Source organism: Eumetopias jubatus, unplaced genomic scaffold, assembly GCF_037043125.1.
Source record: "Eumetopias jubatus isolate StellerSeaLion01/CBP00866 unplaced genomic scaffold, mEumJub1_p1.0 scaffold_5, whole genome shotgun sequence".
Lineage (NCBI taxonomy): Eukaryota > Metazoa > Chordata > Mammalia > Carnivora > Otariidae > Eumetopias > Eumetopias jubatus.
The window spans coordinates 19,507,554-19,651,732 of record NW_028274811.1 but is presented as its reverse complement, the minus strand read 5'-3'; the positions used below and the strand labels follow the sequence as shown (position 1 = coordinate 19,651,732).

The 144,179-nt window shown below is 44.1% G+C and overlaps 1 protein-coding gene across 1 annotated transcript; it reads left to right on the top strand.

The window, feature by feature from the left end:
- Positions 1–28,859: 28,859 nt before the first annotated feature.
- On the top strand, positions 28,860–134,149 carry ZNF608 (zinc finger protein 608). The gene is made up of 8 exons (XM_028103421.2): positions 28,860–29,786; positions 77,557–77,812; positions 124,572–124,659; positions 125,164–127,624; positions 129,415–129,832; positions 130,441–130,613; positions 131,976–132,129; positions 134,064–134,149. The coding sequence occupies exons 1-8, from the start codon at positions 28,872–28,874 to the stop codon at positions 134,147–134,149; spliced, it is 4,551 nt and encodes a 1,516-aa protein (XP_027959222.1). The 5' UTR covers positions 28,860–28,871.
- The last annotated feature ends 10,030 nt before the right edge of the window (positions 134,150–144,179 follow it).

Sequence of the window (144,179 nt, the reverse complement as noted above, 5' to 3'; positions counted from 1 at the left end):
TTTCCTAGTTGTGCTACAAATAGATGTCAATCTGCATTTGATGGGGCCCAGGTCCCACCGGGGCTTTGGATCGACGGAAAGAAAATCCATTCCTTGGGCTGCATCTGAGGAAACACACCGGGGACAGTTCCCCTGACTGAGCCTCTGTGGTCTGGGTAAAAACTCTGCGAGGTGTCTCAAAGTGGACTGTCCTTGCTGGTACTGTTGTTGTGAGCAAAGCGGCTTCCAGCGAAGGCGGGGGTTGACCTGATACCTGGACTTGCCTTGTAAGAAATGCATAGAGAGCACGAGAGGGAAGAGGGTCAGAGGGAGAAGCAGACTCCCCGCCGAGCAGGGATCCCGGGACTCCAGGATCATGAGCTGAGCCGAAGGCAGTCGCTTAACCAACTGAGCCACCCAGATGCCCCACACTGTGCATTTTTAATTAAATTATTTATTTATTTATTTATTTATTTATTAAAGATTTTATTTATTTACCTGAGATAGAGCAAGAGTGAGAAGAGAGAGGGCGCCTGGGTGGCTCAGATGGTTAAGCGTCTGCCTTCGGCTCAGGTCATGATCCCGGGGTCCTGGGATTGAGTCCTGCATCAGGCTCCCTGCTTGGCGGGGAGTCTGCTTCTCCCTCTGCCTCTCTCTCTCTCTGTCTCTCATGAATAAATAAATAAAATCTTTAAAAAAAAAAGAATGAGAGAGAGAGCACAAGGAGGGGGAGAAGCAGAGGGAGAAGCAGACTCCCCGCTGAGCAGGGAGCCCAATGCGGGGCTCAATCCCGGGACCCTAAGGTCATGACCTGAGCCAAAGGCAGACGCTTCACCAACTGAGCCCCCCAGGCGCCTCTACACGGCAGATTTTTTTTAAAGCTTTTTTTTCATGGAAACAGGATCTTGAACCCAATTTTTATTGCAGCTTATTTCACATCAAGTTACCAGTCATCATTTTGCCTTCATTGTTTCCCTACCGACCACAGGGATGCACGGGGGGGCGGGGTGGGGGCGCTGAGTTTGTGAAAACAAGGTCACGTTTTCGTAGCGTTATTCCTCTGAACCGGAGCGATGGTTTGCATTCACATGACTCAGCCTAACTGGCCTTATTTCCCCCACTGGAGCCTCGCTGCCTATGGAAAGGAGATGCCAATGTTATGAACATGACCCAGCCCGCATCGAGAGTTTGTTGATGATTTCAGAATGCCAGTTCGCTGTTAACAGCTTAGCCTAATTTTATCTGATGGGTATGATAAGACAAAGGAAATGTATGTCCTGTGTCTTAATTTGGAGCTAACCAGTCCACAGCAGTCAGGTATGTCTTCTGTCTTTAACAGCAGATTGGAATTCCAACGTTGTGTCGCCCCAAAGAGGCTGCAGCAAATGGCCAGTGATGGAGTGGAAAATGCCAAGGTAGCCTTACTCCTGCGCATCCCTTGGTCACACAGAACCAAGACGTGGTTTTCCTGGGGCTGGTTCTCTTTCAAATGGGCAGTGCTTAGTTAATATTCCCTTTACTGCAAGTGTATTTTTGGTGCCGATTTTAAACTCGGTACATCGTCTTTGTTTAGGAAAGATCTTTCTTGGTTTTTAAGGAAGGGGTTGGGGGCATCATGTTCCCTCCTATCGTTTTCTTCTGTTTTCTTCATAACATTGCCGACGGGCTGGCTCAATCGGTAGAACATGTGACTCTTGATCTAGGGGCTGTAGGTAAGAGCCCCGCAGTGAGTGTAGAGATTACTTCAAAATAAAATCTTTTTTCAAAAAGATTTTATTTATTTATTTGTCAGAGAGAATGAGAGAGTGAGAGAGGCAGGCTGAGGGAAAAGCAGGCTCCCTGCTGAGCAGGGAGCCCGATACAGGACTCGATCCCAGGGCCCCGGGATCGTGACCTTAGCCGAAGGCAGACGCCTAACTGACTGAGCCGCCCAGGCGTCCCCAAAATAAAGTCTTTTAAAAATATGTTCTTACTATCTGAAATTATCACGTGTATTTACGTATTTACTTTCTTGTTATTTCTCAGCTTCACTAGAATACACATTCCATGGCAGCAGGTACGTTGCTAAATGTAACAGATATACCTGCTGCCTATAACAGAGCTTGACTCACAAGAGACGCTCAATAAAGATTTGTTGAAATATTGAAGGAATGAATAGATGTGGGTAATATGATAGATGCCCAGAAATAGCTTCTCCTAAAAAGATATATCAACAATTGATACATTTCTGGTTCTGTAATCCTATAAATATTTAACTAGTGTAGAAATGATCTGATGATTTTGATTGTTGTTTGGTGCACATCTTAGTCTACTAGGATTAATTGCGAGCCTATGTCTACCTGCACTTTACATCCACTTAATCGTGTCTACGCTAAAATGAAAAATCATAGACATCGGCATAACACCACATCAGTGCAGGATGCAAATGTGAAATGAGAATTTTGAGACAAAGTTTTGATGTAGGTTCTGGGGAATTTAATTGTATTTGGATCCACTGATAGTTTGTGGAAGCCAGACGCTGCAGCCCTACAAGCTAATTTAGGAGTCAAGGACTGGTATTGCTAAACCCAACACATGTTCTCTCACTGTCCTTCCCTTTTTTTTGGAGGTCATGGACCACTGTGGTTGAGCATGTGGATTTTGGACTAATGCAAGCCAGGCTTCAGCTCTCCCACTCTGCCATTTCTTCCTCCCCAAAATGGGATAATGCTTCCTTTTGCAATTTTGTGTGTATGTGTAAGATTTTAAAAAGAGAATTATGTTAAAAAAAAAAAAAGCTTAAGGGCGCCTGGGTGGCTCAGTCATTAAGCATCTGCCTTCGGCTCAGGTCATGATCCCAGAGTCCCGGGATGGAGCCCCGCGTCGGGCTCCCTGCTCAGCGGGGAGCCTGCTTCTCCCGCTCCCTCTGCCCCCCCAGGTGCGCTCGCTCTCTCTGTCTCTCGCTCTGCTCTTTCTCTCAAATAAATAAAAATTTTTAAAAAAGCATTAAAGTTAGCCATAAGGAGCAGTAGTAGCTGTAGTAATAATACAGTGGTAACAGTATTATCATTATTCTCTTATTGTTAGTTTTCCCAAGTGCATTTTGGGTAGCCAGTCTGAACTTGTAGAATCTATTCCTCATGTCTATATTGTCTCCAGCCCAGGGTCTCTCTTCGGGTAGCTTGTTTCTCCTCTAGAATTTGTTTGACCCACTTTCTCTTCTGTGCTAGAATGAATCATTCAACAAATCTGCCTTCGCTCATGGCTGTCCCTGAGTTTTATGTAGTCTCTTAGACCAATCACACTGGCAATATCCATTTTACCCATTTCTGAAATCCCAGATTCTTAATCTGCTCCCCCTTTGAGCCAGTCTCCCACCTTGGACTTGGAAAATGGTTTCAGAGATAGCTCTGAGTAACCAGGATGTTAGAATAATCTTGCCACTGTCTCAGCTGTGTGGTCTTGGACAAAACACACACAGGCTGAGTTCCATGTTTTCAGCTGCAAAATTAAGGGAGTTGGATTAGAATATTCTCTAAGGTCTTCTCCAACTAAAAATACTTGATTCTAATTATGTGGCATTTCCTTTCATACATGTTCGGGTTAAAACTTCAAATCCTTTCTACTGTCGCAAAACACTCAACATCACTATTGCGTTATCAAGCGTTAAACTAACTGATCTAGATGGTCTGTTTGTTGTTAAGTCTTTATCTCAGCATCTCCTATAGCCACCAGTCTCTGGTATATCTGTTTGTAACACAGTCTTAAGCTTATACGTATAAAACTTTTTGTCAGTTTGTACTGAAAATGAGCTTAACGCTGGAAATATAGTTTCAGTACATAATATTAGCAGATGTATTTTACCTGTTTGTATGACCCACAATAGTCGAGGTGGAGTATCGTCCAGCCACGGGTTTATTTGATAGTTTCACCAGTCAACATAGAAAATGAAAATGCATTGTGGTGACAGAGGGCTTTATCTTTTAAAAGTACATTCATACACATTAACTCCTATGACCCTCGCCACAAACTAATGAGGTAAGTAGAGCACGCCTTATTGTCCCAATTTATAACAAGAAAAACTAGGGCACAGCAGAAAACTGAAGTGGCTTGCCCTAGGCACCACAGTTGATTAGTGACATCTAGGACAAGAACTCAGGATTCTAACTCTGAATCCAGGATTCTAACTCTTTCCATGGTGCCTGCCCCCATTCTCAGCCAGCTTACTCATTCCACTAATAGCAAATCCCCAAATCCTCTTCTGCCGTTAGAGATCTCTCCTACCCACGGACCATATTGCTTTTTGGGGGTAGAATTAGTCAAGGAATTATTGCCTAAAAATAGGAAAGTATATGGCTGCACCTAACATACATGTGAAAAGCTGATATAGGTAGTTCTGGTTTTCACTTTTAAGATGTGATAGGCTGCTTGAGATAAAAATTCTGGCCATGCTTGGCTTATTGCCTATTGCCTCTCCTGGTATGGATCCTGGTGTACAGATCATTGACTAATCAACTAAAAATAACAAGCAAACTCTAGGATTCTAGTGAAGAAGGAATAGCATTGCTGGTTATGGAAAGCAGCGAAAAAGGCTTACCATTTGAACTGTGGGGTCGTTTCTGTTTACAGCCCTGAATGAACTGTTAGGTCAGATGTTTACTCTTGCTGACTTACATTCACCTTCCCAATTTCATTCCTGTAACGTCAGGGGCATCGGTTTGAATCTCTTTCAGCTTCACAAAGCCTCGATATGTTCATTTTTTATTTTTATTTTTGTAAGATTTATTTATTTTCGAGAGAGTGCGCACGAGTTGGGGGAGGAGCAGAGGGAGAGAGAGAATCTCAAGCAGACTCTCCACTGAACGTGGAGCCTGATGTGGGGCTCGATTCCAGGACCCCGAGATCATGACCTGAGCTGAAACCAAGTTACTTAGCGGACTGAGCCACGCAGGTGCTCCAAGCATCAGCACGTTCAAATGTTGCCCTTACCAGCTTCTCCCGCTCTCCTCTTTCCCACTGGTGAGGCTTCCCAGTTGCCCTTCCATGTCTTCTGATTTGCAAATTTTGTAAAATCAGGTTCCATTTGTGTATTGCTCAGTCTACCACATGTCTAGTCACAGCCTAAGCCCTGTAAAAGAAACATGAAAGAAGTAGAAAGTACTGTCTGTCCACGTGAAGTCTAGAAAGATGAGGTACATTCAAGAAGGCACTAGAGAAAAAAACGGATGACAACTTTTGGAAAGCGAGATCACGTAGAACACAGTGCAAAGAAATAATGAAATCAGAGAAGGAAAAAATTAGTTAAAATTAAGCATACCTCTGTGAGCTGAAACCCTGGTGGGTTTTGGTTTACTTTTTTAAAAAAGAATTTTTTTTTTAAGATTTTACTTTTAAGTAATCTCTACAACCAACATGGGGCTCAAACTCAACAACCCTGAGATCAAGAGTTGCATGTTCTACCGACTGAGCCAGTCAGGTGCCTCTCAGTTTACTTTTTTAACCTTGGAAGAGTTATAGGATCTGGATTGCGGAAACCAGTGAAAGAAACAGTGAATTATAGGTACAGTCGCATGTTGTTGGTTGTGGAGTCATTTTAAAAAGGGTGGGGAGGAGGGGCTTTGGCCTCATGTGGACTGCGATTCAAATTCAAACTTGGTATCTTTCTCGCTATGATAATAGTAGCTACCATTTAAATGCCCCGTTTTGTGCCAAGTATCATGTTACATGCATGATTTCATTTAATTCTCCAAACATCCTCGCTACTCAGTGCCTGAGAGCCTTCCTGGCACATAGTAAGAACTTGATAAATATTTGTTAATTATTTAAGGCTACAGCCTGTTCCTTATTTTCTTTACAAGGATACCAAGGCTCAAAGAAGTTATGTTATTTGCACAGAGCCACACAGCTAACAAAGAATAAAACTGGTATTTGAACAGAATCTGTCCAATTTAAAAATGGGGGTAATAATTTTCTGGGTGTTATGGGTTCAGTGAAATCCTCTGGCTAAAGGTTTTAGTAGAATGCCTGGCACCCAGAGAACACTTAAATAAATATTAGGACAAAACATCTCACAGAAGTAAGCTGATCTGGGTTGAATAGGAACAATGAGGAGAACAGTAGCACAACGATTTTTGGATTCCAACAGTTTAAGGCAATATGTTCAGAGTTGATAGAACTTCAAATGACCCGTGTAAAGCAAATATTTGATGAGACGTTTGCCTTCATGCTCAGCCATGGCCACCGTAACTTAGTATTTTCTGTCTAATAATTTTAATCCCAAGCATAAGAGAGACAACTAAATGGCTTTTCCTGGAATGGTGTCCATTTTCCATATTTAATAGTGGTTTCAGAATATTTTCTATAGTGATAGAAAATGTTATTTGATACTCTCGTTTCAGATAATACCTTGCTAACTCTTTGAGGGGTTGAAATCAAAACATAAGCTCTCTGGAAAGATCTAACTATCTGTTCTTATTCTTTTTTTTTTTTTAAAGATTTTATTTATTTATTCATGAGAGACAGAGAGAGAGAGAGAGAGAGAGAGAGAAGCAGAGGGAGAAGCAGGCTCCCAAGGAGCAGGGAGCCTGATGCGGGACTCCATCCCAGGACCCTGGGATCATGACCTGAGCTGAAGGCAGACGCCCAACCATCTGAGCCACCCAGGCGCCCCCTATCTGTTCTTATTCTGTCCAGGCTGCTATCACAAAATTTCATAGACTGAGTCGCTTTAAAACAAGAGAAATTATTTCCCACAGTTCTGGAGGCTAGAAGTCCAAGCTAAAGGCACCACCTGATTCAGTGTCTGGTGAGAGCGAGCCCACGTCCTCCCTGAAGTTCTTCCTCACTGATAGCTGTATTCTCACTGCGTCTTCACAGGGTGGAAGGGGTAAGCTAGCTCTCTGGGGTTTGTCTTCCGAGGACATTAATCCCATTCATGAGGGCTCCACCCTCCTGCCTGACCTAAGTGCCTTCCAAAAGTCACGTCTCCAGATACCATCACATTAGACATCAGGATTTCGATATAGCAGTTTTTGAAGGCACATAAATCTTCAGTCCATGACATCCATCAATTGGAGCACTGACATAATAAATGACAGTATTTTCATGCTAAAGATATTTTGCAGCCATAAAAAGAACGAGGTTTTTTATACCTACTGACTAGGGCAAATATTTATCATTTATTTTTTAAATGAAAAAGTCATTGGGGTGCCCTGCTGGCTCAGTAGGAAGAGCAAGCAACTCTTGATCTCAGGGTCATGAGTTTGAGCCCCATGTTCGGCGTAGAGATTACTTAAATAAATAAAACTTTAAAAAAGAAGTTTCTTTTTTTTTTAAATTTTATTTATTTGAGAGAGAGAGAGAGCACATGAGACGGGGGAGGGTCAGAGGGAGAAGCAGACTCTCCGCCGAGCAGGGAGCCTGATGTGGGACTCGATCCCGGGACTCCAGGATCATGACCTGAGCCAAAGGCAGTCGCCCAACCAACTGAGCCACCCAGGCGCCCCCCAAAAAAAGAAGTTTCTACTAGAGAAGGGAGTGTGGTCAAGAGGACATTGACAGGAAGCATATGCCTTTTTGCTTTATATACGTAGGTATTTTATGCTTTAAAAAAAAAAAAAACTTTTAAGATGAGCATGATTATTTTTATTTCTTCCATTTAAAATTAACAGGGATTATATCACGACGGAGGCCTAAGCCTACCTCTTTCACTCCCCTTACACCCAAAACTCCCCTGAAATGACAGAAAATAACCTTTAGGGGTGCCGTGAAACAACGAGAGTTACCAAGAGAGGCCATAGATTTTGAGAAATTCCTGGAAAATAGACACCAGTAGAGAAAAACATGGATAGAAGAAAGCCACTAAACCTGTCAGATCGTTGGGGCCGTACCATCAGTCCCGACAGTGACCTAACCTGCACAAGGGCCCACAGGGGTCCCAGCAGGATCCTCAGGGCACCTGAAGAACCACATTTGAAAAAGCTATACAAGTAGGGTCTAACTCCTTGCTCCTTTGCCTCATGAACTGGACAGTAGGAAACAATGGCTTTCTACTTCGAGATTATTACCCTAACTGCTTTTGAAACAGAATTAGAAAAGGATGGTGACGGTTTCAATAAGGAGTTCAAGCAGGAGCGAAGCCCTGTGTAACCCAAGGTCTACTGAGGTAGGAAATACATGCTGCATTCAATTGCTCTCCTTTCCTTTTATGTAGCTTTGCTATTAGGATCAAACCTTGAGCCGGGGTCCCTGAAGTGGGAGTTCTTACAGGTACATGCTGAAGGTTGCACCCCGGTAACTTACAGACACCAAGAGGAGGCCCCAGCCCAGAAGACAAGGCAGCGGTACCCTCCAATGGCGAGATATCACCAACACATGAAGAAAATCACTTTGAAAAAGAGGCTCCGAATTCAGGAAGCAGAACTCAGTCCTGAGGGAAAATTCTCAAATAATAGAAGCACCTTTTTAAACTAGAAAAAAAAATAAATCTATTGTGAAAGATTCAAGAGAACGTTGCATCCATGAAAGAATAGGAAGATCCGAAAAAGAAACATTAGGATTTTTGGAAATAAGAATGATGTTTATTGAAATTAAAATCCTCAATAAGAGAAATAGCCGAATGGATGTGCTATGATCCAGTGAAGAAGCAGGAAAATTGAGCCCAGGGTTTCTATCAGAACACAGGGCAAAACGACAGTGTGATGAGTCCGATCTGTGTCCCCCTAAAATTCTTGTTTAACTCTAACCCCCAGTACCTCAGAATGTGACTCTCTTTGGAGGAAGGGCCTTAAAGGAGGTAATTAAGGTTAAATTAGGTCATTTAAGTGGACCCTAATGAAAACTGACTGGTGTCTTCATACCAAGAGGAAATTTGGACACACAAACAGAAAACCAGGGATACATTCCCACAGAGGAAAAGCCATCTGGGGACACAGCAAGAAGGCAGCCATCTGCAGGCCAAGGAGAGAGGCCTTGATCTTGGACTTCCAGTCTCCATAACTGTGAGAAAATAAATTTCTGTTGTTAAGCCACCCAGTCTGTGGTATTTTCTTATGGCAGCCCTAGCTAACTAATCCGGACAGAAACATGGCAAGTATGAGAGAAAGTAGTTACAAAACACAGAAGATACACCCAGAAGTTTTAACATTTATTCAATAAGCCCACCAGATGGGTAGAACAGAGATAATGGATGGCTGGCTCAGTTGGAAGAGCAGGTGACGCTTGGTCTTGGGGTTATGAGTTTGAGCTCCATGTTGGATAAAGAGATTACTTAAAGAAGACTTTTTAAAAAGGGGGAGGGAGGGGCGCCTGGGTGGCTCAGTTGTTAAGCGTCTGCCTTCGGCTCAGGTCATGATCCCAGGGTCCTGGGATCGAGCCCCGCATCGGGCTCCCTGCTCCGCGGGAAGCCTGCTTCTCCCTCTCCCACTCCCCCTGCTTGTGTTCCTGCTCTCGCTGTGTCTCTCTCTGTCAAATAAATAAATAAAATCTTAAAAAAAGGTGGGGGGAGGGAGCACCTGGCTGGCTTTGTCGGTAGAGCATGCAACACTTGAACTCAGGGTTGTGAGTTTGAGCCCCATGTTGGGTGTAGAGATTCCTCAAAAATAAAATTAAAAAATAAATAAGTAAAAAGAAAGGAAAGAGAGAGAGAAAGGAAGGAAGGAAGGAAGAAAAAATAGTCAAAAAGATTACCAGAAATGAAGACAAATAAAAATCTGCTAATTAAAAGAGTTTCAGGTTTGCTGAGCAAAAGTCATTAAAAAATGACCCACAACTACACAGACTGAAATTTAATAAATGAATCAGAAGAAAAAGTGATGCGAGGTTCTCTTTGAATACAGTCATCTATATGCAACCTAGATGTACCAACAGTGAGTTCAGTACACCCCAAGCAGAGTTCTTGATGCCTTTTCTGTTTCCCATTGATAGAATCAAAGTTTAGAGATAGATCAAAGTTTAGAAGTTGCTTTCTACAAATCTCTTATGTCTTTGCAATAAGGAAATTGAGTCAGAGAGATTAACTGGCTGGGTATTTTTATTTTATTTTACTTATTTATTTATTTACTGGAGAGGGGGAGAGAGAGGGTGTGGTGGAGGGGCAGAGAGAGAGGGAGAGAGAGAATTTAAGCAGGCTCCACGCCCAGCCTAGAGGTTGATCTCACGACCCCGAGATCATGACCTGAGCTGAAAGCAAGAGTTGGACACCTAACCAACTGAGCCACCCAGGCGCTCCTGGCTGGGTGTTTCTAAAAACACAGTTTCAAATTCTTTGACATTCTCTCATAGACCTCCCCAGAGGTCTGTGTCCCCTCCCCTGAAATCTAGGTGTGACCCCTTGACTGATACAGTATGGCGCTAGGGTGACCAAATGTTCTGGGTTTCCTGGGACTTGGTTTCAGCACTGCAAGTGTCCCAGCAAAGTCCTCACAAGCAGACAAACCAGGATGGTCCGTCACCAGACAAGTGACCTATGTACGTTTCAAGGTTGGATCATAAAACGCCAGGCAGCTACCACTTCTTTTACTAGAACAGCTTCTCTTGGAGCCTTAAGGTGCCAAGTAAGGGATAGAACTATCCTGAAATGATCAGGCTGGAATGGCCATATATAGACACTAAAGTTGACAGTCCCTCCAGGCACTGCCTCAGGGTGCCAGAAATGTGAGTCAAGCTGTCTTAGACCCTTTAGAGCAGCCCATGCTCCAGCTGAGTACCACCAATGAGCCTCACCGACGCCACACGGAGCAGAAGATTTATCATCAAGTCCTGCCCTTATTGCTGATCCTCAAAATGATGAAATACATGAAATTGGTTATTTTAAGCTGCTATGCTTGGATATTGCTTGCTACATAGCTTTAGATAATTAGAACAGTGGCTGAAGTTTCCAAGATTCTCAGGTCCTTTCAGTTCTGGTCCAGTGTTTGGTCTGCTATAACTCAGCCTTGTGATTTGTTTGCTTGTTTGTTTTTTTCCCTTTGGAAATTAGTGTAGATTCTCTTAAGCCATAGCTTTTCAACAATTAGACGTACTTATTGGTCCATAGTAAGTGGATGTTAAGCTCTCTGTTGATATGGGAATAAAGATTCTTTTAAAAAACAGATATTTGGGGGTGCTGGGGTAGCTCAGTTGTTAAGCATCTGCCTTTGGTTTGGGTCATGATCTCAGGGTCCTGGGATCAAGCCCCGCATCGGGCTCCCTGCTCCGCGGGAAGCCTGCTTCTCCCTCTCCCACTCCCTGCTGTTCTGCCTGTTTGTGCTCTCTCTCTCTCTGTCAAATACATACATAAATAAATAAATATTTAAAAAATAAAATAAAAATAAAAAGCAGATATTTCTGGCTCATGTTATACTTTTATCAGTTTGCATCTAATCAGAGAGAGAAATCAGATAGTCATTTGAACAGGGAAAATTTAATATAAGTGATCATTAAGTATAACGGGATTGTAGTAAGTATAACTTATTTATTAAGTAATAAGGGACTGGCTACTAAGAAGTTAGGAGAATTCTAAAGAATATAAGAATCACAATATGTAATATCATATCAGATCATATCAGAAGTAATACTATATATATACACGTATATATACATATATATATATAACCACCATCCTCAGTGCTGAGATAAAGCACCCAAAGAAGAGTTCTCTCTCCCCACACGCCCAGGGCTGAGATCCAGACCTTTTTGGAGACAACATGGCCTTGGGTCATTGGATGGCAAAGAAGTCATTGTGAAGACAGGCCAGCAGACCTTTCAGGAAATCCACGCCCTAGGAGGTTGGAGAAAGCTCCACACAAGAAGTTCTCTCTTAAGAGGTTTTTAGCTACTAGACTGGCCATGGGGGTGCCTTGGAAGATGCTGGTCCTTGTACGCTGCAGAAGCAGACCATTAGGCTCTAGGATCTTGAAGAAGCCACTCCTGCCATGGGAGCCTGCCAAGTAGATATGCTAGAACGGGGATGCAAAACCCTTTTCTTCTGCGGTGTCTTTCTAGCACCTTCTACTAACAAGGCTTTACATTGTGCAATTGGCAAGGAAAAGTATTTCAAGGGCTCAGATCCACTTTTACAAAGTGGGCAGAAGGGAGGAATTCAGAGCTGAGTGGCCTTAAAAAAAAAAAGATAACTGTCATAATTATTATAAGCTCTACATCGGGAGTTTACTTTATCATACCTTGAACTTCTCCTATCAAGTTCTGTAAAGGATTATCCAGATGTTTCCAGAAGGTGAATGTTTTAGATGGTAAGGGTCATAGGTTTTAATATCAAACTCATTTTCCAATCATGACTTTTATGTGAATACCATTTTGTAGAGTACCAAATCATTAAATGTTTTTCTGAAATTGTTATTAAAAACCCCATTAGTGGGGCACCTGGGTGGCTCAGTCAGTTAAGTGTCTGCCTTCGGCTCAGGTCATGATCCCAGAGTCTTGGGATCAAGTTCCGCCTTCAACTCCCTGCTCAGTGGGGAGTCTGCTTCTCCCTCTCCCTGTGCCCCTCCCTTCCCTCCTTTCTCTCTCTCTTTCTCTCAAATAAATAAATGAAAAATCTTAAAAAAAAAACAAAACATTAGTGACTATAAATAGGCATAAGGTTTCTCTTTAGGGTGATGGGAATATTCTAAAATTATGAGGGTGATGGTTGCAAAATTCTGTAAATATACTAAAATTCATTGAATTATATGCTTAAAATGGTAAATCTTATGGCACGTAAATTATATCTAAATAAAGTTGTTTTTAAAAAATAATCAGACACTAGTTATATGCCAAATTTTTCACATGAAAAAATAGAAGTGAGATATATTTAAAGATATGAAAAACCCTAGGTAACCTGTTTTTCCATGGCTAATTCATTTAATGGTTTTAGTACTATTATCAGATATTACATGCATATCCAGTTCGTACATTTTTCTTTTGTATCGTATTTTTCCAGAATGATAATATTTCATGACTTCCATAAATCTTTTCTGATTCCTCTTGAGAGTGATATGTCATTTCCAATTATTTTTTTCCATTAGAGTATATTTGAATGTTTGGGGAAAGATTTTTAGAATATTTGTATAATCATTTTTAATTATATACATTGATTCTTCTGGCCTCAAAATGATCTTTAACATTCTAGGAACTTTGCTCTTTCTAAACTATTCTCTTGAATTTATCTATCTATTTATTTTTTAAAGATTTTATTTATTTATTTGACAGAGAAAGAGCTCGAGTGGGGGGTGGGGGCAAAGGCAGAGAGAGAAGCAGGCTCCCCACTGAGCAGTTAGCCTGACATGGGGCTCAATCTGAGGACCCTGGGATCATGACCTGCCTAAGGTCTGAGGCTCTGACTGAGCCACCCAGGCACCCCTAGAATTTACATATTTTTAAAGATTTATTTATTTGAGAGAGAGAGTGCATGTGCACACGGAGGGAAGGACAGAGGGAGGGAATCTTCAAGCAGACTCCCTGCTGAGCACGGAGCCCACCATGGGGCTCATCTCAAGACCCCGAGATCATGACCTGGGCTGAAATCAAGAGTCAGCCACTCAACGGACTGAACCACCCAGGTGCCCCCATTATACTGAATTTGAATTAATTTTCTGAGATGACTACAGAGGTTATAGGTATTTCTATTTTGTTTTCTTCTTGAAACAGCCTCCTGTTGTGTTTTGTATTGTTTGTGTTTGTGACCTGGTCTTACTTGAAGTTTTGACAAGCTCAGTTCTGGAACTAGACATCCGGTGCCCTGTTTTCTGATACTGACCTCTGTTTCCACTAAGGGATGCAGGGAGTCCACTCATTCATTTCTTGTTTCTGGAGTGCAAAGCTTCATGACTTTGTAGAGTTATGTTCATCCCTAAGAGACCATCCAACTTAAAAAATATATATATTTGAAAATAAAATATTAAAAAACGGGTCCTTTTCAAGAATTAACCCATAAAGTATTTTGTTTTGTTTTGTTTTTATCAAGTCTAGCATAGCATATGGAATATAGTTGGTGCTTAATAAAGGATATTTAAGTAGATGAATAAAAGAGCAATATAAAATAAACTGGTGAGATTTTTATGTGAGCAGCTTCACTTTGCATTGAGGCAAGTCCCTCATATGTGGATCGATGACAGACCTCACTTTTGCCTTGACTGTAGCTGTCCAGGGACATACAGAAGCCTTTCACTTTAGACGGTAGGATATAAAGTTGGAGTGTAAAGTAAAGCCCTAAAGTTCCTTCTTATTTTTGTCAGCGAGACCGTGTTAAAAATGGAGAGACTAATTTAAGACAATACATGTTAAATTTTTTATACTTTGACAAGACAGATTTGTTATAATAGCCCAAATGAAGTTTCTTTTCCCCTTAACTCATCAGCTTCCCAGAACATTACTGGATATACTGAATTATTAAGAGCTTTAGGTGTCCAAATAAAAAAAAAATTCTAATTATTTCAGTGTCTATTCGTATTAGTTATTTCACCTCTGCTGCCTTGCTAGGACTGTTCGGGGCTCCACCAATGTCCTTATGCTCCTGGTGCATGAGGGGCAGCTGTCTTGTTGAAGCAGCTCCCAAGGTCTCCACTTTGTCCCCCCATTTCCGGTTTCCTGTGCTAGACATCCTGGCTCGCTTGGTCATGACTGATTGTCTCGCGGTAGGCAAAACTGAGTTGTCTCCTCCCCTTCCTCTTCTTCCTCAGCTAGGACCATCAATGCACTTCTGAAACTTCAAATTATTCTCTCTACTGACTCTTTTCTTTCAAGATGGATGTTGAAGGCTGTTTCATACTAGAAAAATACAAAACAACAACAATGAGAGTCTCCCCACTCCAACCCCACTCTGTCTTCAAACTCTCCTTCTCTATTCCCCTTCAACAGCAAGCTCCTGAAAAGAGTGGGCTTCGTTTGATCTCTCCATTTGTCCCCTCAGTTTCAGTCGTGAAGCCACTGGTTTTTGCTACCCATCTATTTACACGGCTGCTTCTAAGATCACGAAGTCCCTCCCCCAAATAAAAGGCAGTGGAGGCTTTTCGTCTTAAACTTACTTGATTTCCCTGATGCATTTGGAATTGTTGGTCATGCTCTTCTCAGAGGTATCCCTTACCTAGTTGGATTTGTGTGTGTGTTGTGGGGGGGGCTGGTTTTAATCTCTCTGCTCACTCACACTCATTCATCATCCAAGCAGTTGTATTTTCTCCTCCAAACTTAGATGTTGGTGTTCCCCAGAGATTCCATTTTTGACCTTATGTTCTTCTTGTTGACATAACTTGTGCTTCAGTCGACATGTTTTCATTCATAAAGACTTATCTTTCAACAATTTTTCACTCATAAAGACCCCTCCCTGCTCTAGTTGGTTGATTTAATGTGGCTGTAGAGTATTCTTATAGAACTTGTACTTTCTAAGCTGACCGTTTCTAAATTCAGAGCTGGCTTATTACATGTTTATCATTCTTGTTTGTCCACTGAATATACTCGCTGGCTGAAATATTATCTGACTAGACCTTGAGGTGCTTGTTTACCTTTAATGTCCCCTACATTTCTGGGGAATCTTTTCTATTCTTGCATATAGAAGTTCATTCTAAGTTCATTAGTTTAAAAAACATTTTTGAACATTGCACTTTCCAAGACCTTAGCCAGGCCTGGGTAGTATAATTCATTCACTACCTCCTGGACCTTTTCTGACTACCAAGCCTTTATATTTGTATGACTGTCAATTAATTTATAAGAGATTTGTGGGTTTTCCATAGTCCTACTAGAGTTAGGCCATCCATTGACTTGTGATAAACTCACTCTTCTTCTTCCAACCGAGTCTGGCTGAGAGTATTTTTCAGTACATTATAAAAGGCTGCCCTTTTTAGGCTGACACAGCACAGAGCATAGAGTGGGGTGAGCAGAGCATGAGTTGGATGTCAGCTTCCATTGCTCCCTCACCAAAACACCTTTGTGCGCGTTCATAATGGCCCAATCTACAGCAAGGCTTCAACTTATAGCTTAACCACCATTCCTTCCCTTCAGGATCCCTAAGATCTGGTTAAGCTGGACCGACATGGCTCTCCTATTCTTTTTTGCTATGTTCATCGCGTTCCTCTGCTTGGCATGACCGTCCTCTGTCTCCATCCTAATACGGCATAATGACTTGGCCCTACTCCTTCCCAGGCACCTATACCGGTTCCTTAGGTGAAGTTAGCTTTTCTTCTTCCCCAAAGTGATACATTGGTACTTTTTATCACAAATCCTTTTTGGAGTTTGGCAAGTGTCTTTTTTTTTTTTAAAGATTTTATTTATTTATTTATTTGAGAGAGCGAGAATGAGAGAGAGAGAGAGAGAGAGAGAGAGAGAGCACATGATGGGGGAGGGTCAGAGGGAGAAGCAGACTCCCCGCTGAGCAGGGAGCCCGATGCGGGACTCGATCCCGGGACTCCAGGATCATGACCTGAGCCGAAGGCAGTCGCTCAACCAACTGAGCCACCCAGGCGCCCCAAGTTTGGCAAGTGTCTTATCTCAGCTTTGAAACTGGAAGCATTGTAAGAGCAGAGATGATGTCTTATTCCTTTTTGTATCTTCTGTGAGCCTGTATAACACAATAGAGGTTTTTTTGAATGAATATCTCAAACTTCATCACAGGAAATGAGTTTATATTGGTAACATGCATAGCATAGTGTCTTTCACATAGTGAAATAAGGGTGCCGTACAGGTGTTTGTTAAAAAATGAAAGGTTGATAGGACACATTTGGATTAGAGAAGACGATTGTTATTATAATCAATGATAATTGTGTCCATAATTTATTAATAGGCCCAAAAATACTTTTTTATCACTAGGCTTTTAGTAATGTGGAACCATGGATAGAAACATTGCTTTCTTTTTATATTCTATTCTTTTTTCTAATTACATATCATTTCTCTCGCGGTGATGGTTAAATCTCATTATATGTAATGATTTATCCATTTTCTTCTGTAACAGTTTTATCAGTGACTCCTTGTGTTATAATCTCATTATTTCACAGAATTATATCCTATTTGTTAAGAATAGGAACTGTTACCATGATTTCATCTTCTTCAATGCTCTTTTTAATCTCAATGTCATAGTCTTCTTTGTGAAAAGATTAAACAGTTTTTCTCTTCATTTAGTCTAATTCTGTTCAATGTTGCTTATATTATTTACTTTTTTTCACTCTATGTTGCTATTTGATTTAAAGAGTTAAATTCTATGACTAAACCATTGGTTTAATTTTTACAATTCTATTTCTTTCAGTAAGATGGGAAGCATTGTAGAAATCGAAAATTACCATTTCTTTCTTTCTTCCAATGTATAATATGCCTATAGTGAAATATTGAAACTTTATTCCTTAATTTCTGTTGAATATATTTCTATATGGGATTGATTATTTTCCTTCTTGATTGAAATACGGTTTAAGAAAGTTATAAAGTGTTGAACTGCATCTCCTAAGTGCATGTATAAACAGAACATTACAGATCTTCTCCATAGATGGCCCAGCAAGTGAATTGGACCTAAAACAAGCAAACAAATAAACAAAAACCTGAGGAAGCAAATGGTAGGAAGCAAATATAATCTGCTGTTTGTTTGTACACTTAACAACGTCATTTGAGACAATTTCACCCTACTGGATTCATGCCAAAAATATTCCAAGGGATAAACTGTTTCTGAATCTCTTCTTCCTTCTCCCAGATGTAGCTTATTTTCCTTTTGGTTTTTAATACAGAAACATCCAAATGTATGTGTATATTACATAAAGAATAATTATGATCTTAGTGTATGTACCACCAGTTTCAGTAATGATCAGTCTCATGCCATTTTTTAACCTCGCTCTGCCACCCATTATGGTAATGTTTTTTTAGGTTTAAAATTTTTCAGTTGAGTAATAACAAGAAACTGTTATTTATTTTTTTAAAATGCTGAGTCCTAGGTGTCATGTCTGCTGCTTGGCATAATATCGATCCCTGGTAGAAAAATGACCACAGGGGCTTTTCTTTGAATTTTTCTTTAAATTCATTATTCTTCTAGGAAGAGAAGTCACCGGCCACCTGCGAATGTTTCCACAGTCAGCAAAATGGGTGGAAGCCATATTTTGGTGGCCATCCAGAACAGTCTCTAAGTATCCAGATTCAGGGTAGGCTTTCTACATTCAGTCATGGCTTCACCAAGATTTGGCTGTGATACGTGAGAAATCTGCTTATCATTTCTGCCCACCATCTCATCTGATGATAATATTACCTGGCACTGCTAGGAACGTAGATTAAGTGAATTAATATGTATGAAAAGTTAAGAAGCATTTCTGGACCATGTATGGTAAGGCACACATATATTGACCATTATTATTCAGTTTTTTGAATTATAAACCTCTTTTAAGTTTGAAAGAATTGTGCATCCTTAAGACATTTGGGGGTCTTTGGGGATAACAATGAAAAATTTTAAAACACTTTAAAATTATAGATAATGGGGCGCCTGGGTGGCTCAGTTGGTTAAGCGGCTGCCTTCAGCTCAGGTCATGATCCCAGGGTCCTGGGATCGAGCCCTGCGTCGATGATCCCTGCTCAGTGGGGAGCCTGCTTCTCCCTCTCCCTCTGCTGCTCCCCCTGCTTGTGCTCTCTCTCTCTCTCTGTCAAATAAATAAATAAAATCTTTAAAAAAATAAAATTATAGATAATGTCTTAGCTATTAATACATTGTTTCCTTTGCTCTTAAAAATGGTCTGACAGGACTACTTTTCAGTATTCAATTAACAGTGTTTTAATTTAATATTTCAAATTTTACAAATCTCAGAGAAATTTCTAGTCAGGACAGATAATGAGAAGAATATATAAATTAAAGAATACGCTAGAACAATGTGTTGTTTTAAGTTTTGTGGGAGTCCTCTAAAATCCAAGGAAACACCGTTAAGAACCCAAAGAAACAGAAAACATTAAAATATGATTAGAATAAATGTCCTCATACCTTAAATTCTATTCCTAGCAGTTCCTCGGGATGATCATTACAATTTAAAGGTGTTTTTAAAAAAATAAAAGGTGATTCCCTAGATGAGGTGAAGAAGCTGAAGAAAAGAAGACAGAAGAAGAGAAAGGAAAGGAAAAGAGCAGGAGAAAAGAAAAAAGCAGGGAAAAGAGTAAGTGATTAAAATATTTTTGGAAGAAGAGTGTCCACAGAGCAGGCTGGCTTGCAGTGTACGTTGAGCTGTAGAAACCTGAACATCCCGGCCCAGGAGTCAGCCAATTACGAGGCTGAGAAACACATTTCCATAATGATGATTGGCTGGTGGCCTGGAGGCTCCACTGAGCTGTGAAGATGGGTGGGAAATGCTCTGCTGAAGGAAATAGCAAAACAACTTTCTGGCTTTCTGTTGTTTATTGCATGGTCTCCAAACGATTTTAGTGATTTATCCTTTAGGAAAGCTTGTTTGGAAAACAAAAGAGGCACAGTTGTTCACAACAAAAGTGATACTCAGCAGCCAAAGAGCTGAATATAATGGTACTCTCGATTTTTCTTAAAATCAACTTTGGTCTCCTGATTTTTCGAACCAAATACATTAAGACTTCTTAGGAGATGCGTCAGGGTTTGATTTAAATTAAAATCAGACAGAGGTTACTATTTCTGATAAGCGTCTTTGCTTTAGTCGTCCGTCAGCTCTGTGAAACACGCACAAATGGAATGTACTTCGTAAAGTGTGGAGAAATCTTTGAATTCCAGCGCCAAAAGTACATGAAATACGTTCACGATTAAGGGGATTCTGTTACTGTTTCCAAGAAGAAGCTGTATTGGGAACATTTTTTCTTGCAGTCATATATGTGTGAAATGTAGCGTTACGTTTGCCAATGTATTTTGTATTACTCTCACAAAATTCTACACATATTAAAAACCCACTGTCATTAAGTCCTAGAGATTTTTAAAAATGGCAGGAAGGGGAGCTGAGAAAGCGAAGCAAGGGACAAAGATGCAGTAGAACAGAATGGCTGTATCTTGGCCGTTTTTTGGCCCTTTCCTGTGTGGTGGTATTGTCTTTTGTTGGAGTTGTTGTTTTCGATTCGAATAGAGCAGTGACCACATCTCACCTACAAGGTTTTACATTGAGTTTAACCATCATTCTTTCCACAGACCATCTTTCTGGAAATGAGAATAATTCTATAATGCAGATTAAGCAGAAGTATTTTTCAGTCTCTCCCAGTGACCATTCCTTGGCTAGCTAACAGACCAGCCATTCAGAAGCAATTTTCTTCAGGCTGAAATTATGTGCTGACCGTAGCAGAACACTTTCCATAATAACCCTTCCCCCACCCAACGCTAAATACAATCTGTCTCCTACTCACTGTAATAATGTGCAAATGACTGTAATTTTGCAGACAAGAAACAGCCCAAAGTGAAACGTGTCTAAACAGAGGTCGATTTGAAAAATCAGGGCTATTACCTAAATCTGAAAAATACATATTGTAATAAAACCAGCAACAGCAATCTCCAATAAGTAGTTTTAAAAAAACTGTTGCTTGTGTTTTGATCTTCTTTATGGGCCCAGTCTCCGCTGGCATAAAAGAGAAATCCTTTTCCAGAAATGGTTTCATTACATGCGATGTAAATTGTCTTCCTTTGCTAACTGATCCGCAAACCTTGCTTGGGCACGGGTTCAGATATAGTAGCTCGCCCCACACCGCAACGGCCTGCGCCAAGCGGAGGTAAGATTTCAGACACTTAACACTGACCTACATTGCTGTTCTCTCAATGTGAGCTGTGTACAAATGTTTTCCTTTAGAAGAATGCACTGTTTTTGCCATATTTGCTAGTTTCTCTAGAACTGCAGGGCATAAAAGGGACAAGATTTGCTGTTTTTTCTTTTTTAAGTTTGAATATTGGGAGAAGAAGGAACAGGGGAAATATATACACCTACAGAAGGAAACATCTTCTTTAACTTTCTATTTCTTTACTATTAAACTTCACTGGAGTCTGAAATCAGAGCATGGAAATTTTGCTTTATATCATTTCAGTTTGTTTCAACAAAACTGTGAAGACAGCCATTCATCCCTTTCCCTTCAACATAGGGTCCCTTTGTTATACTCTCAGGACTTTAAATTGAAGGTGAACTAATAATATATAGAAGTGACCTGAAAAGTTAAGACAGCTGTGTTACACAATATGTGTAAATGTCCATTTTCACGAAATGTGTATCAGAATGACCCCAAGTCTTCTGGGGCGGGGTGAACACCATCAGGGTCTTTCCTCTGTAAATCCCACCCCATCCCACCCCGCCCCACGCCACCCTGCCGCTTGTCCCCAGGAAAGGACCTGAAATGTTTCTGTGTACAGGTCCTCTCTCTCCACTGGACATCTGCTTCTTGTCACTTTATTTTGGTCTGGTAGTATTTCAGGATATTGCGAAAACGTCAAATCTTTAACGGAGAATACTGCTCATCTCTTTTTGGTGACAGTTGTCTAGAGATGGATATTGTTAAAAATACTCCACAGAAACTTGAGTTGGGTTTAGTAAGCATTTATAAAAAGGCAGAGAAAGGGTTTTCTCTAATAAAAGACCTTTTGCAAGTGAAAAGCTAGGATGTTACCCAGAGGTAAAAAGAGTGAAGACCTTCTAGTGTTTGTGTGGGTGTTTAAATCACCAACTCTACATTCCCTAGAAACCAGGGCAGGTCACCTGCCCGCTGCCTTGAGGCAGGTCTGTTCATAAATAACCTCAAACAGATAAGAATCTTTTTCCACAGTCTTCTTGGGCAGCCGCAGAGTTTCTCATTATGTCTAAATTAAGTTCCCTTTCCCATAAATTAAGCCCACTTCCAGGTAGGTTTTATTTTTTATAACTTTGCTTTCCACTTTTGCACTTGGTCCCGAGTACATCTCAAGTGTCAACGTTGGCAGAGATTTAGAAAAGCGAGGACCAGGTACATACTCCCTTCCAAATAAACAACAGCTCAAGAATTTTTTTCTGATCCCCTAATCACATCCCACCATTCAGAGGCAAGAGGTACCAAAGACAGACTACTTTGGTTTTTTTCTGTGTTACTGCTTGAAGACCCTGGCCTCCTCAGCCTTGGGCTCTTTTGCCTTTAAAAAAAGGTGGGAAAGTTCGTGTCAGGATCTTCTGGTCACCTTGTAATCAGTGCAGAATGTCCTGCGGCAGGGCTGTTGGTGATGGTGACTGGAGAAGGGTAACACTCTTGAACAGCCCCTTTGACATTGTCCCCTCGCTTGCTTTCATCCCCTTCATTCCTTCTAGACTCCTTTCTGGCTGGCTCCTCCCCTCTACCACAGCTCTGAGGAGACAGGCACTAAAATGTAAAATTATAAAGTGCACATATTATCCGATAGTGTACCAGTGTTATCCAGTTTGTGCGTGTGGATGTTAGTGTGGAGACCAGTGTGTTCCTGGTATCCCAGAAGAGAAAAAGATAAAATTTTCTTCTCCCAAATCGAGAACCTCCCAATTTTGTGAGGGGAATAGCTCTGATTTTCTAAAGCGGGTAGTTAATTATCTTAGTTTCACTCATCAATTAGCTGATAGCCCTCTGATGTCTCTTGATTGCCCCCTTTGTCAAACAAAACAAAACAAACACACGCAAAGCCAGCATAACAACTCCGGCTTATTCAAATCTTCGGGAAGAATGTGGAGGGCAGGCGATGGGGGTGGGGTGCAAATGGAGTGTGGCGCTCTTGGAATGGGAGGAAAATGGTTTGGGTTAAATATGTTGACTGAGTTTGGCAGAAGCCTCTATCTTTAGCCAGTGGGGCTTCCTTAACAAAAAAGTTTTAGATTTAGGATTAGGTGTTAATGTTAGGGTTAGATCAGATTATTTGAGTGTTAGGAAGCCTGAGCTTTGGTTTTAGTTATACTCAAATCTATGCTGCAGGCCGTGTGATTTGCTTTTTACCAAGGGAGTGTGTTGGAGGAATGCTTGTACCCTTTCCAAGTTCAGAGCTTATTTTCTGCGCTTTTTGAAGTCCAGTTGTTATAAGAGCTGGCAATTGATTTTTCCAAGGCGATATAATATATGGGGTAGCCATGGTCTTCCAAAGCCTGAAATGGAGTGGATACCTCGGAGACCCTGGAGTGCCCAAGAGTGATCTATAGGTTTGAGGAACTACTCTTCCAAAGGAAGAAAAGTTTAAAAAAAAAAAAATCACCATATGGTGCCGTGTTATTATCAATGGGACATAAAAAAATTGTAAACTCTGTACATTCAAAAATATAAAACAAATATCAAAGCTAAAATGGAGGGTACATGAATATCAGGTGGCTAATTTGCCCCATTTCATTTGTTGATGTACAGTATTGATTTGCATACAGATCTATTTAGGGAGACCTAAGGACTATCCTAGATTGCATTCCTCTAGTTTATAGACCTCAGGAAAGGGTGGAAACTGCTGTTTATTACTGTTTGCAGCATCATATTGAGTTCATCATGGGTAGTGAAACAACTAATTGGAGGCTTTTTTTTTTTTAAGAACTAGATATATTGAAAGCTCAAACAAGAGTCAATAGACATTACTTAAAACATGTGACATAAATATTTTTATTGACCCACAAAGTCATCACTGAATATTTACATCATAAGCCGTCTTTTGCTAGCACTAATCCACTTTATATGTCCATTTGACTCAGTGAAGACACATTCCCACATTGCAGTTGTCAGGTGGAAATTACAGTAGTGCTGGATCTTTAACGCTTGGGATCATGATGCTTTCAGTGAAACTCAGATCACACTTTGATTTTAAAATCTCCACATTGTAGCTCCTAAAAGGAATGGCAAATAACAGTGAAAAATTAAAAATAAAAGTGTTTTAAAGGCTTAATATAGATAAATACAGTACTTTAAGTATATTAGCTGTTACAATACTTGTTATTTTATATAACGTCTTATCCTGCGACCTCAGAGTCCCATTAACTTGGTTGTTGGCATTCGTCCTATAATAAACTCTAAAACGTTTCCGTATTCCTGGTGGATTGAGCCGTGTAGCAGTCATAGAAGACTTTGACCACCCCCCTCTTCCCTAAGATAGGGTTAAAGATTTGGGGGGATGGGGAACTCTGACAACCTTTCTGTTTAAAAATGCTCACTGGGACTGTTCAACGGGTTAATCTTTCTAGTGTATTTATCTCCCACAAATCGATTTTGTAAAAAATGAGGCTGGACCGAGGTGTGAAATATGGTTGGCTGGGACGTTCTTTTATTTTTTATTTATTTATTTATTTTTTGGAGCAGCCTAGGACCAGGTGGAAAAGATTTGTTACAAATTCCAGGGAAGAACTGTTCCCGTAGTGGTGGTTAAATGGTTGCCAGTGTTCACACTTCAGTGCTTGTAGACCAGAAGACTGGAAACAAAAGGGTTACTTGTTTCCCCACCACCGCCTTTACCCCCGGATCGATTTTTCTTATTTAATCAGGGAGTAAAAAGAGAGACAACGGGGGTGAAAAAAAAAAAAATTGGAAGAAGGGCAAAGTGGTGGGGGAGGGTTGAAAGCCAGAAGCTGCAGGACAGAAAATCAGTCTTGGGAGTTCGCGCTGCCGAGTCCTTGCAACAAGGAAGGGAAGCGAGCAAAAACCGCTCTCAGTCATTTCCACACAGCCAGCCTCCCCTTTTCTCCTCGCTACACGCTAGTGGCTCATTTGGCTTCCCTCTGCCACCGAGCGATCACATACATTATTTCCCCCAAGATAACACAATCAAACTTGTATTTACCGACATCCTTTCCTCGCAGCCTGTTTGAGATTTGTTTTAATAAATAAGTGTTTTATGTGAATGATGTAGTCATTGAAACGGGCGCACCATTTTCCCCCCCTTCCTTACTGCAGGAGGTTCCTCAACCCCAATCTGGTTGGAAAATAAAACGCTTTGTCTCCACAACCACCCCCCACCGCACCCCCACCCGCTCTCAGTGTGTTTTATACGTGTGTGTATCTCAACCCCCTACAGTAGCCAAGAGAAAGCAGCTAGCCAATGAGAGAGCCCAGTTTCATAAAAGCTGCTCTCTGATTGGCCCGATGCGAAAGGGCAATGGGAACAAAGAAAAGTCCCTTTCAGGTATAGAGGCTGAGAGCTCCTTTTGCTCCACTCCCCCTGTGTGTGTGTTGTGTTTCAGTCCTGATTTCAGTGTTGCAGAACAAGCTTGTGGTGTGTGTGCACCAGGGGGATTTTTCTTTTCTTTTTTTTTAATTTTAATTTTTGCTTTTATAAAAAATACACAGGACGGTCTGTGACATTTGATGGTCCATCTTCTTTAATAATAAATTTGTTGAAGAGATTATAATTTCCAAAATAAAGCGGCTGCAACCAAACACATTCAATGCAGTTAGAAGGAAAAGGTCAACTCGATCCAATACAGACCGTAAGTACGGTTGCGTGGTGTGTCTCTATATAGCACTTAGCGGGGACTTCATGCAGGGGAATGTGCGAGTTTTATGCATTAAAATGAGGAACTAGTTACAGGGTTTGGCTTTTGCATTGAGAACAACAACCCAAGAAGGGTGAATTTTATTCAGTGGAGGGTGAAGCATTTGTAACTTCTTCACACAAATTAAGCTTGACTGGGCACTCGGGGTAACTTAGAGTAAATTACCTTTTGGGCTGTAACCCAAGGAGAATAAAAGTGACACAGTTACATATACTGATCTGCAGTGTCCATTCCCTAGTTCACCTCGCCCCCTCCCTTTCCTATCCTAGCTGGGCAAGACCCTCTTCCAAACCGAGCCAGGAAAATGGGGGCAAGGGCAGAACAAGCCGATTTCTGTCTCTTGCCACATCCTAGTGCCCAATAATTTAATATTAAACAAGGGAATAGTCACCCATTACATGTAATGGTTATAATTACCATTTTCCACCTCCTTAAAAAAGCAAAGCAGCAAAAACACCATTAAGGGGGGAAAAAAAGCCCCACCCAACCCAAACAAACCCACAAATAGAGTAACAATGGTGTGTTTATTACAGGACCTGGCTTGGGAACTAGCAAAATGTTTTTCTTTGTTTAAGACATGAGGGGGTCCCTAAAACCCAAGTAGCTTGGAGGTGCCCTCCCCCCCTCTTCTGGGCGTCCCCATCCCTGGCCCCTCGGGAAAGCCGACAAATTGGAGATAAGTTGAGGAAAGGTTTATAAGGTGTTTCTTTAAAACATCTGCTTTGCTCTTGTGCTCATTACGTTTCACTCCTTCGAACTTCCAAGAGCCTAGATCTGCGAGAAATGTTTCACATTCATAACTTGTAGCTGCGCCCACCGCAGGGGGGTGGGGGCGCGGGGAGGAGGCGGCGGCGGCGGCGGCGGCGGCGGCGGCGGCGGCGGCGGGGGGGGGGGAGTGTGTGCAGGGGGAGGGGAGAGACCTTCAGCTTTTTTTTAAAGACCAGATCAGTATTTTCTTGATACGCTTGTCACCATTTTTGTTCTCACGACAACCAATTGAGCCCTTGATCCTCACGTGATGTGAAAGGCTTGCACTGTAACAAAATCGCTCCTTTTAGATGGTTGGTTGTTGCTAACTCGCCCATCCCCCTCTCCCAGCCCCGACATTTCCAGCAAAGCGACTCTCCACTTCCAATCCATCAACAATTCATTACTGCTTTTAGCTTCCAAACGCCAGCTAATTAAAAATACTAAGCCAAGCTCCGGGGCCATCTGACTAAACACAGGAGGGGGTGGGCGTGGGAGGAGGAGAGAAAAATAAATAAAAGGGAGACGCACCGTTTGCTGCGACTATCAATGGGAAAAACTGTCCCGAAAAAGGTCGCCTTAAAAAAAAAATCTTTTTTTTTTTGACTCTAATTATCGAATTACCACATGACTGATTGGCTTGAGCGACAGCGGATTTCCCCCCTCCCCCCACCCCCGGGGACTATACTAGGAACTCGGTTCCTTTTTCTTAAAACAACATAAAACAGGAAAACAGCACATCCTTTGGGTTTCGAAGACTGAACCAATTTTGAACGCCGTTATTTCCCTCACCCCGCCGCCCACCGCCCCCCGCCCCGAGCGAATGCTGTTATAACTGGTTTATCAGCTCACTGAATCATCTGCTCCCCTCCCCCTCCACACCTTTCTTTTTCTCCTCTTGCTGGGCTTCTCATCCTACCCTTTCTTCCTCCCCCTCCCCCTCCTTTCCTCTCCCCCTCCCCCCTCGCCTTCCCCCTCCTTTCCTCTTAAGTTAGTTCAAGAAATCAAATCTGTCAGGACGGGCGGAAAAATGCCACTTCCCGACTAACAGGCGGAATCCAGCCCAGATTTTCAGTCGTTTCTTCTTATTCTTTCTTCCCTTTCACTAATTTATCCCGATGTTAGCACATTCTGTCTTGTTACTAGCGGACGCCTGTAGGTTTGCTACATGGGATCATTACTTACTGATCACGGTGACTCTGAAGTCTGGAACTGAAGGCGGAATGAGAAGTTGGGAAAACTTTTTTCTCTAAGCTCTCTCTCTCTCTCTCTTTTTTTAAACCTATTATTCTCGATGCTTGTTAAGAGGAAAAAAAACCTTTGGTACTTCTGTTGTGAATGTGAAACATTATCTTCCAGCTGTACAGTGACACATTTTTTTAAGGAGAAAAGGACTCCTGATCCGCTTGCCAAAAGGGGGGTGGGGAGGTGGAATAATGTTATCGAGTGATTATTCTGGCTGAGATGTGTTATTTGGTTTCTTCCTTCTTGATCATTTGGTGTTTAAGTAAAATGAGGCACAGGCTTGTTTGCCGAGTGGAGTGGGAAAGGCATTTTGATTTGCTGGCCTAATTAAAAAATGATAAAGGATTAAAGGTAAGCAATGTCTGTGTGTGTGTGTGTGTGTGTGTGTGTGTGTGTGTGTGTGTATGTATATTTATTTATTTTTCTCGACAACTGTTAAAAGGGGCTGATCCCTTTAAAAACCGTTTTAACTGATCTTTGTCAAACACACACTCATTTGCGGTCATTGAGGCCACCTTGGCGCAGACTACTTAAAGTGCATGTCTTAATCAGTTTCCCCGTCCAGTCAGTAGCACCATATTTAACAAATTGAGCAAGTCTGTGACCTAGGAATATGGTAGAATTGTTTATATGTAATTTTTTTCCCCTCAAAAGGCAGGTATTCAGCCTTTTATTTTAGCACTGTCGTTTTTATAGAAAAACGCTCTTAAAGACATTTGTGTGTGTCTTTCAAAAATAAAATGGTATAAACTGTTGGGGAAGAGAGAGTATGTGTTTGGGGGGGGTGGTTATCGTTGTTTTTCCTGTTCCTTACTGGGAACAAAAAACAGATTGCCCAGACGATTTGTAAAAAGAAGTAATAAAATTAGAAATAAGGAAAATTTAGAAACATCATTCTGAAACTAGCCCCAGAGAACTTCCAGGGTCTGGTCTTTGAAACTGCACGATCTAGGACATGTTTGGGGATGTTTAAAGCTGTGTTCCTCCCTCTTGTCTGAGTGTTTAGGCTGTGTTTCTGGGGTTGAGATATCACATGTATGAGGAAAAAAAAAATCCTAACTTTTTTTTTAATCTTCCTGGACTTGACACAGATCTTTAAGATATCTTAATGCCTTTTTAAAAAAGTGCTTATCCTTATGCTGTTGATAAAGGGAATTTTTTTTTTTTTTTTAAAGCTACTGTTAAGATGCTCACTGTCGTGGGTAAGTTTTTTGGGTTTGGTTATTTTCCTTTAAACCCGACTGTGGAGACAATATATGAGCCACCTTGCTGTCCATCCTTCCCTGTACCCCTTACTGACTCCCCAGTATTAATCGTTTTTTATTCTGGTAACACCCAGACAAGAAATATTCGACTTTTCCCCCCCTTCACAGGAAAAGGTGGACCTGGACTGAAGGGTGTAAAATCTCTGGACACATTCCTGGGGCAGGAAAAAGAAGAGGAAGATTAGAAGATTTTTTTTTTTTTTTTTAAGAGAAAGCCCAGCGGAGCTAAACGAATGTCCCCTCATCTCCAAAGGAAAGTTCATCGGATTTTTATTCTAGAGAGCTCATCTTCAGGATGTCAGTGAACATTTCTACTGCAGGAAAAGGTGTGGATCCAAATACGGTTGATACTTATGACAGTGGTGATGATTGGGAAATCGGGGTTGGAAATTTAATAATTGATTTGGACGCTGATTTGGAGAAGGACAGACAGAAATTTGAGATGAATAATTCCACCAACACCACTAGCAGCTGCAACTCGAAGGATTGTGGAGGTCTGGCCTCCAGTGGGGCCGGTGCTACGGCCGCCTTAGCTGATGGCCTAAAATTTGCTTCTGTTCAGCCCTCTGCTCCCCAGGGGAATTCACACAAAGAGACCAGCAAATCAAAAGTGAAAAGGAGTAAAACTTCTAAGGATGCTAATAAATCTCTGCCTTCGGCTGCCTTGTATGGGATTCCCGAGATCAGCGGCACTGGCAAGAGGCAGGAAGTCCAAGGGCGCCCTGGAGAGGCCACTGGCATGAATTCAGCGCTGGGTCAAAGTGTGAGCGGCGGCGGCGGCGGCGGCGGCGGCAACCCCAACGGCAGCAGTCCGGGCACGGGGCCCTCCGCTGCCACCGCGGGGGCGGCCTCCTGTGGGAAAAGCAAAGAGGAGAAGCCAGGTAAAAGCCAGAGCAGCCGAGGCGCCAAGCGGGATAAGGATGCGGGGAAATCCAGGAAGGACAAGCACGACCTGCTTCAGGGCCACCAGAATGGCAGTGGCAGCCAGGCCCCTTCCGGGGGGCACCTCTATGGCTTTGGGGCCAAGAGCAATGGAGGTGGCGCGAGCCCCTTCCACTGCGGGGGCACTGGGAGTGGCAGCGTCGCGGCTGCTGGGGAAGTTAGCAAAAGTGCCCCGGATTCAGGGCTCATGGGAAACTCTATGTTGGTAAAGAAGGAAGAGGAGGAGGAGGAGAGCCACAGGCGAATCAAGAAACTGAAAACCGAGAAGGTAGGATCAAGTCGCCTTCCTAGATTTCCCACTTTCCTCTTTGTGTGCATCTGTGTGGGTGTGTGTTGTTTGGGAGGGGGGGGTGTGCCTCTGTGTGCCTCACACTTCTTCGTGCTTCCTGGTTCTTTGTGAGGTTTCTGTTGTGTGCATCCTTTCCGTGGAAATTTGGAATGGGGGAGCTGAGTTGGGTGCACTGCTTTTAGCTCTTGCTTCTGCTGTTGCGGCGGCCAGGGGCCGTGCTCAGTGTCTGGGGTCCCCAGGTGGGAGGGCCTGGGTGTTCCAAGGGCCTTTTGCCCTGCCCCGGGGCTCCTGGCCAGTCGGCCGGTGGTGGTGTGCTTTTAATAGCAGACCTGCTCATGTACCTGCTTGACTCATGTCCTGGTTTCTCGCCTAAGGAGAGCTGTCTTAGGTTTTAATATGCCCGCCCTAGTATTTCTGGTAATGTGTCCTTAGCTGCGGGGTTCACGTTCCCTCCCTGGAAGAGGTTAGGTCGAGGATTCTCATTTACCCTCTTCCTTCAACCTGTTTCTTTTTTCGGGACTTTCTCCAACAAATAGTTCTGTCAAAGGGTATCCTCCTTGGATGGGTGGGTTCCTCTTACAGGTCCTGAATTTAAACCCCAGCCTTGGCGTCCTGGGGTCATTGGTTTCCTAACTGCGTGGAAAGACTGGAATGGTTTGGGTGGTTTCTAGGACTCTCTACCCTGGTTCCCTCACCCGGTTCTTAGCTGGAGATTTCAGGATGTTATCACTTGAATTTCTAGCTTGCCTAGGGAATGAAGAGGTTGGTAAGAAAAGTGAAAGACACTGGGCTGATTGGGGTTCCTGAGATGGGGCAACAGCTAGAGGGGACGAGAATCTTGGGTGGCGTTTGAGTAATGGGGGATCCTCAATTTAAGCAACGTGGACCCTTCCTGCCATCGCTGTCATTGTCTCAAGGTCTAGTTAGAGACTGCCTTTGAAAAAGTGCCCCTTGGGGGCTGTGCCATTTGGGGCTGGAGGCCTGTGACTTACTGGTCTGGTGACGGTCCTGCGTTGAATAGTGTCCCAGGATGGAAGGGGCTCTGTCCACCCGGCACTTTGGGAGTGAGCTGGGGGTGTGAGTCATGTTTTTATGAAATCAGCCTTTAGATTAATCCTGCAGGTTGTGCTTCGCAGAAGCAAAACTCATCCTGTGGTTTATGGCATGGTTGTTTGGAAATCTGCTTATCAAATACTTTGATTTCCCCCCCCCCAATGTCTAACTTGATCAGAACTGTCAGATGGCTTTGGGTGATTATTTCTGTGGCCAGTTATTCACTGCTCTCTCTTCAGACCTTTCCATTTTCGCATTCGTGGGTTCAAGATTTAAGTGGGAGCGCAGGAAGAAAGTTCTGATTTTCTGGTTTTAAGAGGTTGTGGAAGGTCCATTAAAGTGTGGATGATGCCAAAATCACCAAAAGCCTCCGGACGCTTCTTTTATTCATATACCTTGGGTCAGACAGCTTTTTACACTGACAAATTGAAATGCATTTTTAAAAAATCCCAGGTTTCGATTCTTACATTTCATGGTGTAGTTGCACACAATTTCTGCTAAAAGGCATTCTGAAATCTTCTTATTACTTAGTACAGTAGGGCATTTGCTTTTGTTGCCAATAGTCTTCAAATTGCACTTCTAATCTGCTCTAACTATCTAGATGAATTGCCCTAATCCAGTGCTCACAATGGCTGTGGTTAAGGAGTCAGAAGCATTTGATTGGATTCACTGCTGCCTGGAATGTGGGAGGTACTGCCCTTTTGCATTCCCCTTAGCCTTTTAATCTTCCAGCCAAATGTTCACATTCAACAATTTTGTTTAGCTGGCAATCGGAACATTTCTGTATCTCAAAGGCTGCTGTCATGGCAACTGAGATTAGAGCCTGGTGTCGGTTCTCCAGTTTTTGTGTTCTTTTCACTTTCCAGTCACAGAGGAAACTGGATAAAGAATGGAGGAATTAAATTATTCATATACATGCAACTCATCTTCAGTCAGAGCAGTATAAATGTGATAATACGAATTACATAAATGAAGAGCAAACAAGTCGTGATGGGGCCGGGCCGGGGTGGAGGAGGGGAGGAGAGAGCTCAGCGCATTTAGATGCAGCCCACCGCCCTCCGCCAACTGTAGCCGCTGGTGTTGGCACAGGGGCCCTTCAGGGATGGCTCCAAGGGGCTTGAATCCTGCAGCGCTGGCCATTCTCGGTCAAGCAGGGGGGTGCTGGCTCAGGAACGCTGTTCCTTAGGCTCTCCTCCCCACCCTCTCCCCGCCCCTCCTCTCCCCCCACTCCTGACCTCCTTTGCCACCCCAAGATGGCACTCCCTCGCACACATGCCACCCCGGGAAAGTCACTCTAATTCCACTAATGCACGGATGGGAAAATGAGACCTCAATTTAGGGACTGCTTCCTAACGAGAGGAGGCTACCTTTTTTAAGGAGGTATAAGCAGGACGCGCTTTACCTGGTAAAGTATCTCCACACTGAGGCATCTTTTGAGAGGTTTTTTTTTGACGTTTTGTATAATGTTTTAATTTCCGCCTTGCTTGATATTCTGGGTCGGTGAAGAGTAAGTGTCTCAAAAGTGAAGATGATTAATTTTCAGCAATCAGATGTGGCTCGTGAGGGGCCCAAATGTGAAAACCCAAGGTGGGGGGGTGGATGTGTGTGCCCTTTTCTTCTGGGTCCCCCCCCCCCCCCCCCGTTGAGAGGTTTCACGGGAGATTCATAAGACTTGCTGTCACCGGTTAATTTTCACAGCATGCTTAAATGTCTATTTTTGGTCTGTTTATTCTGTTTCTACACTACACAAAGTCATGTAAAACATGATAAATTGGACCTTATGAAACCTAATTAAATCAGTGAGTGTTCTACTCCTTTATGTGGAAACCACAAGTATGTTGTAAAAGTCGCCACTCCCTTAATACGTGAACAAAATCAAAACATGCCATAATTCTAAGATGTTTGAGCTATATTTCTGTAGCCCATTTTGTGGTTAAGCCACCAGTGACATGTCTGAATAAGGAGATTTGACGGGTTGGCTTCGGGTTGTTAAAAACCTGCTTCTCCACCTTCCCCCTCCTTTCTTTTTAAAGCATAATAGCCTGTATGGAGGCCCTCCTTAATGTCTTACAGTTTTGACTTAGCAGACACAGGCACTCGGGCCAGGCTAAATAGGGTACGTGGTTTTATTTGATCGCCGGAAAATTCTCAACTACATAGGAGAATTCTTAAAAACACCTAATACTTAAATAGACATGAAAGGCACAGGAGGGCTTACAGTTGGGTCTCAGGGTTCTGACTACTCAGGACATATTCAGGAAAGAGAATTACTTCCCTGCTATCATATTGCTTTCATTAAGCCAGGCCTTAACAGCCTAAAGGTGGTGTCTACAAATGGACCTGTCTATAAGGGATATCATTCATTTTATTTTATTCTCTTGGAGAAGCCTTTTACACTTCACTAGGGAATTCTGCCACATTTTCTAAGTGAGTGTGAGCTGTTTAAGAACATATTTTGATTAATGAGTTTTGTGGACAATATGCCTGCCTCCCCCTCTCCGCGCCGCCCCCCCCCCGTCTGGTGTCCCCTACAAATTCTGCTTAGAGAGTGCAGTTTATCTACTGTGAAATAAAAGGGCAGAAAGGTCACTTGCTATAATTAAAGAACAAAGTCCATTGTTGTTGGACAGCAAACTGTTTTGAAAGCTACATAAGGGATTTAGCGGTTAAAAACGTTGGTAACTAAGGCTGGCTCCCAATCAGCGTTGATCCCGCTCCTTACTTTTCAATAAGCTGCCTGGGAGGGTGACAGGGCTTTTTGAGGTGGATGCAGAGGCCATCCTTTCCCTGATCAAGTTTTCTGTGAGAACCCAAGGAACTTGGGAGGATTTGTGTGCCCAGGCGTATCGCTGAGTCCTGAGCATAGTATTTGAAATGTAGCGGGTGTGCTGGAGAGATGAAAACAAAAACAAAAACAACACACACACACACACACACACACACACACACACGATCAAGATTATGCTAAAAGGAGATGAGTAATGTTTAACAACTTTTAATAACTTTGCAAATAGTCTGGAAAAAAAAAGGGAGTGGGGTGCGGAGTCATTGTCCAAATGTCACCAGGTTAAGAATGCTCTTCAAGTGAAATTGCTTGACTGCAAGATGGTTTTAATTAGAGTGTTATAAAGACTTATTTTTCCTAAGCAGCATTTTATAGTTAGTAAATGAAATGTATGCCGAAAGTGCTAAGCAGAAATCTCCCTAACCACAGAGGTGTTCAATAACCAGATTCAAACAACATGGAAAGTACCATCTGTTCTTCGTTTTCAGCTTGAAAAACAAGGATTGAATGGCTGAGATTTGCTTCAATTTTGACTGTGTCTGTGCGTGTGTGTGTTTTTTTAATTTAAAAAAGTTCACCTGGTACTTCATAGAAACTTGAAATTGCAGTAATATGAGCAACACTGTGAAAACACATGTTCCTACATTTATTTTAACCAGTTCCACTTTTCTTTAAAAGATTTCCAGAAGCCCAGCCATTGAGCACTTTATAATGGTTATTCAGTTCCTGCAGGCAATCACAATGAGGGGTCAGTTCTTCAAAGACCACACTATTTAGTAGGTACCTGAAGGCTCTCCCAGGCTAACTCTGGTCAGCGTTTATCGGGTAATCTAATTGTACGTGATAGCACATTGGACTGGTGTTGACCCTCCGTAGCTCTCGCTCTCCTTCAGAGCTGCATCTAGGATGGTTGATAATGAGGAAAATATTCTCTTCACGATGATAACTTTTGAGTCCTTGACTTTTTAGACACTAAGCTTGGTTCTGGGTTTAGTGAGAGCCCTGGGTGAAACAGTATCCGGCCTTTGTTTGAGGTCTTTTATAGAAGCTAATGACTGGGCTTGTGCCTCCTGAGATAAATGACAGTATCTCTGAGTGGGCTGACAGGAAACAGACATGTTAATGGTGAAGCTGCGGGGAAGATCTGTTCGGGTTCTGACAAAAGAGTCAAGAAGGGACCCCTGGTTGTGGTCATTAACACATAATGCATTCTTGCTCTTCCTAAGAGGCCCTTGATAATTGGAAACCTATTTTAGCCACAAGCACTTAAATCATAAATCTACTACTCCTAGTTCCTTTGCATTTTTAAAAGTCGCAAAGTAATGTGTTTTTTGTTAACAAGTGTGTGATCTGGTTTTTTTTTTAAATGGTGGCAGTTCTAGGCTGGGCGTCCCAGGACGTCTGGGAGAGCCGCCCTTGGAACTGGCTTTATCAGATGGGAATCTCTCTTTGTCTTTCATCGTGGCTCCGTCCTCCCTCTGTTTTAATGAAGCAAAAAATAAAGTGGGTCCAGGAGCTAAAAAGCAATCGTTTTTATACATGAAGGGGTCTCGTGGGAGAGGGATAAAAATCTATTTTTTATAAGTTGGGGAAAAGATTTTGTTCAGCGATTTGAATGTGATGAAACCTGCCTTTTGAAGTGTTACGTTTAAAAAGTCATGGGTATAATTGAGTTTCAGTGCATTTTAAACTCTGCTTCTTGAACGGAGATAATTGCCATGTTGAACACACTCTAGAGGTGTAGAAAAGGTGGAAGGATCATGTTATTCTATTCTTTAATATTAAGCGCTGAAAAGTTTTTCATAGTAATTACTGTAGCCCAACATAGTTTTGATTGCCAGCACTCTGAACTTGCCAGTGATCTGAACATCAAGGGTTTTGCTTGAATACTAAACAGTTTATTCCTAAGTTACTTGTAGAGCATTGTTCTAGAACATGGAAGCCAGAAACTAAGGAAATACTGGGCAATCTCTAGCAATATCACAGTGGAAATCACCCTTCTTCCCTAGGATTGTTGACCAGTAAATCATACTCTCTTAATCTGTACAGCTTAGAGATGGGCAAGAGAACAGGTGAAAACTTTGCCTCAGGAATGACGTTGGTCGTCATTAGAGGCTAATATATGGATCACGTCGGTGCCCTGTAACTCGTGTTTCTTAGGTGTGTGGATCATTATTCAACAGCTAAATTCAGCTGAGTAAATTAAGAGATCAAATTGGCTTTAATCAAGGATTCATGAATGGAGCACATCTCATCTAGGAAGTAGAAAGGAGCTCTGAAGAGCTGTAGGAAAGAGGAGAGGTTTTGAAAGGTGGAGAGGGGGCTGGAGAAGGAAGTTTATTAGCAGAGCACCTTCCTAAGGAGGCTGGAAGGGACCTTTTGGTTTTCTGACTAGTGCTGACCAGGTAATCCCATAATGACGGGTTAAAGGCTACATTCCTGGGAGAGGCTGAAACTGCAGTTAGTTTTAAGTCTTGGTTTACTGACAAGGAGTTAGCACGAGTGACTCCATTTTGAGCCAGTTGTTTTTTGTTTGTTTGTTTTTGTTTTTAACAGTTCCCCCCTTTGATCAGACTTAGCTGAACTGAGAGATGTGATCAAACTTTAAAGCATGAGCACCACTCCCCACGGACCCTCTGAAGTTCTTCCAGTTCTTGATCCTTCCAGTGGGATTCACAGGTCATGACCTCAGGCTCACCGGTTTTTAGTTGGTCATTTTCTTCCTTCCTTTTCTGGCGCTTCAGTCTTAGGGAACTCATTTGCTGGTGGATAGCGGTTGCGAACACGCCTTTAAAGCTTCTGAGATGACTATGATTATTATAAGTAAGATAATTCCCAATGCCTGGAGTGCATTTGAAGCCATGCTCCCAACACCCAAACCAATCAAAGTTAGGTAAGTCAGAGAAAGACTCTGCTAAAGGAGTCACTCTGTAAGCTAAGTGGCTTGCTCAGTGATCTTCAGTAACTGATTTTCAACTTCCTGAGAAAAGTTTTATCCAGGTGCAGCAGGTGGCGTTGGTTACAGCATAGACACCTCCTTGTTCAGCTAAGAGATAAGCAAGGGCTGTCCTCTTATCAAGAATAACTTTGGCCAGAGAGTCTCGGATGTTTTGGGGACAGCTTTTGCATTAGCAGTGGGTTCTGTAATATTTTCAAGAGTTAAGGATGGGTTCCTGATCATAGCCTCATGTTTATTCCTAACCCTGGAAATCGAGACCTGCCAAAGGGAGCTAATTTTAATCATGAGAGTGTCCTGGTACAACCATGGAGGCCAATAAAATTTAAAGGTTTCTAGACTATACAGATGGTTTTATTCTGGTGACTCTTGACTTGTAATCCTTTCTTTGCAGCCACCCTGAGTGCAGAGTTCCCTGAGTTTTGGGGTATTAACCAGAGACGTGGAAACGGACCCTTATGGTTAGGGAGTCGGATAAAATGGGGGAGGGGCTGAGTTTGAGAGAAACTGAGGCAGGAGCATAGTGGCAAGTCCAACAGTTGTTTGGAGGTGGATTTCCCTCCTTTGCAGTGTCCTGGGAGATATGAATGATGGTATTATCTTTTCCAGCCAGTGCCAGAGTAAAGGAAGGAAAGAGAAGAAGAAAATTTTAGGTTTAAAGTATGAAGTCTTTGTCCCACATCTTAGAAAGAAGCAGTGAACCTCAATATTGGCTACTTGTCTTCCTAGTCAATTTGATTTTGAGGTTTGCAGCTGGAGTAGAGGACCTGTCAGGTCGAGACTTCTTCAGCTATGAGATAACATTGTGTTACCGAGGTTCAAGTCTCTGAGGTTTGGCTGCCACCCAGGTAGGGAGGGGAACCTCATATATCCTTCTGAGGATACTGATGGGCACTCTTTGTTCTTAGGGATTCCAAATCAGTAGGGTTGGGAGAAAATTGGAAACACTAGTTGGAGTTGTAGCCAGATATTTTAAGGAACCAGAGGAATTCAGGGCCCAGTCCAGTTACAGGTAAATAACAAAATCTCCAAGGCAATTAATAGGATTAGAATCTAATATAGAGATAAATCTAATATAGAGATAAATGCAAACGTTTTTTTTCTCTCTACAGTTATTTCCCTTTTGTACCCGAAACAGTCATAGTAAAAGTAATTTGTTTGCTTTAAACTTGGCCTGATTATTTGCATAAGTGCAGCAAGAATAGTGATTGACCAAAAATGCTCTTTTTAAGCCTGCTTTGCTGGAGCCTTGTAAGCAAGGTAGCATGCCAGTTTTTCCAAGGGGCTTTATTGGCTCCATAAAGTCAACCTCAGTTTTTAAAAAACACTCTGGTCCTGGGTCTATGCACATTTCTCTCAATTACAAAGTTCCAGTAACAGTCTTGGTAATATTACCAGTGTTTCCAGTTGTGTCCTGTTACAAAGAGAATGGATTCTCATTGAATTTATGTAAATAACTATTTTGGCATAAAAAGGATACTCAAGAGTTTCCAAATTCTGAAGACATCAGAGAAAAAAAGGAACTGTTTCATCTTTGGTATACTACACCAAATTATTGTAAGTCATAAATAGCTTAAGGGAAAAGGTTTCCTCAAATCTGGAAAAATAACATTGAAGAACTAGTGATATTTCACATAAGACATCATAAAAATTATAATCCTCCTCCTCAGTTCATTCAGTCCCATGTTATTAATTTTTGTTCTGCTTGAATCCACATTTTCCATTAGTTCTGGAAATTCTTAACTGGTTCACTTTTATGATCTTAAAGGTATCAGAAACCTGTGTTTGCCAGAGTCCTTATTTTGAAGCCTTGAAGAGGACGTACCTTTGTAGGAACATGTTTGTGAAAACATCTGGGTGAAACAATAACTGTCTGAAAGTGAAAAGACTTAAAAAATGTCCATTGTTAAAGATCAGATGAGAGCTCATGATAAGGGAATTGACAAGGAAATTTGGTTATTTCTGTCACAGATGTTTTAAGATGATACCTGGAATTATGACAATATTATTATACCAGGACATATTGGACTTTAGGAATTTTATACAGTTTAACAACATAAAGAAGTCTTTTTTTTTAAAAGATTTTATTTATTTATTTGAGAGAGAGAGAATGAGAGAGAGAGCATGAGAGGGAAGAGGGTCAGAGGGAGAAGCAGACTCCCTGCTGAGCAGGGAGCCCGATGTGGGACTCGATCCCGGGACTCCAGGATCATGACCTGAGCCGAAGGCAGTCGCTTAACCAACTGAGCCACCCAGGCGTCCCAACATAAAGAAGTCTTGGTTTTGGTTGCAGGGGGGAAGGGGGAAAAAAGAAGTGAATTTTATACAGTTTAACAACATAAAGAAGTCTTGGTTTTGGTTGGGGGGAAGGGGAAAAAAAGAAGTGTTAGTATTATTTTTTGACGGTGCTTCCCATGTAATTCAGCATAGCACAAGGAGAGAAGACGAATCTTTTCAGATAGTGTGGGGACCCTCTGAAAAATCTCAAAGTTTTAGTTCTTAGTCAAAAAGACTTCATTTAGGATTTAATTTTGGGAAGTTTGTCAAAAATGTTGAAGGTTTTAAAGTATTGGTCAAATAAGATTTTAGGTCACTGTGAAACAATGTGGTTAAACATCTATTTAACCACAGGGGCCGATAAAGAGTTCACAGGTTAGGGGCGCCTGGCTGGCTCAGTCAGTAGATCATGTGACTCTTGATCTCAGGGTCTGGAGTTCCAAGCCTCACGTTGGGCATAGAGCTCACTTAAAAAATAAGTAAAATAAAGACTTTACAGGCAAATACAGAAAGTTAAATGGTTGTACAATGTCTTACAGTCCAATAATCTAAGAAAACTCAGCAGATGAAAGAAATAATTGAGGTTTAGTTCTATATAAATATACTACCGACATTAGAGCTTATTTGTAAAATGCTTCTAACAAATTTTAATCTTACTCAGCTTGATCATGCATAACATTCTTTTCCCCCAATTTTTTATTTCATGAACTTTCTTTTTTCCATTCAGATATTGTCATCTGTTTTTCCTTTTTCATCCTGAAATAGCCACCCTCGCTTTAGGACAAAAGCACTTTTCTGTCAACAAAATGCATCTCCATTTCTTCTACCTTTTTTTTTTGCTTTTGTTTATTTGACAGAGACAGAGACAACTAAAGAGGGAACACAGGCAGGGGGAGTGGGAGAGGGAGAAGCAGGCTCCTGATGCGGGGCTCCATGCCAGGACGCAGGGATCATGACCTGAGCCGAAGGCGGACCAGATGCTTAATGACTGAGCCACCCAGGCACCCTCCCCCCTTTTTTTTAACCACATCCTACTTTCTTTGCATACAGAGATGTTTCCATTATTGTTTCTAGTAGCTTTAATTACATACATTAGAATTTTCAGCCCTTAAAAACTTTACCTTCTCATGAAAATTAAGAAGTAAACAATCGTGCACTGTTACTGTAGCATTCTGTGGCTTGGCAAGTTTATAAATACCTATCAGAATTTCTAGAAATAAATGTTTCCTCATAGTAAATTCATTGTGGCACAAAGCACGTTTACTATTGGAGCCAAATATCTTTAGTTCCTCTCTAAAAGAAGCCCAAAGTGGATAAACCTATTTTGACTAATGTGTCTGTGTTTTGTTTTGTTGGGAGATGATCTAGATACTTATTCAGTGGCCTTGACTTAATTTGTCATTTAACTTGACTTAGCAGAAGTTTGTTTCAAGTAGCCAAAAAAGTTTGGAGACAGGTTGCTGAGAAGTTGACAGAGAAACGTTATCTCCTTTGCATCTATTTAAATCATTTGTTCCTAACAATTACATTCAATTACCTATGAAAATTTCATTAGATATGAGACAAAGTCAGTCATCGTCCCATCACCCCAAGTAGCAGAGATAACATGAACTTACTTGATTAGTAAACCCAGGTAGAAGAAAAACTTGTACATCTGCATTATATTCAATGTTGATAACTCTGAAGACGTGCCCATGTTAATTAAGCCAACAACCTCAATCAAGTCGTTAGAAAAGATTATTTTAGATCACATGAACTTGAAAAAAGAATTGGGGTTTTTATATTTTTTAAGAGTTTTAGGAATCCTTCTGCAAAGACTTTAGAAGGCTATTTTTTCCCTCTGGGTACAGTTTTATTTTAGTTCAGAGGAGAAGGCTTAAAAACATCCTATCATGCTCTGAATAATAGCATCCAATTTGGCCATCTACTGAAAAAAAAATCCTATAAAATACTTTAAACAAACTGAGTGTTGCTGGAGTGGTGGGGGGTGAGAGGGATGGGGTGGCTGGGTGATAGACATTGGGTAGGGTATGTGCTATGGTGAGCGCTGTGAATTGTGTGAGACTGTTGAATCACAGATTTGTACTTCTGAAACAAATAATGCAACATATGTTAAGAAAAAAGAAAAAGAAGAAGATAGCAGGAGGGGAAGAATGAAGGGGAGTAAGTCAGAGGGGGAGACGAACCATGAGAGATGATGGTTCTGAAAAACAAACTGAGGGTTCTAGAGGGGAGGGGGGTGGGGGGATGGGTTAGCCTGGTGATGGGTATTAAAGAGGGCACATTCTGCATGGAGCACTGGGTGTTATGCACAAACAATGAATCATGGAACACTACATCAAAAACTAATGATGTAATATATGGTGATTAACATAACAATAAAAAATAAAAAAAAATCCTATAAAATACTTTGTCAGTTTTCACCTGGGACAAACAGTAAATATTTCTGGCAATCTTGAACACCCCCTTGGACACAAGAGGTGTCCCCAAAGAGGGTGCAAAAGATATTTTATTCTCTCTCTACTGGGTGCCAAAGAGATTTGGGAGAGCTGACTCTGGTAAGAATTTTCATCTTAGCTGGCTTTTGCTAGTTTTTCCAGGATCCCGTCTGTAGGCTTTAGTCGGGTTTAAAGCATGCACCAGAATTTGGCACGGCTCTTCATTAATTTTAATTTTTGTTTCCCCTTGGCTTATAAAGGGAATAACACAGCAGACAACCAGAAAATTCCTGAGCCCATATGGTGTCCTCCAAGAGTAGATAAGAGGTTGTCTGTAAGACAATTTGGCAGATTTGGTTTACTGTCATGTTCCATAGTCTTTTCAAAGTGTTCATCTGTTATGACATCATTCTATTTTCTGCCTTTTTTTAATTCATTAATCTTAGAAGATTATCTACAGAAACTTTTGAGGCGGTCCCCTTGGATTTAGGACATTTTGAAACTATGGCCCTTAGTTTGGCCTTTTGCCAAGAGTGAAAGATACCTGAACAGGATTACCTGGAGCCTTGGCGGTCTTATTTTAAAACTGTTTACTAGTCTTTTCAGAGTGAAAAGTGGATTTAGATAAAGGATCAATAGATTGGGTACTCAAAGGGTGGAGGAGAGCAGTGGGAGTTACGTCTGGCTTCAAGTTTGTTTTTTTCTTTTAAAGATTTTATTTATTTATTTGACAGAGAGGGAGCTAGCGAGAGCAGGAACACAAGCAGGGGGAGTGGCAGAGGGAGAAGCCGGCTTCCTGCCCAGCAGGGAGCCTGATGAGGGGCTCGATCCCAGGACCTGGGATCATGACCTGAGCCAAAGGCAGAAGCTTAACCGACTGAGCCACCCAGGTGCCCCAAGCTTCAAGTTTTTTGTTTTAGGTACCGTTTGTACTTTTTTAATTTTTCATTGACCCATTACAGTGAATCTTTCAACCTAGCTATTTTGGAATTTTGAGGACTTCAGAGGCTTAAACTAGGTAACCCATTCTGTTTGATTTGGGAATACTTGCTTTTTAAGCCCACTTCTTCAATTATCTTATCTAATTGGAGCATTCTGATAATGGTCATTTTAAGTCCCCTGAGGGTTGGCAGCAGTTGGGTAGGACCCTAGCCACAAATGGAGTTTAACCCACATTTGTGTCTGGCCATATTTTGGAGCCCCCAAACCTTATAGTTACCTAGCCAAGTTCTTAGGACAGAAAACAAGCTCAGTAAGGTTTTTGCCATTTTTTTTTTTTAATTGATCTATAGCTTCTGGGACCATAGTTCTTAGACACCAAATAAGTAGGTATTCCAGAAGGTGGTGCACATAACTCTTTGGGTTTTGAGTTTTTGTTTTTGTTTTTGATAAGTCTTTGGTTGTCTTTAGAGCCAAACGAATACCTAAGAGGGATGTGTCACTGGGTGGGAGATCGTGTGGTGTTTTACACTGTACCTTGTTGCATGGAAATTTTCTTGAGGTTGGCAGGTGACCTAGTGTCAATCTTACCCTCTTCCATCAACTTACCCTAACATGGAAGTCTCTGAGTTAGGTGGTGAGCACTGTAACAGCTTTTAAGTGCTTGACCCATGCCATCGGTTTTCTGGCTTTTTGTGTTTCGTTTTTGTTTTTTTGGTCTTTCAAGATTCCCATGAACAATATAGCTTTTACTTAAAACAAAATTTTATTCACCCAAGGCCTTTCGCTGGACCCAGGACAGCTTAAGTCAGGCAAAGTCCAGCTTAAATCAGACCCAGTCCAGTCCTGGGCCCAGTCTGTTTTTTCAAGCTGGACTCAGTCTAGTAACGATGAGCATTACCCAGTATGGAATCTGGGAGCACTGGGGAGAGAATCTGGGGAGGGATTCCAGTCAAATGAGGAACCGTGGAAGCTAGTTAGATCAAAAGCTCTGTGCCAAGAGAGTGGACCTCAGAACCGAGAGGAACTCATTCACAGCCCTCCCCTTGGAAATGGTGAGAAACACAACTCAAAAGTTTTCTCGGATACCATGCCTGCCTTTCTCCTTCCTCGTCCCCAGTGACCTTGGAAGTCTCCTTCCGATGTTGCTACTGCCACCGAATCTGTGAAACAGCAAAACGCAGCTGAGTCACTTTCGAAATCAAATTAGCTTTATTGAAGGATTTGTGAATCGGGCAGCATCCTGTCTAGAAAATGGAAAGGAGCTCTGGAGAGCCATAGAAAAGGAAAGGTTTTTAAAGGCAGAAAGGTCGCAGGAAAAGGACCTTTATTATTAACACAGGGCCTTGTTTCAGGCAGGGTTGCCTTCCCGTGGGGGACAGAAGGGGTCTCCTAGACAGATTTTCTCACTTGGCGCCGATCAGGTAATCCCAGATCACCTAGTTAAAGATTACATTCCTGGAAGAGGCTAAAACTGCAGTTAGATGATGCAGTGTTTTTTTGCTGATGTGGGGCTTGGCATAAGTGACTCCATTTTGGGTCTGTTGTCTCTTTTTTAGCAGTATGTTATAATTGCATAAATAGATGTTGGATTGGGAGTAGACTGGAAGTATCTAGTTGGTGTGGGCTTTATTTTAAAGTAAGTGTCATCATTGATTTTATGTTCCACTCAGCTGCAGGAAAAATGGGGCACCCAGTGCCCAGGCCCCTCCCGTGCTCAATTCTCTGTCCACACTGAAGTTCCACCAGGTGCCTTCTTGCTGTCTGTTGTAAGTTCTTTTTACTTTAAACTAAAGGTTTTTGGCAATCGGAACAAAGCTTTTGCAACTGAATGGAAGGTTGTTAAACTGTTCATAGTCTTGTTGACCCCCAGTTGGGCTGTTCGTAATGTTTTTTTTTTTGAGAACTCAAAGGATCTTCAAGAGGGTAGGGTTGGCACATTACTGCCCTTGCTGAATTCTGCGTATGTGCTAAATTTTGGTTAGAGATACCTTTGGTCGTGAATTAAAGGAGATGATGGGTTTCGCCTGAAGAACTGAAATGATCACAAAGCAAATATGTTTTGATAGGTCAGTGGGCCTTGAAGTACCATGGATCGCACTTGGTATTCAGAAAGGATATCCCTCCACAATGAAGCTAAATGAAGATTTAAAAATTCGTATTATAGCTGTAAGAGAGAACTCAAAGGGAAGGGTGTTTTGGTAAAACAAATGAGTTTGAAGTGATTAATAAATACGACTGCTAATTTTTCAAAGCTGCTCTCCTTTTCATCCCTACACCCTCCTTCTCAGTTTGATTATTCTTCACTGTGACTATTCTAGTTCAACCACTGAGCTTTTTTGCCTCCTGGGAATCCTCATTGTCAGCTAGCACTGTAAGAAAAATGTGCCTACAGGGGCATGTAGGCCTATTCCAATAATGCCATATGAATGCAGCTTTTACAGTTTCAAAATGTATTGATTATATTTTGTGTTGTATATAATGATTTTAGAAAGCAGATATTTAGGTTGTGGAATTGGCTTATTATGTTAACCAGAGAGCAGATGGCATGGTGCCACAGACGTATAATTTTACTTAAAGGGACTTTTAAGGTTTTGATGTGTTTTCTTTTCCTCTTATTTCCCTGATGGCTTCTTTTTATTGAAGGGTAACTTAAGGAGACCTGGTAGCAATTTTACTGCCTTCCCCTGACAGTTTGAAATAATAGCATGGTCTTTGGTTGCACTGATCTTCCACCAGTCAACTTGATTCTGGTTTTTGTCATGTGGCAGTGAATTTAAAAAAAAAAGTGTTTGTAGTATGTTTTAAGAAATGGACTCTTTTATATGCTTCAATTAGCAACAGACGACAAAGTTCCAATTGGTCACACTTTCATAAACTTCTAGAAGTCACAGTTCGTCCTTTTGATTAAAGAAAACTGGTTTGGTTTCTTAGGAAAAGCACATCTGGCCCTCTGGTTCCTTTAGGTACACCTTTTTGTCATTCTTTCGCCTTTAGTCACTGAAGGTTCAAAGGTCGTGTCTGAGTTGTTCCTAGTTAGGTTAGCAAGCTTTCCCCTTTCTGGAAGGCTGTACTTTTTTTTGTGTGTTGCTACACCCACTGCGTGTTGGAATTCACTTGGCCTAAAAATACCATTTATTTCTCTGCCTAGATTTTACAGTTTGACCCATTCTTCTTGTAGAACATCATCAGGATGAGTTGGAAAGCATCTCCTCACTTTTGTTTTGCAAAGTGTGCGAAGCCAGACCAGATGACTTTTGGATTTCCTGTCACCTCCTTGGCTGATTTTTATGGATGGCTCATGTTAAAAGCAACAGTAATGTTTGAATTGGAAGGCTTGAAGCCTTGGGTTTTCATTCTTCATGGAGAACTGTTTATTTGTGTGTGGTTCACCGCAGTACATGGATAATGCTATCAAATCTGTGCTTTATTATAGGCTTAAGACTAGTACAGCAGCACTTCAGTTCTGTTTTCTGTGTTTTTGTTCCTTGCCAATTCTTTTGTGATGGAAATGAAATTAGAACTGAATCTCTGCAACCAAGGGGAAAATAGGCACAACAAACAGAAACTGTCCCACGAGCCAGTTTAGAAGCAAGCAGCGGTGATGGAAGAATATATGTTCAATTTTTTTTTTTTTTGAAGTATAGGAAAGTACTTAAGTTTCACTTTTCCGTGAAGATCTCTGGCCAGTGAGCCCAGCACTTTGACAAACGAAGGGGTTTCCCCCCTTTATGCTGTTTCCCATCTTCAGTAACTGATTGGAAAGCGATTCACATTCCCAAAACTTCACACTGCTTTGAAGGTGGAATCCGAGTTAAGTAATATTGTTTTCTTCTGCTCCCCAAAGGGAACAACCTGATTTAAAAACAGCAATCGAGCCTTTCCGCATCAAACTCCATTTGGCCACTTGTCTCCATTTACATTCCTTGCCCAAATCCTTCACCAGCCTTTCCATGATGCCGCAGCAGATGCCAGACACTGAAGGAGAAAGCGAGCAGCTGTTTCCATTACTCCATTGCTGGATTATCCTCCACAATCTGCTTGCTTTCTTCCCCCGCCCCCCCCACCCCACTTTAAGGAAAAAAAAAAAAGAAAGAAACCTTCTGGTCCGCCGACTTTTTGCATGCTCCATTTTATCAGGCTGCAGGTTTTTTATCTTATCAGTACCACTGCTTTGCTCGAAAAGACCGGTTTATTGTTCAAGACTGCGGCAGATGGGAGCGCCCGGGCCCGGGGGCGTGGCTGCGCGCGCCGGTGTGTGTGTGTGTGTGTGTGTGTGTGTGTGTGTGTGTGTGTGTGTGTGTGTGTGTGTGTGTGTGTGTGTGTGTGTGTGTGTGTGTGTGTGTGTGTGTGTGTGTGTGTGTGTGTGTGTGTGTGTGTGTGTGTGTGTGTGTGTGTGTGTGTGTGTGTGTGTGTGTGTGTGTGCGCGCGCGCGCGCGCTGGCGGGATAGGGGTGGCGGGGACGCGCCGCCCGGGGCGCGCCTTCCTTCCCACCCGGCACCCGTTTATAGCCCTGAGCGCTGTAAATCTGTCAGCTCTTCGCGACGCCCTCACCTCTTTCTTCATTTGCTCCAGCTTCTAGTTTGACAACGTTCCCCCGAGGCGGAATTCTAATCTGCTTCCAATTAGTTGCAAAATGTGACTGAAATTTCCACATTACGACTGTTGTTTTACTTGCACGCACACATCGCGAAACAAATTAATGCTCTTGAATATTTATTTTTTGAGCCCTTGGATTTACTTTAAGAGGAAGAGTTCCCAACTGTTTGGAATGGCTTCCAGGATTTGCTTTTTTTGTTGTTGTTCCCCCTCCAAGCCTCCTGTATTGGGTTTATTTAAAAAAAAAAAAACAAAAAAACAAAAACACAACAACTATGGTGGGGTCTCTTCACCTCTTAATAAGCCTTTTCCATCTTTTCAAGATTTCTCCAGATGTATTACATATGTTTGTTATGCAAATAAATTTTGTAGCATTTCTAAAATAAACAAAACAAGGTTGTTGGCCTAAGTTTAAAGGAGGGGTCCCGGTGTGGTGTTTTAATACAACACAGGTACGCACAAATTCACTTCCACATTTAGCTTAAGTCTATTTGGCCAAAACCCTAAGGACTTGTTACACACTTTTAATTTTTTTCATTTGATACTCAAAAGTTAGGAACCCCAGATAAACGAATTGGGTGATTGATTAACTGACTTAGCAAATACAGGGCCAGCATTAAAGATGTCACCTTGGGCGTTAATGTTATCTGGCAAGTTTGTGCCTAGATCCCGAGCCTGCCCTGGAAGCTGATGGAACTTTCGGGCTGCAGTAGGCATAGTCAATAAGGCTTCTTGTGAGTTTAGTACCCTTTCTCCGTGCACATAATCCACTGTGAGACCATATGCTGGACTCCGGGCTCTGGGATTGTTCTCCTTTGAAGGGAGATCATTACTCCCAACCCCATTTACTCCTTTTCAGTGTTTTTTTTGTTTGTTTGTTTGTTTTTTAAAACAAAGATATCGACTCCCCTGATTAAATATTGGAGGTGTTTAGATCTTGGTTGCCGAGAAGGTCAAATTTAGCCTCATTTATTATTTGCCTTACAAGCTACTTCCTCATATACTGATGAATTAGTACCCAGGCAGTGGGTCTCTGGCTCTGTATTTACAGAAAGATGGTACTTTTAAGCAGTGTAAACTGGTGTATTTTATAGTCCTCAGCATCTTGGCAGATTGATGTCAACAATAATAATGAGTTTTGAAGTGTGCAGAATTTTATTGATGGTAAAGTGGTTATGTTGATCACATTACTTTGTGTTAGTTTTAAATAACACCGTCACATGCAACTAGATCACATCATTGTCACGTATAATCATAAAAGCCCTACATTAATTTATCGTGTCCTTTGGGTACATACTGTTCTCTATCTCTGTAATCCGGTGGTGGGGCATTAATTTCACTTTGTCTAAAACAAAATTTATTTTTAACATTTACTATATATGGAGTATATGTAAGTTATTTTATATAAAAACTTTTAGCTATGGCAGAATTGCACACAAGAAGGAGGATCGCTCTTTGTATTGCTTCTTTTCTTCCTGCTCTGGCTGGTTGTTGAAAACATAGCCAGATTGAAATCCTTAAAAATTTAAAATGTGGGCCTTTCAGACTGTAGAGACCTCCTGGGTTAAAAAAAAAGAAAAGAAAAGAAATTAGTGGCCCCATAGTGAAATGCTCACAATAGGCACGATTGTGCTAGCCCCTCAAGTCCTGGGGTTCACTAATTACCCATTAATGAGGTCAGTCTGCCCAGGCTTTTTCCCTACCTTGGGAGGAAAAGCACACAAGACAGTTGGAGTTCAAGTGGATCTTGCTGTATTTGCAACTTAGCATAAATGCTTTGAAGGCCCCCAGGGTGCTTAATTGGGGCTGGACATTTTTGTTTTGGGGGAGACTACACACAGCTCCCCATTGTGCATGTACAAGCCACTGTGCATCTTGGAAGCATTACATGCTTTTGTTGATGGTGCATAGGTTTATAAACTCCAAATGAGCTTATTGCCTTTTAACCATTGGGAGCACTAAATAATGGAGGAACCTAGAAGTCTCTGGATTGGGTAGCCGCCAAGCAGTTTAAAAAAATAAAAAAAAGAATGAATGGTTTAATTGTAGAGCAAACCATTTGTTTACAGATTAAGATTTATTAGGTCACCAAATCCTATGGACCAGGAGGTGAAAGAATGAGGCTGTAAGGTATAGGGCTTGAATGCCCAGTGTTCTGTATTGTGATCTTGCTCAGCTGTTTTTACCCCTGTTTTTCTCAAAAGAAGAATGAATTGTTGAAGGGTGAGAACTGCCTGGCCAAGTGTACTTTTTAGCTAGAGAGAGAGAGAGAGAGGCGGCAGGGAGAGGGAGGTTATTTCTTTGCTGTCTTGTTCAGAAGCTAAAAACTTAAGGTTCTTCCAACCGAGAGAGAGGGACAGTGGCTCTTGGTGAATTTTCCTGTTTGCTCTGATGAGGAGGAATGGTGGTGGTCTTGGCGGTGGTGGAGGAGGAAGGGGGTATAAAGTGGAAAGAAGGTATGTGGCAAAGCAGGTGGTGATTGGAAAACCTTTGTGAAAACAGCCCTAGACAATGCATTCTCTTGAATAATTGGGACCGGTTACAGAGATTCCCTACTATTTCTTTCCTTAGTGCCCATGGTACTCAATAGAGGGGAACTCTCTAGCAACGGCAGTGAAGTGGTATGGGAATTTTGGGGGGACACGCTGTTTGCCCGGCAACCAGAATGTTAGGATGTCTCTTGTTTTTAGGACTGGATTATATTCAACAGTAGAAGACCAGAAATCATGGTGTTTGTTCCCATTGTGGTTGCAGATTGTCCTCCTAATCCTTTTATGAATCATAGGCTTAAGGAAATCACTAGTAAAGTGTTGTTTTCTGAAAGTATCATTTTGAACTTCAACTCCTAGCTGCACTGTTTTTATTTTTGCATTCATTTTCTTGGGAGTGAAACCCTTTTATCTCAAAGTGCTCTTTTGTATATAAACTGTCAACTTAATAACGACTCACGATACTTACAAGTATTGTTGCTACATGATGTCTTTGTGTTCTGTTTGGCCATGAAAAACTGCATTCCTTCTAGAACGTGAAAGTTATTTGTTATTTGATGCATTTTTGAAAAATTGAACTTCAAATACACTAACTTGGCTTCGTGTGATCTTGGGGCTTTTTTTGTTTGTTTGTTTTGTTTTTTCATTTTTCTCCTTACTAAGTTCTGGTGCTACTACTTTGGTATCGTGATCACTTTATTTTTTTAATTTTTATTTTTTAAAGATTTTATTTATTTGAGATAGAGAGTGAGAGCTGGGAGACAGGCAGAGGGAGAAGCAGATTCCCTGCTGAGCAGGGCAGCCCAATGCGGGACTTGATCCCAGGACTCTGGGATCATGACCTGAGTTGGCAGATGCTGAACCGACTCTGCCACCCAGTCGTCCCATCATGGTCACTTTATTTTTTTAAAAAGATTTATTTATTTATTTATGTGAAAGAGAGACAATGAGAGAGAGAGCACATGAGAGGGGGGAGGGTCAGAGGGAGAAGCAGACTCCCCGCCGAGCGGGGAGCCCGATGTGGGACTCGATCCCGGGACTCCAGGATCATGACCTGAGCCGAAGGCAGTCGCTTAACCAACTGAGCCACCCAGACGCCCTAATAATCAATATGCCAAAGTGGCACTTTTTTTTTTTTTAAGATTTTTTATTTATTTATTTGACAGAGATAGACAGAAGAGCACAAGCAGAGGGAATGGCAGAGGGGGAGGGAGAAGCAGGCTCTGCACCGAGCAGGGAGCCCGATGCGGGACTCGATCCCAGGACCCTGGGATCATGACCTGAGCCGGAGGCAGACACTCAACCATCTGAGCCACCCAGGCGCCCCCATCATGGTCACTTTAAAAAGGCTTGATTTTTGAGTCAAAATCATGGCTGAAGGCTTCATTTTACAGATCTTTCTCCTTCGGGGCGGGGGTGGTGGTGGTGGTGAGCAACAGGGGGAAAAGAGGGTAAAAGGTCGAAGTGGTTTCAGTCTTGTCAAACTGGTGACTTTTCACTGTGCTGTTGTTCATTCCGGATGCTTTTCTATTAATATTTTCTATACTAGCGAGCCTGGATTTTACTTCTTGGAGCATCCCACATAATTTTTAAAACTTTAAACTTTGAAATCAAGTAAGTTACCACTGTCACAGTCACCAAGTGGATTACATTTGTGTAAAGATGTTTTTTAAACAGTAATGCAAAAAAAAAAAAATATGTTTTACTAAAGCGGTAAATCCCTGCAAATGCTCCCCTAAATTTGATTTCTTTGGGTGTTGTTTGACTGTGAAGATGTGCTCCACCTGAGTTTACTTAGCAAACCAAAACAAAAGTGCAAAGATAAAAAAAAAAAAAACCCCAACATCGCTCACGTGAATATTTACGACAGCCTAGAGACCTCGCATACTTGAAGTCTCTTCACAGTTTTAATCCCTCCTGTAAAGAAAGACTTTTACCAAATTGTCAGTGCCTGCCCAATGGGAATGCTTGTGAGGGTTTTAAAAACCACCGGAACATCCTGGGTATTTCAGGGAGTTCAGCCCACGCTCACATGGACTTAAAGAACATAAAGAACGGGGAGTGGTGCTCAGCTTCCTGCATACTCATGAGAGTTTCCCTTGTCTCTGCTTCATCCTTGCTGACCTGTTCTGTGGATGCTTTTTGTTGCGCATTACAACTGAAAGGAAGAGTGCTAACCTTTTTAAGATGCTCTGAAAAGGATTTTGATGCCAAAGTCTAGTCCTTTCTGTCTTAGCTTATATTAAAGGCTCACGTAAAGTCTCCTTGGAAAGGCCAGCTAGCATATGACTCCAGAAGCCCACTCTAAATTCCTGTACCTTCTTTCCTTGTAAAAGCCAGTGTTTTCCACTTCCCTGGAGCTAGTACCTCTGCAGAGTTCCATCTGGGAGACAGGCCTGTGCAGGATGAGATGGACGGGGGTTCTGTTTTACCTACAGCTCTTTACCAACGATGGAATGACAACATGCAATCCCTTGCAATTTTTGGATCTCAGCTAATAAGTACATGGAAGCTTAAACCCATCGAATTTTCCTTTTTCTGACACTTTCACGGAAACCTCAAGAGGTTCGAAGACTTTCGTTCTTGGAAAAAAATCCAGGAAATGCCCAGTTGTCTTCAAGTCTCATTTTTAGTGGAGTTCCCCTCCTTAGCTATATGGATCTTTTCAGAGCACCTCTGAGTTGGATGAGCAGCTTGTTGGCACCCACTGTTTTATCTTTTGTCTGTAAAAAAAATTCTGACAGGTTTTTAGAGACTTGCGTGTTGTAACTCACTTCGAGAGCTGAGGGGTAATCCCGACTGTGCGAATATTCTGTGCAATGAGGTGTAGTTGCCTCCGTGCTATTTGAGTCTGAATGTGCGTGCATAATTGGAGAGATTATTGCAGACTGTTTTGCCGTGGTAGATGTGGTTTAGATCCTAGCACTGAGTGCAGCATTTACTTTCTCAGCTTACCCACAAAATCTGTGACTAATTTAGTGAATGTGAAGATTTGAGTCCAGATGGTTAGGTTTAATTGTAAAAACTGGAAAGCTTTCAAAGTACCCTTTGCGGGGGAAGCACAGGAAACAACAACTGAACAACAAAAGGAATGAAGAGTAACTGGGAGTCACTAAATATAGCATATTTGTATATTTTAGACTTTTAAACATATATGCATACCTATGGGTCTATGGTCCAGGACAAGCTTGAAGAATTTACTGTAGCAGTCACTATACACAGGGAGGATCAAGAAGGGGTTTTTAATGTGTAATGGTGTAGGATGTTCTGTGTCAAGCATTTGTTCACATGTGTATGTTTGGCCTTTCCTGGGCTCAAAATAGGCTTCCTGTCAAGTGTGTGGGAAGAGGTGGCTTCCCTGTCACTCTTGACTCTTGGTTAAAGAGCAATGGCAGTTACCTCATAAAACCTGAGGAAAATGGTGCGCTTGCCTGGTGGGTGTCCCCTCGCTGTGGTGCTCTCTGAGGCCCGGGCCTGCCTGTTCTTCCAAAACCGGCCCCGTGAAGCTCACAGAGGGAGTCCAGTGCTGTGGAAGGATGCATCTCCTTGTCTGCATCCGTTTGTCCTTCACTGTTGCTGGCCATGACCAAGTGAGTCCAAGAATTAGAGTGGATGCTTTTAAAGCGACTGAAGACCTTCTATCTGGTTGCTTCAGATCTGAGCTTAAAGGATAGAAATAGGCTCTTCCCTTAGTTGTCGTTGGGATACCACTGACCTAAATTAGCTTTGAAGTTGGTAGGCTGCTGCGGCTCTGTGGAGAACTTTATTTATGTTACCTGGCATCATAAGGAGAGATAGAGACAAGGAGAGTAAACCTATCACAGACAGAAGGTTAGACCGTGGGGCTACTGGTACGTTCTACCTTGTTCCAGTGGAATGCCTAGGGTTTATGGCATGGTGATCTCTAAGGCAAGCGGGGGGACACATTTCTGTCACAGGAATGGAAGTATGCCCACATATTTGTAGTTAAACATTTCATAATATTCAGAAGATGTGGAGAAATGAGGCAATTTATATGTGTTGCAGTTACCATATAGCTGTTGTTTTAACCTTTAATTATTGAGCCCAGAGCGTTTTAAAATGGCACAAGGAATGAGCATGAGGTTGTCTTCCGTGTGAGGAGGGTAAGCAGAAAACCAGCTGTGTAGGGCCAGTGATTTCAGATTATGTGAAGTCTATGAAATAGAGGCCAAGAGAAGGTGCTTCCCAAGGAGGAGTGAGTGTAGATCTTTGAGGCTCTTATCAATGGTCGCATGGAGAGCAAGATAAACAAAAGGTCAGCTGCCCCAAAGCAGAAGTGGTCTTTGCCTTGATTCCCTTGGCAAAATTCCTTCTAAAAACATCCTTCTTTTTGGGGCTCCTGGTGGCTCAGTCAGTTGAACATCTGCCTTCGGCTCCAGTCATGATCTCGGGGTTGTGGGATCGAGCCCCTTGCTTGCTCCTCCCTCTCCCTATACTCTTTACCTCCATCCCCAGCTCATGTTCTCTCACTCTCGAATAAATAAAATCTTAAAAAAAAAAAAAAAATCCTTTTACCTTCTCCTGTCTCCCTGTCTGCTTAGAGCCTAATTTTTCTCCATTTCTCAATAGTTTTGCACTCTGCTAGCCATCCGTTGAATGGCCGTTAAGGTGATTTTAAGATGGTGCCACTCGTCATTGTGAGTAGACTTTTGAAGGCTCAAGGGATGAAATTCTCCTGTAGGGACCGGACCGTCTGGTAGGAGAGGCAGGAGAGCTTTCCCGATGTCTTAATCACATCATGTCTTTGGGGCAGGCATCTTTTCTGCCCCCAAAGCTGGTTTTTGGCAAAACTGGTTTTGGACAGAGCCTCTTCTGTAGCTGTTTCTTAGTATGTTTGAAGCCGGCAGCAAGGTGTAAGTGATGAGGCTGAAGCAGGGTCTGACATGGCTCCCTGCCCTGCCCCCCTACCCCCTTGATTTCACAATGGATATTTTTATGGGGAGTTTTATAACTAATGTAAGGAGGGTGTCTCCAACAGGAACCTGATAGGCATAGGAGATCCTGAGGATTGATACCGCCATTAAGTTATGGAGCGAGTCACAGACTGAAGAGTAGGATAAATGTCATGTATTTCTGTTTCCTGTATTAATATATTTTTTATATATACACTTTTTATAAGCTATATTTTCTTAGTCTGTATCTTTCTAATATGTCTGATGAATTTGATTCGAGGCATAGAAATGTGCATAACTGAAGAGGTCTGTGGCTGTACAAGGTCAAGGGTACTGGAATTCTTGGGACCCAGGTCAGAAAGGTAATGGGACATAAACTCACCAGGGTACCTCTCAGCTCCTCTCGATTCCCCACAGAACAGAGGCCCTCATAGGTTGTGCAGGCAGTGAGTGGTACCTCTGAAGCTTTGACTTGGAAATACGCAGTTATGTATTCTTGCCATTGGAAATCCTGTAGGACACAGTGGAGAAGAGATTCACTGGAAGAAGGGAGTAGAAGATTTGCCTCCTCGTGGAGAACCTCTTCTGTTGACATTTCTTTACCATCTTTGACTTTGACGATGGGCACCGTGTATTTAAGAGGTGAGGTTGAAGCAGCTGTGATGCAAAATGGTTTGCAGCCCAATTATAGGGTAGAGTGCTAGGTCAAGTACAAACTTGAGGCGGGAGAGAAGGAACCGATTCAGCGCCTGACGATGACTTGGAGGGGGAACCGAGGCCTGTTTGTTCTCCGAGTGATTGGATGTTTGCACTTTTTTTTCTGGATGTGCTTCCTGGTCTCTTGGCTGACTCGCGCTGTGAAATCCACCCAGATAATAACACATGGAGTGCGTTGCAGGCAGACCATGCCCAGATTGGATTAGGAGTTGGGCACAGGCCAGATCAGGCAGGGCTTTGTAGGTCATGGTGAAGAGTTGGGATTTTCGTTTGAATACAATGAGGAACCTTTATAGAATTTTGAGCAAGGGAGAGGGACATGATTTGGTTTGTTCCTGAAAACTTGATTTGACTGCTATGTGGAAAACTGACTCTGGAGAGGCGAGAAGAGAAATAGGGGGAATCCGTTGCAAGGCTTTTTTTCAGGGGTCCTGGCGAGACAGGAGGGGACAGACTTGGTCATGGAGGTGGTGAGAAGCGTTCACGTTGTCTAAGGTAATGAGGAAGGTCTCGGATGGGAGCGCGAGAGGATGATACTTAGGAATAACATGTAGAATTTGGGGGGTGGGTGGGGTCAAGAGCTGGGACACACTTTGGTTGTACTGCATGGCCGTCAAGTGCCGATACGCAATGGGATGGCCAGTGCTGGAGGCCCAGGTTGGGAGAAGTAGGTAGCATATAGGTGGGCTTTACCATCGGGGGCCTGGAAGAGGCCACCTAGCAAGGATAGCTGGGAAAGTTGAGGCCAGGGCCGCGCCATGGAGCATCAGGGGGAGCCAGCCCTGCGTCCATGGAGGAGCAAGAGAACCCATCCAGTCTGGTGCTTCTTGAAAGCCAGTGAAGACGTTCTAGCAAGAAGGATGTAATCAGATGTGTCAACGGCTGCCAAGCAGTCAGGTTAAGATGAGACTCCGAAGTGACGGCTGCCTTTGGAAAGATGACTGTTGCTGGTGATCTTAATATAAGTGGTCCTGGGCGAGAGGTGGGGGTGGGCATGGAGGGAATACAAATTCTGATCGGAGGGCTTGGACTTTGGGTATGAGGTGAGGAAAACAGAACATGGTGAGTATAGCACACTTTTTCTGTAAGGGACAGCATGGGGTCAGGGAATATTTATATCTGTCGTTTTTAAAAGTAGGGCTCTCTGCTAAATAGCTTGTTTGTGTGCCTATGGGAGTGACGCAGGGGAAATAGGAGAGCTGATCTCCCGGAAGAGTGGGCATGAGGTGCCCTGGAATCGGGGTGGGGATGGCAGTGGGAAAGATCTGGTGCCTGGGTGCATCTGTGGCCTCTTGGAGACAGGACAGGTCCTCCACTCCAACAGGACAAAAGTCAGAAAATACATACAGATGTGGGGGGGGGGTTGGTAGGTTTTGTGGGGCAAAAATTAGGAAGGTTTGTTTTTATAATTTGTGCAGGATATCGTTGCTATGTTAAGGAGTTCTTTTAAATACAGATATTATGGACAACTGAATATTGAATTTTCATGTCCTGCTTCATCCTATAATCGGGGAGCTTTGACTGTTTTGTGTTCTGATGGTAGAAGTATTAGAAAGGGCAGAAGTGTCCATGCAGATCTCTGTTTATTCTTTTAATTCGGTCATTCATTCCTTCACTCAGCAAACCCTTTTTGCATGTTGATTGTATGCCAAGCCCAGTCTGGGTCCTGGAGATACAGTAGTGAACAAGCAAAGTTTCTGCCTTCATGAAGCTTATATTCTAGTTTATTCTGGACAATTAAATGTATTTCAGTAGGTGTTAGGTGCTTCAGGAAGGAATCGAGAGGGAGAAGGTGGTGGAGAGGGCTGGTGGGAAAGGAGAGTTTTTATTTTTTTGTGTTTGAGTAGAGACCTGATACGCAGTGAGGAGGAGCCATTTGACCCCCTGGGGAGAGAACCATCTAGGCAAGGGAAAGGCCTGTTCACAAGCCCTGGAGGAGGGAGTGTGTGTGGTTGTTCTAGGAGACTCTAGGGTGGCTGGAGCTGAATAGGGGAAAGAGGAGCCCGCTTGGAGATGAAGTTCCGGAAGGAGTCTGACACCAGGCTCCAGGGAGCCCTGAGGAACCAAGTAAGAATCAGAGGGGGAGGGGTGGGGCTTTTTGAGTGGGGGGAGGGCTGCGCTGTGACGTATGTTCCAGGAAGTTCTCCGGGTTTGGGAAGCTACTCTCTAAGCTTGATTGCTGCCTCCGTTCCTCAGGCAAGATCATAAATACAAAGTGGTTTTTTTTTTTTTTTTTCTTCAGAGAGTGGACAAAATGGTACCTCATTAAAAAGCAGCCGTTACTTTCCCCAGAGCGAATGTTTTCCAGGTGTCTCCAGTTGTGTGTGTAACACACACACAGTCTTCCCCCTCTCCATGTGTCATTGTATTAATATAGCCGATCATTGCTAAAATTACAGATAATACAATTCTAAAATGATGGGGTGAGAGTATAAATAGAAATCCTCATGTTTTTTTCTTGCACCTCCAGCGGGATACCTCTTGCATCCCTACTGTATATTTAATGTGCCTCTGATTTGGGAGACTGGTCTAGAACCTTGAGACACTGGTTGAATTTATTCAGATGTCTTTTAATTGACCTTTTTTTTTTAAATCAAGAAAGCAGTACCTGAATCTGTAAATGTTTAAACTGTACTAAAATAATATTATATAATGGGAAGTAGATTTTACTCCCCCCCAAGACCTGCTCCCCAGAGCCAACTACTTTGAACAGTTTTACGTGTCGTTCCTGAAACAGTCTCCATATGTTCAAGCATATATATATTTATATTTCTTGTCTCCTTATACAGATCCGAGCACATTTAAGAAACGGATCTGCACCTTGCTCTTTTTGTATAACTAAGGATATCTTGGATATCCTATTTTCGCTTTCTACCTTTGATTCCATAATTTAGCTGATTCTCTACTAATAGCATGTAGGTGTTTATAGTCTTTTTCAGTTACAGAATGCTCTAGTGGACATCTTCATACACATATATCTCAGAGTTTGCCTCCCAACTTGATGGCATGACTTGCCTTCCCACCAACAATGGCACATGAGGTGTCTGTATTTCTGTAAGTGAACAAATACTGTGAATTATAATTATTTGGCTTTTAGTTGTGCTAATCTGACGGTAACCTGTTATTTTAATTTCCCCTTTTCATGTTTACAAGCCATTGTATCTCTTTATTTTCCTACATATTAACAGTTTATAACCTCTGACTTATATCCTAGTGAGTTGTTGGCCATTTTTTATTGATTTAAAGTATTTCAGTGTATATTAATTAAATACACTTTTTTTTTTACGTTTTGCAAATTTTCGCCTGTGTTGCAGATTTTTTCCCCCATCTCCTCATTTGCCTTTTGATTCTGTGTATGTTAGTTTTTTTTCATTCTTTTCCTTCTGTGTAAATATCTTAAATTGTGCAGTCAGGTTTATTATTCATTTCCTTTTGTGGCTTCTGGGTTTTGTATTGGTGTGAGAAGGCCTTTTTTTCTGAGATTATTAAAAATGTTTTCTTGTACTGCCCTGGTGGTAGTTGACTATCTTTGTAGTCTTCAACTGGAATGTGAGCATGAACTCTTTTTTTTTTTAAGATTTTATTAATTTGGGAGAGCAAGAGAACGCAAGCTTGAGTGGGGTTGAGGGGCAGAGGGAGAAGCAGGGAGCCCAACATGGGGCTTGGCCAACATGGACCCAGGACCCTGAGATCATGACCTGAGCTGAAGGCAGACGCTTAACCGACTGAGCCACTCGGGCGCCCCATGAGCATGATTTTTATCTTATTGGCTTTTGGGATCATATTGGCTTTTATAATAAAATATTAATCTTCTATAATAAGTAATAAAAGATAAATAATGTTTGATCAAATATCCAGAATCCTTGAATCTTTAATTTAAGTCAGTGTTTCTTAATCAGAGCTGTACATCTGAATCACCCAAAGAGTGCTTAATTTTTTTCCTTTCCCCAAACACTCACTCAGTTCCAGGTCCCTTCCCTCTGTTCTGACTCCCTAGCTGTACAAGGGGGCTCCTCTGTATGCATTTAGAAGAAGCTTCAGATAGCTTATTGGAAGATGTCTTTTTTTTTTTTCTCTCTCTCAAAAGCAAATGTTAGGATTGGTTATTAGAATCTCTTTTTTTTTTCTTTTATGGTTCTTTATAAAAATATCCCCACACTATTGCTTTAAATATAACTTCAGGAAGTGTTTAGCGGGTGGTTAATTAGTGTACTTGGTCAAAGGGGAGGTAGAGGAAGAGAGCACTAAGGATTTGCAGCACCAGCCCTAGGAATATTCACAGCCAGGTAAATATCCTCCCCAGTGTTTCCTTAGGTCCTGGAGTGGAGACATCCTGAACAGCGCACACGGCTTAAGCAGGAAAGATAAACCCTGGTTTTGCTGAGTAAGCCATTTTGGTTTAGGAGCGTGTAGATAGTTGCCATGCAGGAGGAAAGGTTTGGGGAGCGTGTAAAGCCTGCAGTGGTATTCCTGCTGTAGGTCTGATCTATGGGGGTCATCTCTTCTAGTCAGCTTAGCTTTAGAAAATTGCGTTTGTTTTCTTGCCCTCTTAGCCAGCAGAGCACAGCCAGTAAATCCTGCTGATGGTGGCCACAAGCGGCCTTCAGGAAGAGTGTTGTCTGCAGCAGGGCCCTTTACTCCCATTGCTGCCTGGGTCCTGATCCAAGGGGAGAAGCTTTGGAATGGGAGTTGTGAGACTGGGTCCCACTTGATGCGTTGGCTTTGACTTTTATGATCCTGGTAAATGTCACTATATCTATCTGTGGGCCTTAGTTTCTTCTTGGAGTATATCTTCTGAATGTCCTTACGGTTCCAAAGAGAATTGCCATGTCTCCCACTCCTAGCTGTTGGACCAGACACCGTCCGTGTCTCTGACTCGAGCCTCTCAGTCTGTTGCTGTGGCGTGTGCATGTACGTTTCCCCTGCCTGCCTGAGACCTTTGAGCGGATGGACACCATCTTACTTTCATCTTGATCTCCGCAGCACCGAGCACTCTGCCTGACTGTAGGGAATGCTCCATTAATGTTGGCTGAACTGGATCTGCTTTTGGTAGGGTTGCAGACACAGGAGGGCCTCAAGGCTGGCTCCACTGGGTCTACACCTTTTGTCTTTCTTCCATGTAGAGATCACAGGCAAAACTCTTGCTGGGAATTATCTGGATCTTTTCATATCTCACATTCATGTGGCGTTTTTAATTCTTTAATGAACTGCCATCTATAAAGTTGGTTATATTGCACCTGGCTTCCTGGGTCTGGTAGAGCATGTCTGTTGAATTTTAAAGAATAAAGATAAAGGTGCTTTACCCAGAAGGGTTATGCTGTGTCAGAATAACAGATTGCAGTGGCATCCTGTTGGCTGGCTGATTTTTGTCTGATGATTTTTTTTGTCACCCACAGAACCCTCAGGGCTACAATGGAAGGCTACTCTTACGGGGGTGGGGGGGAAGGTCATTATTCAAGTTAGAGAGAAGTGCCAATTATAGCTAAAAGTTTAGGTGTGACCATGGGAAAATTGTTTAAACCAAGTTAACAATCTAATTTGGAAAAAAAAAAAAAGGCCAGCCCAGGAGTTTGGAGTATAAGATCTTAGGAGCTCAGGGATGAATTTGGCCACTTTACCTTTGGTGAAATTTGTATAAGAACTTGGATCATGGCCCATTTGGACAGTTTTGGTGTATAATCATTGATTACAATGATGGGTCATTAATAGTCATAACTCGTTAAATGGAACAGTGGTTTGGTTTTTACCTTGAAGTTGGCCATTTAAACTCAACATATTATTAAAAATATTTTTCAAAAAAATACACTTGCCAATATAATTTAATAGATTGAAACTACACATGTTTATTGTGAGAGTCTTTTTCACCCGAACGAGTTCCGATGTTGCTGTGTTCTGTGGCCAGGGGCACGCCTGTGGTTCTTCGAGTACCCACTGAGTTGTGTGCTTTTCTGACGGCAAGAGAGCTTTTGCTGGCAAAGAAATCTTATAATCAGATGTATTATAAGATGTTGATGATGATGCCCATTTGTGAGAACTCAGCATCTTTTGGAGTTTCTTTCTTTGTTTTTCAAAAGATTTTATTTATTTGAGAGAGAGAGAGCACAAGCAGGGGGAGGGGCAGAGGGAGAGGGAGAAGTAGACTCCCTGCTAAGGAGGGAGCCCGATGTGGGATGCGATCCCAGGAGCCCGGGATCATGACCAGAGCCAAAGGCAGACGCTTAACCTACTGAGCCACCCAGGCGCCCCTGGAGTGAGTTTCTAGTATAGCATCAACAAAGCCTGGGAATAGTTTCCTTTTGAGGCCCCCTCCCCCAACTAAGTAAGTTTCTCAGATAAATTATTTACTCGGAAGGCTCTATCCTTCCTAATATCAAAAATGCAATCAGTAATTATTCATCTTTGGACAGCCACTAGCATCTAGATGCCCCAGGAATGTTTGTTGAATTCAGTAATGCCTTAAATGATGTTTAAGTACTTCTCAAGCCGTTTCCTCTTGGTTTTTACGATGGTCTTCGAGGTTGTTAGAGAGCATGTTAGCACTCTGGTTGAACAGGTGAAGAAGCCAGGCTGAAGACTGATACACTTGAGCAGACGTGTGTAGAGTGTGCACTATAATGAAAAGGGAAGCGTTGCTCTTGTCGCTGACTTTATCAACACTAGCTCAGTGCTTCTTAAGTGTATTTTGGGTTACAGTTTTATTGAGCACCTATGAGCTCTCTCACCTGGGGGAAGGGAAAAAAAGCAAGTGCACCAGTGTGTATGAACACACAGACCTTCGCTTCTATAATTACATGGTGTCTCAGACTCCACCAAGTGTTTGAACCCTAGGTAAAGAGTCTTTGATTTAATAGTTGCTTGTCAGCAAGCCCTTGAATTAAATGACTTAGTTAGGGGCCAAACAGCTTGACGACTGAGAAACAACAGAAACCCCATGCTTCTTTTTCCTCCCCTAATGGGTTTCCCACTATGCCATGCTGATTTTGAAACGATGAACGACAATTGAAATATTAGGAAAACACCCCGTGAATGCAGAGTGTTCCACAAATAAAAATAGCAAACCGATTTCGTTGTGGCAAGGGAGACCCAGGCCATGCGTTTTGTAGTGTGGCTTATGTTCGTATATTAGGGAGCCTGCTGGAACCCCGCTAAACTGTGAGTTTCCAGCAGTTTGGTTTAATCTGATCATTTGTAAAAATACAGCCATCCTCACTGGTGTGTATGTTAAATACTGATATCACAGAAATAAGTGCTATGCCCATGGCATGTATTTTTGCAAATGCTTTTGGTGTCTGGGTTGGGAGAGCTGGTTTTAATGCTAATTGCAGACATTTCGGTGGGATTTACATCTGTCTTCCTGAGATAGTTAGAAGACATTTAAGTCCTCAAAGTTAGAGGCCACATATTTTGATTTTCGTCCTACTTGGGGAAGAAGCATCCATGTTCATTCGAGGGAACTCAGGAAATGTGCCGGTTGGTACTAATTGTTTCTTGTAGTGAATTACATTTTGGTGAATGGTGGAAATACAGCAAATCTATGAGGTTTTCCAACATTCTTTGATTTTGAGGGTAGAGAAAAAGCAAGTGGGTGTTTCTCCTATGCATATTAATTTAGGAATGAGTCAATAATGATTGCCCTAGTTTCATTTCAGCATGAAAAAAGGGACATGGAGAAGGCCTGCCTGTCTTTCTTCACCAAATAGCAGTTTTGCAGACCCTTACAAGTTCCCATATGTTAGTCAAAAACATTTTCCAAGAAATTGGCAGCATCGTACTTTGTAGCTGATGCCAGCTTCCTCCTTGGGCCAATTCAACAGAGAGGAGAGGGGGGAAAATGCCTTGTGTTAGTGGCTGAATTACTCTGACAAGCTTTCACATTGCCCCTCCTCTTATTAATATTCTTTTTGATGTGAGCTTGTAAAACAGAGGATTGGCTGTTAATCTCCAAGATCTCAAGGGCTTTTGGCAGTGGCCCATAATTGATGTGTTCACATGGCTGTTGTCTGACTACTAATGATTAGACAGCAGTGTTATCTACCAGCTACATCAGTGTTGCTTATAAATCACATTTGATAAACTGCAGTTTCATTTCTTCAAAGAGTCCGTACATGTCTACATACTTTGATAGAACTGCCAGAGGCATTTCATGATGCTCTGACAGCTTAGATTAGGTTTATTTTTCATTTCTGTTTGACAAAATATTAGACTTCCTAACGCATGTGAAAGAAGACTTTTTTGTTCCTCTAACAAGGCACTTGGAGAATGATAGGCAGAGAAAGATTACCTGCTCTCCCTGGGAAGATGCACCAGTGGAGGTGGTAGGGTCTATTTTTTTTTTTTTTTTTTTTTGCCTCTTGGGGCCAAGCCTCTCTTCCAGAAGAAGAGAAGATGCCACGGGGTAGGCGGTTGTTAGAATGTGGGCTCATACTCAGATTGGACATGGCTGGGCTAGGCCATCTAGAATTGTGAGATTGTCCTCATTGTTGAATCATAGTATGTACTGAACCCAGGAGTCAAGGTATGACTCTGTTGTTGAGAAGGGCAAGAAAAAGCAGGAATGTGTTACTAGAGGCAGAGGTAACAGCCACAGAAATCATGTCTGTTTCTCTCCTTCACTGCCCAGATGGGGATACTGGGCACTGCAGAAATGCAACCATTGCACATGGTGGGCTTTGACTAGGAACCTTAGCAGAGCCTTGGCCTTTATCCTACTATAAACTCTTGTGTCTTTGAGCCAACTTTCTTTATCTGTAAAACTTAAGAAAAAAAAACAAAAGCACTTTAAATAATTGCCAAGATCCTTTTGCTCTTCTCTTTCTGTACTTTTACATATACTTGGGCCGTGTTATTCCAGAGCCCCTCAAAGTCTTTTTGCTAACATTAGTGAATTCATCTTTACTGTTTTTTTTTTTTTTTTTTTTTTGGATCGGGTATTAGATTTCAAAGAAGTGGTGCTGTCATGATTATTTGATTTTAACAAATAGAATTCTGTTTACAGAGCTTAAAGTCACATTGCATTTAAGAGCTGTCTGTATTGTTTTAAGGTGTGACAAAAGTTAAATATTTTATCAAAATGGCTAACTTGTACCCAGTAAAATTATGTGGCAGAGATTGGGAGTAAGGGTTTTGTTAATAAGTTGTTTACAGTTTAAAGAGTTACTAGAGCTCTAGAACGTGAGAATGCAGTTAACACCAGAGCTATACCTGAAACACATTTCCCATAGCAAACCCAAACAAAACAAAACAGAAGAGAAGTTTGCTGAGATCTCCAAGTGCTTCAGAGTTATTATTAAAGATACTTAAAATTGTTAAATGCTCGACAGATGTGTCTTTTGTATATTATTTGGCATTTTTACATAGATGAAACTGTTTTCTCCAATTTTGTTTCTACCTTGTGTACTCACTTCTAGGTGCCACATTTAATCTTGAACTGCCTGGGAGTGGCTTTGACCTGAGCACTCCTTTGCCCTAGTAAATTTTAGGCCTGTAATTAAAATAAGCACTGTTGTCGAAGAATAATGTTTATTGATTAGCATTGAAAAATAAAAATACTTAACTAGGCTTCTTATCTTAAATTGATTTGTAGTTGAAGGGAATTACGCCTATCCTCCCTTTTTTATTAAAGAAAACAATGTAAATATAAATTGTTTGGGTTATGGTTATTTGATTTTAACACACTGTGGAAAAAATACTCATGATTAACTTAGAGAAGATAGTCTCTCAGTGATGTAAATAGGTTCTTCATTGAGTTTTGATACATAAAGTAGCTGTATTGGAGTTCCTGATATAGCTGTAAAGTATGAAAAAAATCAATTGAAGGATTGAATATGTTTTTTTTTGAATATGGTTTTGATAGTATAAAATATGTACTCATATGTAAGGGCTGGATGGTAATATTAAAGATAAAGATAATTGGAGTATTTTAAAAAAGTTTTTTTTTGCCATCTTTAAATAATGTTTTCTTTAAAAAAGTAGTGTGTCTATCTATATCTGTGTGAGTTTTATGAGGTGTATTACAATTATGGCAAAAATAAGTATGCATTCTTTAATTTTAAAAAGATACCAGTTCTTCTTGACTGATGATTTAAATCATGATTCAAATTAACTCGATTTAAATTTAGCTTAGTCTCCTGCTAACACTGTCTGCAGGTGTTTATTGACTGACTGGAAATTACTGTAATATTAAGGGGGAGCATAATAGAAATACACATTTTAATATAAATATGAAAGGCCCAATCGCCCACAGGGTTTGGTATTAGTATATGGAGTCTGTCCACCATTTTCTGCTCTTTTGTGGGGGGAGGGGAGGCCACCATTATATAAAATGTCTTATTCATTGGTTAAGAAGTCTTGGATGGGATATAGTGTCCACTTTAAAAGTTGTAGTCATCTATTTATTTTTGGACTTGATCATCTTAAGGTTTTATATGACCAAGATTTATTTATTTATTTTTGTAAAAAAGATTTTATTTATTTATTTGAGAGAGAGAATGAGAGAGAGAGAGAGAGAGCATGGAGGGGGGTCAGAGGGAGAAGCAGACTCCCTGCTGAGCAGGGAGCCCGATGCGGGACTTGATCCCAGGACTCCAGGATCATGACCTGAGCCGAAGGCAGTCGCTTAACCAACTGAGCCACCCAGGCACCCTATATGACCAAGATTTAGAGCAGGTATTATTTGATAGGTATGAGTTTGGGTCATTTACCCTAAAATTTGTCTTAATAATTTGTTATAGTCATCTAAAATCTGTTCTGAAATAAAACACTTGTAAGATTAGGTATTCTGGAAATATGAATGCTAACGTACTGTGACCCTGTCTCCTACCCCCCTACCCCCTCATTAGCCCTTGTTCCTTTTCGAGGAAATAACTAAATGGATTAGCAGGCGGTGTTTGACCCACCGGGCTTCGTTTGCTGACCGTAGTATAGACGGTGGACTGATGGCCCAAGCAGGGTAAAATGCCCTTGATACACTTCCTCTGCAGAGGCTCCTTGCTTCAAGAAGGGAAGGTATTTGCATTGGGATTTGTAGCTGGGGGGTGGGAACATAGGAAACGAGGGAACATATTTCTAATAAGGCACCGAGAGTTGGAAGAGAGTTTTTTTCTGTCTTGGGAGGGGCAGTGATTCTCAAGGGGAGGTCCCTTGGATGCTTCAGGGCATCTCTCAGGGAGGGGCAGGATCAGGTGAGGGCAGTTTGGAAAAAAACATACTCAGGATATGCATTGGTTTTGTGATAAAGCCTCCTGGAGTGAAGGTCTCATAATCTTCTTGGCTGCCAGGGACATGGAAAGATGGCGGGAGATGGCATTTGGGGTTCTCAAAGGTCAGAATCATCTAATGGAAAAGAGGTGGCTGCCGCCGTGGTGTTGAATCATTATTTTCTCTTAACCTTAAAACTAAAACTACCAGTTATTTTACCAGCAAAAAATGGGATTATTTGGGAATAGCCGAGAATTGCAACCTAGGACAGGCAAGCTACAGCAAAAATCCCAGGCAACTCTGGAGAAGGAAGGAGGGGACAGCTCTTTTCTAGAAGATGGGGGAAGTGGGAGGGCTGTTGTAAACAAAGAGCCTATTGGAGTACACTGGGAGCTCAAGTATGGTGCCCTTCTCATTGGCTGAGTCGTGATTGTCTCTGACTGGCTGGGCTGTTGCTGGGGGAGGAGGAAAGCCTTTCTTCCTTCTGGGGTGGTAAAGCAGTATCCACGTGCAAGGGCCTCTCTTCCTGTTGGGTCTGCAGTTGATGACGAGTGACAGCTCCTGAGAACCTTCCCCTACTGAATTTCCCAACTTCCTTTTATTAATTTTCATAGTTTCTTCAGCTGGATTGAAACGGAAGTTTCCAAGGAGGCATTGGGGCCATACTATGTGGCGGCCAGTTGCATTAAATGGAAATTAAGAGCTCCGTTAAGAGTCACTGGCCTTTAAAAAAACTAGTAGTCTTGCTCTTCTGGCAGGGGTGGGGATCGGGTCAGGGCCAAGTCCTCAGGGGTGAGCACAGACTTCTCTTGCCTGCTCCCCGGTGTTGGGTCACCATACCTCCCCACTACTCTGATCTTAGAGCCCTACTCCCACCTTGGGGGGCACTGCCTGTCCTCCCCTCCCCACCATGGCCCTCACCTCTTACCTGGACTACCGTCATGGCTTCCTAACTGCCCTCCTTCCTCGAGCTTCCCCTCTTCTCTCTTCCCTGCACAGTGTCCCGTGTGCTTTTTACCAGAGGAACAATCTGAGCCTCCCGTGCCCCTACTTTACAGCCTTAGAACTGGCTTCCAACTCTGCTGTAACCCCCAAATTCTGAGGCTGATCCAGGGTCATCATGAGCTGCCTGCTTCTCCTGCTTCGACGCTTGTCTTTCTGATGCCCCTGTGCTTCAAACCCCTTCACTGACGGTTGTGTCTAGAATGGCCCGGCTCGGTCCCTGTCTCCTGTCGTCCCCCACCCCCCACCAGGCTCCACCCTGCACTTAAGATCCATCTTCCAGGTGCTCTACCCTGTTCTGTGGGGCTGCCCCAGTATGCCACCTCAGCCCTACCCACTTGCTGCTGGCCTCCGCCATGGCCTTGGTGCCCCTCCAGGGCTCCTGCAGCCTGCTGAGTACATAGTGGTTCCCTGGCAAAAACTTGTAGGATGAAGGAACGACTTCCCTGAGAAGGAGGTGGGTTTAGTAAGCAGCAGCTTTCATAAAGGGGAGGACATGGGCTCAATACACGGTCCTCCTGTCGCACAAACGAAGACCTTATACCACCCTTGGCTCATTGATCTCAGGACCTCTGCACGAGGACTGGAAATAATAGCCTTAATATATGCTCTCTCCCCTCTGCATTGGCATTTGCTTACTTTTATCCTAAAGTAGAATGGCTTGACCTTTTTTAATTAAAAGGTTAGATTTTAAAAAAATTATGAACATCCTACCAGTTCGTGTTAAAATTCATGCTATCAAGTAAAAAGGGAACCCCCCCCTACATGTTTTTATGTGGATAACATTTCTGGAAGGATGCATAAGAAACTGTTAGAAGAAAGGTTCTCCCTTGAGAGTGACCTGTTGGCTTCTAGAATCTTTGTTCTCAGGAGGGAAAACAGAATTCTGGTCGTGGGAGCAGCTCTTTTTGTGTGGGGCTTTGTGAGAAGAAACTTTCAAAAGTTGTAGTTTGGGTACAGAACTTGTAGAGGCCACGGCGGCCCTCCTTGGGATAGCCCACGGCCTGTGGTTGGGCTCCTGACCCTGAGAAGTAACTTATCTCTTAAGACTTCAGATGAGAAGGTAGAACCTTAACAAGATTAAATGTGAATGTCTCTGAGGTGTCCTTCAGAGTGGGTGTGTAGATGACCGTAGGAGCTTCTTTCTCTCTCTCTCATCATTCCATCTCTGATAGAGCATAGAGAGCTTTCCCGAGTCCTTTATTGTGATTCAGTATGAAATTAAAATCTCAAAGCTTTCATTCATTTATTGCAGTTGATAATTATTTTGGATCAGCATTTGGGAGATATGGAGGAAAGGGAGATAAGATATTCATGCTGTGCCTCTTAGGTATGTGATAAAGAATTTAAGTGAGCAGGTCACCTGGGTGGCTCAGTTGATTAAGCGTCTGCTTTCAGCTCAGGTCATGATCCCAGGGTCCTGGGATCTAGTCCCGCATTGGGCTCCCTGCTCGGTGGGGAGCCTGCTTCTTTCTCCCTCTCCCTCTGCCCCGCCCCCCATGCTCTCACTGTCTCTCTCTGTCAAATAAATACATAAAATCTTGAAGAAAAAGAAAAGGATTTAAGTGAGCAGTGTTTGATTTTGCATTGAGGAGAGTGAATGGTACCAAGGCAGTGTCATGGGCATGGAGTCAAAATTGTCCCCTTCTGTGGCTGACCTGCCATGCTTTGGAGAAGCAGGTTTTTGACCCATGCTAAGGCGCTGTCTTATATCTCACCTCTACAGTGTGACTCAGGCACTTCCTTATTCTTGAATTTGTTGTGATGAGCATGTATTGCATGTAGAATTCAAATGTCTAGAATTTTCATTGAAAATACTCTGTTTAGCAGGTTGCAGGTGAGCTTTCCCTAACACAAGGCAAAGAAAAGAATTGCTGTTAGTTAAAAAGAGGAATAAGGTGATTTTTTTCCCAAATAGGCCTTTTCTTCCCTTTTTCTACACCTTCCTTTTCCCCTTAAAATTATGTCTGTGTCAAGTAGGCTGAAAGGCGGGGCGCCTGGGTGGTGTCGTCAGTTAAGGGTCCCACTCTTGGTTTCAGATCAGGTCATGATCTCAGGCTGGTAAGATAGAGCCCTGCGTTGGACTCTTGTCTCTGCGAGGAGTCTGCTTGAGCTTCTCTCTCCTTCTGCTCCTCACACTCATGATCTTCCTCTTAAATAAATAAATCTTAAAAAAAATAAAAGTAGGATGAAAGACCTGTGACCTTTCCCTAATTTCAGCCTAATTTCACGGAGCTACTAGAGTTATGCAGAGATGGGCACTGGAAGGCTGGTTAGTGTCTGCTAAGATAGTCATTATTCAGGTGTTTTGAAATTTATTGGTTTAGTACTGTAGGCGCACCCATGGGCTGCCAGATCCAGAGTTAAAAATCCGGAGTTTTATCCCTGAGCTGTTTTCACTCCTAGGGGTTTGGGAACCAGGTCTAACTGACGTACATGGGATTCGTGTGGAAATTTTCAGGAATGCAACTTTCCTCAAAGTCAGGGAACTCGTGAAAAGGATTAACGAAAGAAGATAGACGTTCTCTCTCTCTTTTTTGTAGTACTTTTCTGATGGTCTCCTTTCTTTGTGGCTTAATTTTTGTGGTCCGAGTAACTCTGGAAATGGGCAGGATGAGAGACAACCAGAGAACCCTCATGGACGAGATGTGAACACACCGGTCCCTTAGTGCCACTCTGTAGAGCACAGCAGTGGAAAATGTCAGCGGCACTTTTAAAACAGAAGGAGAATCTGGCTCAGCAGTCGGGCAGGTTTTTTGCAGAGAACACGGAGGAAGTTGAGTGTGTGACACCTGACATGGTCTGGTGGAGTCGGTTCTCCAGGACAGAGTGCTCGTGTCCCCTGCACCTGCCTGGGCATCACGGTGCTGAAACTCTACACAGTTGAGGGCCTTCTGGCGGAGAATTCTATTTGGCTTCAAACCAGAAACAAACACAAGACGCTGAATCGAGTAGTTTAATTATACTCTATCTTTGTGTACTCCGGTACCTTCTGTTTTGCTTGGAAAACCGTTATGGCTAGAGAATGACATTAAAGACACTTGCTGTTTTTTTAAAGTCAGTTTTATACGTGTTGCTGGCCTTGATGTGTCTCTGCTTTGCCATCTGCTCAAGGGCTACTTCTGGGGTGACACCCTCCAGTCATCTCCTCCTGGTGCTGCCTCCCACCACCCAGGCGGCACCATAGAGAGACACCGGATTGGCCTTCTATGATTTTGGCGTGGTTGGAAATGGAAGCAGCTGTCTGGGGGCTGGAGCCTTGGTCCGTGCCTCAGTCAGATCCTACCAGGTCCGTGGCTGAGTCTTTAAAGCACGTTAGCAGGTGAACCTTGTGGCCTTTTATTGAGGGCAGCCTCTGATCTTCTTCACACCTGGAAATGAGAAAGTGAAAGTAGTGGCATAATTCCCAGCCATTGTATGTGGTTGTAGCTTTTAGAATTGGATGATTTCAAATAATAACACCACCAAACCTGAGCTTTGGGTTCAGGGAGTTTTCTGGAAGGGATTGCAGTATTTGCCTGGATGCCCCAAGAGGCACCATTCTGAGCTATGTGCAATGAAAGGTGATTCAGGCGTGTGGCTTCCCACACACAGAGAAGGGTCTGAAATTACCTTGGGAGGAAGGCCTCTTTCCATCTTGTGTTGTAGTTTATATTTGGAAGAGTTTACTTTTTTCTCTTACCCGCCTGTGGGTTCAAGTGCTCGGCCACCACCGCTGAGGGACCTTTTACAGTTACTTACTTTCCCCAGATTTCCTTTTCCTCATCTGTAAATACTTCCCTTCACAGTCTTGCGAAGATGGACTGAGAATACGTACAGTGTAAGTCCCTCCTATGTGATAGGAGTTAAACAGTGGCTGTCCTGTTCGTATTTTTACATGAACTTTGAAATCAGAGAAGTTTGGTCTTGAATACATTGTCCGTCCTCTGAGATCTTCAGTGTCCACCTCCGTAAAATGGGGATGTCAAGCCTTAAAGGAGATGGAGAGTGTCTGATGTCTCGTACCCAGTAGACCCTTACCAAGAACTCACCTGTGTTGTTTAAGAAACAAGATGTAAGAGAGAAGTTGGTTTGATCTTGATTCCAAAAGGAAAAGTCTCTACCACGTTTAGGAAAACCAGAATTAGGAGTGACCGACCTACATCTGTTCATGTTTCTCTGTCAGGGATGGGAATTCAGCCTTGACACCTCATTTTGGAGAACAGATCCGTGCAGAAGGAAAACGGGTTTGTAAGCTTCCCTTGCTTTGCTAAGGAAGCAGCAGGGATGTCAGGCACCAAGGGTGGTGAAAATGCAAAGGGACAGACTGTGGCAGTCTGTGGAGAACCTCGTGAGCATTAAGTAATTGTTTCCCAGTGCGCTCGCAAGAACGTAAAAATATTTACTGAGCAAAATAAAAACACCATGGCCGCTCTGGTGGTTGTTGATCTGAAAATCCCAGGATTGAGGCGGGGTGGTGGTGGTGGTGGTGGTGGTCGTTAGTAGCCAGATGAATGTGGAGGAAACCCCAGGGCAAGGCCCCGCGCCTGCAGGGTGTGGACTGGGTCCCAGCGCGTGGGAGGGCCATCTTAACCATTGAGATGGGTCCATCCCTGGTCCTGGCTGGCCCTTCTCCCTCTGCGCTGCATCCCGCTGCACATCACCTGCCTGTCTCTTTTGCTGGACCTGAGGGGCGCAGGAGTGCCCGCCAGGGCGGCCCCACCCAGCCCTGCCCTGGCGACCCTGCCTCTTTGGCTGTCACTTTCCCAGTCCTGGAGCCCATCACCGGCTGACACAATCGGTGCTGGAGTGAAGCGAAGCGGCTGCCACCCTCACTCCCCGCTTTGGAGCCTTCCTGGCTCATCAGCCCTCAGGAAGCCCTTGAAATAAGGTGAACTGAGAAAATATTGCCAGAATCTCTCTGCAGATTTTTCCCCCCAGCCCTCTGATTACACACACACTAAGTGCCGCTATCTGTGTAAATAACCTTTTCTTCCCTGCCTCTCTCTACCTCCCCTACTCCCCCACTCCCATGCTCTTAGGCTCTCTCGAGTGATAAATAGCCAGGCTACCGCTCAGCGTGCACCAACACCTGGGAATAATCATGCAAAAATAACAGTGAGAGACTGCCGCGCGTCTGTTCTTGACATTAACTTTCCTCAGTTTGACAGGCTGCCACCACCAGCTGTTAGACTTATAGGTCCCCCCGCCTCCCCAACTGGAGATAGCTGCTTTCCTGCTTCTCTTTTTTGGGGCTGTAATAGGTTACATCAGTGTCCCATCAAGATGACAGAAAAGAGCTTTGACAAAGGAACCGTTGCTCAAACTGGCTGGTTCTCTATTACGATCTTGTATTCTGGATGTTAGTAGTAGTAGACTAATAATTCCCCACTGATTTTTTTTTATTTTAACATGGAATATCTGATGAGTACTAGTTTAGCGTTCTCCGCTCACCGCGCTCCCCCCCCCCCCCCCCCCGCCACCAGGGTATTCATAATTATCTCCCGTGAATTGCCTTTAAATGTAGCAAATCCTGGTATTTGGCCTTGAAGGGCCAAATCACCTATTGATTTCTTTTTAGTTCAGGTCTCATGTATATTTGTAATCACAATAATCATATTGACAACAGTACTAGCTCTTATTTTGTTGAGTGCTGCTCGGTACCGGGAGCTGAGTGTGGGTTGTTTGTCTGATTTCATTATTTCCATTTTACAAATGAAGCCAGGGAGTCCCAGACAGACAGGTCAGGTGACTCGCCCAAAGGTCTTGTAGCTGAAGGTAGAGCTGGGATTCCAGTTTTGAGGACTGACGCCCCGTACCTCCCTGTCTTCCACCACATGCTGTGTTTTGCACTCAGGCCCTACGGACGGCCCCTTTGTATAGTTTGGCTGTATTTGTAGGATTATTTGATGAGTGCCCCAGTCTTGCTGACGAGGCAGGAAGTCCAGGAAAGCGGGGGACCTGCTTGGCTTTGACCTGCTCTTGGTGTGTGAGCAGGCTGCCCAGTGCCTGGCACATAGCAGGTGTGTGGTTACTCTTTATTGGGTGGATAATATTGGTTGCTCATGTTGAGGCAACTCAGAGGGGGCTTTTGGGGGAGCAGCAGTGCATGAAAAAAAGAGGTGCAACTAGAGATTAGTCAAAGGAGATTTTGTAGAGGTGTAGGACTCATCAGGATGTGCTATAACATTGAGGGGCGGTGAGTTGTGGGGTGGATTAAGCTGGGTTGACTGCTGCCAGACGCCCATTTATGAAAGGAGGAGAATTTCCCCGGGTTGAGCTGCTCAGGGTTAAGCCCTTTTTGCTTATACTTTTAACACACTTTAACTGCACTTAACCATGCATTTGGAGGGGATTATAGATTTATGTTAAATATAGTAGGATATAAAAAGGAGCTTTGTAAGGTTGCAGGCAGGGTTAGAGAACTGTAGTATCAGACCAGGGACTTTTTTTTTTTCCCCTCCCCTTTCTCAAAGCCAGCATTTACTGAGCTAAGCACTTTGCTGAGCCTTCACTTTGTATGCGTTACCTCACTGAGTGTTCCCTCTGACCCACTGGGGGTCATTGTTGGTCTTACAACAATTTCTTAGGCCCAAACAGTGAGCCTCAGAGTAGCCAGGTAACTTGCTCAGGGGGCCCCCACAACAAGTACCAGGGAGGTCAGGATTTGAACCTGAGATCCACCGCTACCACGTACAAGTGTTTGCCACTTGGAGGGAGTCCTCCTGGGGACTGTTGCCACCCTTGGTCTCAGCGCGCCTCATTGGTTGAAGAAGTTACGGTTCCATCTGCGGATCAGTGACCTGGAAATCGGGGTGCAGTGGAGTTGATCTTTTGTATGAGGTAAAAACACTACTGAAAATCCCTCCAGGTCCCTGCTTTGCATATGTACGGTGCATGTGGCTTTGTGTTAGACGCCGTAAGATTCACAAGAGAACTGAAACCTCCTGTAGGGGGGCATTCGCTGGCAGAAAGAATTAGTGACACTGAATTATCTTCCTTCCAGCCCTCTTTTGCCCCCAGTGTGTGTATTTGAACTCCTACTGTCACGTTTCTGCTTTTAGGAAGCTACTGCTTTCACACTCACTTGGGCTGCCACCACAGAGAGCTTCTTGCCCTGGTGCAGATATGGGCCACATTTCTCTTTAGCAGGAGGAGGTTGGGCTAGGTGGTCTTCGAGGTAAAACATTCTGTCATTGTCTCGGGGGAAAGCTAGAAATGCAGAGTCAGCTGCCTGCAGCCAGGCAGCTCACCGCTGGGCCGAACGGAGGCTCAGCCCTGTCGGTTGATGCCATGAGGCTTGGGGGCCTAGCCCAGCACATTATCTAATTATTATTTTAAGAGATAGTAGACATTCAGACTTCTCCCTCATTTTTTTGTGTTTGCAAAAAATCATCATGTTTTAGGAAGTAGCATACCTACCGAATAAAACACGTCTGGGGATGGCTGTAATTCCTTACCCTCCTCTGTGGTTGGTGACCTCTGGGGAGGAGGGGTTTCCAGTACATCACATGGGTAGTACTACTCTTTGTTCTTCACTCCAAATTCTCCCAAGGGAGAAGAGTTCCCCTTTCTTGTCTCACTGGTAGTGACATTCCGGTACCTACCTATAGGAGTGGCAGCTTGTGAGTTCTCTTGAAGCCAGTGTCATGGAAAAACCAAGAAGTTCACTGTCTAAGTCAAAGAGTTGAACAGCTTCACCGTGTTACCTATTGAGTTTTCCTATGGAGTTTAAGGGTTTTAGCCTTTTATTGCATTGGGGAGACTGTGTCTGATTAGTTCATATTTATAGTCAAATTCTCTGAACCTTAGCTTCTCGTTTTAATGCTGTCAACCAGGCTCTTAACATTGCATTTGGATTGTGTGGATAGAAACAAACACAGTTCACTTGCTGGTAGGCCCCGGATACCATGGCCTCTCCCCTCAAGCCTTCTATCTTTAGAAATTTGATGTTTGGATTCTCTTAAATATCCCAAATGGTAGGGGGGTGTGTGTGTGTGTGTGTGTCTGTATGCAGATATAATTCATAATTGGAGTTATATTGAAATAGAGATTTAGTCCAGAAATTCTGTTGTGATAGGATTTGTCATCAGTAGGAAGCTGGAGATTACGTTTTCCAGTTGAGGAAAAATGATGTTCAGCGGAGGTTAAGTGTCTCCGCAAAGTCACAAGCTAATTAGTGTCAGAGTTGGGGCCAAAATCCCAGTGCCCAGTGCCCTGTCCTCATAACTTGGTGTTGTACGCTTTGCCTCACTGTATCCTGGTCTCCCAAATCTGGGAATTAATGCCCTCTTGGATGCCTTACCTCCTTTTATTTCATCCCATTTTGTTGTTTATCCAACTGAAGCCGTGTTTATTCTCTTGGAATTCATGTAGGCTGTCCATCAAGGGATATAAAGAGTATTTCGAGAATATTGTTCTGTTTTGTCTTTTCAGTTTATATATGTAGCAACCAATTATAGTCAATTTACATCTAACTATACAAATTAAAAAATTGTTGGCAAACATGCAAAAAAAAAAACCCACAACTACAGTACCCGGTTTAATCATTTTCCTTGTCACCCCCCCCCCCTTTTAAATTCTGGAAAGCAGTTCTTATCTCACACAGTCTTTTAGCTATAGTAAAGACTACAAGGTAGCATTGGATTCCCCGCCCCCCACTTGAATTTCCTCCCTCAGTACCTCTTTCTTCATTTGTCAGCTCAGTTTTAAAATAGGAACTATCAGTGTGAACTCTGATCCGCATTAAGCTGTGTTTACGCGAAAGCATAAATCACCAGATCTGGGGTTTGGGGGCCGTTACATGCTTTTCTTTCTTGGGCTCTGTGATCAAGAATGCAGAACAATACAAAGCGTGGGGCAGAAGTTTTATGGCGGCTCTGAGAGCAGGAAATTAAGTTTCTTTACCGTGCAGATGGGTGAAGGGCTGTTCTCTTACGTCTTGGATCAGTCAGGCAAGTGAACGTCAGTTTATCATTTTAGTGAAAGGCAAACTGTAGAAATAGTTCCTACAGTCATATGAACAAGGAGCCCACACAGATGACTGCTTCAGCTGTTGAACCAGGAGCATACTTCCTCATATAATTTATCTTGAAATATATTCTGTGTGTGTGTGTTTAAACAACAAAGACTATGTTCTAGAACATCTGTAGCCAAGTGTTGATTTCTTACAAAGGTCAATTGGGAGTATGGGAACCACAGACTAAGATGGCGTTTTGCTGGAAAAACCTTCTGTGTGCCCCTTTTTACACATACAACTTGTTAGCTCAGCTGATAGCCTGTGCAGGGGGTCATCCCTTAGAGGTAGGCAATATCTGTGTGTCACATGAGGACATAGGGAATGTGGAGTCACGGTGCAGATGGGCTTTGCATTTGGCTCTTCCGCATTTGACCACCTGCGAGCAGGGCCCCAGCTATGCTGTAACAGTCCTAACAGTGGTTAAAATGGGTCTGACGAACGAATGGGTTGGCTGGTGATTTACCTACTTAGTATGTGCATAGCCTTTGGTTTCGTTATGGCCAGGCTCCTGGATGTTTTGTGGTGAAGATTTCCTTGCCTGCTCTCTAGGATTGGGGTGCAAAGGAGATACCGTTGCACTGGAAGCTCTTCTATTGGCTGTCATTTCTGTTTCCCGGGATTTAGAGGGAGGGGTCCCAGGACTCGGTCACATTCATCAGGGATCTTTCCCAGCCGGCCCACTAAAGGACATGTGCGTTGGAGAAACTCCAGTTCTGTTGATGTTGGGCACAGATGTTTATTACCCCATTTATATGAATTCTGCTAAACTTTGCCGTAGAAAACTTAATTAGGAGTTGATGCTTAATACATGCTAATAATATCCAGTTTATGTGTTTGAGTGTGTATAATCAAGTTTATGTATTTTATATATTCAGCGGAGTAAGTTAATGTATTTTTGTGGTGATTTAATTCATTATGGTTTATAAAGTACTTTGAACACAATTTTAGTCTATCTCCTGTGCTTAACTGTCCAAATGATGCATCTGCAGTGTTTATTGGAATTCCATCCTTGGAAAATATTGTAGTTTTGGGAAGTACGATTTCATTACAGGTGGGAAAGAGCCTGAATTTTGCAGAGTGTATTTCACGCTTTTTTGACTGAGGCTGACCGGTTTGACCATCAGTGACCTGAGGACACCGAAGTCCTGCCTCTCGTTCCAGAAGCAAGAGCCCCCGATGTTGACCTTGTTTGGCATGGGGCGGGGGGGAATCAAATGCTCATTTCCCTTCGACTTTTATCTTTTGGCACCATGCAAACCCTCGAAGCGTATTATAATTGCAAATGGAATTTGGAATGGTGATGTATTCTAGAAGTGATGTAAACAGATTGCATTGCAAACCGTGCCGAGAATACAGCACCACTGCAGTAAGCCTGTCTGTCTTTCAGGTTGACCCCCTGTTTACAGTGCCAGCACCACCACCACCGATTTCCAGCAGCCTCACGCCTCAGATTCTGCCCTCCTACTTTCCCCCATCTTCATCCAATATTGCAGCACCGGTCGAGCAGCTTTTGGTTCGGACTCGTTCTGTGGGTGTCAATACATGTGAAGTTGGAGTAGTGACAGAGCCAGAGTGTCTGGGGCCCTGTGAACCTGGCACCAGTGTGAATTTGGAAGGGATCGTGTGGCATGAAACAGAAGAAGGTAAATACACTTTACTTTTCTCTATTTCCCCGTACCCTCTTCCCCAGGCTGTTAACTTGATTTACATCCACTCGCGAGGGGACTTTGGCAGTACGTGGAGAGGAAGAAGAAGGGTTTTTATACTGTCTGGATTGCTGTTGAAAGACTGGGAAGCAGGGTCAGGGTTCCCCTTTGCCCTAAGAGGGATCGTGGAAATTAGGAAGACAGACCGGTCTCAGGCTCACTTTCTTCTCGGTGTGCCAACCGGTCTGTCTGTCCGGACATGATTGTTTTGTTTGTCCAGACATGGGTTGTGGCATATACCACACCTACCGTGGATCCAGACCCTGGCTGGCCACATCGCGTAGCACGCGATCACCTGGTCCGGTGTGTTTCAGATGTCGTTGACCTTAGAGGCCCACAGGTAATTAAAAACGAAATACCAAGGAGAGCGCTGCGTTGCTCCACTGGGGAACGAGAGAAGTAGAAAAAATGAGGAAGAAATGAGCCCCAGGCGAACGAAGCAAAGTGAAAAACTCGTTCTTTCCCTCCAAGCTAGGTTGGTCAAGGGTAAGGGAGAGGACAGGTGTCAGTATCATGGCCAGTTGGGGAAGGAGTGAGGGCAAGGAGGACGGTAACGAGGCTCAGAACCACTGTGTAGGTCCCTCTGTGTCAAGGGGAGACATTGAGGGCTGCAGCTCACGGGCGAGAAAGTAAAATATATAAAAAAGGATGAAAATGAGATGACGGGTTGTCTCAGCCTAATTGTCGGAAGGGCGGAAAACAGCGCACGCTGTCTCAGGGTAGAAAAGCTAAAAACCGTAGGAAAATCTTTGAATTCTGCATATTGCGTTAAGTATACTGTGGAAGGATATATTTTGTATCTGGATACAAAGATTTTGTAGATAGCATCAGTAAGGAAAAATCATTATAGATGAAGGGACCAGAGAAGGTGAATGAAAGCAGCAGATAGGAAGAGTTCTCTTGTGTGCTCAACCAAAAGTGATAGCTCAACGTTCGCTTTTGGCTTTAGAAATGTCCGGTGTTTGGGGTGGGGGTGGGGGTGCGTCCTCTTTGTACTTTTAACAGCACTCTGCAGCCCGATTGAGAGGAATTGGGGGAAGAGGAGCTGCAATTCACATTTTCGTCTCTTGTTTGTCTGTTGAGACGCCCTCCAGTGCAAGAGGTGGGTCCCATGTGGGGAGCAAGCTTCTGTCCTATTGCCTCTCCTTGGGTTGTACACACTTGGCCTTCTCAGACTTTTCCCGAGAGCAGAAGCGGTAGCTGAGGCTGTCCGACTGGTATCTTGGGGGAGAAAAGTATAGATAGAGACGGCATCGAGACAGTAATAAGGTCGTAGGTCATTGGCTTAGGTACTGATGATTGAGGAACAGAAAAAGATTTCGAAAGGCTAAGATTGAATTTCCATCAACTCAAAAGGAAGAGTTTCTGGCACTTGAATCGCGTGCTCCTTTGGGTGAAGTGGCGCCTTGCACTTCTGTTTCAGCTATGACTTAGCGCCCGTCGATTTATTGCTTGTCACGATTTTACTTATTCCTGTGTGGGACAGGACCAGGTTCCTGCAGTATGACCTCACTGGGTGGCAGATGTTGTAAAATTAGCTACAAACTTTCTGGAACGCCTGTTAGTCTTGGGTTATTTTTCATTTCGCTTGGAAGACCGCTTGGTTTTGACTTGAACCTGAGCTTTGAATAAAAGACAGCGTTACTTAAGAAAAAGAAATGTTGTATTCAGAAACTGTAGTAACTCTGGGCAAACGGTTAAAGAGCTCTGTGGTATTAATCAGGATTACTATTATGCTTTTTTCTTATTTCTGTTTGGTCCCCCGAGTTGCACCGTGTTCTCTGAGCGGTCCGCCTCCCGAGTCCGTGTACCTGCCTCTGTGTGCCGTGATCCCCCCCATCCCGTGCATGTGTCCCCCACCCTCATGTGGGGCACTGATGGCTTTCGGCGCTCTGCAGATGCAGGACTGGAGCCTTCTGCAGCTCCTGCCTCCTTTTGACTGCCTCACATTTTCCAGGATTTGGAATGTGTGGATGTTGACTGTGGTGACAAGAAGGAGACCGGAGCTCTTAATAGAGTTATTCTTGCTGAATAAACTCAACTCCCGACCTCCACAGAATTCGAGAACCCGCCTTCGTAAAGGCGCGGCTCGTAAGATGTGTGTTTAATGTGCAACCATTTTCAAGAGCGTTCCATTTGCATTTTTTTCCCCCAGTACAGTGTGTTTAAAGCTCTTGTACCAATTTAAAAATTAAACCCACTTGACCATTAATTTTTCCCTTTGGGGAAAAACAAAGAGAGAAACAGAACAAACACATTTGGAGCCAGTTATTTGGCAGAGCTAAAAGGGATGAGTTTGGGGAGAAGGGAGGGGAAGGAGGGAAGCCACAACAGTTTTCTACTGTGGGGTTGCGCTAACGACAAGCTTCAAGTTGGGCACTTAGGAAAAAGTACCAGTTGCCTGTGATTAGCTTCCTGGAGATGGACTTGAAAAAAAAAATCTCTTCCCTGGTATTTTCATTTTGAGGTGATTGTATACCTGGTAGTGGTTTTCACAAACCCAATTTGTTATGTGCATTCATAGGGAGGGTGTGTGTGTGTGTGTGTGTGTGTGTGTGTGTGTGTGTGTGTGTGTGTTAAGATCCTAGACATCTCAGGAGCTCCCATCTGCAGTCTTTGGGGGAATATTGAGTGTTCTCGGGATTTGCTTTGAAAGGCAGTGGGCACCAGCAAGACGGCAATATGAAATCCCCACTAAATACTAATTGCTTCTTGTGCTTGGGATTCCTCATGTGAGGAGGGTTCTCTCAGTCACAGACTTTGCCTTTAGTGTCGCTGCCAGGACGCGGAGTCCTGGTTGCCTGAGGGCCAAACTGTCTGTCTTCAGGAGTAACGTGTTGCGAGAGAAGTTCCCTCTGGAAATAATTAGTGGGTTTCAGAGCGCGCTTCATAGGAGAGAAAAACTATTATTGCATTTGGATGTTTAGTTAATCTGCTCTGATCTTTCTTCTTTAAGGTGAGTGCATAGGAGCAATGACGTCTTGGACAAAATTGCTCTCACATGTTGGAAAGAATCTCCTTAGCTTTTCATTCTTGACATTTGGGATGCACATGCCTTTGTATAGTTATTTGTTTGGAAATTTGCTCTTTTTGGGGAGTGGGGGTGGGGAGGGGACCAAACCGGAAGAAACATGGTGTGTACAGCAGAGTGTGTAAATACATACATGCTGGACTTGGCTTTTTAGCTCTTACGAATGTGTTTTCCTTTGGAGTTTTATTAAATCATATTTCTAATTGGGCACCCCCCCCTTTTTTTTTTTTGCCTTACCGGAGAACATACTTCATTGTTACAGCTGTCATTTACTTTGGCCTTTAGAACATGTATAGGTTATAGGACTGGGGTTCTCAGCTCTGGGCCTTTGAGTCACCTGGAGGTTTTTAAAAACATGCCCGGGCACCACTTTGCAGGCATTTCCTTGGTCTGGGATGGCAGTTTGGTCTGGTTGGGTGACCTGGCATTGGTGTTTTTTTCCAAAGCTCCCCAGGAGATTCTGATGTGCAAACAAGATTGAGAACCATGGTCTCAGGGGAAAGAGGGGATGTCCTAACCCTCTGCAAGCTGCTTGACCTTTTCCCTTTAAGGAAGTCATTGTGTTGTTGCCTCATTTTCCTGGGCATAAAATGGGAAGACACCGCTGCCCTATTTACCTCCCAGGATAGATAGTGTCTGTCCAAAAGCTCTAGTGTGGCAGGTGAGCGTCGTGGAATCACCGTCCCTGTGAGAAAGAGGGTCCAGCGTTTGATCCTGAACCTGGACTTGACAGAGGGTTTGGGGCTTAATGAAGAACTAACTGGTACCACTCTTCCTAATTTATTAATATGACGGGGTGGACCTTACTTGTCTGTTTCTTCCCTGAGCCAGAAGTGGTAGCTTCATTTCATTTCCCTGTGGTCTCTGCTGAATTATTTTTGAAATAGTCCAGAAACCCAGAGTATTAAAGAAAGTTAATAAAGTAACAAATAAAAAAGACTGTACTCGCAGCATTACTGGGAGCTTTCAGAGGGGATGGTGAAAATGCAAATGGCAGCTTATGAAAGTAAGTGTGGTTTTTTAGAGAAGACTTACCACCTGGTGTAAGAGGAAGAATGGTTCTTTGTATGAGGTTCTTCATCTGAGGTTCTGTGTGTTTTCCAAGAACGGAGATCTTGGGAATTAATGTTTTAAAGGTAATTAATCGGGGGAAGCAAATGATTCTCTTTAAACCACCGGAGATGCTCTTAAATTCTTCTGCTTCTCCTGTATCTCCAGAGTCATAGAGAGGATAGTGTTTCAACGTGCAGTATAGGGGGTTTCAGGTTCATTCATTAAAAGGCAAATGATCCTCTATAAATTCGATGGATCTGACATACGGTATTGTTACTCCTATGCTGTGGTATTGACTTGCCGAACTTATTACTGGAAATAGAACTTTCATTTTCAATTTTGATTTGAGAAGAGATTAAATATGAATCCAGGCTCACTTTGTGTTTTCAGTTTCTGAGCATGGAATTGGTGCAATACTTTTTTTTTTTTTTACTAAGTGAAATGTTATTACTTACTGAGGTATTTCCCAGTGATTTGATAAATTCAGCCTTGACTTACAAGGCGAGTAAGATGTCCACTTTCGCTTCTGCATTTCATTACCCGCCACAACAGTCATGGTTGTAACTCAGCAGTCAGGGGGAACTTGAAGATTGCTAAGGAGCATGCTCCTCCTATCAGTAATGTGCTAAATGGAGGTAAATCAGCCCCCGGTCTGTGAGTTTGAAAGGTGAGCATAGTCGGTTAATCAGTGTGCTAGTAAGAAAGAGCATCCGGCCTTGATCTTCATTGTGAACTCACAAAGATTTAGAGCTCTGGAAGAACTACTCTAGTTAGTGCCGCTCCGTATCTTGGCCATAAACTTGACCCTCCCCGTCCTGGGCAATCTTGCAGTGGTGGTTGCCCATGAAAAGTTGAGATTCATCACCATTGGTGGCAGAACAGCTCAAAGTGCACAAGAACCGCCAATTTTTACATGCAGAGGTCAGCCCAAATAGAAAACCATATTTGTGTATTCGCTGGACTGTATATCATCTCGGTTACCTCTGATTATTCTGGGTACAATGGTGAAGGTTTTTTTTTCTTTAATAAAATAAACTTGGTTTAGGGGTGTATATTACACATAATTATAAACATATCAGAGTATTTGGTTTTTTAAGATTATGGAAACTCATGTTACCAGTTTCACAGAAAAGTCACAAAAACCGAGGCCAGGTATTCATAGGGTACAGTCCATAAAGATCTGTATAAGGAAGGCACCAAGGGAGGGCTTGTCTGAGCCGTCTTCCTGGGTTGGCTTTCCCCTTGGACCTACCAGTTGTATGCTTTCCTGATGGGGCCACCATGTGCATATGATGAGTGATGGTGTGTTTTGCTGGAAAGCAATACCATCGTCTCATCACCGCCTGTCAGTGTGAAATAAATAAGCTGCTCTTCGGTAGGATTCAGCTTCATGTTTTTAGACCAAACATTTTTCTTTTGTGTCATGTGTGTGTATATTTTGGTGGTGACCTTAGGTGTTAAGAAATGAAGCAGTCAGCTTTAAACTCACTGTGTTAAGGCGTTTTGTTGTTACCCCTTTTGGTTGGTTGATATTGTAGCTCAACTTCTGTGTCAATACAGAATGTGAGGCGTGTAAAACTAAACTTTTCTTCAGACTTGAGTTTGGTGAAAGATGTAAGAAGTTGTCTTATAAGATGTGTGTATAGCATTGCCCCCCCTTGCTTATCTTTTCCCTATGAAGAAGTTGGTAAGAAAATCTTGAAAATGTCTTAATATTACAGTGACCTTGAACTGAAGATATATTTTCTAATTACAAAATGGAGATACTCATTGTTGCAAAGTATAGCTTTTGGCCCACCTTGGCATATTGACTGAAAGTATTTCATTGACTTTTTAAATAGAATTTTTACAGCAGCTTTCTTGAGATATAATTCATGCAGCATGCAGTCCATCCATTTAAAGTGTATAATTCCGTGGGTATTTTTTAATGTATGAAGAGTCCTCCAACCATCACCACAATTAATTTTAGAACATTTTTATGATCCAGAGGAAACCCTGTCCCCCTTAGCGGTCACTACCGCTTACCGCAATCCCCATTTCATTGACCCAATGCATCGTTGTCTTTGATGCTTCATTGTTTTTATGTGTATTTTATGGATGAGAGAAGGGGTTGATTTGTTGATGTTTGTGCCAGGCATTGTGCTGGACATGCTTTTCAGGTAGTAATTTCCTTTAATCGTTAGAACACAATCCAAAGTAAACTGTTACTGTCCATATTTTTATGAAGGAGACTTAGAAAGGGATTTACCCTTCTGTGCAGGACAGCACACCTGGTAGGACGTGGGGAGCCCTCGCTCTTCACACCTAGCCCTGGGATTTCTGCTCTACCCACGTTCCCACGTGTTTCACAAAGTGCGCCTTGGAAAGAGGGAGTCCGATGAGACATAATAATTGGAGTTTTTATTTTATTTCCTTTTTAAGCACAGAATGATAGAAACATTCTTTATAGTGCTCGCATCTGATTTTGGCAAGAGTAACTGAATCAGCTTCAGCTGGGTTGATGTATACAAACCATCCCTTTCTGCCCCACTAAGCTGGAAGCTTCTTTAGTCCGCAGATCCCATCTGTTTTGTTCACTGTTGGATCCCCAGCGCCTGGCACAGAGTCAGTGTGCCATACATATTTGTTGAATGTTGAATAAATTTGTGGAACAAAGTGATATGGTCTTGATACCTGTTTAAGTTTGTATGGTATAGTCTTCTAGTCAAGAATATGTTACTTTTGAATTAAGTTTGGCCTAGACAATCTGGAAAATATTGCTCCAGAAATCTACTTTGTCACTGATTTTTTTTTTTTGCGGGGAGGGGGAAGCCATTATCAAATCTGATTACACTGTATTAAAATTCACCTCCCAACCTTACTCTTCTTAGACCAGTCTCCAAAAAAGGGGGAAACAAAATTATTTGGTTTGTTTTTTTTTTTTCCCTTCTGCCATTCATATCCTCGTTATGGTTTTAATTTTCTAACGATAGAAGGAATACCTACCTGGCCATTTGAGGATATCTGCGGGGCAGAAAACACCCAAATGGTAGAAGAAAAAAAAATCACCTATAATCTCACTATTCAGGCATCCACTTTAATTTGTTGGTTTACTCCCTTTTTTTTGCTTTTTAAATACACTTTTTTTTTAAACGTAGTTGAGATCATTTGGTAGAGTTTTGAATACTGCTTTCTCTTTTAAACGTAACATTAAAATATAAGCATTTCTGATGTTATTAAAACATTTTCTAAGATGTATTTTCTGTTGATAGAAAACATTTTATGGAATGGACACAAAATTTGATTCAAATTCCTGTAAGGCTGGATATTTACATTGCCCTCCGCTTCTTTAATAACATCACACTGCGTAGTCTGTCTTTGTGCTGGAAGTATTTGTACTGTTTTATGAATTTGCAGTTATTATTCTGGGGTCAGCTTTCAAGAAACAATCACCTAGTCAAAGGGCACAAACATTTTTTTTTAAATTTTATTTTATTATGTTATGTTAATCACCATACATTACATCATTATTTTTTGATGTATTGTTCCATGATTCATTGTTTACGTATAGGGCACAAACATTTTTAACGCACTGGAATACCTTTTGATGGCTTCACTGCTTTCCCAAAAGGCAATCCTGGTAAATTGTACCAGTTTCCATGGCCTTGGTTGAGAACTCTCTTCTCTCTTAACCTCCCCAACCACTTTGGGCTCATTGACATTTTCGTGACCAAAGGGATGGGGTTGTAAGTCAAAGGCATAGTCTCCAGTGCCCACATCCGGGGTCCTACCCTAGACGGAGAGGGAATGCGACCTTCTTACCCTTGTATAAAAATCTCAGTGGGCCAGCCAGGGAAAGCAGGTGTGCCAGTGAGGGTCTCCAGACAACATGTAGCCAGCGCCCTGTCCTGGGAAGGCGTTGCTCTGGATGATACAGAGGTTCCGATATCACTTCTGCTTGTGTCTACGGTGCCATTTTACAGCTTTTCTCCCCCAAGTGAAAGAAGTTAAAAAAGGCTTTCAGACCTGAGGCATTCAAACACTGAGGGGCAAAAAAAATGGGTCTGTCAAGGCTCCATTCTGAATGGGGAGCAGTCTCAGCCAACTCCTGTTTCTGTCTCTGCAAACGTCTTCTTTTGGGTTCTACTCCTTCAGAATAAGGATGGACTAAGGAGGGATCTTTACAGAAAACCTTTGCACCTTGTGATTTGTTGATAATATATCATTTGTCACTTGACTGACTCAAGCTGTTTGCGGATTTTTCCCTGGCACACCTTAGCTCTGTCTTGCCCCCTCCCTCCCCTCCAACATTCATTTCCCTTTTCCCCTAGTCTTTTCTCTCGGCTTCTGCCCTGTAGAGCTGCAGCAGCAGGAACTGTCCAGGTCGTTTTAAAAATAGTATCTACTAAAGCGTTCTCACATGTACCCTTCCCCAGCCCTTCTGTCCTCAAATGCGATTGGCTAACAGTTTTCTGGCCAAAGGAAAGTAAGTAGTAATACAGGGGAGGTCTATCAGAGGTTGCAAGGAAGCATTCTCAGCAAAGAAGGTTGCAGGAATTAGGCTCATAGGCACAATTGCAGAGTATGGAGCCAAGTCTGGTGTGACACCATCGGAGAAGACCCAAGACGGGTAGGGTTCAAAGCGATGGGAGTTAGGCAAGCCCCTTGCCGCCCATTTGATAATTGCTTGTAACTGAAGAGGAAATGGGACAGTTATAAACGTGCCACACCCCTGTTATGGCCTTCATTTCAAATGAAGCCTTCTGACTCCAGTACATCTCAAACACTTGTGTAGGATTTTCATTCCTTGGGCTGCTTTCTTGACACGACACATGACACATGTGGTGTGTCTGAACAGTTGAACACCCTTGCCTGGGGAGCTCTAGTGGCTCTGCCAACACCATCTAACTATTAGCATCTTCGTGTTTATGTGGAAGACTCCCGTTGCGAGCCCTGTTACTCTCAGGGAGAAACTGAGGCACAGGCAGCCTGAATAAAATGGCTGTGTGTCCTTTCTGGATTTCCGGTGTGTACCTCCCATGATCAGCCTTTCCTAGTTTTTAAGTCTGTGTGTGTGTGTGTGTGTGTGTGTGTGTGTGTGTGTGCGTGCGCGCGCGCACGCGCACGTGCCTGTATGCATATAACCAATTATTTTAAAAATACGCTAAAAGGCAAATAAACATTTGCTTGTCAGTTTGAGGCTTTGACTGAAATGTGGGAACTTAATTCGGCTTATAGAGTGAGATGTTTTTTAAAATTTAATAGTCACCAAAATATTGTCACAAAAATACCCAAAATGCGTTGGTCTCCTACCAACTCTTCACGGACTCACTTGTACCTCTGCACCCTGTGTATGTTGTCATGTCGGTATCTTCTTGATCCCCATGTTGACAGACAACTTTTTTTTTTTTAAAGATTTTATTTATTTATTTGAGATAGAGAGAGAGAGACAGCATGAGCTGGGGGGAGGGGAGAGGGAAAAGCAGACTCCCTGCCGAGCAGAGAGCCTGATGCGGGACTCGATCCCAGGACCCTGGGATCCTGACCTGAGCCGGAGGCAGACAGAGCCGCCCACACGCCCCGTCAGACAACTTTTGAAGGAAGTCACGCTGAGAGAGCTGAGAACATTGAATGTGTCTCACTTCGCTCGAGGAGTGGCAGAGGCCATTTGTTTAGAGAGAACCCAGCAAGACCACTTTCCACTGAGTTCCTCAGCTTCCGGAGAATACCTCGGAGCTTTCCAGAATATGAGAAGCCAAGTCTGTCCCAGGCAGTCCTCACAGTGAGCTGCCTCTGACTCGCATCTGGAGCGGACACCTCTAACGTGATATCTTACCCGCACATACCGGAAGCACAGAAGAACCGTAAATTGGGTTGGAGGCCTTGGCTTTGTGCTCTGAGCCTGGAACCAAGCTGGTTGCAGTCATTGGGCACTGAGAGGCGCTTCGAGTTCAGTGAGTCTTTATACCCAAGGGCAGACAAGTTAGCCAGGCCATAGACGGGAATGATGCCAGGCTTCCTTACATTGAACTTGTCTCTTCCATAAAACCTCTACTTGGTAGGGTGACCAGAAGGCAGTATCACGTTCCCAGGGAGTTCTAAAAAAAAAAAAAAGGGATAAGGTCTAAGTTGATAGTGGGACACATGACCCCAGGAGGATTAGGGGAACGAACGGAGGGTCAACTTTCAAAGAAGGAGAAGGCAGTGAGCTACTTGCCGTCATGTTGACTTCACATTCCTCTTGAGTGATTCAGAAGGAGAGTGCTGACCGCAGAATCCTCAGTTACTAGAGAATCCAAAGTGTATGGCCTCTAGGACATCTCCCTTTATATCTGACTTTTGAATTAAATATCTTCTTGAAATAAATATCATCTGTCCTACCGGTCTTCCTGAGATTGCAATTTCTTGCAGTAGCACATTTCCAAGGGTGGAATTTCAACCAAGTGTGACATGTTGAGTGTGACTGCTGAGTATTTGAGGCCATGGTTAGCGTCTCCATCTTCATTTTGTCAAAGGGAGGAAAATGAAGTGTGGGGAATTTATGACTCGAGTGGAAATCGAGACAGGGTCTAAAGGAGGAGAATCAAGGATCACAGAGCTCTAGTAGCTTCAGTGATGGCTTGGGAAGGGTCTAGTGAGCCACGTAGGCTTACGTCATGGTTTCAGAAGAAGGTGGGCTGGACCACACCGGGTTCCTTTTCTGGAGAATGATTCAGGTCTGGCAGCTAACCCATATCCCCTGAGCTCTTGGTTCTGACTCATGCATAAGTTACCCCCCCCCATTTGACTCCCACCTGGACCACTCCTGATCAGTAGATCCAGGCTTTACACTATACTTTACCCAAGAAAGATGCAGATACTCTGCCATGGACCATTGCTCAGTGTAAATTGTTGCATATTTTGGAAAGTAGGAAAAGTCGTTCCATGTTCACAAGGGAATATTAGGGGATTGTCAGGGAGTCTAAATTGGTGGTGTTCTCTCCACAAACTCTGGCAGCTTCAGCTTTATGGTTCAGTGTTTGGTGTCATTGCCCTATTTATTTCATTCTGATAATTAACGAAAAGTGATAAAGAGCGTAGTAGGAGTGCCAGGCCAGTTGGTAAGCATCATATGCTTGATTAGAACCCAGAACATTAAAATTGCTTGGAGGCGGCCAAAGCCTTTCTTCTGTGCACATGATGGTAACTTGATTAGTGAAAAGCCTCTTGAGTGATGGCACTTGATTTAGAAAGCACATGCGAAGCTACACGCCTTGATCATCCCCCATGAGAAGTCAGTAAGAGGAGCATTTGGTTATTTCATACAAAATCCTGTGTGGATTCAGATCTTCTGGAAGAGCATGAGCGCATACAGCGAGGAACACCTATAATTTTTTGGATTAAGAATTCTTTATCTTTTTGGCTGCAGTGTTCTAAATTTATCCATTTAGCAGATTAAAAAAAAAAAAAAAAAAAAGACTATTGCAGAATCCTCCGGAGTTCTCGGTACTGCAGTTGTAACTGCTGCTAGCAAAACTAAGGGAAGACAAGTGGCTAAAGCAGGAGAAAAAACCAAATTAAGACAAAATGATGTGATTGCTCTAACTTTGCGGTTACGAGAGTGTATTGGTCTCCAGGGAAAAGGGAGGCTAGGTGAAAGGAAAAGGGAGAAAGGTGGTCAGTCGCCTAATGTTGGTCACTCCTGCTTTCCGCTGTCCCCATGTATCATAAAAAGACATGTGTATACAGGGGCGCCCGGGTGGCTCAGATGGTTACGCGTCTGACTTCGGCCTAGGTCATGATCTCCAGGTCCTGGGATTGAGTCCCACATCGAGTCCCACATTGGGCTCCTGGCTCAGCAGGGAGTCTGTTTCTCCCTCTCCCTCTGCTTGTGCTCTCTCTCAAATAAATAAATCTTTAAAAAAATGCATGTATATATAATGACCGCGTGAGGCTCTGTGAGAGTGTTCCTGCTGCTTCCCTTGGCTTTTACAGACACTATCCCTTGCCCACTGGGAAAGCTAGGTACATTTCTTTGGCTCTGGGCATCATTTTCCTCATGTGTAAAATGGGAGGGTTTAGAATTCATAATCCCTTGATGGTACCTGAGCTTTGGGGCACAAGGGGGTGTGAATCCCATAGAATGTTCTTGCCAGAATCATTTCAGACAGAGGATTCCGAAGAAAATTCTTAGGAAATGGTCAGCCTCTATGGGGTTACCCTTAAATCATCCTCTGGGTTCATGCCAAGTCCTGTTGAACCTGCTGTTGAACAGCAGGTAGCCATGCCTTGAGTGTCCCAAAGTGGGTCTATTTTTGGAACACTTTATTTACTGAAGCCATTTATATTGAATTATTAGCAGTTGTGCAGGTAAAGTGGAATCTGGTCTGAGTAGGCTGACATTTATTTTATGCTCTGGTACACTCCACGGAAGAATGAGCACACGGAAGACATTATCTGAAAAGATTCCTAAAAGGTACCATCGTTAGTTTCATTAGCCGATTCTCAAACCCCTGCTCTAAATCGCCCGCACAAGCTCCACCTCCTTCTGTGTTACTCCATCTACACCTTGTGTTAGGAATCCTCAGAGTATCCAGGGGTGCCAGACTGGCTCCGTTGGTGGAGCGTGAGACTCTTGATCTCGGGTTTGTAAGTTTGAGCCCCACGTTGGGTGGAGAGATTACTTAAAAATAAAATCTAAAAATAATAATAATAAAAATCCTTAGTGTCCAAAAGACGGCTGCCAAATAGAAAGTTTATTGGATGCACGAGTGAACAGTTAATGTGGTATAATTTTCTTTTTTATTCAGTTTACACGTGGTTTTACAGTTCAAAAAGCCAGAGTTCCTACTAGGACTGTAACAGCAGAAAAACCCCATCTTTCCCTTCACCCTGTCACGCTTGCCAGAGGCAGTTAACTACTTTAAACCGTTGTAGCTGGTATTTTCTTTATTTTGAAAACACATATTTCTATAGCTATTTCATGATGTAATTTTGTAGATTTAGGCTTTTTGAAGGTGGAGGGTGGTATTTCACGCACGTTCTCCTCCCCCAACACAACTATATATGACTGCCGCCCATCCTCCCGATGTAGTTGAGTCACCCATTATTGCGTAACAAATGACTCTAAAACAGTACCTTAAAACGGAAAACATTGATTATCTCGTGCTTTCTGTCAGGAATCTGGGCTTCTCACAACATAGTACGTTGCTTCCCCAGCAAGATCCAAGAGACACTGAGCCCAAGATGGACTCCAGAGTGTTTGTATAACCTCATGTTAGAGAGAACAACCCATTGCTTTTGCCACTTAATCTGTTCCTTAGAAGTCAGTAAGTCCAGCCCAGGCTCAAGGAGGGGAGGGTATCACATAAGGGTGTCAGTACCGAGAAGCAGGAATTATTTGGGACCTTCCAGGAGGCTGCCTACCACAAGTAATTTTTCCTCAGGTCAGTATTCAGTGTTTACATTACTGACTATGTATATATTATTCACAGCACAGCCGTGTACTATGATTACTTTTCTTTTCTCACCCAACTTTCTCCCTGGAGTTAATAGTGGCCTTTTTTTTTTTTTTTTTTAATTTTCTTAGTGTTCTATACACCCCTCACTAATTCACCATGAACCATCATGCCAGAATTATAAATTGCTTCTCAATTTGTTGAAACACCCCCAGCAATCTATGCATTTTATCTTTTGGAGTAGTCTCTCCACAGTCTTTCCATCTGCTCCAATCCGGTATTTTAGAGGTTAGGCAGAGGCCTCATGAAATGGTTGTAAAAACTGAGCTCTCTGTACACCATCCTGAAGCTTCCATTCTTGGGTTGGCTACTCTGTTTCCTGAATCGATGTATGCTTCGTTCTTGTTCTGTCTTTCATTTTGGTGAAGCCCATCTTCCAATAGCTTTCTAAGAAAGGGTTCATGGGGAGTAAAAGTTTTGAAATCTTGGATGTTTCCACATGTTTTCCTTCACCCCCATACTGGACGAATGAAGGGGCTAGCTGAGGAATTGGTAAAAATCATTTTCTGTCAGACTTGAAGGCTTTGCTCCAGCTCTGAGCTCTCCCCAGTGTTGTCCTTGAGAAGTTCAACGCCATCCCAGTTTGAGATCTTGAGTGTGATGGCTGTCCCCGTCTGCCAAGCCTTCATCTCTTCTTTGTCCCCAGCATTCTGATATATCTTAGTGACATCCTTTGTCATGAGTCTTTTTTAATCTCTCTCGCTGAGCTTGGTCTGCATGTGGAAACTCAGGCCCTGTCATGTTAGAAATTTTATAGATGTCTTTCTTTGGTGGGGATGCAATTTCCATGTTCTCTCTGGAGCTGCTTTTAGTTAGATGTATTGGTCTTCTACTTTCCTTTTTATTTTATTTTTTTTTTAAAGATTTATTTATTAGAGTTGGGGAGAGAGAAAGAGAGAATCTCAAGCAGACTCCCTGCTGAGCATGGAGCCTGACAGGGGCTCAAAGGAGCTCAATCCCACGACCCTGATATCACAACTTGAGCTGAAATCAAGAATCGGATGCTTAGCTGACTGTGCCACCCAGGCACCCCTTGGTCTTCTACTTTTCTGATCTTTTCTCTCCTTTTTCCAACCTCTGGCATATAGTTTTTAACATATTTTCTGATTTGGGGAGTTTTCTCATTCTTTATCTTTAAATAGTTTCATTGAAAAAAAATCTGTTCTCATATATTTTTCATTTTTTTTAAAGATTTTATTTATGTATTTGAGAGAAAGAGAGAATGAGAGATAGAGAGCACGAGAGGGAAGAGGGTCAGAGGGAGAAGCAGACTCCCTGCTGAGCAGGGATCCCGATGCGGGACTCGATCCCGGGACTCCAGGATCATGACCTGAGCCGAAGGCTGTCGCTTAACCAACTGAGCCACCTAGGCGCCCTATTTTTCATTTCTGAAAGCTCCTTTTTGTTGTTGTTGTTACAGGGATTAATAGTTCTAGTTTCATGAATGCAGTGACACCGTTCCCTGAGGACTGACTTCCCTCCCTCCCTCCCTCCCTCCCTCCCTCCCTCCCTTCCTCCCTTCCTTCCTTCCTTCCTTCCTTCCTTCCTTCCACCTCATTTCTAAGTTCCTTTGTATGTTTGTCCTCCTTTATCCTCAGTCTTTCCTGTTGGAGACTTTCCTCAAGTGCCTGATAATCCTTGGCTGTCCTCGTGGGGATGATAGGCTCAGAAGCTGGTTTGAAGTCCCACATGTGTGGGAGGGCAATTTTGATGGTATAGGAAGATCTGAGTGGATTGTCTCTTTAGGGGATCTCCCAGCTGGGGGTTTCCATATGCCTTTTTTCTTGTTTTGATCAGGTTCTCCAGAAAAGCGTTCTCTGATTTCCTGGTCAGACTTTTTTGGTGTCAATTTCAGGAAAGAGGGTGAAGGTGTTACTCCCCATTGTGTAAAAACTGAATCTTGCTGTTTTTGTTTGTTTAGTAACTATAGTATTATCCACATTATACAGATGAGAAAACTCTTAAAGAGCCTTAAGTTCCTTTGCTGAGTTTTCTTGGTAGCTACAATTTATTTCATGACCTGAAATTGAGATAGTTTTAGTCAGCTTGGAATGTGCCATCATAATGACCACTTAACTTCTATAGGGAGATCAAATTATTCAATTTTTACTTGCCCACGCCCCTACCTCCCAATGTGGCTTTAGTTAGGCTTCGTTTCCAGACAGACTCTAAGTTTGGGAACTTAAAACAGGCATCTAAATGAAACAACAAACTGCCTTTTTTGGTTGTTGTTTGCCTATTGGTTATCTAAACAACAAAAAAATGTAGTAGCTTTTGAAACTCTCCCAATCCCATCCCTCCCTACTGCCCTCATGGGTCCTGGCCCGATCATTACTTTGGGCTTGAGCTCTGTTCTTTTTATCTGTATTTAGCAACACAACTTGTTCACCAAACTGCTCTTTCACAGATTCCTTGACATGTTTTAGCAGAAGTCTCGTTCCCTTGTTTGTTGACCAACCCTTAACACCTCCACCTCTAAGACACTGAGTTGAGAGAGGTCTCCTAGCTCTTCCTTCTACAAAGGACAGATGCAATGAAGACACCTCATAAAAACCAAGGTCCCTTCCTTGGCGGACTTCTACGGTGGACCCAGGCCCTGGGGGTAGGCTGTGTCTGGAAACACTCTGCTCACTTACCAAAGCACTTGCAATTACTTGTATTCTCAGGTTTTTCTTCTCAGCCTAGAAAGGGGCTTTTTTTTTTTTTTTCATTTAGCGCCCCTACTTTCTTTTTTATAAAGATTTTATTTAGGTGTTTATTTGTCAGAGAGGGAAAACAACAGGAGGGGGAGTGTCGGGGGAGAGGGAGAAGCAGACTCCCTGCTGAGCAGGGAGCCCGATGCGGGGCTCGATCCCAGGACCCTGGGATCATGACCTGAGCCTAAGGCAGATGCTTAACTGACTGAGCCACCCAGGCGTCCCAGCCCCCCTACTTTAGCATAACAGAAGGCCCTTCCTTGTTGAGTAGAATGGCTATGAAAGGTGATTGTAAATATCACATTGCTATCTTCCGAGGTGTTCTTATTTGCCTCTTATTTGCCGGTCTGGTTGACGCACATGTCCCTGGTGCCCAAACCTGGGCAGCCGCCAACACCTAGGTGTCGTCTGAACGAATGAGTAAGTGAATGGATGGTGAGGAGGGAGGTGGTCAGGTCAGGCTTAAAAAGCCAGCCGCTCTCCCTCCTCCCTTCTCCCCTTGTGGTTCGAGCCCATGGTGGCGCTCAGAGGGAATGTGTGTGGGTTTCGTGCTTCTGTCAGTCGAGCCAGTAGGTGACAGGCAGTAAGCCTAAGGGAACGTTTTTGTATCCTTAACAGTGTTATCTTTGGGGCGCCTGGGTGGCTCAGTCGTTAAGTGTCTGCCTTCAGCTCAGGTCATGATCCCACGGTCCTGGGATCGAGTCCCACATCGGGCTCCCTGCTCAGCGGGAAGCCTGCTTCTCCCTCTCCCACTCCCCCTGCTTGTGTTCCCTCTCTCACTGTGTCTCTCTCTGTCAAATAAATAAATAAATAAAATCTTAAAAAAAAAAAAGTGTTATCTTTGAGGAGCAGTTTGTAATGCCAGAGTGGAAAGAAAGAAGCCTCTTTCAGATGGCCGGCTTGATGCAGGCAAAGCTGCTAATTTGTTTTCAGCTTGGAGGAGATTTAGAGCCTTGGCCTCCCTGGCAGTCACCTGCTCACTGTGGAATTGTTTTCCTGCTCCTTTCTCTGAGTCTCCTGCCCTGGAGCGGGAGAAGCTGGATGTTTGCAGAACCGGGAGCACCAGGGTAGAGTCTTCTTTTGCAGACAGGCATGGAGATTGGTGGCCGGGGACTTTTCTGACTTAATGGCGTGCTCTTGAGAAAATACACCAACCCCTTTACATATCTGAGGGCAACCACAGGATCATGACCTGAGCCGAAGGCAGATGCTTAACCAACTGAGCCACCCAGGCGTCCCAGCCCCCCTACTTTAGCATAACAGAAGGTCCTTCCTTGTTGAGTAGAACGGCTATAAAAGGTGATTGTAAATATCACATTGCTGGGAAGGTGACCTGGAGTCCAGTCACTTAACCATTACGGGAAGGGCAGCGTCAGAGCGAAAGTTCTTGCCCGCTCTCCTGGGCATAGCCCTGCCTGAGGTAGACTGCATGCAGAGAAAATGCACATGGCACCTACCACGTAGCCTCCAGAAATGTCGGATTCACAGCTGCAGCAGGCCCTTAGCCCTGGCTTTGCCCACCAGTTCGAGATGGGATCACGGGAACCAAGATGGCAGCCCATTGTGGTGGGGATGGCGGTCCCAGGATGTACTTTCCGGTCTCTGGTTAGGCGCCCCGCCTGTGTAGGCCACATTTATGGGAACTTGCCAGTGGCGACTTGTAGGGGGAATATAGAAAAAGAAACTCTAGTAGGTGGGTTGTTTGTGTGCTCTGGGTCAGAACTTTCATTATTATGTGAATTTCCACAGTGAATCAGATTAATTTTTGTCTTTTACAGTTCACTGAGATTTTGTCCCAAAGTGGAGGCGTTTGGGTACTGAGAGCTGGAGTTCTAAAATTTCTTGGTAATGCCTGGATCAACACTCTAGGAATTGCTTCTTTGCCAGCTTTCTTCCTTTTTGGCAATGGCAAATGCATGAATAATGCCTTCTTTGAAGCTTTAAGGCACACAATAGGCTAAGAACTCTCTAATTGAACTTTACAAGCTGAAGGGGCTGACTTATGTGCAGCATTTGAGCAAACTTCTAGTCACCGCAGTTTAGTAAGGGTTAGCTGCCAAAAGCCATGTAAGGCTTTATTTGATCCATTTATGAATAAAGAGCCTGCAGTAAATTAATTACCATATATTGGGGCTAATAAAATCTAGCAGGATGAGAACGGCCTTTGGGTTTATCTGTAGAGGGGAATCAGGACAGAGCTGATTCCTGGTTTCGGAGCGTTTCCTGGCCCCAGGGCCTTCCGCGGTGCTGGGGGAAGGATAGTGTTCATGTTCCATGTCCATCCAAGAGTCATTTGAGCCAGCTTTTGGCTCTGCAACTGCTGGAAGGCTTTGCTTTATTGATCATAATAAGCTGTTCTGTCTTATTAAAGTTGCATCATGGAGTCTGGTTTTTAGGAGCCCTATTGAGAATTAGTTGCAGAAGAAGTGATTCGCTTGTATTTTCTGACAGTTAACAGGCCAAGCAGATGGGGGAGCAGACCTGGGCTAGCTGGGTTGGCTGCCTGCCACTCTTCCATGAATTTTTATTTTCATGGATAGGTAATAGTTTTTTGTTCCTCCTTTTTGGAAGTTCTTGCCTGTGAGCCTCGAGAAAAGGAATCCTTGGTTTCCTGTCGAATGCCCCCTTGTAAGTGGACGTCGCTGCAGGACGTCTCACGGACCCTGTGTTGTGTGCGTTAGATCGGGATCCCATAGACTCCACATTGGGTGCAAGAGGACAGTACCAGCTCTTTAGCAAAAACGGATTTCATCTGCACTCTGCCTTGCATTTTCAGGTGCTGCTCTTTTTCTAGGCTGTGGTCATCAACATACTGAATGAATACACAGAAGAAAGTGTGTTCAGCTTCTGTTTTGAAAAAGGCATTTGTATAGAAATGTAAAATACGCCAGAGCAGCATTTGGGTGAAGAAGGTCTGAGTTCCTCTTCAAAGTCTGTTCCAAAAACTGGTTTTATTAAATATATGTAAGATGCAAAAAGACAAAGACAAAAACAAAATAAACCCTATATGCAAAAATGCTATTTCAAATGTGTATGTGGTAGAAAGGACAACGTGGAAGCGAATGTGTATTTCCTACCACCTCCGTGAAGAAATAGAACATGTCCATTTCAGGACCCTTGAAAACCCCTAGTGTGCCCCTGCCTTCATCCCACTCTGCCGCTTACGCTCTCTGTGAAACCACTAACCTGCATTTTGTGGGTTTTTTTGTTTCCACGTGTTACTGCATCCCTCTGAGTCCCTACGTAAGCGCCTTGTTAGTTTTGCATGTTTTGAACTTCATATAAATGCAGTCATATACGGTACTTCTCTCAACTCGGTGTTTTCCCTCAGCACTGAGCTCTGGTTCATTTTCCCTGCTGGGTCAGGGTGTTTGAATATACCATGATGATTTATCCATTCTTGTGCCTGTGGACTTTCGGATCACGGCCAATTCTTTGCTATTTCATACACTTGTCCCTGCCTGTGAACATTCTTGTAACAGGTCTCCCGGTATCTAAGGCAGCGTTTAAACAAACCAATCTACTTTAAACACTATGCTGGCATATTTTTGTTTTGTTTTGTTTGAGGATTTATTTTGCCAAGAGGGCATGCCGCAAAATATTTCAGGTATCATCGATGGTAAGATGACCCTTTATTACCCACTTCAAAGAAAGGCCCGTATTTACCCAACAGTGTGAAGGAACAGTAGATTTGTGTCTCTGCTCTTACTCGTGGTCCAGAGAAAAGTGCTGGTTGCCACGAAATGCGTTTCATTAATGTTTGTTGAAACGACAGCTTCAAGAGTCAAATGGAATGTTATGATCGAAAAGATACGCGAGAAGTGCCTGCTTTGTCTCCGCGGGCTGCCTTCACCTCTCCTCCCTGAGTTGATGGAGTGTTGCTTGTTTGCACGGGCTGCTAGGTGTTCTGGCTGCTTCTTCCATGGTGTTCCCCAGCGGCCTTGCACGGCATGTCTTCAACTTCATGTAAAGCCGAGAACACACTCCAGAATGGAGCACCGGTCTTCAAACGTGTCTTCTAGGAGAAGGCGTGTTGAATAAGTAGAACCGAATGTGTCTTCTGTAGCCTTGCGTTGCTTTTCTCTCCGCGCAGAGCCCTGCGTGCTCACGGCTTTGCGGTCTTGGCTCAGTTCTTTCCTCCCCAGAAAGACATTCTTTGACTCCCATCCCCAGACTAGCTTTTCTCCCATCACTTTCCTAGCCCTTATACTGCTTTATTTATTTTTTCAGGGACTTAGTACCTAAAATTATAGTTGCTTCCTTGGCTGTGACCCTTTTTTTTTTTTTAAGATTTTATTTATATGAGAGAGAGAGAACGCACAAGCAGGGGGAGCATCAGGCTGAGCAGGGAGCCTGATGCAGGGCTCGATCCCAGGACCCTGGGATCATGACCTGAGCCAAAGGCAGATGCTTAACCGACCGAGCCACCCAGGCGCTCCGGCTGTTACCTGTTTTATCCCATGTGTCATGCGAGCCCAGAGTCTGTCTATTTCTCAGAAAGGGGGAAAATGGATTGAGGAAAGGATTTTTTCTTAAATAATGGATAGATTAAGGATATTTCTTTTGTTGTTGTTGTTCTTTTTTTTTTTTAAGATTTTATCCATTTATTTGAGAGAGGGAGAAGCAGAGTCCAGGGCAGGACTCTATCCCAGGACCCGGGGATCATGACCTGAGCCAAAGACAGACGCTTAACCGACTGAGCCACCCAGGTGCCCCAGATTAAGGATATTTCTAAATAAAAGATGGCTGTAGTCTTTATATGTATGCTGCTAGAGACTTTTAAGTAAGTCATCAAACTCTTTCGGCCTTGTTATTTTTCCCCTCTGTGAAATGAGGTTATGGATGTAGTAAGTATAAAACATTAGTAGACATAAAATTCCTTTTTAAGCAAGGGGAAAGATGTGTTGCTGACATTACATAAACTGCCCCAGACTGTGTAATCGCCCCAAAGGTACTTGAAGGGAACTGGGTTTGAAAAGCTTTCAGAATTTTCCTGTAGGAAAACAACAGTCTTCAAAGATGAAAGTACCAGTCGGGTTGGAAGGCTCCAGAAGACTTTATTTCTCTCCGACCTATGACTCCCAAGTCAGCTTCAGTAATTTCACATGGAGAATCTACACACTTTTGAATGCTAGGTGCACCTAGCTGACATGCACGGGAAACTTACTAAAAGCATTTTTAGTTTCCTCTCTACTGGTAGGTATTCAGTTTTATAAATTTTACCCCTGCTGATACTTTGTAATCTCCTATTATTCTGTCTAGGTATAATTAGTCATCTGACCAGCTGAGTTGCAGTATCCTTCAGAGGAGGGACTGTTTTGTTTAGTGATTTGTGATTGTATTGGACAGTCATGTGCCAGGCAGAGAAAGGGTGTTTGGATAAAAGCTTACTAAGTCGTTTAAATACTTTGTATTAACCTCCGAGTCTACTAGACCCTTTCTCCTCAACCCAGACTGCACCTTAAAATCATCTTAGGAACTTGGGGGAAAATGCCATGCATGGCTCAGGCCCCACATCCAAATAGTCCAATTCATTTGGTTTAGGTTAGAGTCTAGCACTGTTTTTTTATGTGTGTTAGTTTCTTTGTGACTCTTGAGGTTATTCTGATCAGCAGGGAGCGTGGAGAACCACTTGAAGAGACGATTTGTTTACAGACATAGCTGTGTCCAGGAATCACCCTGGGAAGTGAGGACACACTGATGCTTGGCGCCCACTCTCAATGGTTCAAGTTTGAAGTAGGATGGGCCTCAGGATTTTGACAAAGTTTCCTCCCGTGATGCTAATGCGGCCCAGTTTTTGAACCATTGCGCTCAACTGTGGGCAGCTTGAACCCAGAGCCGACACAGAAAGGCCTGCATAGTTTTGCCTGTTGGTACAACTTATCTGGAATGCTTCCTAAAATGCAGATTCTGGGCCCCACTCCACAATCTCCAGAGGAATGGTTGGGGAACCCCATACTCTACCAGTGTGATCTTTTTATGATCGTGCACATTTGGGAGGCCTGGCCCAAGCCCAGTCAGTTTTGCTTTTTCCTATATAATGGCTGTGGGTGAATTTTCTCATAATGTGCTTGGTTTGCCTCTGAGCAAAGAAGCCAGTTAAAACAAAAGCCTTTCAGATTTAGGAGAATATATACAAACAGCAAAATGTATCAGTTAATGACGTTTCAGGGGACAGTTATAATTGCTTTTTTTCTGTAGTTAAATGATACTAAAGTACAGGCTGCATAAATCCTTGAAATAAAAAGCCTGTTCAGAGATAAACATTTGATCATAGGTGTATGGCAAAGCGTCACCTATTTATTATAACATGTAGGGATATCATAGGTAATTAAAAGTCAAAACCAATGAAAAAAAAGTCTTCTTGTACTTGAAGATCTTCTCTTCCCTGCACCCAGACTTTTTTTTTAATTTTTTTTTTAATTTGGGGCTGTTACCTGGTTTGTGTTTTGCTCTGTTTTCGTGATTTTAGTCTTGTGGAGATACTCAAGTGTAGCATTCTATTAAAATAGGTCTAGCATAGGTGAAAAGACAAGAGCTATTTGGACAGTATTGATTGGATTCAATTATGTGTCTAGCGTTTTCTGAGCCACTAGGAAAGAGATTAAAAGTACCAGATTGTGCCTTGTGCTTTGTGGATTAAATAGGCATGTTTTGCAGTGTCTGAATAATGTACAACCTGTGTAATCTACCAACTGGTTTATCACTTGCGATCATGAAGAGTAACAGCTGTGTGTAATACTCTACATTGTACTATCCGGTGTTTCTAGTCATTTTTAAGAGGGTTTCCATCATTTGTAGGCAAATGATCCCCGTCCCCTCCTGTGAGTTAAGAGTTGGGAGCTTAATGAGGCCAACTTCATGCCGAATCCGCTGGAAAGAGCTTGAAAGGGTGAACGCAGTGTGCTCAACGGTGCCCGGCGAGCACAGTTGGGGAGGTGTCATGACTTCCGGGGGTGGTGGTCAGGTCCCCGTCACTGGATGGCGGCTCCAGAAATTTATTAGTTGCATATGCCCACTCTCTCATGTTCTGTTTTTTCCGTTGTGTGTGAGAAGGCAGCTCATTACACTTCCCCTTTCTTCTTAGTTTCTTCTCAGAGAGTCACTGAAATTTAGTGGGACCTTATTGCTGTACTAACTACAAGCCCATGATAAACAACTGGGTTTTCTACTTGTTTCTGATGAAAGAACTTTTAGGAGATGGGTTTGTTTTCTCTGGGTTGGAAAACAATGAACAATGTTTAAGATCTGAGATTTTTTTTTTTTTTTTTTTTTTTGCCTTTTAGCATTGTAGATGCTAACATCAAAAGGCTGTTCCTTCAAAGAAGTTCATGTTGCTATTTAAATGGTAATTACTTTTCTCCTGGGTTAGCTCTGGGCTTGGTGAATTTAACTGGTTCAAGTATTTTTATTTTATATTGTTGGTCCGATAAGATGAGGGTCTGAATCAAAAAAGAACCCACTAAATTCTGATTAGGAGGACAGTTGAATACCTAGATTGAGCATTTGTTCCAGTGTTACTTGGGAAAAATCATAAACTATGCTCCATTTTAAATAAGTGAATGATCCTTTCCCTTTCTATTATTGTCTGTTTTGCACACGTTTCCTTTAGTACCTAGAGACCATGTTCCCAGTGAATAGAGCCCTACTGATATAACTAAGTGCAGTTTGATTCATTCTTTAGAGAGTTATTTTCATGGAGGAAGAGTATTAAAATCATGTTTTTAAAAAAGTGCTAGGAAACTGAATCACAATATTTAGGGGTCAGGGCATGACACGGTTATTTAAAAAACCAAAAAGCCTTTTCCCCGTATTTCTGATGTGCACCAGGATTGGGAACCATGGACACAGACCAATTCTGCATTTCATTTTTGGTGAGAAAGAAAGAAATCAATGAATTTATTTATTTATTTATTATTATTTTTTAGATTTTTATTTATTTGAGAGAGAGAGAATGAAGAGAAAGAGAGCACGAGAGAGGGGGGAGGGTGAGAGGGAGAAGCAGACTCCCCGCCGAGCAGGGAGCCCGATGCGGGACTCGATCCTGGGACTCCAGGATCATGACCTGAGCCGAATGCAGTCGCTTAACCAACTAAGCCACCCAGGTGCCCTCAACGATTTTATTTAATGAGGTGCCTTTTAATATTTTATGCTGTATTTCTCTGTAGAGTTTTTAGGGAGAGAAAGTGCCTTTTAATAATTTTGCTGGGTAATTTCTTGACTGATTATCTGATCCGTTCTTTCTCTATAGAATTGGGTCCCGGCTAAGACCCATTACCTATTCTGTGCCTGGGTACAATACGATGCATCTGTTTCTTAACAACAAAAATAAAACCCGACTTCTGTCTCCTTATAAATTGCTGTTGGTTAAGGAAAAAGATAAATCTGACTCTGGAGGGACTGGGTGGAGACACTGAGGTTGAACATTGAACACTGAAGGTTGGAAATGGGTTGTGTTGTGTTCCCCACGTGCCATAGCCCTTATTAGAAACTTAATGTGGGATGGGATTTGTTTTTGTGGTTTCAAATGACTCTTTGGTTATGGCAAGTTATTTAAAACCCCAGGCGGCAAGGTGCACCGTGGCACATCACCAATCTCAGAATTGATGGTGAGACGTACAGGCAGAAAAAGACTGACATTCCTGGGCTTCTCTTTATATTGCATTTTTCTCCGTCCCGCCCCACCCCCACCGACCCTTTAGTTAGAGCTCCCTTTGAATATTTTATTATCTACTTGGTTTATAATCAAGACCACCCACCTGATTTTAGCCTGCTGACTTCTTTCCCTGCCTTTTTATTCCTTCAAGCCCACAGTGCATGTGTATTCATGTTTTTGCTCTCCATTCACGGAGATCTCCAGCTGGGAAAATATAGTGTGTACAATACTGTCTGCCTTCAGCTGACATTGCTCATAAATTGCAACAGAAACACTGCTATCAGCAGCTTAATAGCAGGTAGAATACGGCTCTACATATCAAGTCTCAGCAGGATACAGAAACTATGGTTACCAAATTTCCAAAGGAGAAGGAAGGGGGGGGTAGAAAGTTTTCTCTCTAAGAATAACCGAAACAACACTGAAAATTGATTGACTGAAAGCAGCTTTTTGAAGAGGGCTCATAAGGGCTGACTCAGTGGTTACTCTGCTGTCACTTTTTGCTGAATTGTTATTTTTGAAACCTCACAAGAGGTTTTTGCGGGAGAGCAGTGTGGAAGAGGCTGGCTTCTTTGCTTCTCTTTCTGGCTGTCCATCTTTCTTTTTGTTATCCTTTTAAAAGAAAAGGCCTGCGATAAACCTAATGAAAAGCCCTGGTTACCTCTAATTCTACTGTAGGGTGATGAGGTGGAGTTAGAAATGACCCTGAGACACACACACACCCTCACCGATGCCCGTGTCCCTGGCAGAAGAATCCTGCCTAGAACACTGGGAAAGCTAGCCTCGCCATTATTCTTGGCTCTGAGCTACGATTTATTGTATCTTGCCCGGTGACCTGTCCAATTATTTGACTTCTGGTAAAAGAGCGCACAATTACATAGCATATCAAGATGTTAATATTTTAGGCTGTGATGTGAAAATGGGCACTCTTACTTATAGATCCGTTCTGTTAAAAGAAGGAGGAAAAAATAAAGAGGCAAGGAAAATAGATAGCAGCTCCAGTGTGAGAATTTCCAGTGCCTTAGCACATCGCTTTATCTTAATAAGTGAGATTATATTAATATGTTGAAAAGCCCCCAATTCCCCTCTACGAAGAAGGGATTGCCAGGCTCCATCATCTTTTGTGAGTTGCCGTAGCAGAGTCCCGCCTCTTGCCAGGAGAGATTAGTGAGGATGGTGAAATAATTCTTTCTTTTAAACCAAGTTAAGCTGTTGTATTAATGCTGCTGTCCACGGGCTCAGGCAGATGAAAAGTTCTCAGCGTCATTCCAGGCTCCTTGGTGACTTTTCCTAAAGGAATAGCCTAATGCTTCCTATTCCTACCTGCAGCCCCATCCCCCAGAATGTTGGAAAGCAATTAATCAAAAGCCTTCTTCCCCATTTCTGTCCTTGAAAAACTCAACATGGTTTATGTATATCTTACTTTGTGTGATGCACATTTTCCTTTAAAGTCTGTGAGCCTAGTTGCTCTGATAAGAATCACCTTAGATGTTTGGAGTAGAGCTAGGAATCAGTATTTTTAATAAGCACTCAAGAGGATTTTTATCACCCAGGGAGTTGGGGAAAACATTAGAGTCAGGTAGGCCTGGGTTTGAAACCCATATGTGCCATCTTCTAGGGGTGTGTGTGCCTCTGTGTGTGTGTGTGTGTGTATGTTTGAGTGAGAGAAGAGATTCACAGATTTCTCTGTAGTTCGGCCAGGAACCCACATCTGGAAATCTGCTCTGTATTTTCAAAAATGGAACCCTGATTCTTAACATTTAGAAAATGCCAGAGCCTCGAAGCCCGTGGATTTTGCTGTCAGTAATGCTGCATTTGGATTGAGTATTGCTTGTTACCCACTCACTCCTGCCAGGTCCCTTGGCCATGGAACATGTCCATTAGGCCAGAAGGGTGTGGGTGACCCATTGCCATTCTGAGAACCCCTCCTCTTCCAAAGCAAAGACAGAGAACCCCTGGGGATGCAGCCCCTGCCTTTCAGGCATCCCACGGCTCCTTTTTGAGCTTTGTGATACAATGAAGCCAGTAGAACAAGAGGCTCTCAGTGCAAGTTTAGATAGACCTTATTTTGTCACATGATTTCCGACAGTGCAGAGATGCGTTCCATTGGCAGGCGCTGTTGTAGGCAGTCTGGGGGTGGCGGGGTTCGGGGGGGGGTAGGAGTCACTAGACTCCTCCTCTGCCACTTGTTACCTCTCTTCTTAGCAGGGTGCTGTCCCAGGAAGCCTGTGGTCAGATTCACTGAAGGCAAATGGGTAGAGCTTTGTCTGACTTCTCTCTTCCCCATTCTCAGTACACTAAATGTGGCAATAAATGAATTATGTTTTACCACTTTGCCCTTTGCAGCAACAAGGAGTCTTCTGATTCTGTTTAATCCTTTTCTGTGCCATAAATGTGAGACACTCATCTTCAGCTGCCTTCCTAATTGGGCCAAGAAATTTAGGATTGATTAAATGAAAAGGCCGAGTCCCTGGTTCCTGTGTTACCTACCACAGGGCTTGGGTTATTGCTCAGTGCTCTGGCTCCTTCTTTATCCAGACCTCAAAGAAGCCTTTTCTTGACCACCCTCTCTTCTCCAGAGCCACTTTTTATCACTTGGGTGTGTGTTAGTCTCATTGGGGCAAAGTTCTGCAGTGGCCCCGGGCTCTGTGACCGGCTTTTAAGGGAGCCTCTTGGTCGCTGGAGAAGCATCGAGAGCCCATTGTGACTGCCATCCTAGCTGCTACCTACCTACCAGCTGGGTGCTGCTGTCTGGACCCCCAGGATCCCTGGAAGAGAAGAAAGTGAGAGACCTAGCTGTGGTTTCGGCTCTCTCCTCCCTTGTCGGGGGACCTGGGATCCACCATTTAATCTCTGGGCTTCAGTTACTTCTTCCTGAAGGGAGCACGTTTTGAATAGGTGATCGCTAAGGTTCTTTTGTGCTTGAAAATAACATGATTTGTTTGTTTCTTTGGTTTGGAGGGAATTCAGGACATGATATGATGTTTATTTTGTCAGTTGTGTACCTTGTCATTTAAATTTGGCAGCCTGACCAATTAGTGCAAGAGGAGAACCCCTTGCATTGAGGGCCAGGTGTGTATGCCCCGGTGTGTTCTACTTGGGGACACTGGGTAATTGTCACAGACTGGAGCCAGGTCCCCTTGGGTTCCACTGTAGTGTCACAGCTTCCTGCCCTTGTGACCTTGGGATATAACTTATTGCCTCTTATGCATCAGCCCATCATTTGTAAAACGGGGAGAATATGGTACCCTCCTCATTGGGGTGTTAGAAAGCCTATTATAAGACATTTCAGATAGTGCCTAACACCCAGCACTGAATGCACCTCTCAATGGACACACATACCCAAGTGCCATTCCTAGTGTTGTAGAATTTTTTTCTAGGCAAAAACAGGAACGCTCTTCATTAGCCCGCCAACACGTTCTCTATAATTTGGGATTCCAGTCTACAAGATGGGCAGACCCTCCTACTAGGAGATATTCCCCCAGTTATTCACAGCGTGTTAACACTGACATGGGCGTCCTCTCTGACATCCACATCAAGCTAGCAGGTGTCTGGGCTGCAGGTCCTTCCAGCAAAGGTGACATGAGGGGAGGGGGAAGCCATGGTCAGACAGGGACCACGTCTCTCGGGATCTGCAGTGAACAAACTCTCCTTCCCCAGGAGCCCAGTTTCCCTGCTGGTCAGAAGCAGCTCTCCTCTGGGGTCACCCAGAATGTAAACAACAGGAAGAGGTGATGGGGAACAGTGCTTCATGTGTAAATGCTTTGTGAAAAATATTTATTGCCTCCTCCCCAGCCCCCAAACCCATCTTCGTAAATTTCTTTCTTTTATTTCCTTTGTATAATGACTGTGGTTAAGTGCATTTTAAGTAGAAGTTATTTTGAAGGATTGATCCTCTATACCTCATGCATTCAGGGATCAGGCAATTCATTTTTGCTTTCAATTGAATTGCTAATTTATAATAAGTAAGTGGAAATTTGCATCTTTTATAATCTCCTGTTCCAGAGGACACACGCTGCATCTGTATTAACCGTATTTACCCATGTATGGATGGCTGGCATTTACAGTGTTGCCATTATGGCCCAATTTTTTTTTTTTTTTTCTTAGCATGACTATTTAAAAAAAAAAAATTTTTTTTTAGTGTTCTTTTGTTCTACTTTGTAGAATATTTACGTGCAAACTGTGATTTACACGTATTTACCAAGTTTCTTTGTTTAAAAGAAAATGCCTTAACGTAAAACTAGACTGACCTAATTCACTGGAATAACAGTTTGTTATACAGAGTAAAACGCATACAGCACAGGGCTCCTGGGTGGCTCAGTGGGTTCGGCGTCTGCCTTCGGCTCAGGTCACGATCCCAGGGTCCTGGGATGGAGCCCCGCGTCAGGCTCCTTGCTCAGCAGAGAGCCTGCTTCTCCCTCTCCCTCTGCTGCTCCCCTTGCTTGTGCTCATTCTCTCTGTGTCAAATAAATAAATAAAGTCTTAAAAAAAAAAAAAAAAAACGAGTTACCAGGCTTCTGGGAGAAAAAAGTGCCTCTTGTCTACATTGTGAAGGCAACCGTATTGAAATAGTGTCCTTTTCCTCTGGCTGAGGAGCCTGGCAGCCTGAAGATCTATGACGCTTTTTAAAATCAGCTCATCTATCTGTATTATGGGGAGAGCATGAGATGCTGAAAAGCACACTGGCAAAGACAGTTCTGTGTCTGGCACTAGGAAAGCCCTATTAAACGTCACGGGCCACGTGTTGAGGACCAGTGACTCCTACTTCAGTTAGAACTAGTTTCCAGTCCCAGCACCACTTCCAGGAGCGCCTACCCGGAAGGCAGGTGGGATAATCCCCCGCCAGCAAGGATCGCAACAGAAAAACAGCACTTGGAACATCACCGGAGTTTTCCACTGTTCGTTGTCATGAACGCGTAACGTGGGATTTGCATTGCTGAGCAATCAGTGAAATAATTTTCTATCTCCTTGAAATCAATTTCTGGTGATCACACATGCAGATGGGAAAACCATGGTTTTGAAGATTTACATTCAGCAAATAAAATTTACGTTCCCTGAAAGGCAAAGAAGGCTGTCATTTCATGCTTCCTAAGCTTCATTGTCTATTTCCCTTTGGTACACCCCCCCCCACACACACACACACATGCACACACGCACACACACACGGCCCGGGATGCTCTGTCAACTTTGTTTTATAAAAGCTCTGGTTTTTTTTTTTTATTGCCTTTATCTATTACATCTGTAAAATTTATTTAAGCAATGACAGATCTGTCTTTGGGGCCCCAGAGTCTGGGAGAATCACTTCCAGCAGCCCATTGGGAGGAGATTTGTGGGATATGACTGTTCATTAAATTGCAAGGAGTAGTGGGAGAGGCCAATGGTCTGCATCTACCGTGGCTGGGCGGTTATGGTCTGTGTTTAGAGCTTCTACATCAGGTGAGCAACAAATGTACCTCATCAATTGCTTTCGTAATAGTTCAATAAAAGTCGATGGCTTTTGAAATTCTAGAGGAAGGTTCCGGGCTCCTTTAACTTGTAAGAGTGCTTACTTCACAAAAATCTCCAATAAAAAATAGAAGATAACTCAAAACCAGATTGTTCACATTTATGTTATTACCAGTTACTTTGAAAATGGCAAGAATCGGGACGCCTGGGTGTCTCAGCCGGTTAAGCGTCTGCCTTTGGCTCAGGTCATGATCTCAGGGTCCTGGGATCGAGCCCCGCGTCGGGCTCCCTGCTCAGTGGGGAGTCTGCTTCTCCCTCTCCCTCTGCCGCTCCCTCTGCTTGTGCTCTCTCTCTGTGTCTCTCTCTCTCTCTGACAAATAAATAAATAAAATCTTTAAAAAAAAAAAAAACAGCAAGAATCGACTCAGATGGGCTCCCACTTGGGAGGGATTGGAATCAGGTGACAGATAATCGTCACCGTTGCAATTTCACTTCTGTCTTTTGATTTGTGTACATAACAATAACACAGGGGCTCTTCTACACTTTTATTCATTTCAATATTTCATTTGCCTAAAAAAAAAAAAAAGACATCTATTAGCACCTGCTCTTTGCCAGGCACTTTGAAAGACGTGGTGCAGAGTCTCCTACCGAGGCTGACAGGTAAAAATCCGGCATCCTGAATGTCACGTACGTCCTGCAGTAGAGGTATCCACAGGAGCAGTCAGGCTTTCTCAGGTTCTGACCAGAACTCAGACTCCAAAGCATAAGGCAGGCCCGGTTCTCCCTGCAGAAGGCAGTAGGAAAGCATGAAGCCTGAAGTAGCCTGTTGGGTGCAGGGTACATTGAAAGTCACTCTGAGGTGTTGTGAGGCGGAGGAAGGGTGAGTGGTAACGATGGAAAGGTAACCAGGGCCTGACTGTGGATGAAGAGGAGGGGATGGAGGTAGGAATTTTAGTGGGAGTCCAAAGAGTCACATCTTGGTGACCAGTTCGGTGTGAATGCTTAAACAGAAGGAGAGGTCTGGGATTATGAATTGTGACCCCCTTGAAACAACATCAGAAATGGTAAGTTAGAACTGTAGTCTATGGCGAATTCTAGAATTATCCCTCAGTTTCGTGCTTCAGATTCCAGGTGCCCTGCTTTCCCCAGACCCCTATTTTCTCTGACATGTCACGTTATGGGAAAGAAGAACAGCATTTCCACAAATTAAGGTATATAACCTTAGACCTTTAGAGTGCTGGTAAATTGTTAACACCCGATTCTGGGGTGTGGGGTGTTGGGGGGGGAGCCCGGATTTGTAGTGTTTGCTGTTTTCTGTGGTGTTTATATTCTCACCGTGGTCAGCTCTGAGCTTCTGATGTGAGGTCTCTGACGGTGGTACCAAGAAGAGATGTGCCATCCACAGCACGTAACTCCAGGCACACCACTGGCCTTCACCTAGCCGGCCTTGCTTACCTCAAGGGCCCCCATCCACAAACATGCAGTGCCTTCGTGAAATTGTCTTACCTGTAAACTTAGGTTTAGGTAACCTTACACAATGCATTTAGGAGCATGGTATCAGAAGTCAGACCGCCTGCGTTCAAATCTCTTGACTTTCCAACCCAGGCAAGTCCGTCAGTTAAGCCATCTTGCGGTTACTTTGCTCATCAGTAAAATAGTAATAATCATGAACCTGGAAGGCGCCTGAGAGGTAAATGAGGTCATCTGTGTCAAAACACTCTCCTTGTGACCTACAGGAAATCATGCTCTCAGGGGCACCTGGGTGGCTTAACTGACTGCCTTTGGCTCAGGTCATGATCTTGGGGTTCTGGGATCGAGTCCCACATCGAGCTCCTTGTTCAGCGGGGGGTCTGCTTCTCCAACTCTCCCTCTGCCCCTTCTCCCTGTTTGTGCCCTCTCTCTGTCAAATAAGTAAATAAAATTAACTTTAAAAAGAAAATCAAGCACTCAATCAGTATTCCTTACATTTATTTTCTGTCTTTACTCCCTGGGGACAGTAACACACATGTTAACTACCTGTGGTGTAAAATTTATTAGTTTTGAATTGCCGCCTTTGAAGCTTTAGAGGGGCCTCCTGTTCTACTCTATCAAGATTCATTCAGTCTAGAGTTGAGTTTGTCCACAGGTTGAAACGTTTTAGTGGAGCCCTATTTTGTCCTCTAGCAGATTCCATCTTCATTGACTTGAGACTTAACCTTTGTAATCTGTCTTAACGTACGGCAGTTAGTTGCTGGCATACTGTAGTTGGTTTTCTCCACGTCTTTTCTGAACTTATTTCTGGGCTATACGAAGTAGGAATACACGAGGAAGTTCTTTTATATACGAACAGGCTACACATTCAGTTTTGTCTTTAATGGTCCACACAAATTCTTTGGCCATGATAGTGCACGATATTTAGGAGTTTAATGTGCTTTGGTGGTGCATTCTTATTGAATTAGAAAATTCTGATTTTCCTTAATATTAAAGTTGAGTTGAACCGAATGAAACCAGAAAATGTAGTCCTTTGCAGCAAGACACTTTATCAGGACTGAAAGCACAGTTTGCTCTCTTTAACTACCACCTTTTCAGAAAGCTGATCAAATCTGGTATTACATTCATATATCTTGGAGTTAGTATACCGTCAAACACACAAGTGGAGCAGAATGTAATTGAAAAATGGCTTTCTAGTCACTCATTTGGAAAAGTATGTACTAATTTATACGTACTAATTCAGATATGGGGATTACTAAATAAAATAGCATAATCAATCTCTTGGCTAAATGTGGTAGGATTTTGTAGCTGAAAATTTCTTTTTTTTTTTTTAAGATTTTATTTATCTGTCAGAGAGAAAGTGTACAAGCAGGGTGTAGGAGCAGAGGCAGAGGGAGAAGCAGACTCGCCACTGAGCAAGGAGCCAGTGTGGGGCTCGATCCCAGGACCCCGGGATCATGACCTGAGCTGAAGGCAGATGCTTAACCGACTGAACCACCCAGGCATCCTTTCTTAAGCAAAAAATGCTCAGTGAGAACCTAAGCCATTTGGTTTCTGTGTTTTTTTCCCCCGGGATCCATGAAATAGGGCTTCCAAAAAGTCATCACGTGATCTCTCCTTCAGCGTGTTCAGTTTGTAGCCTGTTGTTCAAAACTTTCAACAAGTGTTGTGGGGCCCTTGCTGTGCGGCTGGCCTGTCTGGTCACCCATCGCCCGGGCCCGTTGACAAGCAGATGTAGCGCTCCGATGTTTCACCTCTGCCTGGCCCCCACCCCACCCCACCCCCCTCCTGAGAGGCCTGTTTGGGTAAGAAGAGATAATGTTTTGTCCGGTTTTTCTCTCAAAGGAAACCAGAAGGCCTTTGGACCCAGTCATTCTGCAACGCCTTTAGAGTGCTGCATTCTTCACACGAACCCCGTGAGCCACTGTGCCCAGTCCCTGCCCCCGCCACGCATTCAGTGGCTGGCCCCTCACAAACCCAGCTACCAGTTTCAGAGGAAAAAGGTCATTAGTTATTTCAGGCAGAGGACCTCAGAAGGAAATAAGATGTTTCTACCTAATTTCTCCAGCAGGCGTTCTCCTGCCCCTCATCCCTACAGACATTTGCCATGAAGAAAATGGTTAACGCACCGTAGGCCAACTCCCGAATGTTCTCATTGTCCAGCCCAACATTCCGTGTTCACATTGGTATTCAGTGTAGCAACCCAGGGACCGTGATGGGTACAAACCAGATTTTTGTCCAGTGTGTGTGAGTGTGAGAATGTGTGTGTGTGTGTTTAACTCTTGAGAGAATTACAAGGCAACCTGAAAGGATGTTGAAATGTTTAGTCAGGTCTTCTCTCATTGAAAAGAGGTGTAAAAAACATACCGGTGATGATGAGTACCAATTAACAGTGCATTACTTTCTGGAAGAGACTTCATGCTGGCTGCCCTGCAGGTCGGAGTCAATAAAGACTGAGTTACTAAAAATAGCCTTTCTCTGTCCCCGAAGCCTTGGACTTAACCGTAACTTCATCAGACCAAAGAAGAGGATCATGCAAACAATAGGCATCTTGGAGGTTGACTTGGGCCTAAAGCTCAGAGGCCGCAAAAGCTGTCAGGAGCTTGATTGATTGGTTCTCACGCCTTAGTCCCCAATGCAAAGCACTAATGTTCCAGCCTATTCGGAGAGGGGGGGCGTGCCACCTGGGGTCAGAACCTGCGGGGCTAATGTTTCAGATGAGGCCAAAGTGCAGTCAATAATTTATATGGAAATTTGTGCTTTGAGTCACAACAGAAAGCCAAAGTTTTGACTTGAATTCCTGTCCATTCCGAAGAGAAGTCCAGGTCAACTTCGGGTCTCCCTGCTAACACCGTTGCTGCGTGCATTCGTAACACTGAAGACACAACTGTAATTGCAGAACAGGATGGGAGCCATCCTGGAAGGCACGCTGAGCCAGATTTCAGGAGTTTCCGAGTTGAGAAGTAAAACGAGGGAAAAGAAACCCCAGCCCCTTGGAATTTATTAAAAAACAAATGTAAATCACCCCTCGAATGTAATAACTAGGTCAGGTGAAATCGTAGTGACTTCGGAAACTATTAAGTGTCCGTGGGGAGCGTCGGCTTACATAGGTTCTGAAACTGAGGTTCCCGGTACGGACAGCTTGGAGAGAAATGTTAGGTACTACCAAGGACTGGAAGGGACACGAGTATCAGGGAGCAGTGCCCTGAAGACTGCAGAGCAGTGTCACCCCAAGTTAGCTTGGTGGCTGCACGTGACCGGGCATGTGGGATTGTGTGTGTGTGTGTGTGTGTGTGTGTGTGTGTGTGTGTGTAGAACATCTCTGCGTCTACATAAACACACGTATTTATACGCACAGTATATAGAAATAGCCAAGCCGAAACACCAAGCAAGGCTGGTCAATCAATAACCAGCTAAGTTTTGTTCTGCTCCAGCAAAACGATGACTTGCTCCAGTAAGTGCTAACAAAGGCCCCTTTCCCTTGCTCTGCTCACGGAGAGCGCTATTAGTCACGCTTCATTAGGCTTGTTTACAGAAAAGAGCTGGTCTCTAAGCACATTATTGAAATACTTGTAACTCTGCTGGGCTTTTTTCTTCGCTGAAAAGATAGGGCCTTCAGAATGGGGGAGGGGGCGAGGGGGCCTCTAACCATTGTCCAGACATCTAGTCTGTTCAGATGGTAATTTGAAAGATGAGTTTGCCTTTAACGCTCTCTAAGTCCCCAGAGCCTTGCTGCAGGGGCTCATCTCTGCCGTCAAGGTCCTGGGGACCTTTAATTTTGCCTGTTGTCGCTTAGACAGATGCCAGGCATTCCGTTGCGATTGTTCTTCCTGGAAACTGGATGTGAGGTCTCCGGACCCCACATCCCGAGAGGAGGCTTCAGGGGTTTAGAAGTGCATGTCCAGAGTGGTGGGGAGGAGGAGGAGATAGATGTTTGCTTTCCACAGTGGGTGTGTCAGGAAGGAGCGCCTTCTGGGGGTTGCAGTTGGTGCTAGGTGTAGAAAGAACACAAGTCCTTCATGTTGGAATTTGTAGCTCGGGAGATGCTACGAGACAGATGTGCCACATGTCCAACAGCCTGGAACCCAGGAATCTGGGATAATTTGCATGGATGCCTCCATCCGAGGGTGCTTTATCTGGAAGAAGCACAGGGGGGCTTGCTGCTGGCTGTTTTTCTCAGTGTGCAATTCCTTGTATTTTGGTGTCTCCCTCCATTTCTCCCCTGGGTCCCAGGGGAGTTTAAAGATGAGGAAGCCAAAGTCCATTTGCCGAGTGACTCTTTGGGGCCGGCGCCCATGTGTTCGATGCTTTACAGAAACCACGCCTTACCTGACATCGGTATCGTCCCTGTTTTATAGATGGCAAAACCGAGGGGCAGAGAGGTTGAGTTTGGGGTGAAGCCCCAGCTGCAGAGCGGGCTGAGAGTCAGGTGGGTCTGTCTCCAGCCACCCATCTTTTCGGGTGCTTGGGATGCTGCATGGGATTACCAAACACTCTCTCATTCTTTCTTTCTCCCCAGTCTTCAGAATAAAATTGGCTGCAGACTGAGCTTGATTGGAGTTAATTCCTTCCGCTTTCCTTATTACATTCTGAACCTGAGCCATAATGATGTGGCCTCCCTAGGAAAGTGTGTGAGCTCCGTGCCGCACTGCCCACAGGGCTTGGCTGCCTCCAGGTGAGAACAGGGAGGTTTACCAACGACACGGACCTTACTCACCCCATTGCCTTTCATTGTGAGGGTGCTGACCTGGTTCTTCTGACAGGCACGTCCCTTGTTTCCTTTTCGGATTGGCAGAGTTGCTGACTCTTAGGTGACACACAAAATGTGCCCCTCTGTGTGTCATAGACATGCAGAGCCTTGCTGTACACACACACACACACACACACACACACACACACACACACACACACACACACACATATTCAGTTCCCTGGTTTTCAGCTGCTGTTGTAAATTGCTGTTTTAAATTTCAGCAAGTGGAATAATAGCAGAATGATCATCTCCAGTAAATGCTGTTGGTCTTTGTAAAGAATGGCTTGTTCAGAGGATTTGTGATTTATGGGGGACACAGCTGGTGGCCAGCAGAGCTCTAGGAATGTGTGCTCTCCTGGGCCCGGGGAGAGCTCGAGATGAAAAAGGCCCAGAGCTGGTACAAAAGCAAATAAGTGCTCTGACTTTAAATAAAGCATCATAATTTTATGAAGCCTGGTTCTGGGGTCCCAGTGAGATGCATGCATCAGTAGCAGCTTTTTGATGTGAGCATAATTGTCAATTGGTTCCCACTGTCTCCCTGTATCTTAAGGACGGGGGATGGTAAGAAAGTACTTGAAAATGCAGTCCTGTAATCTCTAGTGGTATTACACATATTTTGACAAGCAGTTCACTAGCATTTAAACCTGAAACTCTGCTAATCACCTACCTGGATTGATCCACAAGAGGTTTGCGAGAAAGGCGAGGAGAAAGATCCCTCCCTCTTCCTTTTTTTTTTTTTTCCTGAGTCTTCTCCCCTTCTCCAAAGTATATGAGTTTTTTCATTCTTAGGTTTTATGTCCCTGGCATCTTGCAGTTTCATGCATCTCAATGATGATTGCCTACGTAGGGGGGGAAAGTGGAGAGAGCAGTGGGCCGGAAACGGGCTGCACCTGGAACTGGGGAAGTTGCAGATACCTGGTGAGCGACTTTCCAAATCCCAGCATCTCACACCCTTCTTCCCGCTTTTGGCCTCAGAGCGCTCTATTCTAGGGGCAGTGGCGTGGAGCTGGGGTTTTGACCTGGGGGGTGGTTTATCTTTTGTCTGGTCTTACCGTTCTCTTCACCTCTTCTTGAAGTTGAGCTGATGACATTGTAGAGAGCCTGGCTGTAGAGTTGTAAGCGGAAAAGATACTGCGGTTAATATTAAGTGCGCAGAAATGAAAGGCCCGCTTAACTTCCATGGCAGGCGGGTCTGAACGTGGGATTGTGTTGAGGCTGTGTCCCTTTCGTTTCGGTGGGGGGGGGGCAGGGCGGGAGCCTGGTTATGTGCTGTGGGCCTGGGCCCCCTGTACACGGCTGCCTCCTAAAATAACACTCTTAAAGGAACAACATGTTAGGTGGTCCTAGAGTCAGAACCGTATCGTGACCGTGGCTCAGAGTAAAAGCCTACTTCAGTAAATACTTACTAGATACCTTTCCCCAACTTTTGAATGCTTTTATATTATGAAGACAGGGAGGAGACGGAAGAGAAATCCAGAAGGAAATGGTGCCCTAAAAAAGGAGAGGGTTTGAGGATCTAGAAATCATTCATCGACACTCCTCCGCTTTCTCCTGCAAAGGAGCAGGAGAAAATTCAGGCTTGGAACTTTGCACCAGAAATCGGAGTGGGTCCGTAGCTTATCTCTGTGCCAGCCAGCCGCAAGGCATGACTTACTGGAAGTTTGATCAAAGACAAGAAATGAAACCTCTTCATACAAGTGTATACCTACATACATAGGCCATAGATGCTGTATGTGTACACGGTTTCTTTGTGCATTGAAATTCTTCCAAATGTCTCCAAAGACCTTGTGTATTTTTTCTGTCCTGCCTCCCCTCTCTTTTTCCCTCCGCCTCCCCCGCTCCTCTTTCCTCTTTTTTATCTTTTCCTTGAGCGTATCACTTCATTTTACTGTGTGTTGGCTGAGCCTTGATAGAGCGCGGGCTGAAGAGCATCCCCTTGGGGGTGCAGGGGTAGCTTTTGATGCAGCCTGCCTAAGTGTGACTTGCTGTCCTGCTTGTTTCCCCCCACTGTGTTCTCAACATTGTCACCTGAAACCTGTCCTCCTGCCTATCCCCAGGTGGGGGGAGGGGGGCAGCTCCTGGCACCTAAGCAATATTATGGTGTGAATGGTTGCAGTATATATGTGTTTCAGGAGTAGCCTCAAGCTATCAAGGATAATGTTTCCTTAGGATGCGTACGTCTACCTAACGTAAAATCAAGCGTCTTTTTGTTCTCATCATGTGTAAAATTGCTTTGTAAAGATCTCCCTGTGATTTTTTTTTTCCCTCCCATTCTGCTCTTTGTTCCCTGAAACGTCCATAATGACACTTAGGACATCTTATAATTATGAAACTTACTGAAACTTATGTACTGATTGTTTAAAAAAAAAAAAAAAAAGGAAAGCATCTCTTTCTGAAATTAACACTAAGTTCTAGGCATCTGTTTGAGTTTGATAGATTTTTGAAAGTTCTGTCTTGGGCTATCCAAGTTTTCATGAAGGCTTCCACTCGTGTAACACTTGGTCAGTGAAAATCTTGTCACCAGCCACAGGCGCCGTGCAGGTTCCCAGACATTCCAGATGTCTGGGATAGCAGTTCAGCGTTCCCGGAGGTACCTTACAAAAGCCTTGTTTCTGCTCCCTCTTCTTCCCCACAAGACTTTTTAACAGGCCATTTTGTTTTCTAGAAGTGGGAAAGGATAATGTTACTAGGGAAGCAAGAAAAGAAAAGCAGTGAGAGCTTCTTTTAGCTGACCAGTCAACTGGATATTGACCACCTGTCTTCATGGGAAAGAAATAGATGGCAGTGAATAAGCGAGAGTCTAGTTTTCCAAGAAGCTCAATGATTTTCCCAAATCAATACAGCTCATCAGGCCTCAGAACAAAGGCTGCGGGGGAGGTGACAGTGATGGAAGTAGCTGTGTGTTCTTTTGTGTATTAAACCATATGGCCCATGGGGAAACAAGGTTTCTTTAGCTATGGGTTTTTTCGCCCCCCCTCCTCCCCTCTTAGGGCTTATTCAATGTAGTTGGGGGCGGGGGAGGACTTATTCAATGTAGTTGGGGGAGGGATGACTTATTCAATGTAGTTGGGGGGATGACTTATTCAATGTAGTTGGGAGGGGGGAAATCCTTTCAGGTTTTTTTTGTTTTTTTTTTAAATAAGATTTTCATAGATGGTATCCCAATGATCAAATGTACTTTTGAAAGAGAGAAGCTCAGTCCAGGAAGAATACCATCTTTTAAAGTGGAGATTAGAACACCAATTCTGCCATTGCCTTTTGCCCTCTGGTGTTGGCTTAGCCAATTTGTTTGGATTTCATGTGGGTATTTTTTTTCTTGTGATTGATGGATAGGGTTTGGCGGAACCAAAAAGCAGTGTCTTGGTGTTCAGATGAACCTCTGGCAAATAAAGAATCATTACGATCCTCCCATAAATGAACCTTGTTCCCGAGGCCCTGAAAATAACACCGAACCCTAAAAGGAATGCTGAATCGCCATCTGAGAGGTTATAATTAACGTAGATAGAGCGGAGCCAACAGAGTCCAGCCGCCAACAGAGAACATCTATCCAAACCAGCAATTTTTAGCCTGTCAGTCCTTTAATCTTTAAGCTCACTGTGCTTTCATAAAGTAGTACATTAACACCAGAGCAGAGTGTGTCTGGGGTTTATGACTGGGGTGGCGGCACACTAGGGCATAAAGTGTTACATTACACTCCCCTTTGTTAGTGCTGCCCTATCTCCCAAACTCCATTGCCGTACACTATTTGTTCAGATAAAGCCCAATGTTCAGGGTGACTAATCGCAGCACTGTGTTCCAGATGGTTTGATTACAGGATGTGGTTAAAGTGACTCTTCAAACATTCAGCTCGGCAGTAGGACTCTTTAAAAAAAAATACTGCATTTTCTGGTCATGTGACAACACTTTTCTTGTAGTGCTCCAGAGATACTTGGCATGGGGAAATAGGCAAGTCCCTCTGCTCTTTGGCCATCGGGGATTTCATTGGCAGCCTTGGTTGTCAATTAAGCATTTCCCCCAAAGAGTTGGAAACTCAACTTTGTCCTTTGAAGAAAGATCTTTCCAAAGGTTAGATGCTCTGAAGCCAGAAAAACGAACAAGTGTACTATACAAGACTCAACCTTTTTCAGAAAGTCCCAGCATTGGATACAGCAAAACCACAACAGTAAAATGTGGGAGGGGAGGGAATTGGAGTACAAAGGAGTGGTGATAAATCATACCTTGTAGAATGGTCATGTTGTATAAAAATGTAGGGTAATATGATACTCGAAATGTATGAACTTTATCCTGGACGCACGAAACCAGCATATTGTGGCCTTTTTATTGTCACTAATGTTTCCACTAGAAAAAATATATAAAAGGAAAGAAATGTGTAAACTTCAAAAAAAAGGGGGGTTGTGGCATAACTGGGTTACATTTCGGTGTTATTAGAGTGAGGTTTCTGTTTTCTGCATGAGTGCACGCCAAGTCCATCCAGATGTGGTAGTCTGAATAGGAGTTCAAAAAAAAAAAAAAAAAAAAAAAAAAACCCGACGTCTGATTCCAAATTCAGCATTTGCAGTGCTTGGCAGAGACTTCTGTCCCAGGGATGAGGCGCTTTAAAGACTCTGAAACGGTCTTTAAACTGTAATACAAACAGAGTTATGCTGATCCACTGGGAAATCAGGCCTTTGCCCAGTTCTTGAGGAAACATCTTCACGAATACCAGAAAACAGTAATTCATAAACCATATTGATCACATCTTTGGAGCACAGCCTCTCCATAGGGAATTTCTATCATCTCCACACTTGTGGGAGATTATGCTTATTGAAGAAGTATGGTAACGGGTGAAAAGAAGGATTCAAATCTAGATTCCCTTCTGTCACCATGTCATAGTTCCCAGGGGTTGAGTGCACTCTCTGTGCGTGCTGGGCACTGTGCTCACCGGTGGGGCAGGTGTAGACACTGCTCTTGTGTTCTGGTTGGAGGAGAGGCATCCTGTGTCTATGACAGGAGTAGCATGGGAAGGGACAGTGTATTAGGGTAAGACAGATAGTCTCCGTAGTGTTCAAACATGGGAGGAGTTTACTTGCTACATCCCTGATAGACTTGAGTTTGGTATTCCTTTGGTGGGGATTCCTTTGGTGGGTTTTCCTTATCATTCAGGGTCCCAGATGCAGGAGACCCTGCCATCCTCTGGTGGCCTTCAAGGTCACTGTGGTCTCCATGCCAGCCAGCCAGAAAGAGGAAGAAGTTAGGACATGCACGGGGGGATTGCTGTGGGCCAGGCCTGTAAATGGCACACATCCGGTCCCTCACTTAGCTGTCACAGACCCGAGTGTGCTGCCACAGACCTGCATCTAATCAGGCGGGAGGCTGAGAAGTGTCTAGCTGTGGACTTAGAGGCAAGCATGGATTCTGTTGAGCGTCCATTAGTCAGAGGACTGTGTGTGGAGCGCCATGGGGGACTCAGGAGGGGGTGGCCGTGTTTTGGTGTCATGCACCATCAATGTGGGAGTGGAGAGCATTCAGAGAAGAGGGAACATTTGCCTTTGTCTCTCTTGGGTGCCAATTCATTAGGAACTTTCCTTGGAAATTTGGCCTAGAATGTCTTAGGGGGATTAAAATTGTGACATAAACAGTGGTTGCAGATGCTCGTTTAGGCTGGAGGGGGGCGGATAAAAGAGAGAGCCAGTTGTAGGTGAGAATGTTACCATGGTCGTTGTCCTTGCCTGGGTGAAAGGCTGTCCACTGGATGATGGGTAGACTTTCCCTGCAGGGTATCTCAAGAGGGCACCTCTGGGAGCAAGGGATTCAAAGACAGATTTAATTTGAGAATCAGGAGCAACTTTTTAACAAGATGGCTGGAGAATAATGGGGCAGTCCTGGGTGCTGGTGAGCCCTGTCGCTGGTGAAGAGGAGGAAAAAGGGACGCACACACAGGTACAGAGGGCCCTGCACCCATTGGCTTCCTCATCTCCTAGCTCTTGCATCCTTGGGGCTTTGGCCCACTGTAGTCCTCTCAGCCTCTAGTGCCTTGTGACCTAGAGATTTCTGTTTATATTATCGCTTTTCCTTGTGACTAATTCCAATTCCCAAAATAAGTCCCTGTTTGGCTGCCTCAGCTTTAGGCGCCCATTGCTGGAACCATCCGGTGAGGCCAGGGTTAGGATTACTGTTTCAGGAGCCTAGTTGCCTAAGACTGCCCTCTGAGCAGGGACTGTGGGCAGGATAAGCCCTAGGAACATCTCATCCAGGGTCTAGTTTAATGTGATGGATTAAGGGAGCTGCTGTCTAGGTATGGGTAATCCATAAGCTATCCTTCCTTTTCTGGGTGACAGGGTGTGCCTGTGTTGGTTCTATTACAAGTTTGCAAACTCTTGCAGAATAGGGTTTTGATAGAGGTCCAGCGAGACCGTGGCTGATTCCAGAGGACCAAAAAAGTACCTAGTGTATACCCTCAAGATGCACAATAAATGCTTAATGGGCCTGATCATCTCTCTGGGAGTACTTCAGTGCTGAGTATTGACAAGAGCAGCTAATAGAACCCTGTGACTGTGGAATTCTTAAGAGATCTCAGGGCTCTTTTGGCTTGTAGAGGTAACAGGCTTCAGTTATAGAACACAGAGCACATTCTTCTAAGTGTCCTGTTGATATTACATGTTTTTTGGGCCAGGGGCTTAGATTCTGTATCAGTATCCAAGACAGAGCCCTAATATAAATAGGAAAACCCTGTGTGGTGAGCACACTCAAACCATCCATTGCTGTCTTCACCTGTATTCATACTTAGTTGGCAATAGTCCTCAGATCTTTTTCAAATGTAAAATGTTGCGGGGCAGGTATTATTAGCGCTTTGAGAAAGACTGTTCCCTGGGTGGGAGAGGACAATAAACCTAGAGGGATACTGGAAAATATAAAGATGAAAAAGGCTGGTGTAGAGCGTCCCCAGCGCCTGGGTCACAGGCGAGGCGTTTGGAAGAATAAATGTGCATTCAAACAGATAACCAAATCCATTTGGAATACATGTATATTTATTTCCAGTGTATATAAGATAAATGAGAAACACAACTGCGCCCAGATTTATGAAATTCAAAGAACTTTTAAAGGACTGATTTTCCTTTCGGTTATTTCAAAAGGAGAGTCCACTTTACATGCCCATGGGTTCCAGAGTGTTCAAGCTGTTGAGACTTCAGCAAAACAAACAAACAAACAAACAGAAGAAAAAACAAACGATAAACCATTTGCATGTTTGAGAGCTGAAACACAACCACCTTTCCACTTGGCCCCTCACAACGGGATGTTGTCTAAACACAGACTTCCTTCCAAAGAAACAATACACTTTGTAGTTTATACGAGAGGCATTCCTTAAGCCTTCTTTCCAGCTTGGCTGTGTAAACATGTGCGTGTGTATACTCGCACGTGAATGCTGGGCAGATAGAAATACTCGGTGGCAGAAAGAAAAATAGACACGAGCACACGTATTTAATTAGCCCCGCTTGATGGAGACTCTTCAAAATCTCCCCAGGAGCAGAGCATTTATTTTGAGCATTTCAAACACCGAGGGCTTCTAGGAAAAACCAGGCTGGCCGATGGAGGCCCTTTTGAAGTTGAGAATGGACTTGATGGGATTTTTTTTTTCTTTCTTTCTTTTTTCCCCTCCCCACCGAGTGCCGATAATGGTGATACTAGCAGTCCCGCTAGCGCTTCCCCACGAGGTCTGCCGGTGTGGCTTCTGGAAGCAGCATCCGGGGGTGGGAACGGTTTTACGGTGTGCAAGCCGCAGCGTGAGCTCAGCCTTTGTGACAGCTTCCCGCGGTAGCCCCACAGCAGCGGCGGCTGACTGCCGGTTCGGGGTCCCCACGGGTCCCCGTGGGGGTCCTGGCCGGGGAAGCGCCGACCACTCGGCCCCGGGGGCTGCAAGCGGGCGTGCGCGGCGCCCCGAGCGCCACGGCGGCCCCTGCCCTCCGCCGAGCCCCTTTATCCCCGGCCGCCGCCTCGCGGCTCCGGGCGGCCGCCATCGGCGCAGCCAATCAGACGCGAGCGTTCCCAGCAGGCGCCGGCCAATCGGCGGCCCGCGTTTGCTGGAAACGCGAAACCCTTAGGGGAAAAGCAGTAACAAAAGCCTTTCACTGCAGACAAATGTTAAGTGTCTGTGCAGACTTTTCCTGTTTTTAATTTTATTACTGCAAGAATGGAGGGTTTGTTGTTTCTTTCATGTTTCCTTTCAAGCAGTTTTAATTATACATTTGTGCTACATCAGGGACTCTGGAACGCAGAGATTCAGCCTATTGCGTCTAAAGCTAAAATGTAGTAACCTTCTGGCAATACAGATATATTCCTGCACTGTAAATATAGCTGACATGCTAAAGAATTTTAAGCAGCTGCAAAGGTCTTTGACACCACACACAGTGCCCCAGAGAGCACATGATGAGAAAACCGTCTTCCCCTTCCCCTTCGCCTCCCTCCCACCCCCTCCCTTTTCCTGGAGGGATGTGCTCATAAAGAATCCTTTCCTCCAATTGTTCTGTCTTGTGCAGATTTTGACCAAATGCCTAATTACCATTGATTCTCATCTCAATGTGAATTTTTATACTCAGTGGTTTAAAAAAAAAAAAAACCTCCCCAGGGAATTAGAATGGAATCAACCGTGATTTGAGGAAATCCTTGCTTTGCTTCATTCCCGTCTCCCTCCCACCCCCCCACCATGGCTACAGTGAGTAAATTCAGCTGTCACCTAATAGCAACAGAGACCATATGGGAAACCATTTTTAAATCTCCTTCGGAGACTTTTGAAAGAAATCCTTCCTTCCCCACTACCTGAGTTCCAGTGATTCAAATATTTTTACCTGCTGTTAAAACGTTCCCAAGGAAATTAGTCTTATCTTGTGAGGTGTCCCTTACCGTAAAGGAGTGCAATACAGGTTTTCTATACAATTCAAAATGGCAGTGAGCAAGTGAGCGAACCAGCTAGAGGTAGACTTTGAGTAGTGTCCCTTGGTATTTCCAAGATGGAATGGATTATAGTAGGTACAGAAAAGAAAACAAAGGCCCACTTAAATGTTTCATTTACTTACCCTAATATTTTAGGTATGTCTCAATATCTAGGTCCTTTTATTGTACATTTTTAAGGAGTGAATAAAAAAATATATGGTCCTTGCCCTCTAGAGAAATAAAGAGGATGTTCTATTTTGTTTTCCTGTGACATTTGGTGTACTAAGTGCACTTAAGTTTAGTAATTCACAGATGTAGTGCTAAATTAAATTGTCTGTCTGCAAAGCAGTTGGGAAAAGCAGAATGGCTTGCAGGAAACAAGTGTGTTGGTTTTGAGATTTTTCTTCTAATCCTCTGTGGCAAATGCTTACTAAAGTTGATTCTAAAGATAACCCCAAGAGCAAACCTATTGTGCACATTTATTTTCTTAAGAGGGCTATTTTAGGAGTCCTTAATATGAAACAAGACCAAACAGTGAAACAGATACCATACCACGGCTGATGCTTGTCTCACAAAGCCAGAGAGGGGAGGATTAGGAAGGAGAAGTCATAGCTGATTGTCTGCTCTCTGGACTCTAAGCGCTCCCCCCCACCACCGCTCTCCCCTTCTACACCTATTTTTGTGCCCCCCTTATAATCTTTGTCTAAATAAAAATCACGATTTTATATTGTTGAATGGGAAACAAAGCCCATGCCTTTCAGTCACCTTCTAGTTTAAGCACTGGTAACTGGCGCTTAGTTTTCGTTGGCTGCTTGCCAAACGAAAGCAATTATGTGTAATAATAGAAAAATTAAGAGGTGAGTGTTGCTGTTTTACAGCAGGACATGGCAAAAACCATTTCCTTCTGTCAGCAGTATCTTGATTACACTCTCACACACAGTATTACCCTTTTGTACCGCATGCGCACAGGCATGATTTTACACACACACACACACAACACACACACACACTCACACAATTTCCTGTGGGTTTTCACTTGAGGTCACTGAAACCAGAAAGAGGAAGAATGCAAACCACAGCTTTTGAAAGCAAATGAGAACAGAACTTTGCTGGTAAAATCATCATCATCATCATCATCATCATCATCATCATCATCTGGAAATAGAGGTATCAGTGCTAACCGTGGTCCTTCTTCATTACCCGTTCCTGCAGGTGTTCTAGTGGTCAATGTCACGTGGAGGAACAAAACTTACGTAGGGACCCTACTGGACTGCACCAAGCACGACTGGGCCCCTCCCAGGTATGCACAGGGCCTTTTATCTCAGGCTCTGTTTTCTCTCCTTCCTCTTCCCCTCACCTTCCCCCCATCCTCTCTTTGCAAAGAAACCCGAGAGATAGATTAATAATGCATAAAAGTCTGCCCGTAATTGAAACCAGGCAGAAGAGAAATGAGCAATTCAGGATTGCACACAGTGAAATGCAGATGGGGGATTTCTTTTCAGTCACAGAGAACTCTCCTCCCTGCCCATTTTCCCTCTCTCCTTTGTTTCCTTCTCTTCTTAAAATGGGAATTTGAACTGGATTTGAAGCTAGCTGTCCCAGCCGTTTAAATATACACCCTCCCTAGCCGGTTCTTTTGCAGGGATTGAAATTGTCAGCGGAAGGCTAGGGTGTGTTTTCCTTCCCTGGGCGCAGCCCTCACGCTGCGGGGCTGTTGGCTGCTCGTGCCTGAATTGTGTGCCTCGTGTTTTCACCTGGCTCTTTTGGGAGTGCTCATTTTGACGAATGTCTCCTGCTTCCCTAGGTTCTGTGAGTCCCCGACCAGCGACCTGGAGATGAGAGGGGGCCGGGGCCGAGGGAAGAGAGCCAGGTCTGTCGCGGCGGCTCCGGGCTCGGAGGCCAGCTTCACCGAGTCCAGAGGGCTGCAGAACAAGAACAGAGGGGGGGCCAATGGGAAGGGGAGGCGGGGCAGCCTCAACGCCAGCGGGCGAAGGACACCCCCAAATTGCTCCGCCGAGGACATCAAAGCCAGCCCCTCCTCCACCAACAAAAGGAAAAACAAGCCCCCGATGGAGCTTGACCTGAATTCCAGCTCCGAGGACAATAAGCCCGGGAAGCGTGTCCGCACGAATTCCAGAAGCACTCCGACCACTCCTCAAGGGAAACCAGAGACTACTTTTTTGGACCAAGGCTGCTCCTCTCCAGTGTTAATCGACTGCCCCCACCCCAACTGCAACAAAAAGTACAAGCACATTAACGGCCTGAGGTACCACCAGGCTCACGCACACTTAGACCCAGAGAACAAGCTGGAGTTTGAGCCGGACAGTGAGGACAAGATCTCGGACTGTGAGGAGGCGTTGAGTCACGTGGCGCTCGAGTGCAGCGAGCCCAGCACAAGCCTTTCGGCTTACGAGCAGGTGAAGGCGCCCGTGTCGCCTGGCTCCGGGCACCCCCCTGGCACCCCCAAAGGGAAGAGAGAGCTGATGAGCAATGGTCCGGGTTCTGTCGTCGGCTCTAAAGCGGGCAAGAACTCTGGCAAAAAGAAGGGCCTTCACAGTGAGCTGAACAACCTCCCGGTGATCTCCAACATGACGGCGGCCCTGGACAGTTGCTCGACGGCAGACGGCAGCTTGGCCACGGAGATGCCCAAACTGGAAGCGGAAGGCTTGATCGACAAGAAGAATGCGGGCGACAAAGAAAAGGGCAAGAAAGCCAACAACTGCAAAATGGACAAAAACCTCTCTAAACTTAAAACTGCCCGGCCCATTGCCCCCGCCCCCGCGCCTGCCCCCGCGCCCCCGCAACTCATCGCCATACCCACTGCAGCCTTTACGAGCACCACCACGGGGACCATCCCCGGACTGCCCTCCCTCACCACGACTGTTGTGCAGGCCACACCAAAGAGCCCTCCGTTGAAACCCATTCAGCCAAAGCCCACGATTATGGGGGAGCCCATCACCGTGAACCCAGCTCTTGTGTCCCTCAAAGACAAAAAGAAGAAGGAGAAGCGGAAGCTTAAGGACAAAGAAGGGAAGGAGTCGGGGAGCCCTAAGCTGGATGCCAAGCTGGGCAAACTCGAGGACGCCAAGGGGGCGGGGAAAGATTTATCTGGGCATTTTTTAAAGGACCACCTCGGCAAGAGTGAAGGGCTGGCCAACGGACTGTCGGAGTCTCAGGAGAGCCGGATGGCCAGCATCAAAGCCGAGGCTGATAAGGTTTACACTTTTACGGACAACGCCCCCAGCCCGTCCATAGGCAGCGCCTCGAGGATGGAGTGCAGCACTTTGGTGAACGGCCAGGCGCCCATGGCCCCACTGCACGTGCTCACCCAGAACGGCGCGGAGACGTCCGCGGCCAAGACCAGCAGCCCCGCCTATTCGGACATTTCCGATGCGGCGGACGATGGTGGTTCCGACAGCCGGTCAGAGGGCATGCGGTCCAAGGCCAGTTCCCCGTCAGACATCATTTCCAGTAAGGAGGGTGTTGTCAAAGGGCATCCTTCGGCTACAGCACAATCATCTCAGATGAAAGAGTCCCATTCCCCCTACTACCATGGCTACGACCCTTACTATTCCCCGAGTTACATGCACCCCGGGCAGGTCGGAGCCCCTGCCGCTGGGAACGGCGGGAGCACGCAGGCCATGAAGATCAAGAAGGAGTCCGAGGAGGACGCAGAAAAGAAAGACAAGGCGGAGCAGCTGGATGCCAAGAAGGTGGACCATTCCTCGGCACCCTTACAGCCTCAGCACCAGTCGGTGATCACACAGAGGCACCCGGCCCTGGCGCAGTCCCTTTACTACGGCCAGTACGCCTACGGGCTCTATATGGACCAGAAGTCCCTGATGGCCAGCAGCCCTGCCTATAGACAGCAGTACGAGAAGTACTATGAGGACCAGAGGCTGGCAGAGCAGAAAATGGCGCAGGCTGGCAGAGGAGATTGCGACAGGAAGAACGAGCTCCCCTTGAAAGAGCTGGGCAAGGAGGACAGTAAACAGAAAAATCTGCCATCTGCCACAATCTCAAAAGCTCCCTCTACCCCGGAGCCTAACAAAACCCATTCTAAACTAGGGCCGCCAGTGCCTAATAAAACTGAGGAGACAGGTAAATCACAGCTTCTCCCCAGTCACCAGCAGCACCTTCAGGCCGACAGCTTCAAAGCTAAGCAGATGGAAAACCACCAGCTTATTAAGGAGGCTGTAGAAATGAAATCTGTCATGGACTCTATGAAGCAGACAGGTGTAGACCCAACCTCGAGATTTAAACAAGTAAGATTGTGGAGCGTGGCCCCCACAGGGAGAGAGCGAGTCTGAGACTTGGACGTGTCTGGGCTTGATCTGGTTAGACGTCTTCACAGGAAATAAGCCAAGGGTTCATTAGGGCTGGTCCCTCTCCTCCTGAAAAATATTTTGGAAAGGTTCCCTCAGGAGTTGATGGCGGACCTTGCCAGCGTTGCGTTGCTCACGATTGCCGTGTCGTGTTGTGTAGTGAAAGGAACTTCGGACGTGTGCTTTGCAGACCGGTGTTCTCTGCCGTTCACTCGCTGGGAATCTGATGAGGTCCCCTAATTTCTTACTGAGTCCAGAGGGAGGGGATTCTACCACGTGGCCGCTGAGATCCCGAGTCTGGTCTCTACAATGTTTGTTCTATTGTATTTCCAAATTTCTCCTGGCACCTTCAAGGAATATTAAGGCTGGGCCCTTCAGTCCGCATTTTCCACTCATCTCTTTAATAAAACACGGGGCCCAGATGTCTTTCACACGGTGTCCGAGATGCCTAGGTGTCAAGAGCCCCGAAGTGGGGCTCACGGCCCATGGCCTTTGAGGCGAAGGGGAGGGGGGTGTCTGGGTTGCGTGGGCCTCCCGCAGTCCTCCCGGGACCCCCTGGCCAGCCGGCCAGAGGTTCCACGGGCAGGCGCCTGAAAACCAGCCACCATGAAATCACGTATGTGCTGACACTTCCCGTCATGGCGCACACATCCTCACTCACTGTGGTCCCCTGAGAGTTAACTCTGGGGTTTCCCGGTGTCCCGACCCTCTCTCCACTCCCACACTTTTTGTCCCTGGGGCATCAGAGCAATGGACTCCTGTCTTCATGCTCATTACTGCCCAGAAGTTGAGACTTGGGCCCAAGGCTGAATGTTCTCTCGGGTCGGGCCCTAAATATCCAGTGGGTTTTTGTCATGAATGGGATCGGGGTCGCAGGGGCCCTTTGGGGTCCTCACTTCCCTCATTTCTGGAGGCCTGAACCAGGCCCTGGCTTCACAGGGCTGCATTAGAGCCATATAGTTTGGAGGGGGTTTAGAGGTGCCTTTGTTTTCTAATAGAAAAGCTATAATGTATACTAATTTGAAATTTTGTTTTGATTAAGATGTCTGCACAGGAGACATGAGTCCGTATATTAAGCCTCAGCTGCTGTAGGTGAAGAAAATACGTTAGGAAACCAAGAGTTTCCCCTACTAAATGATGTTAATGGATATGAAGATGGTTTAAATCTACTATGAACTAGCCCGGAGTTGGGAGTTTTTAAAATTCTTTTTGCCTACATGAGATAGTAAAGGGAAAATGAGTTTTTGATTAAATTATGTCTGAGCGTGCTGTTTTAATGTTGAAGGATCCCACAAAGGGCCCAGCTCTGGATTCCCGCAGACCTGAGTTTGCGGCCCAGCTCCACCCTGGGCAGCCGTGTGACCCCAATGTTCCTGGAGCTTTAAAAACTTTGGTTTTGTCTGGTGTAAAAGAGGTGAATAATGATGCCTATGTCAGACGTCATGGCTTTGTGAGAGAGGGAGGGTTAAAGCTCTTGCACAGTGTGAGGGCAGACATACATGTTAACTTAGTATTAGGAGTAAGAGTAATGCTGTCATGGTGATTAATGAGCTTTGCTTCAAAACTGAAATTTTAAAACAATTTTTTTCCCTTCTTTCTTTTTCTTTCTTTCTTTCTTTCTTTCTTTCTTTCTTTCTTTCTTTCTTTCTTTCTCTTTTTCTTTCTTTTTTTCTTTTCTTTTCTTTCTTTTCTTTTCTTTTCTTTCTTCTTTTTTTCTTTTTTTAAATCAGGATCCAGATTCAAGGACATGGCATCATTATGTATACCAGCCCAAATACCTGGATCAGCAAAAGTCAGAAGAGCTTGATAGGGAAAAGAAATTAAAAGAGGATAGTCCCAGGAAGACCCCCACTAAGGAAGGGGGTGTGCCCAGCCTTCCCGTATCACTAACGAGCATTAAAGAGGAGCCCAAAGAGGCCAAGCGTCCTGATTCTCAGTCCCTGGAGGAGAGCAAGCTGAAAAATGATGATGGGAAGACGCCTGTGAACTGGAAGGACTCTCGGGGAGCGAGAGTGGCGGTGTCCTCACCCATGAGTCAGCATCAGTCCTACATACAGTACTTGCATGCTTATCCTTACCCACAGATGTATGACCCCAGCCACCCTGCATACCGGGCTGTCTCTCCCGTCCTAATGCACAGTTACCCTGGTACGTGTTGCGGGTTCTCACTATATTGGAGGGAACAGGCTGCGTGCAAATATTAGCTGTTTAAAAAACTCAGGATAAACGAGACGCTTCGCCAGTAACCTTTGTTTGCTTGTTTTTAGGCTGTTTCAAGTCCCCAAGGTGAAACTTATTTAATATGAGGTTTCTTGGGGGGGGTTTGTTTCTGTTTTTGTTTTTTTAGCTAAGACGTCAAGCGTCCTCGGCTCTCGTTTGTGTAGACTCTGATGGTCTGCTCTAGCTGTTAGACTGACACATACTTTATTGCCTATGAAAATATTCTAAGCACTTACTGTCATAATCATTATAGTTACTGTTCCTTTCACTTAAGCAGACACATAAATGTATGAAATGGCTGTAAGCTCAATTCTGTTTATAACCTCTGTTCATCAGGATGAATTAACTGGGAGAAGGAAATCGGAGAGCCTGTGTATGGTTTAACAATGATGTAGCCCACTCTTAATGTCATTCCCTATTTTAAGATCTCCGACTCTTATCCCAAATTCGTGTAACCCGGATGTTTTTTGGGTTTTTTTTTTTTTTTTTTAAGATGGAGCCCGTAACTTGATGTGGCATTTGTTGTGTATCTGCAGGGGCCTATCTCTCTCCGGGATTTCATTATCCTGTTTATGGGAAGATGTCAGGGAGAGAAGAGGCAGAGAAAGTCAATAGCAGCCCCAGCATCAACACTAAAACGACGACGGAATCGAAAGCCCTGGACTTGCTCCAACAGCACGCCAACCAGTACCGCAGCAAGTCTCCCGCCGTAAGCCGCCTTTTGTTGTTGCTTAAAAGTGCCGTGTTTTGAGGGGAGAGAAGGGGACAAGCTAGGAAACGGTCTTGAAATATAAATGGCTTTCGAGCCCAGCTGTGATTTCAAGATGCTGTTTTATCTTCACACATAAAGCATGGAATGTTCAAACGTAGTAGGACGCTCTCACACAGGAGGAAACAAATGGTCAGAGCGCATGTGTGTGGTGCTGGCAAGCTTTCCTGTTGCAGAATGCACTGTACCTTGACTACCAGGAGGGTGCTTGTGAGGGGGACTTTGAAATTCATAGGAACCAACTTTGGGTACGAGGTATTTTTGAGGCTTTGGTGAAATTTTGATGCTGGTGGCTGCATCTGGTCTGTTTTGGCCTTGACCCCTTGTCATGTCCCCGTAACTTGTGAAGCCATGCGAACAGGTGTCTTTGTCTTTCTGAAAGATGGCTCCACCCTTGCTCCCACTCTCCCACCCCTCACCCCCCAAGAAAAGGGGCATCTGCTAGTTCTAGAGGCTGTTGTGAAGAGAGACAAAGGACGTGGTAGTTCTTGCCTAGAAAAGAGACATTTGGGTTAAAATGTAGGATCTGTGATGTGGATGAGTCCACCAGAGACTGTGTAAGTGAGAAAAGATGATTTATGAGTCTCTTTCTGTGGGTACTCCTTCTAGCGCCAAGATTTTTTTCAAGTGAGAAAAAGAACTTTAGGTAGGCTAAGTTCTGGTGGGTAGAAATGTATAGGAGAGACAGTCCTTAACTGAACTGTGATTTGGGAGAACCAAGAGCTTCTCTATGAACCTTCAAAAATGGGCAGATTCTGGAACACTTCCAGAGGATAGGGCAACGATTTCCTGTACTCTGTAGTGGCATACAATGCTGAGATGCGTATTTTCACTGGACTAAAACAGAGACAGGCATATATGAAGTTATGAGATAGATTCTCCCCACCCAATGTCAACAACATCCAAGGATAATTAGAAAACTTGACTTAAATCTCCATGACTACCTTTTTTTTTGCCCGTGGATCAAAGTATGAAAGTTGTTTCTGGGAAGCAGTTGGGTAGATTCGAATCTTGAGATTATGAGCAGGCATAAAGAAAAGTCCTCCTGTTTCCACCATCTGAGGAAAACCTTGATGCCCCTTGGTTTACTTGTGGGTGGGAGCATTTCTTTAGTGTTGGCTTAATTCCCGCTGAAACTCGTGCATGCCTTTTGACGTTGTCTTGCACTAATAAGGAATGCTAAGTATCTCTGCATTTGCTTTTTAATCATTGACAAATACTGCTCAAGGGACAGAGGTGGTTTAGTAGTCCTACTGGTTTTTCAGAGTTTTAAGAGGGGCCCATCTCTCTTTTCTGTTGCAGCCCGTGGAGAAGGCGACAGCAGAGCGGGAACGGGAGGCAGAAAGGGAGAGGGACCGTCACTCCCCCTTCGGGCAGCGGCACCTGCACACGCACCACCACACCCACGTTGGCATGGGTTACCCGCTAATCCCTGGTCAATATGACCCTTTCCAAGGTCAGCAGCTCCGTCGTTATCGCATGGCTCATTCTGCTTGGGAGAACTGTTTGCCCAAAGTACCCTTCGTGTCTTAAAATAAATATATTGAGCTTTGAATTCACATTAACTCTGGGGAGTAAGGAAGTTCTTAACTCTTATTTCCTAGTGACATAGCGGAGGCGATTGCCCACCCCTTTTGTGTTCTGTTGAGACAGGAGGTGGCTCCCACTTAATAATCGTCACTGGTTGATGTTATCGGCGGCTTACTGTTATGTCACAGACCGAGGGTGGCGGCCAATGTCTGGGGCACCGAATATAACAATCAGAAGATCAGATAGCTACTTGAGGGAAATTGTGGGGGAAGAAAGGAAGGGATGGTGAGAGGCTTTGGTGAAATTGCAATCATTTCTGCAGGCCTTTCCAGTTGCTCTTCTCCCCCCACCCCCTCCCGGAAGTAATGGGAGCAATGCCATTGCCACCACGTTTAACACTTTAATCACCTTTAATTCAAGGACTCTTTGCAGCCGTTCACGACTGTGACTTTGAAGACGGAGAAACATTGTGAAAAAGCCATAGAATCGACGTGAGAGAGCCTTCGATTTGTGGTGTTATTAGCCGAGCTGGTGCCCTTTGTCCCAGCTCGGTCACCTTGCGGGGGGTGGGTGCTGGCCCCATGGCTACCAACAGATCCACTGGCCAGGGTCTTGCTGTCTTAGTTAGCTCAGACTGCCAGCATGAAATGTCACAGACTCTGTGGCTTTCAACAGCAGACATTTTCCGCATAGTTCTGGAGGCTGGGAGTCCGAGATCAGGGTACCAGCATGGTTGCTTGGTGGTGAGTGCTCTATTCCTGGCTTGAAGGAAGCTGCCATCTTGCTGTGTACTCATATGACCTCTTTTCTCTCTCTCTCTCTTTGTGTGTGTGTGTGTGTGTGTGTGTGTGTGTGTGTGTGTGTGTGTGTGTGTGAGAGAGAGAGAGAGAGAGAGAGAGCGCGCGCCCTACCCTCTGATATCTCTTCTATAAGGACACTGATCTTGTTAGATTAGGTTGCCATCCTTATGACCTCATTTAACCTTGATTATTTAGGTCCTATCTTCAGATAGTTACATTGGGGGTTAGGGCATCCACATAGGAATTTGGTGTGTTTGGGGGGGCACATTCAATCCATAGCACTTGCCATGTCACCCCTTCTTCTGCTGTGTGAATACAAGAGCACACATATGAAGGTACTTCCCAGATTGGGAAGTGCTCTGCAGATGTGAAGGGTCATTTTTATTTATTCATCTTGTGTTGCTTGCCATCAGCTAGGGGCGTTAAGAACAACAGAGAAGACATAGAAGGAGAGTAATCTAACCTGGGTTTGCACTTGTTTTTTCTGTTTTTTGTTTTTTTTTTTTAATCACTTCCTATTAGGCAACTTGATGCTATTACGTTCTCATGACTGCCATCTTTCTCTTGCAGGGTGGAAGTTAAGACTATTTCTAAGTTCGATTCACTGATTCCATGTGAATTCCTTATGGGGTGCATTTTGTTCCTTCGCTGGGGAAATGTTAAAGTGATAAAAGTTATTATGAAAGTATTGTATTCTAAGCAAATAACGTGTTGCTTCTATCATTCACTGTAACTTTTGATTCCCTGTTGTGACCGAGTTCCTATTATTTCTCCCAAGCTTCCAATTCAGGAATGCGCACAAACCATTTAGCTTCATGCAGAGTCTGAGAGATGGAATGCTCTATATTCTCTTTGAATAGCTATTAAGAAAACTGCAGAGTATTGGATAAATGGATGGACGTTGGTTAGACCACGCGGTTTGTGCTCTGTCCTTGCTGCGTGAAACGTACCATGTGTGTGTTTAGGAAAGGACACATTGCTATAGTCCTTCACCCTGGGGGCCTGTACCTGCTCTTATCTTTCCAAATGTCACAGAAACCCTGCATTCTTTCCCCATCAGGCTTGACCTCCGCCGCCCTTGTTGCCTCTCAGCAGGTGGCTGCCCAGGCATCTGCATCAGGAATGTTTCCTGCACAAAGAAGGTAAATATCCTGTACATTTTGAATCCGTTTTCTACATGGAGACAGTGTGATGGGTGGGAGGAAGTTAAGTTTAGGCTTTTTAGACCAAAAACTTAGCTCCTTGGGCATTTTATATTATTGTAACGAATGCGTTTTTATGTCCCCATTGCTTCCTGTGCAGCTTACCTTCTGGGGACCCTCCTTTCTTTAGCTGTAATGCGGGTTAGCAATCAACAGATCGTGTTTTTTTTTAAACAGTTGAGTTGGGTTGTCCTCACAGCCTTGTTAAAATCATTCGCCCCGACTCCCTTTGTTTTATCCTGTGTCAAAAACAAAGTCGCAATGGGAGATACTTATTTTCATCATGATGAAGGTCATGTTTGTTCTTCGATAGTCTTAATTACCCCTCCCGTTGTTTGAGAGAGGAAAATAACATCTTCCCCGGTGTGTATCCTTACCCCCGTGCTCGTTCCCTTTCTGTGGAAGTGAATCCCATGAACAGAATAGAATTGAGTTAAGCCTATCAGTATCAGTCTTGGGGTTTTCATATTTTCAGTGTCACTTGTGGCAAGAACCCCGCGCTAAGGTCTTCTTTTCTTTTGCAGAGAATAACAAGATTGGAAATGTACGTTGTCATGTGACTGGATCACATGGGGAAGCGCTTTATACAAACATCAGTTCCATGGTGTTAATTTGAAATGCCTTTAATGGCAGGCAAAAACCAGTCATTTCATTTTTGTAAATTACAGATTTTATTGCAGAGTAACAAATGTTGCTGTAATTAGACTTCTGTTTTATATATATATACGTATACATATATGTATATATACATATATATATATATATATATTCTTTACTTTTTGTATCAGTAACCAGGCTCGCACACACAGGGTCTGCAAACCACTCAGTAAAGGAAATAAAAAGTGTATCTGTCCTGTTGAAAAGTGTTGGCCGCAGAAGGCTGCTTACTTTCTTTTCCTTTTCCTTTTCGCTTGTAAATAAAAGACGTTCTGTATCCGTGTGCCCGAAACTTGCATATCCTTCCTAGATATCCCGTGAGGCCCTCGGAAAGGCTGGTTGTGATGACGACGCTTGGGTACAATTTAGATGTCTATTTGGTGGCTCCCGTTAAAGACACATCAGTGTGAAATGCTCCTGTAGTCACTGTTTGTACTTGTGTGTTGTGGAAAAAGAAAAAAAGACTTATGGAAAGGCATGGGGTTGCCAGTACCACAAAAACTGTGTTGTATATAATGTAAAGATTAAATTGGGGAAATAATGAGCATCTGTGAATAATGAGGTGTCATTTTTTGATAATCTTGAATGGCAAATAACCCAATAGCCTGCGTACCAGAGACATCTGTGATTGTTCTATTACTTGAATAGTCTTGCAGTCCTTTTTTTTTTTTTTTTTTTTTAATGTTTACAATTATCCAGTTTTAGAAGAGAGAGACTTTAACGCCATTGCCTGGTTACTTGTTTTATGCTGTAATCTAGTTTATTTTATGTAAAATGTATATTGAATGCTTTCCTTTTTTATACCTGCCTTAAATAATTTGGCAATCAGAATTAAAAAGTTTTTTTTTTTTTTTTACAACGGCCTCTCGTCTGTCTTGTGTTATTTCTCCATGGCTGATAGTGATTCTCATTTTCAAAGAAAGGTTGCTTGATCTTATGAATGTTCACTTTGAAAGATAAAGTACACACATGACTGCGTTTTTCACGTGAGGCACAGGTGTAACATCCAAGTGGTGTATTTCATTCCGTGGACATGTGCACATTCACTGGGTATTTACTCCAAACACAAATTGGTAGATCCGGGTTTCTCTGCTAGGGAGTGACATTCCAGAGGTGTCCATCTTGTGACATGTGGACAGTAGAAAAGTCAGGCAGCTAGCCATTTATTTGACTTGTCACTGAGTTGCTTCATTAGCATATTTTATGCCACACGTACAGAATGAACTGCTTCGTTCCTTGCCTCCCTTCCTCCTCCCCTCTCTTCCAGCAAACACTAAGCACCTGCTTTATCCCAGGCACCATGTAAGGATTGGGATATAGCCGTGAACATAGCAGATTAAAACGCTTGTCTTCCTAGAAATCGCGTTTTCTAGTAGGTGTGGTCAGCCCAATAGAACCTCTAAGTCATCATGCAGAGTGTGTTCGGGGGTTGATCAACACTGTGGACAGAGAGTGTGGTGGTGGGCACTGGGAGAACATGAGTGGGAGCCTGTGACTGTAAATAGAATGGTCGGGAAGGCCTCGCTACAGGAGGTGGGAACATGGTCCACGCACGCATCTGGGGGGAAAGCCTTGTAGCCAGATGCAAAAATGAAGCAGAAGCCGTGCAGTGCGAGTGTGCCTCCTGTGTTCAGGCTGCTTCATCTCAGCGCTTCGTTCCATCTGTAAGTTTGTCATTTTACTGTGCCTGCTAATGACTGTTATCCCACTTGGTGTTCTACAAAGTTCTCCAAGTTGACAGACTTGGTCTTGGTATAATGGGGTTAGCTCTCCTCCTTGGGGCCCTTTGCTTCGCAAAAGGATAGATTTCTGCCATCAAATTGTTTTCTCTGCTTTTGGAAAAGGCTTGCAGGTTTGTCTTTGTTCTTAATAGATTTCTCTAGAAGGGTATTTTTCTCTGAATTTTCACTTTGGTTGTCTTTTGCATTTTTCATCCATGTGACTGTTTCTGAAAACCTCGTTGGTGGTGGTTTTTCCCACGCATGAATATTTCACATGTTTTTCACCAATTTTTTTTTAAAGTCATCTAATGTTTTCAGTTCGTAGAGCACATCTTGATGTGTCCATGTCAAGTCGATGTAATTTTTCATTTTTTTTTTTTTTTGATTCTATTTATTTGACAGACACAGTGAGAGAGGGAACACAAGCAGGGGGAGAGAGAGAGAGGGAGAAGCAGGCTTCCCACCGAGCAGGGAACCTGACGCGGGGCTCGATCCCAGGACCCTGGGATCATGACCTGAGCCGAAGGCAGGCACTTAACGACTGAGCCACCAAGGCGCCCCCGATATAATTTTTCTTATGCCATTTCAACAAGTACGTTTCTTCTGTTCCGAATATGGTTTCAAGTATGTCTGCTGATTGCCTCCATGCTGCTGTGGTTCTAGAACAGACCAGACAATTCAGTTGTTCAAGACACCATAGCAGGACTAAGGTCCGCTCGCATCTTGGCGCTGAATCACCGCGTTCCTATGGCAGCGAGGCGATGCTCTGGATTCCGGGATGATTTTCCTGCTTTTAGCAAGAAGCATTTTGTTAAAATTCTATGAAAACCCGTCTTGCCTTTCCACTGCAGAATGACTGGATGCGTGCTTATGGCACACCAGCCTTTTAATCACTACTAGTTAGGTGCCTAAGTGGATAGAGTATAAATAGGTGCATCCGCCCATGCTTTGCTCTGCTACTGTCATAAACAGGAGTGCCGGGAAATGCAGAGAAATATATGACCAAAAGCACAATTGCAATGTGAATAGTCTCTCCCCCTAGGCTTTTACGGGAACATTATTCATGACTGGTTTACATTAATCACTAAATGAAGTTTTGTTTCTTCGCCCGAACTGTTAGAGTGTTGTCTTTGCTTATGACAACATGAATCGCCAAAGGGCAGGGTTTGTTTATATTACGTGTGCGGGTTCTCTGGCTGAGTACATAGTCAGGACTGAATGGTAAATTAAAGATTCCCAAAAGACAAGCCTACTTGGCTCCGTTATATTATTATGATGAATCTGCCATTAATACGGTTCTAATTGTTTTACTTTTATAGACATAAAATCAGTCCCCTTAGTGACTAATAATAGGGTTTATTGATTTTACTAAACATTATTCATTCCAGGCCTGCTCCTATCAGCCTGTCCTGAGCATATGCAAAAACCCCACAGTGCTGACACAGTGCAAATTAACTTCACGGAGAGGTGGGAGTGAAGGCTTGTTTACAGCTGTGACCCCATCGAAGGCAGAATATTCAAAAGAAGGTAATAGGCTCCACGTAGCAACGCCGTGGGTTCCTGGGTGAGGCTCGCAGCTGGCTTCTTCATGGAAACTTGCCATTGGCGTTCGGCGCCGGCCACCAACGCTCACAGAGTTAAGAGCTGGCCTTATCTGTTCTCACTGGCTGTGACCCTGATTTACTGTGGTTTCGGCCCAAGGGTCTGAGAGTCACCAGAATGAATAGCTCTGATGGATACAGGATAAAACAGCAGTTTAAATGATAATTACTGGTCATTTCATTCCCTCCCTGACTGAAAAAGAGACGAGACAGGCAAAGCCATTTATTACTGTTTTTGTCACCAAACCCAGTCATCCATTCCTTGCTTCCTGCAGAAGCCTGAGTCATGAGTGTTGTTTACTTGCCTTCGCTTGAGGAGTGAAGCCCGCCATTCCACTGGCATGGAATCTTGATTTTTTTCTTAACCAAAGCACTCTCTAAAGCAGGGCTTTCCAGCCTCGGTGCTTAATACTCCTAAAACCCAATTACTGTTCCCAGGGCAGCGCTGAGGACACTGAGGCACAGAGGTAAAGTAATTTGAGGTCACATGGCTGTAAGTGCAGGGCCAGGCTTTATAACCACCGCGCTCTCCTGCTTCAGAGACGGGATCCTAAACTCAGGGAGTAACCAGACCGAGCCAGCTTTCTTTGCTAAAGTCTTTATTACTTTCAGAGGGGCAAATGAGAGAACTCTAGTCTGCGTTCTCTAGTTTTCTATGAGACAAAACCCCCGGTACAGCTTTTCCTGGAGCTGGGTAGCAACCCAGGCTCAGGATCCTGAGACCTTGGTGGGTCCTCAGCTCATTGCTGGCCCAAGTTACTGGAAGTTTTCCTTTTTTTCCTGGTGGTCAGGGTGGTCCTTGCTGCCTTTAATACTCTGCCACATGCACCTGGGAACTAGAAGCTCGGAATACGAGTTAGGTTTGGGGGGAAGCTTGTGGGTCAAGAGGCTCCTGGGGGAAAATGGATTCTGATAAGTTAAAAAAGTGAAGTTAGCCATGGGCACCTGGCTGGCTTGGGGGGGGTGGGGTGGAGCGTGCGGCTCTTGATCTCGGGGTTATGAGTTCAAGCCTCGCATTGGGCCTAGATCCTACTAAGAAAAAAAAAAAAGAAGACTACAAAAGGAAGATGTTCCAACCACAACTCTAAATTCATTTCCTGTAACCAGATCCTTTTCTAGTGCATTTTGTGTGCAGACAGAGGTATGTGAAACATTTACTTACAAAATGTAAACGTTTAAACTGTACCCCAGTTTCTGTAAAGTTGTATTGGAATTGCTTCTTTATGTTAATTTAGTGGATGCCTTAAAAAAATGAATGACCTAGATTTTTCTTTTTTTTTTTTTAAGATTTCATTTATTTGAGAGAGAGAGAATGAATGAGAGAGAGCACAAGCGGGGGAGCGGCAGAGGGAGAGAGAGAAGCAGACTCCCCACTGAGCAGGGAGCCCGATGCGGGGCTCGATCCCAGGACCCTGGGATCATGACCTGAGCTGAAGGCAGACGCTTAAGCGACTGAGCCACCCAGGTGCCCCTGGCCTAGATTTTTCTTGGCCTCTGAGAGGACTTTGTTCCAGAAAGTATTTGCTGTGGACAAGATATACTAGTTGGTTAAATTATTCCCAATAGGGGTGGCAGAAGGCCGTGGCTCAAGGCGTCCTGAGCCTCATGCAATCATCAGAGAACCAGGTTGGAAAGAGAAGGTGGTCCCATCTTCCCATCACCCTCCAGTGAAGGTCACTCAACCACCCACCCCAACCTCCTAGATCAGATCCCGAATTTTCCAGGGTTTATTTGTAGGGTGATGATTGGCAGGTGGGGACAGAGGGGTGCAATCCCCAGCCCTGGCAGGGGTGGCTTTTCAAGCTGATCATGGAGAGGGAGGGCATCTCTAGCAGGGTTGGTTGTAGGGTGGGATGTTTCCCACTGCATGTAACGGAAAACCTTGACTCCGACTGCCTTCAGCCCCAAAGAAATATATTCTGTTCCATAGCATGAGGCTGAGAGCAGGGTGAGCTCCAGCCGCAACCCTCCACGCCCCAGGACCTGCTTCTCTGGAATACTCTGCTCTGTCCTCCTCTTTGTCCCTTGTGTTAATGGCCATGGGAGTCCCACGGGCCCTGTCCAGAGACAGCCACGTCTTTCTGTGTCTCTGTCTTGGGGCGGGGTGCGGGGGGGAGAAGCCTTTCTCGGACAGTTGGCAGACATCCTCCCAAGTCTCCTTGACCAGAATCAGGGCACATGCTCGCTCCTGAACCATCACCGACAAGAGGATGAGCTTGCTGTGACTTCTCGGGCTAAGAGGGGTGAGAATCTGCTCCTGGATCATGCATGGCAGAGCTGCCTGACGTCTTAGAACCAGGGTTCCATTAGGGAGGAAGCTGAAGGAGATGAAGGCTTTGTTGTCTGAGGATAAACCTCTCCTTGAGCCCAGTGGCACAGGTAGATTCTCCTGACGTCCTCTGGTTCTCTTGAGGTATGTCTGCATCCAGGACGGGGTATGGGTATGAAGTAGGCAGTTGTTAGCACGTGTGCAAAACTCAGGAAGACCTTTTAACTCTTAACTGATTCTCCTTTAGAGAATCCAGTGATGGGGCAGAATTAGGGTGGTGAGGCACTCATGTCACGGGCTACACTGAACATGCAAAAAAAAAAATACAAATTAATTCAGAAACCTACCAAGCAGGACTCTACCGGTTGGAAGAAAGATACCAGTCTCCAATGCCACTGCAGAGAATGCACACGCACGCGCGCGCGCGCACACACACACACACAGTTATATGCTCTTTTCCCCTGCAGAAGCTCTCTAGAATTTATAGCCTATAAGAAGTAAGAGGGACCTACCTTTTCCCCCAAGCAAGTAGCCTATACTCTGAAGAGAAAAGAGGAGCTCTGGTCCATTCCTTCCTGGAATAAAGATACAAATCTGAGGGCGCATGTGTTGGCGGGGAGTGTGGTAAGGGGACTGGAATGTTAGGAGGGGCACGTGTCAGGCACTGGTGTACCAAGAGAAAGGACAAATTAGCCCACTGGCAGGCGGCTGCCTCTTATCACAAACAAGGAAGATTCCTTGAGGGAAGGAGAAACCAGGCCTTCGCTTGCGGTCATCCATAGAAGAAGAGTAGGTGGGTAGTTCCTAGGTAGTCCCCATGGTGGGGGGCGGGGGTTGGGGCAAGGGAGAAGGCTTAATCCTCTTAACCTTTGACCTCCTCTGCCCTCTCAGAGATCACTGCAGTTGGGAGGAAGAAGGTAAAGGAACGGCCCCAATTTCCTGCCCTTCTCTCGGTCCCTCCCGGGTCCAGTGTGGAAAGGGGTGCTTACCGGGGTGGAGGGCAAGCTCCGTGGTTCCATGGGGAGAGGTCGCTGAGTTGGTGAGGGGTGGCCCAGTGCCCCACCCTGCAGGTCCAGTGACTGGAAACACTTCGCGTGGGCCTCACTTCCTTCCAAAGAGGGAATTTTGAAAGTGGGTGAACAGGAGGCAGAATCCTTTCAGGAAGTATTTCCCAAGTGCCCACTAAAGGGCCTGGGGTTTCCTAGGGACACAGCACCCAAATCTTGTGCTCACAGCCCTTCTAGACAGAGGGGACGGCTCTCCTCTCTGCATCAGCCACATGCTGCAGAGCCGGGCAGAGCAGAGCCCTGCAGACGTACTGCTGACTGGGAAGATGGATGTGCAGGCGAGCGTTCACCCTGGGGCCTCTGCAACCCAAGCTCAGAGACCTGCAAGCCTGATGTGCTCAGCCTCAGGAACCCGCAGGTGCCTAGGTGTCTGCCGCCCCCAACCCCCTACTATCCCCTCAGGGAGAAGATGGGCAGAGACATACGATGTGTTTTATGGCAACCGTTTGGTGGCCAGACTGTCTGGGGGCTGAAGCGGGATTAGTGATGGAAAGGCCCCGAGCGGGCAGCTCCCGGAGGTCCTCTGCCCGGTGGCACTGTGAGCTCAGTCCCCAGGCTGCTGGGGAGTGGCAGACAGGCCCAGAGGTAGGAAGCTTCAGTGACTCCTTTCTGCCTCTGGCTTGGATTCTGTCATAGTGAGCAGCAGTGTCAGAGGCCAAAAAATGCCACACGGCAGGGGGAGGTCCCAGTGCCTGTTAGTGGCCGGCCTGAACCTGGTTTCACTCTTGAGAGCCCTCTTGCTGGGGCCGTGCAGCCTGTGGAAACCCCACGTGACAGTCCAGGGAGCCCAGGAACATTCCTGTGACTGACTCGGAGGCTGAGGTCGGCTGAGAACACACAGATGACCAAGGAGCGTCCCCCCCGGGTCAGCCAAGAGGGACTTCCTAGTAAGAATGAAGTACTCTGTTGGAAGGCCAAGTGTCTCCAGCCTTGCTCCACTCCCTGTTGGCAGTTCTGGGGGCCTCTGGGTCCTCCGAATAAGCAGGTACTTCCTGCTTATTCATGCCTCCATGTCTTCGTCAAGGACTTTTCTGTTGTAAGTAGCAGAAACCTCCTCAAACCAACCGAAGCAAAATAGGCAGATTCGGTGTAGGGCAGAGGTCCTCCGGGAACAAGGGCAGGAAGTGCGGATAAGCTCCAAGGGGGCAGGCACTGGACCACCTTGGCAGCTCCGTTGTCCTTCCCTCTCCTCTCCCATCCTTCTCTCGCGCCCCTCTCCTTCTCGTCATGGCCTCTTAGCTCTCTTTCTGCTCACTGGGTCTCTCCGCTTCTCCAAACACTGGCCTGACTTGCCTGGCAGTGTGGTTAGCATCTCCGTTCTGAGTCTAGATTCCCAGGAGAGAGGGTGACAGTGGCCCACCAGGTGTCCCCGGAGCCCGGAGAGAGGGTGACAGTGGCCCACCAGGTGTCCCCAGAGCCCGGAGAGAGGGTGACAGTGGCCCACCAGGTGTCCCCGGAGCCCGGAGGCATGGCAGCTCCCTGTGAACCTGCCTGGTGAGGGAGCGACGGCAGGGGGATGGGAGCAGACTGCCCAGCCAGCTCCTCGGTTTGGCTTCCTTGGGCCAGCCCTGCACCACCACCGTCCGTGCCCTGTGTCCAGGGAGCGCTGAGGGCCAGGAACAGAAGCCCATTCAAACCAGCTTAGTTACAAAGAGGGTCTGTTGAAAGCTTACGAGTCAGTCTCCTAATGTCCAAGGATAGGCAAGGAATTGGCAGGTCACAGGGATGGTGTCTAGACAACCCCTCAACCTCACTTGAGTGGCACATAATTTCTTAACCCCTGCTTCTTTTGGTGCGACTGCCCCATTCTCCTGCTTCTGTTGACAGACGGACCAGTGCTACCCTCGTGGCTTCCGAGCTGCTGTTATTAAATACGGCTTGGGATGCTTACGGGGTGCACTCTGGCCCATTTCTCAGCATCATTTAACTGACTCAGCCTTTCAGTTCGCACTCCAAATTCCTACGCCAGGTGAAATGGATTTCTGTCCCTGTCATAACCCGATGTGGCTGGCTAGGTTTGGGAGAGGTAAGACAGAATCCTAGAACTCAGGACTATCCCTCCTAGAAGGCAGCTTCTCTCCTATATCCTGACATGACAACCCCCCACTCATTCGACAAATATTTATTGAGTCCCCGTTTTAGACTAAAAGCTGTTCTGGATGCTGGAGGTAGAACAATAAAGAAAAGACACCAAACTCTGCCCTCATGGGGTTCACATTCTCCTGGGACAAGGTGGCCGCAAAGAAATATGCAAGCAAATATAGACCATGTCAGGTGGTAGTAAACCATATAGAGACAAGCAACATAGAGCTGAGAGCATAGGGAGCACCTCGTATGTAGAAGAGGAAGTTCCTATTTTTGTGGTATCCTCTACGTGTAATGAAAGCTCCTAAAACCCTTGGAATTGCTGGGGCGCCTGGATGGCTCAGCGGGGTTAACATCTGAGTCTTTTGATTTCGACTCAGGGTTGTGACATCAAACCCTGCGTGGGGCTCTGTGCTCAGCGGGGATTCTGCTTGAGGATTCCCTCTCTCCCTCTTCTTCTGGCCCTCCTCCATTCTAAATCTTTAAAACAGACAAAAATACAAAACCCTTGGATTCACCTAAGTGATAGGAGTGCGTTTTGTTACTCATAAGGAGCCCCTCCGGCCATACCCAA

What these genes read in the sequence shown, in the direction of transcription:
- ZNF608 (XM_028103421.2), top strand. Translation starts at nt 28,872, where the DNA reads ATGTCAGTGAACATTTCTACTGCAGGAAAAGGTGTGGATCCAAATACG. An exon ending in GTGGCATGAAACAGAAGAAG is followed by an intron (nt 77,813 to 124,571) that starts GTAAATACACTT and finishes CCGTTCCTGCAG; the next exon opens with GTGTTCTAGTGGTCAATGTC. An exon ending in TCAATATGACCCTTTCCAAG is followed by an intron (nt 132,130 to 134,063) that starts GTCAGCAGCTCC and finishes TTTCCCCATCAG; the next exon opens with GCTTGACCTCCGCCGCCCTT.